The sequence below is a fragment of the Larimichthys crocea genome, chromosome I (assembly GCF_000972845.2).
Source record: "Larimichthys crocea isolate SSNF chromosome I, L_crocea_2.0, whole genome shotgun sequence".
NCBI classification, from domain to species: Eukaryota; Metazoa; Chordata; class Actinopteri; family Sciaenidae; genus Larimichthys; species Larimichthys crocea.
In genome coordinates, this window is record NC_040011.1 from 37,356,483 (window position 1) to 37,467,040 (window position 110,558).

At 41.8% G+C, this 110,558-nt stretch overlaps 4 protein-coding genes across 4 annotated transcripts; 3 read left to right on the plus strand and 1 right to left on the minus strand.

Moving 5' to 3' along the window:
* The first annotated feature begins 17,455 nt into the window (after positions 1-17,455).
* Positions 17,456-22,869, plus strand: zdhhc15b (zDHHC palmitoyltransferase 15b). The gene is made up of 11 exons (XM_010754621.3): positions 17,456-17,652; positions 18,074-18,100; positions 18,187-18,281; positions 18,442-18,562; positions 18,853-18,922; positions 19,210-19,242; positions 19,331-19,451; positions 19,652-19,784; positions 19,968-20,094; positions 20,478-20,596; positions 21,845-22,869. Exons 1-11 carry the CDS (start codon positions 17,535-17,537, stop codon positions 21,889-21,891), a joined length of 1,011 nt encoding a protein of 336 aa, XP_010752923.1. The 5' UTR covers positions 17,456-17,534; the 3' UTR covers positions 21,892-22,869.
* Positions 22,870-23,812: 943 nt separating this feature from the next.
* Positions 23,813-30,490, minus strand: uprt (uracil phosphoribosyltransferase (FUR1) homolog (S. cerevisiae)). Its single transcript, XM_019265491.2, has 8 exons — positions 30,179-30,490; positions 29,844-30,086; positions 28,314-28,356; positions 28,156-28,225; positions 27,878-27,940; positions 25,766-25,927; positions 25,004-25,102; positions 23,813-24,236 (listed from the first exon to the last, which is right to left on the minus strand). The coding sequence occupies exons 2-8, from the start codon at positions 30,083-30,085 to the stop codon at positions 24,130-24,132; spliced, it is 786 nt and encodes a 261-aa protein (XP_019121036.1). The 5' UTR covers position 30,086; positions 30,179-30,490; the 3' UTR covers positions 23,813-24,129.
* Positions 30,491-30,507: 17 nt separating this feature from the next.
* On the plus strand, positions 30,508-51,972 carry abcb7 (ATP-binding cassette, sub-family B (MDR/TAP), member 7). The gene is made up of 16 exons (XM_010754610.3): positions 30,508-30,657; positions 32,426-32,509; positions 32,593-32,670; positions 33,864-33,983; positions 37,079-37,211; positions 39,014-39,282; positions 39,901-39,989; positions 40,175-40,262; positions 42,886-43,060; positions 43,659-43,816; positions 45,755-45,918; positions 46,087-46,216; positions 46,650-46,821; positions 48,103-48,206; positions 48,972-49,079; positions 50,478-51,972. The coding sequence occupies exons 1-16, from the start codon at positions 30,508-30,510 to the stop codon at positions 50,694-50,696; spliced, it is 2,241 nt and encodes a 746-aa protein (XP_010752912.2). The 3' UTR covers positions 50,697-51,972.
* A 7,734-nt stretch (positions 51,973-59,706) lies between these two features.
* nexmifb (neurite extension and migration factor b) lies at positions 59,707-105,308 on the plus strand. Its single transcript, XM_027284938.1, has 3 exons — positions 59,707-59,839; positions 95,902-96,032; positions 100,911-105,308. Exons 2-3 carry the CDS (start codon positions 95,951-95,953, stop codon positions 105,125-105,127), a joined length of 4,299 nt encoding a protein of 1,432 aa, XP_027140739.1. The 5' UTR covers positions 59,707-59,839; positions 95,902-95,950; the 3' UTR covers positions 105,128-105,308.
* Positions 105,309-110,558: the final 5,250 nt, after the last annotated feature.

A 110,558-nucleotide genomic window follows, 5' to 3' on the forward strand; every position in this document is an offset into this window, starting at 1 on the left:
CAGAGCATAGAAGCATCGGTTCAGCTTACAAAAGAGCCCTTGAAAATGACAAACCTGTTACAATTGCCCTTTGATGTTCTACCCCAAATATTATCATGTGGTTAGACACAATGTGTTACTTTATCACTTGGCAAAATGCAATTAATCTGTTCGATGACAAGCGCAGAGATCAAGAACAATGATACTGGGGAAATACGTTCGCAGTTTAGATCCTGTTTGCACCAAGGCAATGAAAAGAGCTCCATGTGGGTTTTCAAGGCAGCATGTGATACAGAAATCGCCCACGAGTGCATGACACGCACACGCTGTAATGAAATGCCTTTATTAAAACTCATATAGACCTCCTTCGTGACGTGGCTATTGCAATTTCCATGATTGTTGAAGACACACAGGTCTCCACCCTTGAGCAGATTTATTTTCACACATGCTGGGTGAGGTGTCTGCAATTCCTCCCCGCCCTGTCATTGTTTGTTCTGCTGTTAAGTGTGAATATGAGCAGAGGCCAGGCAGAAATATGTTTAAGGGCTTCTCCTGCTCCGCTGAGTGCCGTTTGCTGATGTCACACCAAACCCAACAGCTTTCCAGACGTCTGTAGTCCACCGTGTCCATCAGTGGGGTGAGAAACAGACCTTAAGTTTCTGCGGTCGTCCTCAGAGTCAGAACATTTGGCTGCATGATGTAAAAAAAAAAAAAAATGCAGGAAAGGTATGACTTATTCATACATGCATAATGGATCAAAACAAGTTTTCTAGGCAGTACTCAGGGCAATGCATTGGTGTTAATAGGTTAATAGTAGAATGCATTAAGTCTTTTTCTGTGTTGTGTTAAGCTAAATTGCAAAGGACATGTGTGACCATGTTCTGTGAAGTCATAGCTGTGTTTTCTTGTGCTGGTCTGTCTCTCTAATTACTCCTGTACTCATGTCTGATTTTTGCACACACATACCTTTTGTCTGACTGTGGGCACCTCACAACAGCGACTCTATGATCACCTGGACACACACCAATGGCAATATGTTAAGATGAATGCAGATTTTCCAATATGGGCTCCATATTGACTCCAAACAATGAACACATGATGAAGTCCCCGTCCAGACACTGAAGCACGTGGGGGAATTAAATGGAAATCCCATCAAACTCAATGCTGCATCATCCTGAGGTGTTTAAAAACAAAAACAAAATTAGATGATGTACCAATATTGATGATAATTGTGATATTTAAAACTCAGATATTGTCATTGTGTTAATAATACACAAATGATAACATCCTCACCATCACTTAAAGGACCAGTGTGTAGGATTTAGTGGGATCTAGTGCTGCAGTTGCAACCCTGTCACCTCTCCTTCTCTTCCTAGTGTGAAGGAGAAACTACGACGGCTGCACAACACACACAAAAAACACAAAACAAACTGTCTAGAACTAATGTTTATTTTGGGGTGGCTGTGGCTCAGAAGGTAAAGCGGGTCATCCACTAATCAGATGATAGGCGGGTTGATCCCAATTTGGCCTTCTCCGATCTGCATGTCGAAGTGTCCTTGGTGCCATTGGTGTGTAAATAGTTAGTTCCTAAAACTGATGAGCAATCGTAACCTGGTATGGCAACCATCAGTGTGTGAATGGGTGAATGAGATGCGTAGAGTATCTGCTTTGAGTGGTTGGAAGATTAGAAAGGCGTTGTACAAGTACAGTCCATCCATCTGTATCTGTAACCACTTATCCACATCAGGGTCACGGTGGGGCTGGAGCTGATTTTGGACAAGAGGTGGGGTACAAGTAGGGGCACATAGAGACGGCCAATTTAGGGTCACCAATTAACCTAACAAGTGCATGTCTTTGGACTGTGGGAGGGAACACATTGAGGGACCCCATGCAAGGCAGAGATTCGAACCAGGAACCTTCTTGCTGTGAGGTGACTGTGCCGCCTAAAGTACAGTCTATTTACCATTTGTTTTGTCTCTTCTGCACTACTGTAGAAACATGGTGTTTCAACATGACACTGTGGACAATATACAAAAGTGAAAACATAATTATCGATATTATAATCCATTTTTATTTTATTCTGTAAATAAAGCCTGCAAAATCATACACACAGGACCTTTAAATCATTTCCCTTTCTGTCCCCACTTGTGGTTCACACTAGTGGTTAATGCTAATGCAGCTCATTGCTGGTTGCCAGTGTAACTGTTCACTGCAATTTATTTGCCAATAAAAGATGAATTTTCTATACATATTATGAATGCTTCTATAAAAATGAAAATCTAATATTGTGGCAGCCCCGACTGCAAACACATAAAACAAATAAAACCACCCCTCCTCTTCTTCACAGAGATACATGCCTGATGCTATATTACTCCCTTACATGCATAGAAACACACACACACACACCTCCCAAATGAATCACCCTCTCAAGTGCACAGCATCATCAGCATTCCCTAAACCAGCCGTGACTGCAGAGAGCACAACTGCATGACATGAGAGTCTCAGGGGTCAAATGAAATGCACACCCTAAGTGCCACTTCATCTTCAAGGCAGAACAGTGAGCAGCAGCTCAAGAGCAAACTCAAACAACACAGGACTGTGTCGTCCATTGTGCTCCTCTCTGCAGTTAATAAGCATGTATTGTGGTGCATTGTAAACCACGGTGCTTTCGCACTTTTCTGCAGCCACGCATGACTTCTCCCCAAACGGGCTCTCCTCCAGCCCCTACCGTCTGTTTATGTAGACTACCACCAGGGCGGCATGGAATGCGCCGCCAACACGCTCCGCTCACACACATCTCAGAGATGAGGAGTCAACCTGTTAATATGAGCTGTTTGTGTTTTACTTTTACATGGGGGTAAATGTTTTGATTAAAAGGCCGTTACTATTTTGCTAGTCACAATGGCTTTGTAGTAAGGGGGGGGTTGCTGCCATGCTGATGGATGGAGGGCCGCTCCCTGCCTCCAGTGAGCGGTTGAATGAGAGAGGAGCTGTCATCACCCAGCTGCAGACACTATTTGCCTGAAGAGGGAGAGAGAGAGAGAGAGAGGCAGAAGAAGAGGGGGGCGTGTGAGGGGGGTATAGAGTGCAGGATGTGTTGAAGTGGGAGAAGATGTCAGGGAAAGGAGCCGGCCTGGAGAAGGAGAGGAGAGAACATGTGTGATGGAAGAGAGGAGGTCAGCTCACCTCACACCCCTGTCCCAGAAGGCTGTGCAGAGAGGGAGTCTGCATTACGTAAAAGGAGGAGAGCAGGTGGTACAGTGACACACACAAAGCCTCTGTACTCAGCCTGTGATCAACAGTACTGCTGGGCTGTTAGAGACCACGATTAAATGCTCCAGTGACTCTGGGGTCCCATGACATGATGAAAAGTTTCACAGCATTCAGTAATGGGGAGACTATTACTGGTTGTTACGCATTGTGTTGGATGGCCACGTAAGATGATGACGGCATGTCGTAAATCTTCAGAACAAAAGGAGTAAATGCATGAAGCATCATCTCTCCGAAGGGATGCAGGAGAAATTAATGGGATATATAAAAGATGAGAGTCACACACTCATAAACAGAGATCAGTGTTGATAGTGACATCAGCAGTGATGGTCTTCCCAGCATAAGATCAGTTTGTTTCTTGTTGGCTCACAAAGATAACAACACACATCTGTGTTCAAACAAGATGAATTTTTTAACCTCCTAACCTTCTGATGGATCAGGATATCAGAATGTACAGTGCTGCTGGTTCACATTAAACTAACATTTCATAACCACATTCATGTTCACATTTGAGATTCTCTGAAGAGCAATGCACTAAAGTGTGCTGTAAGCTCCTCAGATGATGTCTGTGGCTGCAAGGCTGCAGGTTATGGTTTTAAAGCAGTCTCATAGTGCCTCCTATTGGTGACTACTGCAAAGTGCACGTGGTTTTGACATCCTATCTGTTATGCTTATCCAACCATGGTTTGGCTGATCGTCATTATCGGTAAGAGGTGGGGTACACCCAGGACCAGTTCATCACAGGGCACATAGAGATAAACAACCACTCACATTGACACCTACGGGCAATATCACCAACTAACCTATTAACTGCATGTCTTTGGACTGACTGCACAACAGTGTAAAAAAAACCCCCACAAAGATAATAATTTCCCCATTTATTGATAAACTGATTCTGGGTTTACATGATTGGTGGAATTTTAAAAAACATAACAGCAGAAAGGTTGTTAAAATAACTGAAAATGTATCATTTTAATATCTAAAACATTTGAGTTGTGGAGTCAAGTTAATCTTATTTATCTAAACCAAAATCACAAATGACATATTTGCCTCAAGGGGCTTTACAATCTGTACAGCATATCACATCCTCTGTCTTTAGACCTTCGATTTAGATAAGAAAAACCTCCCCCAAATCCTTCGGGAACTATCAATGGCACTATCAATTGCTTTTGCAATTGTGAGCGATTGCTCGGACCAAAATGGACGAAACCTCAGGAAGAGCAACAGAGGAGGGATCCCTCTCCTGGGATGCTCAAACAAGCAATAGATCAGGGTCAGTTCTGGATCCCGGACCAGTTCCCCTGAGCCCACAGTGAGATAAGACGACCTAACAGTGGCTGTAGTGTAAATCTTCTCTGTCTCACTCATTCAATAGTGAGCCATGTAATCTCTAGATGTTTTCAGATTGGCTCTCTATTTTGTGTCAGAGAATGTCAGCTAGTGAAAGGAGAAATATCTGCAGTTCAGCCTCGGGAAGATAAAGAAACTGTTAGTTAATTACCGGCAAAGCGAGAGAACTAACATCTCCAACTATCAGGAGTTAGCAGCTGCTCCTAAACCTCAAATGGCACTACGCAGATGAGTCTGTGTCATCAATCGTTCCTTGAGCATTATTAAGTCTAGTGTACAGCGGAGGCAGACAAGACAAACAAAGTGAAAAGGCTGGCTGTCATAGGCCTGAACCTGACACCCCGGAGACAGTAACACACAATCCTTTTTTATCTCCTCTGTGACGTGCATTGAAGCACCTACATCGTCCACCTCATACCACAAAGGTGTGACAGGAAGCCAGTGTGCAAACATCAATCACAACTTCCAGGACAAGCTCTGCCTCACCTTATACTTGCAGAATATGACAGCTATTAACACATTAATGTGAAAATACTACATATGTAGACATTTGCACCTACTGTTTTCTAATAAACTGATGTTAGGCAATCTTTTATCATGTAATACAAGACTCTCACATTGTGTTTGTTATTACACGCATGAGATTGCTGCTGCTTATGCTATTACTGTTTTTACTGGAAGCCATGTTATTCCCATAATATACACAACATGTCCAAGTACTGAGTTTGTAAGTTGTGTATGCAACACTCATTTGTTCTTACATTTCCCTCTGATGTGTCTTACTGTTTGTTGCTGCAACACAAGAAAATTACCTCACAGTATCATTAAAGTTTAATGTAATCCAGTCGAATCTAAAGGTTGAGCTGTTTAAGTACATAGATCGGAGAAGGCAGGGATGAAAGTAACTCATTGCAGTGCTATCACATTAAATTCAAATAACAAACAACTTGACATGATGTAATTCACAGAAAGGTTTAAAGGAGAAGGGGAACATTATTCTTTATATTAAAAGTAAACGAACTGCAGCAGTACTCACGGCTTACACTGAAAGAATGCTGATCCAATTTAGTTCTTGGGAGAGCCAAACATTTAGGTGATTTCTTGTTTGTGTGTGTGTGTGTGTGTGGCCTGCAGAGATTTGGACAGAAATCCAGCTGGTTGTGTAACCTATAAATTGAGCACACAGGAGTAAACAAGAGCACTTAATTGAAAAAGTACTGTTAAAGTTAAACCCATCCCGGTTCAGGTCCAGCTGTGGGAGCTATGTTGCTTGTCATCCCCCATCCCTCTGCCCTCATTTCTTGTCAGCTCTCCACTGTCCACTAAAGACAAAAACGCAGAAAAACAAGTAGTGAGAGGTGAGAGTTCTTCACTTCTACAACCTGTCTCAAGTGGCTGCTCAAGGAAATACAGTTTACAGGCTCTGGACCAATGACAGTATAAAGAATGGACACAGTGACATCGCCCGTAGGTTTCAGAAGCACTGTTTTGAAGCCGAAGAAGATGCTTCTTCCGCATCCAAGCTGATCTAAATATCAGCAACGACGTGGATCATTGGTGGACCTAAGGCGGGCCCAATGACACCTGGGTGCTCTAATAAGTCATCTGTAATGGCACTTACCAGTCAATCAAGTGGCCACGCTGTTAATTATGTATAACTTTAAGCCTTAATAGAATAAATTAGACCAAAACCGTTGCCTGAACCAGGCTGTATGTATGTTTATTTCTGCTGTAAAGTTGTACATTTTATGGTGCTTTATGGAGGTTGATACACTTCTGCAGCCTGTCTCAAGTGGCCGCTTGAGGAATGACACTTCTGCATTGGCTTCATTTCCAGCACGTGAGGTTGCCGCTTTGTTTTTTCCAAAAGTTGGATCTGGCTCATGATTGTTGTGTTTTGTGGACAAAAGCCACTGCCCATAAACCTACATTTTCCGCCGCAGCGCCAGATTGTGACTGAATGCGGCTTTAAAGGTTACCAGTGTGTAGAATTTAGTGGCATCTAGTGGTGAAGTTTCAGATTGCAACCAACTGAAAACTTGCCACCTCTCCCTATCGGTTCAAGCATGAAAGAGAAACTACAGTGGCCTCTGTGACTGTCTGTAGATATAAAAGTCTCATTCTAAGGTAACATAAACATAAGAGTTCTTATTTCCAGGTGATTATATACAGATTAAAACATAGTTATGAATATTATATTCCATTTCTGCCAATAGATACAGGGACCAATCACGGCTTCTCCGGTTGACATAATGAAGCATTTGAATACACTACCCTCTGAGGACATAACTGCTGGTGATATATATCTGTAGATGTGATGCAAAATATTACTTTCTGAATGATCTTATGAAAGAGAAAAGAAAGAGTGATATGTTTTAAACTTAAATGTTAACAGACTTTGCATTACTCATAATAAGTCATGTTTAGAATAAACACGAGGTTAAAATTTGCATCAACTTCATGTAAGTTTAACATGGTCCATACAATTTTGTAAATTAGATTTGTTCACACCTGATTGGCTTAGATTTGGTGACATTTTTATTATATACTATTAATATTATTGGATCCAACACAGGGGAGACCAAGTCAGCTGCCAGTTTACTGACACTGCCAATGGAAAGATGGAGCATTTAAAATATACATCAGTGGAAAGAACCTTCATGAAACCGCTTTCCCCTACTGGATAAGAAGCTGTGACAAACAAAAAAACACTCTTTTGCGCTTAAACGGACAATACAGAGACTTGCTTGTTAATTATAGCTTTCCCGTGGCAGTGTTCTATGTCAGTCAAAGCGGTGGAAGGTTTTACTAGCCTAATTAACTTAAAATTAATGTACTAAGCATAGAATAACTATCTTTAACACCACCAAATGATGGTCGTGGTCGTGCCTTGCCATTTCATATAAGAGAGACATTTATGGTCCCTGGAGAGAATCCTATGACGTTGATATCCTTAACATCTTCTAGTGCCACCCATGAGGTTGAAGGATTTTAGAAAAACTGTCATCCAGAGTTTAGTGGCAAAACAATATGGCACAGAGTATTTAAATATGGATTTAAAAAGATAAGGATAGTTCAACTAGCTCCTCATCACGGTCGCAATTGCAATTTGCAGTACTTATGTATTATGACCAAGTATAAAACCGATTTGTTCAGCCACCTGTACTACAATTTAATGAGCAAATGTTAGCCTGATACACATGAACTTATATCTTCTATATATCCGATGTTAGCATGCTGTAGACTCTCGGTATTTTCTTACCTGACATGCACTCTTTGTTTCCAGGGAGAAAAGTCCCAGCATTCAGAAAGTGCCAGTCACATAAATCATAAGGTTTGCTGTTTGATCATGGGCACGACAGGTTTTTGTTGCTGTTCATTCCTAGCATCATCAACTGATTAACCGTCGAACCCTCAGCGTGATGCAGGTGGTACAAATTGGGAGGAAATTTCTGAACCGTAGTAGTAACACACTTGCAAGGACATCAGGTGTATGTATTATTCTGCTGTTTTATAAGCAATGTCACTATTGAATGTTCTTGCTGGCACAGCGTGATTTTGCAAATGGCACGTGCCTGTCTGTCACGGTTGTGCTCGTCCTGTCCTGCTGTCTGGTTGTCTGCTGTCTGTCCTGCTGCTGTCTGCACTTCAAAGGCAGTAATGTATCAGATAAGCAACCGTCCGAGGTTTCCTGGGGTGCAGTCAAGTGTCAGCCAACAGTGCTTGACTACCAACTCAAACCCCCTGCGGTCGCCAGACTGCATCTGTTTTTACATGCCTTGCAAAACAGAAACAAAACACTGATCACACCGTTTGTTTTGTAACCCAGAGCATGGAAACAATTATGGTGACTATACCTGCAGGCAGGCTTTTAGATGCACTGTTTGTTCTCCTTTAATGTGGTTTCCAGGCTCAGTGACTGTGCCACCTTGGCTGCTCCCAAGTGCTGAAAGCTCTGAGTGCATTACTAATCATCAAGCCCCTTTCCAAACCCCATTACACTTTCTCATTTGCTCCTATACCTGAATGTTTTTGTTTCGATCACACCCCACGGTTTCCGAGTATCTTCTTACATAATGCTTTTTTAGCCTCCTCACTCTGCATTACTCATCAGCCATCTCGTCTTTTTTCTCATCTCTCTCCCTCGTCGCTTCATCTCTCTCGATACTCATTTATTCCACTCTCGCAGTCGGCCTCTCGACTCTCGCCCCTGTGTGTTATAAATGGGAGCATGGAAACAGATTTCTTCTAAGTAATCCTGCTCTGGAACTCCTCTGCGATATAACTCCGACCCTTTCCATGCAGATTGGAAAAACAGTCAACGCAAACTCAATTTCAGAGGGAAAGAAAAAAAACACGCCCGTTAAAGTTGTTTTGCAACCTGTGAAATGTAAATTATATGGTCACTGATGGGCTCCTTCTGTATTGTCAGAGTATTTTATGAGCATTTAAATTTGGAAAGTATCCATTTGTGTATGGTCACAATGGGTGTGCTCATAAATTACTGTGTAAGCTGCTGTGCAGGGGACAGATGGAGCTGTTTTGTCACCCAGATTTTCTTTTGCCACATTACTACTCTGTCACAGCCCGGTTTCTTTGCATGATCTCGTTCTGGCTCGAACAATGAGTTTACACATTGTTCTCTCCCCTCGAGGGGCTGTGTCCTCAGCAAAGCCATCAAGGACGGACAGGTAGAAATACATTGTTGGTATTGCAAAGTGACACCTGTGTTACATATTGTCTCTCTACAGTAGGCAATAAGTCTTTAAAGTTTATGTGGTTTATAGTTCCATATCATATCCTAGAGAATGGATGACTGCTAACAGAGTTTTTCCTGTGTTTCGTATAGTAGCACAGAGGTGTAATATCCATGAGATGAGTAGCAGACACCATGGTGGAAGAAGACTGATCGGTCCCATGTGAACCCGGCGCAGTTGCGTCCAATAGGGCTGGATCCATCAGAACCCAATGAGGCCTCCACGTCCTCATGTCTATTCCCTGCGCACCATCAGTGAGTATATCTTTTTCTGAGGCAGTATGGGAAAAAGGGAGTTCACATGATTGTCGTGTTCTTGTTATTGCTGTTTTGTGATCTCACCGCCGTGCTCGGATTTAATAGAGAACAAAATCTAATTTTCCTTAACTGTCTTAAGTTGTAACTCATCAATCAAGGTTTCTTGTGTGTGGTTTTGTGTATGTTGTGACTGTGTCGGTGGAAAAAGTGCAGCACCACAGAAACGTACCATTGAGGACGGGGAGGCTGGCGTGACAATCACAGGCAAAACAGCATCTAAAACCTGTGGAGATGAGAGACTTTCCATCTGCCCCTGTGTCCCAGCGCGCACTCTCTTTTCCCTGCCTCTGTTGTATCTCACCAGTGGCACGTTAACAACCATTTACTATTTACACATTGATGCAACCAAGTCATATCGTGGAAAGTCCAGCCTGAGGTGATGATAATTGAGTCTGGTGGAGAGGATTGAGTTTTGTGTTACAGTATTCGAGGGAAAAGTGAGTTTATCTCCACATCCAGATTTTCCATACAGTATTTTCAGTGGCAAGGAGGTGGTTAAGTTTAGACAGAGCATAAGAAGCATCGGTTCAGCTTACAAAGAGGGCCCTTGAAATGACAAACCTGTTACAATTGGCCCTTTGATGTTCTACCCCAAATATTATCATGTGGGTTAGACACATGTGTTATACTTTATCACTTGGCAAAATGCAATTAATCTGTTCGATGACAAGCGCAGAGATCAAGAACATGATACTGGGGAAATACGTTCGCAGTTTAGATCTATTTGCACCAAGGCAATGAAAAAGAGCTCCATGTGGGTTTCAAGGCAGCATGTGATACGAAATCCCCACGAGTGCATGACACGCACACACTGTATGAAATGCTTTATTAAAACTCATATAGACCTCCTTCGTGCGTGGCATTGGCAATTTCCATGATTGTTGAAGACACAGGTCTCCACCCTTGAGCGATTTATTTTTCACACATGCTGGGTGAGGGTCTGCAATTCCTCCCGCCCGGTCATGGTGTTGTTCTGCTGTTAAGTGTGAATATGAGCAGAGGCCAGGCACGAAATATGTTTAAGGGCTTCTCCTGCTCCGCTGAGGTGCCGTTTGCTGATGTCACACTAACCCAACAGCTTCCAGACGTCTGTAGTCCACCGTGTCCATCAGGGGGTGAGAAACAGACCTAAGTTTCTGCGGTCGTCCTCAGAGTCAGACTTGGCTGCATGATGTAAAAAAAAAAAAAAAAAATGCAGGAAAGGTATGACTTATTCATACATGCATAATGATAACAAACAAGTTTCTAGGCAGTACTGCAGGGCAATGCATTGGGTGTTAATAGGTTATAGTAGAATGCATAAGTCTTTTTCTGTGTTGTGTTAAGCTAAATTGCAAAGGACATGTGTGACCATGTTCTGTGAAGTCATAGCTGGTGTTTTCTTGTGCTGGTCTGTCTCTCTAATTACTCCTGTACTCATGTCTGATTTTGCACACACATACCTTTTGTCTGACTGTGGGCACCTCACAACAGCGACTCTATGATCCCTGGACACACACCAATGGCAATATGTTAAGATGATGCAGATTTTCCAATATGGGCTCCAATTGACTCCAAACAATGAACACATGATGAAGTCCCCGTCCAGACACTGAAGCACGTGGGGGAATTAATGGAAATCCCATCAAACTCAATGCTGCATCATCCTGAGGTGTTAAAAACAAAAACAAAATTAGATGATGTACCAATATTGATGATAATTGTGATATTTAAAACTCAGATATTGTTATTGTGTTAATAATACACAATGATAACATCCTCACCATCACTTAAAGGACCAGTGTGTAGATTTAGTGGGATCTAGTGCTGCAGTTGCAACCCTGTCACCTCTCCTCTCTTCCTTGTGTGAGAAGAAGAAACTCGACGGCTGCACAACACACACAAAAAACACAAAACAAACTGTCTAGAACTAATGTTTATTTTGGGGTGGCTGTGGCTCAGAAGGTAAAGCGGGTCATCCACTAATCAGATGATAGGCGGGTTGATCCCAATTTGGCCTTCTCCGATCTGCATGTCGAAGTGTCCTTGGTGCCATTAGTGTGTAAATAGTTAGTTCCTAAAACTGATGAGCAATTGTAACTGGTATGGCAGCCATCAGTGTGTGATGGGTGGAATGAGATGCGTAGAGTATCTGCTTTGAGGGTTGGAAGATTAGAAAGGCGTTGTACAAGTACAGTCCATCCATCTGTATCTGTAACCACCTTATCCACATCAGGGTCACGGTGGGGCTGGAGCTGATTTTGGACAAGAGGCGGGGTACAAGTAGGGGCACATAGAGACGGCCAATTTAGTGTCACCAATTAACCTAACAGTGCATGTCTTTGGACTGTGGGAGGGAACACATTGAGGGACCCCATGCAAGGCAGAGATTCGAACCAGGAACCTTCTTGCTGTGAGGTGACTGTGCCGCCTAAAGTACAGTCCATTTACCTTGTTTGTCTCTTCTGCACTACTGTAGAAACATGGTGTTTCAACATGCACTGTGGACATATACAAAAGTGAAAACATAATTATGATAATAATCCATTTTTAATCTCTGTAATAAAGCCTGGCAAAATCACACACAGGGACCTTAAAATCCCTCGTCCCCACTTGTGGTTCACACTAGTGGTTAATGCTATTGCAGCTCATTGCTGGTTGCCAGTGTAACTGTCACTGCAATTTATTTGCCATAAAAGATGAATTTTTCTATACATATTATGAATGCTTCTATAAAAATGAAAATCTAATAGTGTGGCAGCCCCGACTGCAACACATAAAACAAATAAAACCACCCCTCCTCTTCTTCACAGAGATACATGCCTGATGCTATATTACTCCCTTACATGCATAGAAACACACACACACACCTCCCAAATGAATCACCCCTCAAGTGCACAGCATCATCAGCATTCCCTAAACCAGCCGTGACTGCAGAGAGCACAACTGCATGACATGAGAGTCTCGGGGTCAATGAATGCACACCCTAAGTGCCACTTCATCTTCAAGGCAGAACAGTGAGCAGCAGCTCAAGAGCAAACTCAAACAACACAGGACTGTGTCGTCCATTGTGCTCCTCTCTGCAGTTAATAAGCATGTATTGTGGTGCATTGTAAACCACGGTGTTTCGCACTTTTCTGCAGCCACGCATGACTTCTCCCCAAACGGCTCTCCTCCAGCCCTACCGTCTGTTTATGTAGACTACCACCAGGGCGGCATGGAATGCGCCGCCAACACGCTCCGCTCACACACATCCAGAGTGAGGAGTCTGCCTCAACCTGTTAATATGAGCTGTTTGTGTTTTACTTTTACATGGGGGTAATGTTTTGATTAAAAGGCCGTTACTATTTTGCTAGTCACAATGGCTTTGTAGTAAGGGGGGGGTTGCTGCCATGCTGATGGATGGAGGGCCGCTCCCTGCCTCCAGTGAGCGGTTGAATGAGAGAGGAGCTGTCATCACCCAGCTGCAGACACTATTTGCCTGAAGAGGGAGAGAGAGAGAGGAGAGAGGCAGAAGAAGAGGGGGGCGTGTGAGGGGGGTTGAGTGCAGGATGTGTTGAAGTGGGAGAAGATGTCAGGGAAAGGGCCGCCTGGAGAGGAGAGGAGAGAACATGTGTGATGGAAGAGAGGGGTCAGCTCACCTCACACCCCTGTCCCAGAAGGCTGTGCAGAGAGGGAGTCTGCATTACGTAAAAGGAGGAGAGCAGGTGGTACAGTGACACACACAAAGCCTCTGTACTCAGCCTGTGATCAACAGTACTGCTGGGCTGTTAGAGACCACGATTAAATGCTCCAGATGACTCTGGGGTCCCATGACATGATGAAAAGTTTCACAGCATTCAGTATGGGGAGACTATTATGGTTGTTACGCATTGTGTTGGATGGCCAGTAAGATGATGACGGCATGTCGTAAATCTTCAGAACAAAAGGAGTAAAGCATGAAGCATCTCTCTCCGAAGGGATGCAGGAGAAATTAATGGGATATATAAAAATGAGAGTCACACACTCATAAACAGAGATCAGTGTTGATAGTGACATCGCAGTGATGGTCTTCCCAGCATAAGATCAGTTTGTTTCTTGTTGGTCACAAAGATAACAACACACATCTGTGTTCAAACAAGATGAATTTTTTACCTCCTAACCTTCTGATGGATCAGGATATCAGAATGTACAGTGCTGCTGGTTCACATTAAACTAACATTTCATAACCACATTCATGTTCACATTTGAGATTCTCTGAAGAGCATGCTCTAAAGTGTGCTGTAAGCTCCTCAGATGATGTCTGTGGCTGCAAGGCTGCGGTTATGGTTTTAAAGCAGTCTCATAGTGCCCCTATTGGTGACTACTGCAAAGTGCACGTGGTTTTGACGTCCTATCTGTTATGCTTATCCAACCATGGTTTGGCTGATCGTCATTATCGGTAAGAGGTGGGGTACACCCAGGACCAGTTCATCACAGGGCACTAGAGATAAACAACCACTCACATTGACACCTACGGGCAATATCACAACTAACCTATTAACTGCATGTCTTTGGACTGCACAACAGTGTAAAAAAAAAATCCCAAAGATAATAATTTCCCCATTTAGTGATAAACTGATTCTGGGTTTACATGATTGGTGGAATTTGAAAACATAACAGCAGAAAGGTTGTTAAATAACTTAAAATGTATCATTTTATATTCTAAAACTTTAAGTTGTGAGAGTCAAGTTAATCTTATTTGTCTAGACCAAAATCACAAATGACATATTTGCCTCAAGGGGCTTTACAATCTGTACAGCATATCACATCCTCTGTCTTTGACCTTGATTTAGATAAGAAAAACCTCCCCCCAAATCCTTTGGGAACTATCAATGGCACTATCAATTGCTTTTGCAATTGTGAGCGATTGCTCGACCAAAATGGACGAAACCTCAGGAAAGAGCAACAGAGGAGGGATCCCTCTCCTGGGATGCTCAACAAGCAATAGATCAGGGTCAGTTCTGGATCCCGGACCAGTTCCCCTGAGCCCACAGTGAGATAAGACGACCTAACAGTGGCTGTAGTGTAAATCTTCTCTGTCTCACTCATTCAATAGTGAGCCATGTAATCTCTAGAGTTTTCAGATTGGCTCTCTATTTTGTGTCAGAGAATTTCAGCTATGAAAAGGAAAATATCTGAGTTCAGCCGGAAAGATAAAGAAACTGTTAGTTAATTACCGGCAAAGCGAGAGAACTAACATCTCCAACTATCAGGAGTTAGCAGCTGCTCCTAACCTCAAATGGCACTACGCAGATGAGTCTGTGTCATCAATCGTTCCTTGAGCATTATTAATCTAGTGTACAGCGGAGGCAGACAAGACAAACAAAGTGAAAAGGCTGGCTGTCATAGGCCTGAACCTGACACCCCGGAGACAGTAACACACACAATCCTTTTTTATCTCCTCTGTGACGTGCATTGAAGCACCTACATCGTCCACCTCATACCACAAGGTGTGACAGGAAGCCAGTGTGCAAACATCAATCACAACTTCCAGGACAAGCTCTGCCTCACCTTATACTTGCAGAATATGACAGCTATTAACACATTAATGTGAAAATACTACATATGTAGACATTTGCACCTACTGTTTTCTAATAAACTGATGTTAGACAATCTTTTATCATGTAATACAAGACTCTCACATTGTGTTTGTTATTACACGCATGAGATTGCTGCTGCTTATGCTATTACTGTTTTTACTGGAAGCCATGTTATTCCCATAATATACAAACACATGTCCAAGTACTGAGTTTGTAAGTTGTGTATGCAACACTCATTTGTTCTTACATTTCCCTCTGATGCGTCTTACTGTTTGTTGCTGCAACACAAGAATTACCTCCAGTATCATTAAAGTTTAATGTAATCCAGTCGAATCTAAAGTTGAGCTGTTTAAGTACATAGATCGGAGAAGGCAGGGATGAAAGTAACTCATTGCAGTACTATCACATTAAATTCAAATAACAAACAACTCGACATGATGTAATTCACAGAAAGGTTTAAAGGAGAAGGGGAACATTATTTTTAATAAAAGTAAACGAACTGCAGCAGTACTCCACGGCTTACACTGAAAGATGCTGATCCAATTTAGTTCTTGGGAGAGCCAAACATTTAGGTGATTTCTTGTTTGTGTGTGTGTGTGTGTGTGTGGCCTGCAGAGATTTGGACAGAAATCCAGGTGTTGTGTAACCTATAAATTGAGCACACAGGAGTAAACAGAGCACTTAATTGAAAAAGTACTGTTAAAGTTAAACCCATCCCGGTTCAGGTCCAGCTGTGGGAGCTATGTTGCTTGTCATCCCCATCCCTCTGCCCTCATTTCTTGTCAGCTCTCCACTGTCCACTAAAGACAAAAACGCAGAAAAAACAAGTAGTGAGAGGTGAGAGTTGTAGTTTGGTCATGCTACTATGAGCTGGAATATATAGGACTTGTGAAAAGGCAAAACTCGAGAGACTGGAAGAGTGAGTTGAGCATTTGGTAGACTCCTTGACAAGACACTGAACCCTAAATTGCTTGCAATGTACAGTATGTATGCATGGGAATAAAGTTAACAAAGAGTCAAATGTAATGTCTCTGTACTTGTATAATATATTATATTAAATAGTGCATTTAATACTGGTGTTTATGGAGACTGACTCACTTCTGCAACCTGTCTCAAGTGGCTGCTCAAGGAAATACAGTTTACAGGCTCTGGACCAATGACAGATAAAGATGGACACAGTGACATCGCCCGTAGGTTTCAGAAGCGCTGTTTTGAAGCCGAAGAAGAGCTTCTTCCGCATCCAAGCTGATCTAATAACAGCAATGACGTGGATCATTGGTGGACCTAGGCGGGCCCAATGACACCTGGGTGCTCTAAAAGTCATCTGTATGGCACTTACAGTCAATCAAGTGGCCACGCTGTTATTATGTATAACTTTAAGCCTTAATAGAATAATATTAGACCAAAACCGTTGCCTGAACCAGGCTGTATGTATGTTTATTTCTGCTGGAAAGTGTCGTACATTTTATGGTGCTTTATGGAGGTTGATACACTTCTATCTATCTATCTATCTATCTATCTATCTATCTATCTATCTATCTATCTATCTATCTCTCTATCTCTTATACTATCTATCTGCTAATGCTGCTAATAAGCTCAAATTAATTCCCTCTTATCCCAAAAGCATAGACATGAAGTATAAAAATAAGTAAAAGATGTAAAAAAAAAAAAATATAAAAAATATAAAATAAAAATTACAAATCTAAAATATATACAAGCTAAAGTATCTTATGGCACAGTTGTAAACGAGTTATTAGTATAAATATAAGTATGGTAATATGGCAGTATGGACAGGATTTACAGTTATTGACCAGTCTACATGTACACTCAAAATGACATATGTTAAAAGCGTAGGACTATCCTATCTATCTATCTATCTATCTATCTATCTATCTATCTATCTATCTATCTATCTATCTATCTATCATATCTCCATATCTCTATAATATATCTATAATATATATCTATAATTGTTACAGAACAGTGCATTTTAAATGTTTTTAATCTGTCCCTCTTTAAAAGAAGTTTGGACACCCCCCCTGGCTTAAATGTTACACACCTGACCTTTAAACTTTTACATTTTGAGTTTGATTTCACTCAAAATGTTGTCGTGTTATGTTTTCAATTATTTTATTTCATTAAAACACAAAAAACAAAACAAAAAAAAAAACATTTCAGACTACAAACTACAAACGACGCAGTCTCACTGTGTTTTTAAAACAGGATCCAGGATCTGCGGTGAATCGCTCGCCGATGTCACCGATGGATAAATCCCAGGCTCGATAGCGGAGCGCAGATAAGAAACAGGGGTTAGATGTAACATGGCTCTCTCCAGAGGTTTGAGATGCTGTCAGAGGGTTTTCTCCTGGATCCCTGTGCTTATTATAACATCCGTGGTGCTGTGGTCATACTACGCCTACGTCTTTGAGCTATGTCTCTGTAAGTATGTCAATCTGTGCTCGTGTTGTTGTGATTTTTACGCGTTTTTCTATAACCGGAGACAAACCCCCGCAGATTGCCGCACAGCAAAAAAAAACAAACATAACGAGCCGGAGCTAAGCGGAAGTGGTTGAGCTTGTGTTTGTTTTTAATGTGGCTATGTGAAGATTTTAGCTTTGTTCGACAAAAGTCACGTTAACCACACACACACACACACACACACACACACACACACACACACACGCACACACAGATCTGGACATTGTCGTGCGTCTTAGCCACGACCTGTCAATCTGGCTCGTCGTGTTAGCCGGTTCCTCTTTTGAATAACCACACCACCAGTGTTTGTACAGAGAGTTTGCTCCACTGTTGCTCATCTCTGTGTTTTTTTATTTGACCATATTCTTGTTTCTTTTCACAGTTACACTCACCAACACGCTGGAAAAAGGTGAGAAAACACCCCCCCCTCCACATATTTATGTGTGCCATGCTGAAACAAATCCACTTAATGTTTCTTTAATGTGTGTCTTGCAGTGGCCTATCTACTTGCGTTTCATATCTGCTTTGTGATGTTCTCCTGGACCTACTGGAAGTCCATATTCACCCCACCTGCATCACCGTGCAAGAAGGTACGCTGAACAGTGTTGAATATTGCCAGGCTGAGCGTAGTGTGACATTGATTTATTGTGCCACACAATACGTCTGTGATATAAAAAAAAGACAAATCCGGTGTGTGTGTGTGTGTGTGTGTGTGTGTGTGTGTGTGTGTGTGCGTGTTCGCTGCTCTAGTTTCAGCTGTCGTACTCGGACAAGCAAAGATACGAGATGGAGGAGAGGCCGGACGCCCAGAAACAAATCCTGGTTGAGATTGCGAAGAAACTGCCCATCTTTACTCGAGCACAATCTGGAGGTAAGTTTTCCCCCGTACGGACGTATGATTCCTACTCATTCGCTGTATCTTAAAACCAGGTACACGCAAGTCTGTTATCCTGCACATGATCTGTGTGCGTTGAAAGCAAGAAGGCTAGGGCAATTAGCTCTGTGTGTGCTCTCCAGAGCATCCCCATCCAGAGTAATCAGGCAATGTATCTCTTTCATTAGTGCTGATTGCTCAGAGTAAGTTCTAGGCTGCAGGAAGTAAGCGAAGGGTAAGCTCAGCTCAGATGTCCTTCCTTCAACTGGCCATCCTCTTGTCTCTAGCTATCAGGTTCTGCGACCGCTGCCAGGTACTGAAGCCTGACCGCTGTCACCACTGCTCAGTTTGTGAAACGTAAGTCACACTTTCCTCCTCAATCTATTCATCCAGAAAGATTACCCCAGGCAAGGAGATATTTGTTGGCCGGGGACTGACTGTGATAATTAGAAGGTGTTGCTTTGTTGGCACTATCTCTCAGAAAGAATATCCTAATGATCAATCAGAACAGAGGTTTACCAAGTGGAATCAGCAGATCAATGTCAGAAGACCTGTAATGAAGGTTGTATTGAAGGTTAGACTGGAAGATATTTACTGCTCCAACATAGCTACTGTACTATCAAAACTGTCTTTTTCTTTTAAAGATGTGTCTTGAAGATGGACCATCACTGTCCCTGGTGAGTAGAAACCTGTATTTTTTTACCTGTTTGGAGGAATCTATTCATTAATGTTGTTCTGACGTCATGTTTTCTATTTTACTTTCAGGGTGAACAACTGTGTGGGCTTCTCCAACTACAAGTTTTTCCTGCTTTTCCTCTCCTACTCCATGCTCTACTGCGTCTTCATCGCAGCAACGGTCTTTCAGTACTTCCTCAAATTCTGGGTGGTGAGCGTCATTAGTCTTAAATTATCACTCATGCTCAGCATTTGATATTGGTGTCATATGACGAGTGCGAGTTGCAGTTACAGTCAGCGCTGTTGCAACTCCACGACAATGGAGAACTAAAGCTTCTGTCGTGAGTTATACCTTTTTAAAGAGCACCGTTTTTCTCAAGTTTCTCGTTCTCCTGTTTCTTTCTCTCCCAGGGGGATTTGCCAAATGGGCCCGCAAAGTTTCATGTCCTTTTTCTCATGTTTGTGGCGCTCATGTTCTTCGTCAGTCTCATGTTCCTCTTTGGCTACCACTGTTGGTTGGTGGCCAAAAACAGATCCACTCTAGGTGAGGGTTTACATATTTATCAGAAAACACCCTTCGTTCTGCTCATTGAGCTGCTCTCTCACGTCCTAAATGACTTATAAATTATTTGCTGGGAAGAACTCTTGTGTTGTGAATGCAGGCCCTTTGTAAAGGATTGAAGCATGAAGGCATATTTTGACCCACAGTTGTTTTTCCATTGTCTAGAGGCCTTCTCGGCTCCTGTTTTTGTCAGTGGACCAGACAGAAATGGCTTCAATGTCGGTATACGCAGAAACTTGCTGCAGGTATTTGGAGAGAATCGGAGACTGTGGTTCATCCCTGTCTTCACAAGGTGAGTAAGATAATTAGCTGATTCCTTTTTTTTCAGTGATGCACCTCCTGTACTAAACCTGTCTTTGACCAAATACTGAATCAGGGAACATAAATGCCCATAATAATTTAAATAATCCATGCTATAATAAAAATACAGGATGTAAGAATAGATGATCTGAATTGAGAACGTGTGCACAGTTTTACATGTAGCTGAGTTGGAGCTAATGAACAAAGCACCTTGATTGTCTCTCTTTTTTTTTTTTTGTAAGTTGCTTCAGATAAAAGCATCAGATACATGACTAAATGTAAAGTATAAAACGGGATGTGTTTAATGGATGGGACTACATTGTGGTCACAGTTTATTAATTAACTCTATCTTCTTTTGTGCCGTGAACCTGTCAGTGAAGGGAATGGCCACTACTTCCCCTTAAAGAACCGCAGTTCTGAATCCCACAACCCCTTATTAGCTAATGAGGACATGTGGGAGGAGTCGGATGACGGGTCTGAGGAAGGAAGCTTGGGTGAGTAACTTTAATTTTGTCATATGCGTTACACTATCGCGTGTATCACAAACTCCTTTCAGTATAATAAAATGAGGTCAGTAAGTGAAAAAGTGTATTTGCAGAGTATAAAGAGTTTGTCTAACTGCAGAAAAGGTGCTATTTTTAGTGTTTCATTACAATAAATAAAACGACTAATCCAAAAAATGACAAAATGAAAGTGCTGTTTTTAAATCGACACTTCAGGGAGCATGCTCTGGACACTGATTGTATTTGTGCACTACAAAACCAAAATAGTTATCAATGCACTTGTCTTTCCATGAAGTGTAGGAAGCATTATTATCACTGCAAACCCACTGATGTATCCACCGCTTTTAGAAATACTCCTGACGTGACCCAACCACATATCATAGACGCTGGCACAGCTCACACACACGACTGTGTATGGCTGTTTTTCCAGATATGACCTCATCACACACTCAGTTACTGTGTTTCTTTTTGGACAATTTTCACTTTTTAAATTATCCTGCACTTTAATTTGTGGTGAGACTGTAACACTAAGCTGCAAATGCAATTTGCATTGGATTTTCTTCACAAAATTAAGTTTTTTCAGATCGCAGTGTCTTTCAGTTAAATCTAAAAACAGAGTCAACAGAGAGAGTTTAAACTGCCTTGATCTTTATTTATTTGCTTTGTCTTTAATTATTTTCAAACGTCTCTTTCTAAGTTATCGAGATGAATTCTGATTCTGATCACACTCTGAAATGCAACATTAGTGCTTTTGTTGTGCGGAAAATATTTTCCAAAGCCTCCGTAGCATATAAATAATTTCTCCATTTTCAAAATCAAAAAATACAGTCGATCTGGATCTAGATCCACATTCACAGCTAAAGTATCTTCTGTAGAAAGCCGACTTAACCTTGTAGCACTCATCACGAGCATTCAGGAGGACACACTTTGTAATCTTGGTGGTAAAAAGGCTTTAGAGATGTGATTGCCATAGTGAAACAAACAAATTTACACAGAACAACAGCACGTGTGTTCAAATTCAGTAATCTGGAGGCAACACTCTCCCCTTTGCACACTAGTTTGCTGTCTTTGAATTCAAACTGTAATATTCTGCTACCACCTGGTGGTCATGTGCAATATAATGTCAACTACTATATGGGCTCAATCAGATACAGCAACAAACACACCCACACACAAAATAATGTATGCTGAAATTATATATATATATATTTCTTATCATTTCTTTGTTTCTCATTGCAGTTGAGGACCACGACCCCTCTGTTACCATAGAGATGGAGGAAGAGTAATTTAAGGACGTAATACACTGGTACAGAGGATATATATTAATATCGCACGCACTGTGTACCATGAGGCAAACGCATTCCAAATCATGTGGATGTTCAGACACTGACACAAAAAATATAAAAAAATCTGAAGGGGGCCAAACGTGTGGATCAAAACCTGCATTCGGATTCTCATTGCCACTTTTACCTGGGTGTTTCACATACAGAGGAACTCGATGGACAACCAGTAGCGTCATCTCTCCTCTCATGGATGACAGTATCAGTTTGATTTGGGAAAAAAAAAAAATCTCTTGAATATTACCTCACATGCAATTTCCCTCTGGTTGTTGGCACTGGCCTCTGTGGGATTATAAATTACTGTTAATTGGAAAGCTTCCGTCTGATATGCCTCTGTTGCAGTGTTGGGCCGTGAGTTTACAGTGTTGCACCTTTTAGAGCTACAAGTCTCCTAGTGATTCAGATGTCTGGCCTCTACCAGTTTGGGTCATGCAGCATATCAGCATAAGATTTTAGTTAATATTTTTCAACAAACACAAGTATATTACAATACCTGACTTAACCTCCGCCTTATTAATATATTTATTCTTATTTTGGGAGTTTGTTTCTCCTAGGAATGTATCTAGCACCCTGCTCGTGAGTAGACTGTGCCAATATTTTGGGCACATATTTATGAAAGAACCTCTCATATGCTTTTGTATTTCAGCATTTATTTTCAGTTAAAAATGCCATTACCAATGTCTGGTAACCGTAATAAAAACAAAACTAGAATAAATTTGTAGCTTTGCTACACAGCTACAGCTCATATTTGAAAATTTCAACCAGAGTATTATGGCAAACTTGTTTATCATTTTAATAGTAGTAATATCCTGAATATATTATGAATTAAATTTTGGCTAGAAAATGCAGTAATCCATTTGAGTTTTTTTTTTTTTCAAAGTCCAGGATGGGCAAACGAGACAAACTGTGATAGACGTTTTTTTTTTTAAAAAGAGTTATCACAATCTTCTTTTCTACCATATCAGCCATCCTCAGTACACTTCTGTGTGGATGCAAAGTGAAAGCAGCGTTCATCATGGGCACAAAATCATACATTAGGAGGAACATATCAGTTCTTCGATGTCTGTTTTCACTTTTGATCTTTTTAAACATGCGGATAACTGTACATGTATATAAAGACTGATCCTCATCCACTGGTTGGTAGAGGTCAGCTGTCCTCTGCAATATGTTCTAAAGTTTTTCTACCTGTGTTTATGTATTTTGAAGATTTTAATACCAATGATACTGATTCTCCTCATTGAGACTGCTTTGGTTTTGGTTTATGGTGTCTTTAGCTAGTGTACTTAGTTGAAAACCATTTCTGTGACTGAGTACACCCATTTATTCAGTATGAGGTAAGAGTTGGGCCTTTATCAAACCTTGATAAGGTTTGATCTTGACACTTGAACTTGCTTCATCAGATCCATTTTTCTACTATGTTGGGTAAGCCAAATCAAATGCTGCTCGTGTCTGAGAACTACATAACTCATTTACTGATTCAAACTGTGTCTTTTTATCTGAAGTATGATTCGGTGTTTGGAAGCATGTATAAATTAGGAAAGATGTGGATGTTGAGTGTTTCATGTAGTCTTGTGTCTATTTATTGTTATAACGTTCAGCTATTTTCCTGTGTATTGAGTTTACTGCTGCAGGCGGTGTCTGTATATTTTGCTCCATTAAGTGACACTTAAAATAAATAAAATGAAGCAATGGGCTTTTATCAGATAGCGGGATATTTATGACAAGAGAAGATGACAAATTATACCCAGGAGTTCAATATTGCTAGAGTACACACAGTATGGTCCCTTTTTGAATTGTTTTTGGAGTATGTGATTGTGGCGCTTCCCTTTTTCCGACACCTCTGAACCAACAAAAGTACTGATACTGCTTCATTTGCTGTTCTGTCAGTTAACAAATATAAAGTCTTTATTTTCCATCAGTTGTTGTAACATGCAAAATAAAATGATCCAAGTTGAACTCTTTATAAGGTTCCGTGGTGTTCTTTTTTCACGTGTATTCACAGCAAAAACACATCATAATAAATACAATCGATCAGATGAATAATTTTGTATCAGTTGAGGAAGTTTGGAGATGAAAGAGCAGTATTTGGCACAACGAGGAGAACATGAGATACATTTAAATAAAACAGGACAAAATATACTCAAAACAATCTGCAGATCATGTTCCTCATGGTTGTCCTCAGGTTTAGTCAGTGCCAAAATACCTCTGCCCGAAATGTGTTGGAGCCACTGGGTGAACCTCTGTGGTCAAGATGGTGATATCTGGGAACTCCTGGATTATAGATTTGGCTCCTGGGAGAGAAATAAATAAACAGTTAACATGTCCCTCTTGAAGCTAAAATGAAGGCATGAATACAGATTTTCTTTTCCAGTATTATGCTTTTTAGCAAACTATTTTCCATGACGGTTTTGCAGATAAGTGTGTAAACATGACTGAACAGGAATTCATATTTATTCAAGCATTAGTGAAAATAATCATAATGGATGGTGTGCTAATTCCTTTGGCTTTTTTAGTCTGTCTTGAGGTTGGTGTGACAGGAAAGTCTGCAGCGTTATTAAAATCAACAGGCATCATCCTCTTAGAGGCATTAGAGAGCTTAGAAGATTTTATGGTAACATGCCCTTCAGATTTCAATATCTCTTGTGTTAAAGTGGAAATTTTGGTTCCATGATGGCACTAGAAAAAAGGTCAAATGGTAAAAAAAAATCTCCCTCTCTGGGATACCACGAATATCCATGTTAAATGTCATGGCAAGCTGGCTAGTAGAAAACTACTCTTACAATTCCAAAGGGGGGGATTTGTCCAGGACAACCCTATTTCTGGTCCAATTTTTTAAATAATTTGGTCCTTTGTTCACTCATTTAAAACCATTGTTGGTTAAACTGCTGAGCAAAATAGCACTGTGGTTACCAGCGGCGCATTGTATGAAGACAATGATACAGCAGGAGCAGAAGTGGGGAGGAGATTGGAGACTTAACTGTGTGATCTAGTGGGTAAACAAAAGTAAAATGAGTAATGAGCTGCAGTTGCAGTGAACTGGCTGGTGGTGGTGGTTTACCGTGAGGTGTGGAGAAGAGGCTGAGGAGGATTATATGTCTGGGCTGGACTCCGTGCTCTATCAGCACTCTCACCGCCTCAATCACAGTGTTCCCTGTACCTGCAGACACAGAACATTTCAGCTTTGACGTCTTACAATGTCACTTCATTTACAGAAACAAAAAAAACCAATGTGTGCAATTTAGTATTAAAAGCATTATAATTTAACTTCACGTACATCACAGTGTGTCAGCATCTGAAAAAGGTACCGAGCTGTGTGCTGGTTGACTTTCCCCGTGAGTCTGGAGACTTGGCAGGCTTTAATTTCTGACCCTGTTAGCATGCATCAGTGTAACCATATGTTCAATCATTCTGACATGATAAAACATACGTTCAACCTGGCTCTGTCGCCATCATATTTTTCAAAAACTGGAGAGTAGGAAAAATGCTGCTTTGTGGCACTGGGAAAACAGGGCTATTAAGATACTATTTTTGTTGGCCCTCATTATGCTATTCAGCAGCTTGGTGGCTATCTCCCAGGCAGTGTATAATTTCCCTCATGAGAGCTATAATTATCAGAACAGTGTGAATGGACCAGTGTGATGTGGAAATGCAGTTGTGGTGGTGAAGGTCAACTCAAGGGAGATTTCTCAAAATGAATAAATACATGGAACTGTTTTTACATTTGCACAAAAATAGACATCTCTTGACATTTACAGGACACTGAGGGTGGTAAACTGGAGTCATCAGCAAGATAAACTGCACTCAGACCTCTGTTACTCACTAAGGATGGGGTACATGAGCAGCACTTTTCTTCTGTATACATCAGGAGGGAACTTGGCATAGTAGACTTTGGCTTTCTGTGTCTCCTCGTCACTCTGGATGAGGATCTTGCCAATCCGGATGGAGCGGCAGCAGTCCCGGAGACCCTGCTCCATGGCCTCACCTGTGGTGAGACACACAGTACATGACTGGGATAGAAATCTTGTTTTTAAGTTTTAAAGTTGTTGTTTGGAGGCTTTTGTGCAAGCGTTACTGTTTTACATCAATGCTTATTTCCAAATAGGGTTACAAAATTCCTGGAATTTTCAAAGTTGGACACTTTCCATGAGAAAAAACAGGAATTTATGGGAATTAACAGGAATTTATGGTAATAAATGGGAATGAACTTCATAAAACTCAAGGCTGGCCCATAAGAGGAAACTGTTAAATATATTTTAGCATCATTTTGACTAAAATAACCAGACTTCATGCCAGTACACTTGAATACCTGCTATTCCTCAATCTTATGCACATAGCACACTGCTTACTGCAGAGCTATTGAGGCCACGCCCCGCTACATGCACATATGACTTCTGCAACCTGGACCACACTTTGAGTGCAGAGAACAGACTATTAAAGACACACATTTGAGCTACTGGACTACATAATATTATTCACTAAAATAATTCAAACTTGATAAAGTTCTACTTACAAATAAATCTGTTGAAATGTCATGTTTTGTTTTGTATTATTTTGGATGGATGAATGTCTGCTTATGACAAAACAAAATGTTTATATTTATGTTTGGATAGGGTCTGCTTATGACAAAACAAAATGTTTATATTTATGTTTGGATAGGATACGTTTGTTTAAATTACCCCCAATTTCCAGTTAATTACCATACATTTCCATAATTTATGTTTCTGGTTTTGAATATTTCCAAAATTCCCCAGCTTAACTTCCCATGAAAAGTTTCTGAAATCTTTGCAACCCTATTTCCAATTATTATTATAATTTTTTTTGCAATGAGACATACATACAAATAAAAAAAGGGGATAGGAATCACCAGAAAGTCTTCGATTATCACAATACTTTGTAGAGTTTCGTTGCAGTTCCCTGTTGGCTTGTGACATGCCGAATATTGTGATAGAATATAGTGCAATACATAACTTATTTGACTTCAATAAATTATACAACTGTCAAGTTTTTTGTTGATTTTTCCATTTCGCTCTGTTGATCTTGCCACTCTAAGAGTAATTGTTAAGTGGACAGAAGGAGTAATGCTCATGAAAATCAATAAAGTGCTTCTGTCTCTAAACACAGAGTGAAAAACACCTATGCAAGTGCTGTTATTTCAAATATCATAAAAAGAATAATGCTGTGGCAATTTTCCCTCCACTTTAGTGAATAAATAAAAGACTGTGCTCCATCACACTGAAGTGCAGCACACAGCGGCCACATTGTGTAGCATTATGTCATTTCATATCCACAGAACACAGTGAACGCACTATGCAGAGAGATGTTTTAAAGGTACAGTAGCCTGGATATGCCAATCTGAAGAGCAGACGTGATCAAAGTTCTGCTTTTCTGCGATGCTGTTATGTCACTGAGAAATAGAACAGCCTTGTATTCTGTCGAGCTAATGAACATCAAGGTGTTTCTGTGTGTCAAGGTGCCACCATTGTGTAGACATAGAAAACAAGTGTGCTGCCTTTCAGATTTTACATTTTATACTCTAGTGTTATCGTCACAAAAGTATAACACAGGTATCGCAATAACTGCTATAAGTTTTGCATTTGACAGCGATAACAGTGTCATTAAATCTGAAGGAGAAAGTACACACTGCCGCTGACTGCGATGCCTTCAGGGAGCATGCTCTGTATAGCACAGCACTGTATCTGTCTCAAGGTCCTGTGTAACATTATTCTGTTGCATCATTTAGTATTCAAATGATCAATCAGTTTCACAGAGAGAGAAGAAGTGTACGGTCCAGAGCACCATCAGCCTGACCTGATGAATATGTGCAGAACAGAATATACAGCAGAAATCACATAATGCACAGAAGACATAACGCAAGCACTCACAAAAGGAAAGACTCTAATTCGGTAGGTGCGCTTCAGCAGGTTCCACTTACCACTCCTCATTATGCTGACTCCGCAGTTGCCTCTTTCAAACTTGACACCTTCGTACTTATACCCTGCAGAAAAATGTGGGAACATTCACAAATGTAACTGCTCTGAACAAGCCCACTCATACATGCTGAAGGTAAAACACAGGATGGGAACCGTGCACTTATTTTTTGCTTTTCACGTTATCATAATTAGTCAGCTCTATCCGGCTGAGTTCAGGGGATTTTACATGTTGGAGAAACTTTGTTCTGTTATTAGAGAAAAAGGAGAAAGAGATCCTCACCGGTTGGTGTGGTCACAGTGCACTCCGAGTAGGGGAGCTGATTCAAACCCTCTTCAACTACTAGTCTGATCTGTTGTTGGAGAAAGAAGAAGAAGCTTGCACCTTGTAGCTTATAAAAACACACACAAACAATATGTAATATTAGGTCATGATCTCACCAGTCGATCGGCACAAAACACAAAGTCTCCTCTGCTGGTCGTCCTGAAAATATGAATACAGGCATTTGATTAGAAGGACCAAACCCATCCTTCCTTCTTCTGTTATCATACAAACATTTATGTGTGTCAAACTGATTCGTCTAAGTTTAAGGTAAGATCAAATAAACTACTTCTTTGATGCTTGTGCTAAGGTTTTATTATATTATTCTACTATGTCTTTATTTTATTATAACAGTGACTAAGAAACAGTATCTAACTAAACATCTAAACATCCAGATTCTTTTAATTTCCCCTTCGGGAAGCTTTAAAGTTGGAAATTAATTTTTACTAAATGGAGTGTACTTACCACTACCATCTCATTCACCCATTCACACACTGATGGCATTGGCTGCCATGCAAGATACCAATTGCTCAACAGTTTTAGGAGCTAACCGTTACACATTTACAGCATTTTGGAGCAATTTGGAGTTCAGTATCTTGCCCAAGGACACTTCGACATGCAGACTGGAGGAGCCGGGGATTGAACCACCGATCATCTGATTAGTGGACGACCAGCTCTACCGTCTTGACAGTGACCGTGCACCTCGCCTCTCACCCTAAGTCTATGAATTCAGCTCCCTGCGACCCTGATGCGGGTTAATGGTTACAGAAAATGAATGGATGGACTGTCTTGACAGCATCATATATGTTGTATATCTTTATTAGCTCGTTCCAGATCTCCATTGAAACTATAAAGTTCACACTGAGTGAAACATTTAAACTACATCTTCCCAGAAAAATGGAAATATCTGAGATATCTGTCACGTTTGGTTTTGTTGTAAACTTTGGGACGTCCACTTCAGTGGAGACTCAAAATCTTTTTTTGGGGTTTTAAGGATGTTTAGCTGCACGGCATGAGTTTGCCTCGACTGACCAGCTGGCGAAACAGTGACACTGAAAAGGTTAAACCGGGTCAGTCGCAATTACCAGTGTTTTCTGGGTCAGCATTAGGGCCAGAAGACACATACAGTATACAGTATATCTGATACAGTTATACGACACTGAGTCTGTACTGACAATACTATAACTGTCATTAATTTTCTAGGGTCTAATTTAACTGTATTTTGTTATTTTTAATCTCTTGTGTTCTTATTTTTACATTTTTAATTCCTATTTTTTACTTTTTATATAATTTTTCCAGGTTTAATTTAAATTCAAATGTATCTTTATAGGTCTAATTTTAATGTATGTCTCATGCTGCTACTTGAATGCTTGAATTTCCCTCTGGAACAATAAAGATAATAAAATATCTATCTAGGTATGACTAAACTTTGATAAAACAATTAATTAATGCTTTTTTTTGTTTGTTTTTTTGCACTTGACAATATTAGTTACTCACAGTTGATTGCAATACTCTGTGAGTCCCTCATGCTTTGTCTTGAGGAGGTGTTATAACACTTTGTGCAAGCACAGCCACCAGATTGTGTGTTTTGTTGTTGTTGTTGTTGTTGTTGTTGTCTGTGTGTGATAACAAGAAGAGTAAGGACTCACTTGTCTCTGATTATAGTCTGTAACTCTCGGATCTGGTCGTTCAGAGGGAGCAGTTTAAGCTGTGGTCCCAGGTTATCTTGGCTGTCAGGCTGTATGGAGGCATCAGCTGGGTCAGAGTTGGACAGCACTGCAGACACGCTGCTGCTGCTGCTGCTGCTGCTGCTGCTTGCAAACCGGACTTGCTTCATCGGGTGCTCCTGGCCACTGTTGACATTGTTCAGCTGCTGATTGTGGCATGGCATCCTGAGTACCGACTTAAAAAAGGTGGGTTATTCCCTTATAACTGTGCTAAAGCCAGGTGGCGTTTCTCTTTGACCCACTTCTTACAGACTGACCCGCCGACAAAGGCAACGTGTTCCTCCTCCTGTTTTTTTCGCCTCGTTGTTTTGAAGTGAGATTTCCCCGATTCACGCGGCTACACTTTAAAGACTGCACACCGGGATTACACTCACAAGCCTTTGAGTGCTCTATCGCGTCGTGTTAAAACGAAAACAAGCCGCTTTTAAGTGCACAAAAACGAGCTTTGCTTCGCTTTGCCTCGCTAGCTTTTGGCATTGACACTGACAGCAACGTTGCCGGAGCCCGGATGTGACGCTCGGTCCCGGCGTGTTGACCCGACCGTCCCCGCCTCCTCCTCCTCCTCCTGCTGCTGCCTTCGTCAAACATGGCGCCGATGTTGGCACCGCTAAAATGCGGCTTTCACTTCCAAAAACGCAAACTAGCGCTTCTCCTCCGACAGACGAGCTCGTATCACATCTGGACTAAAAGTCCGAGAGACAAAGTGACGGACCACAGACGTACAAGTGCACAGCTGGTGAGTGAAGGACGTGGACATGTGTGGAGAGGACACGGTGTTTCTGGTGTGACAAGGACAGTAAATGGACAGCGGTGTTGACTAACTTTCCAAGAAGTTATATCAGATGTTGTTATCGCTTGTTTACAAGTGTCTTTGTTGCTGTAAACTTTTAATAAACCGGCTGCTTAAGTTGGCAGCTGAGCGACCGGTTAGCCAACTTGCTAACTATCTTTAATAACATTCACGTGTTTGAGTATTATTGTGAATATTTCCACTGATATTTGAACTGTTTGTGGCACAGCTGTACATATTTATCGTGTTAAAAGTTGCAGCATCGTCAGTGTCTCAGTCACGTGTTGTAAGTGCCTCCTGACAGCAGTGAAAAGTTAGATAAGAGTTAGTTTGAGCCACCCACAGACAGACACGGACCTCATGTCACTGTTTGTTATTGATTATTTCTGAACTTTACTTTAACAACCACAACAGCTGACAGTCCATCTAGATAAAGCTATGATCTCCTGCTGAGAGCCAAGAATATAATTTATGTATTTACTAATGAGCACTTCATTAGTTTTTTTACCTAGTAAATGTTTAAAATAAAAGCTACTTTTACTTTCTGTTGTGTTGCTGTTTACACAGTGTTTGTTTTCATAATGTGCCAAGTCATCATAGATAACAGGATGTAGTGTTCCAGTGCAATATTGGCTCACTCTTGTCACCAGTAAAGATATGTAATTTTGTAAGAGTTTAAACTCAGTGCACGATATATATATCGAGCACTATCAACCTATTAGTAGTTTGTATTCTTCATAAACTGAGCATGACGTTTCCACAGGCTCACAAAAGGTAAAGAACACAAATGAAACATTATTTTGTTACAGTCCGGCTCGGGGACTGCAACCAAGAACGGGAGAGGAGACGAGGTTTAAATACCACCGTGACATGTTTATTAAATTAAACAAACGATCAGTATCTGTAATCAGTGGTGTAGGTGTGCATGGATGCATGTGTGTGAGTGAGTGCAAAAACACGAAAGAAAACAGGAGAGCACAGCCGCGCCGTGGCGTCCTCCATAAACGGCGTGAACGGATTGAGGGCGTGAGAGCAGCCAGCATGGAGATAAATGTGCTTCACCGGGCCCAGGTGTAGCACAATCTCCTGATGATGTTCCCACCTCTGGTGAACCTGGAAAACAGACCAACCAGCAGACTGCCAATAACACCCCCAACATAAAGGGTGGGGCTGTCACAATTTCTATAACTCAAACTCAAATCTTTATTTTAGAAACCAGTCCTCAACTTCTGTTTGTTCAGTAAGTCCCCGACACTTGCGTAAACTTTAAACTCTGAGCAGTGTGGTGGAAACACACAGAGAAGGGAAAGTTGTGTAGCTTGTTCATTCTGACTAATTAAATATGTTCACGGTTTGTTTTACCTTGTTTTTTTTTTTTTTAAAGATGATTTTTTTGGGCTTTTTATGCCTTTTAATGATAGGACAGCTGAAGATAGACAGGAAGCAGTGGGCAGAGAGAGGGGGCGTGGAAAGCAGTGAATGGCCGTCCGATGCGGGATTCGAACCGGGGCCAGCTGCAGCGAGGACTATAGCCTCCACACACGGGGCGGCCGCTTAACCCACTACTCTACTGACTGCCCCTTATTTAACCTTTTTTTGTGGATGTTCAGTTGTTGCTTAATGCATTTCAGTGTTTCTTAATATTGAAACATCCGTTAAAAATGAATCCGATATGAGAAACATCGGTCAAATGAGACAATCTTGTATGTTTCAGCTGAGTCCCCCTCCACACCTACGAACAGCTACATGGAGCACAAGCAGGAGCGAAAACAGTCGTCGGATTTTGGAGGCAGCAAAAGTAAGTATGTTTGAGAATGAGTCACGAATCTTTGTCGGCTATTAAAGTTGAAACTAGAATAACAACGTGTGATGTTTCCACAGCATTTGCAGATTACAGACAAAAGAACATGTTGGCACGGAAACGCGGGAGGACGGCTAAATGCAGATCCAAAAAACGTGGTGAGTATCGTGCCCTCTTGAGCTGCTATTTTTAAGGACAGATTTTGCAGGTACACTTTAAACAAAGTGAAGTGAAAGTAACGCAAGTGGACTTTGTCTCCAAGTAATGATTATCTTCACTATTTATTAATCTCTTAACTGTTTTCTTGAACTGGTCTGTTGACGAATATTTTCTCAAGTGACCAAAGGTCAAAGTATTATCTTTGCTGTGTTGGTCTTGTGTCTTTCCGCTTTGGGATTGTCATATACTGATATAATATAGTGATTAATAAAATATGACAGAGCTTTGAAATACACAGTAATTTCCCTTACGCTCTTTAAAATAAAGTATACATGACTGTTTGGGGTCAAAAATGGGTTATGGGCCAGAAAGCTTTAAAAACTATTGCCTGATTGTTTAAGCACTACAATGAACAATGAACTTCATTGATCTATTTATTAATAGATCTAAATATAGACAGTCTATATGTTTAGTATATAAACTGAAAAGTCTTTACTCGTGTCCTATTTTTAGATATAACAAAAAGCTGTAATGAAGTTGAGCTAACAGACTTTTATTATACACTAACTAGTCTCCATCACATATGGTACAGGGACCTCAGTTGCACATTCAACTGTTAATGTTAATCCTCTCTACGCAGTGTCACACACTGCTTGATTGTGTTTGATTAAAGGCAGGTGTTGGGCACAGTTTCAGTGTAATTTATTTGTAGGTTACTAGGCGTTGTATGGCGTGGCCACCATATTGAGTGGATTAGAGGAATTACTGCATATTCTTTGGCCTGCAGAGAGTCCCTGTGGCAGGTGTATGGTGGAGTGTGGGTAAACAGCCATGTTGGCACCAGTGAGCTCTCAAACTCAACTGGGATGACAGCCCAGGTGTCTCCCGGGACTTGTAGTGTCAGACTGGATCCCCAGGTCCACCTGGAGACTTTGCTGTCATTGCTTCTCCCAGATCCTCCCAAGGGACTGCCATTGGCATTTGATGTTCCATGTGTCTCTGCCTAGAGAGCCATCTTTAGGTTATTGGGATTGTCACACTGAAATCAAAATGCAAGCTAGTTGCCAATATTGGCAAACATGAGGCAGGTTACAAAGTTAATGTTGTGGTTTAGTAACACAGGACAACCTGTTTAATAAATTAAGGGTGCTATGATCTAAGAAGAGGCTTTGCTTTTGTTTCTTCTCCACAGCTGAAGGAGGTCAATTCAGCCCAGATCCTGTCTGCAATGCTGTCTTATGTATGGCCAAAGAATAGACCAGACCTGCGTGCCCGTGTAGCCATCTCTCTGGGCCTGCTCGCTGGAGCCAAGGTAAATTAACAGACAGTGTCGTGGGTATTAAACTAGGTTTCCTTTGTTTTTGTATTTCCTTGTCATTTTTGTATCATATAAAGCTCATTTGATCTGTTTAAATGGCCCTAAGCAGCGTTGTTTGTGTATACAACACAACCGACGATATTTTAAGTCCCACCACTTTGCATCGAGGAAGTCCCCAGTCCCCTGTTTCATATTTATTCTCTGTGACATTGACTCTTACCTCTGTTTTCTGTGTTGTTGATTTCTTTCACATTAAAGTGACTTTCTAACAATAGCTAATGTCCCCTGATTACATTAGATTTGTTTCAGATACAATAAGTCAAGCATCAAGAGTCCTCCTTGCATGCCGCCCATTTTAAAGTGCAAAAGTAGTGTATCATGGAGACTTAAAAATCCTGATTAATCATTTTTCTTCTGGTAAAACAAGCGTAGGTATGTTTTGTGATCAGACGTCAACAGGGTAGTAAAAAAATACCAACAACAAAAAATTATTCAAGTGGCTGCTGAGATCCAGAGCTTCTTTTTCTGCTGCCCTGAAGTCTGGTGAAAGCGAGACTTGACAGTCCACGGTTGCTGCTGACGACATTTAAAACAACAAGATTAGTAATTGACAGAGGTTGTTTTTTTAAAAAAAGCTATTGTCTCTAAAATGAGAATCAAGAAAAAATGCCACAGTTAAAACAAGGAGTTTGACAATTTCATAAACTAAGCTGCAGCATCTCCTCTGGAGAAGCTAAAATCTGTTTCACAGCACAACTTGTTTAGGCATTGTGTCTGATTTTGTTATTTGTCAGCGGGCAGCATGTCATTGTTGTTTGGCACTGCTGTTGGAAGACAGGATTGATATGAAAAGTCTGGTCACGTGGTGCGTTTGCACTCTGGTAAGATGCTTTGAAGTTCAATTGGCGAGAGTTGGCTGCTCACACAGAATTTCATTCATGACCTACAGTATTTGTGTTGTTGGAAATTTAACCCTGGAGGACAAAAACCAAGCCAATGTTTCACTGTCTGCAGTTCTTATTTGCATAAAGGAGAGTGGATGGACATATATCAGACATCTTGGTCTTTAAGCATTTGCATAAAGATTTCCATTTATTTACCTTTAGCATATTTCTTTAACATTTTAAATGCTCACCTCAGAAGACTATAGGAAATAAATCAGTTTATACAGATTGGCAGAAATTTGTTGATCACTGCACATAAAAAGCACATTGCAGAGAAAGAAAATAATAGAGTGTTTCTAACAAACAGGTTCCAACCTTTCATTAGTTTGTTGTCATTGTTGACACATGGTGGTTTTTAAATTGATGTGCTGGCTGTTCACCTCTAATCATGGCTTTACAGCCTGCTCGAGTCAACATGTTGATCTTGAGGAGGTCCATCATTTTGAAAATGACCTACAATAGTCAAAAGTGTAGCAAAGTTTTAGTAAAGGTCAACGCCAAAACACGTCAAAGCATTAGTCTAATTTATTAAAATATTTGGAATCAGAAATACCTCCTTGCTCTGCTTTGACCACTGTTTGCTCAACCAACCTGAGCACTCAGCATCGGTTGTGTAAAGGGCCTGTGTAACACTTGTGTGCATGTAAAACAGATACAAATTTTTAAATATTTAATTGCATCAATCAGTGCATGATGCATTTCCTCTTCCTTTGTTGATGGTCTCTAATTTACACCCTGGAAAACAATCACAAATTCACAGCTCCTAAATAAGCATGTACTGCTTCTGCTCAGCATGTGTGTGTTTATGTGTGTGCTTGTGTGTGTATATATATGTGCGTGTGTGTATGTGCGCGCTAAGGATGGAGGGAACACACACATGCAATCCAATCTTCTCCTTTTTTTCCCTGCTTGGCTGGAGTTAGCCTCGATTTCTCCAGCTTGTCTGTTTGAACTGAAACCACCAGCAGTGTGGAGGCAATTTTTAAATCAACTGAATAATTATGTGGTTACAGTAAATCACACCTCTGCACTCCGCAATGCCAGTGACATTTTCATTTCAAATAACTGATTATATAGAAGCTCTTGTTTTCGTTTGCCTCAAATGAAGCCCCCTCTGTCTGTCTGCGTGCAAGTGTATGTGTGTCATTCTGTCAGCTTAAGTTAATTCTTGATAGCCTGGAGCCCCTTCTCTGCTACTTGACATAATATCTCTATTATGAGATGACATCTCGCCAGGTACAGATTGACATGCTGTTGATTTCATCTCCAGTTGGTTAGTGTATTGAAAGAGCACGTCCAACCTTATCATGTATTAGCGGTAAAATTGAGGACATATTTTGGCCTGTGATAATAGCCGAGGCTATGTTCTGTTGTCTCGATAGCAAAGATATTGTCTTACCTTGAGAGACCCAGAGGACGCCTATTGTCTGAGTATAATACCCAAGTGTATAAAACGAGGAACCTGAAGATGTGGCTTTTGCGGTATAAATGGTGCATTGTTAGGTTTCCTTTAACATTAACAGGGTCATCGTGGGGTTCCTTTTTCTTAACTCTTATCAAAATTATATTGTGCATAATTTGACAGGAGTGAGTAAAAAAAAAGAAAGGAAAAAAAAAGGCCTCCTCTGTGTTCGGGGTTGAGAGGTTCAAATGAAATGGGTTTCAAATGAAAATGCTCTGCGGTGTGCTGCTGTGTTCTCTGGCTGTCCTAATGCGCAGCGGACCGCCTAGCCTGAGTCACACAGCTGTCCCTGTGCTTTTAATTAGCCCTAATAACCATTTCAATTCCATTAGCAGGAAGCACCAGCCACCGCACCAGCACCAGCCAGTAGGGAAGAATACACACACACACACACACACACACACACACACACACACACACACACACATGAATACATACTTACATACATACATATCCTTGAGTCTGACTGAATGGGTAATGTTGTTGCTCTAACAGTGGTGGAAATCCATCTCTCTAAGCATGAAGGGAGCACACACAGAGGCACTACAGAGGACTAGAAAAATGGCACTGGGCTGTATTGAACATATGTCTGTCTAATAGGCTATTTGAAACTGTTTCCTCTCTCATTTTTCTTTTTTCTTTCTCCCCCCTCTTCTCTAAATGTTTCCTCCCTCCCTCCCCAGATGACCAATGTGACGGTGCCCTTCATGTTTAAGTATGCAGTGGACGAGCTTAACCAGATGTCGGGACACATGCTGAACCTGAATGACGCGCCAAGCACTGTGGCTACCATGGCAACGGCCGTGCTGATTGGCTGTGAGTCCCAGACTTGTGTTGCACTGGCAGGTGCCGCGCTCATCAGAGGGGGACTGTGGGACTGCCTATTATCTGCAAGCTGACCTTTCCCAACACATTCATATCAATGCCACTCCGCAACCTCTGCCTCTCCCTGACATTATTTACATTACATTATGTTCTGCTCCTGAGTTCACTACTGTCAGTCCGTGCGGGGCCTCTTCTGAGCGCTGACGACTTTTCAAATGATACCTGTGTGCTCCCAAAGCAAACAGGGCTCGAGACGTTTCTAAAGCAGTGCGGAAGAAATTGCTAATGTCCTTTTTTGAAAGCAGCTGGATGTTTTTTAGTGCTATGCAAAGGCCAGGGATGTTTCTATCACTTCATCCCTTGAGAGTGCCTCTCTTTTTTTCTCCTCTTTGTCCAAATAGGCCCAGTGACTATAAGGTCAGAGGTGATGTTTTTTTTTCACCGAGCTGCTGATGAAAAGCAAAAAAAAAAATAGAAAAATAAATATTGTGAATTTGACACCCATCGCAAGTCACTCTGGCCTTAAGTGAGATCAACTTGGATGCAACGTACACTTAGCCCTGTAGCCACTTATTTTAATGAGCCCACTTAGGTCTTGCACACTAATGCTGTCTCTTGAATAATTGGAGCACATGAGCAGGACTCCAGACAGGATGTATTAAGATGACGAAGAAGAATGAAGGAGATGCTCTCAAAGAAAGAAATTGTACTTTTTTTTTTGTTCCCTTCTTTGCGACACTCAGAGCCAGGTACTCTGAGCTTGCGATGACGAGTGTAATTTGGCTGAAAGGGTTGCACAGTGCTCATCCTACCTTGTCAGATGTGGACACATTGTTCATTAGATGAGCATTCCTATTTAACGCCACATTACAGCCCCATGAAGACCGGCAGACTGAGCGATTATTACACCGACTTTGGTCTCAGCAGACAAGTCATGTATTCACGCAACTCGGTGAAATCGCCACGGGAAGGCCATGTGTCATTCAAACACAGACTAATGTTAATTTGTGACAGTCATGCTAGCCATCTGCTGGTGTAACAGTTTATGAGAAGTGTGAGGGATCAAATAATTGACTGTCTTGGAATTAGATCTTTGATTTTATTTGACTAAAACTCTTATAGAGCAGCATATAAGGTAGCTTTATTATAATTTAATTTACAAAAATACTCAGTATTAAAAACACCTTAAAGAAAGGCTTTGGTGCTTGAACCCACCCTCATCTTACACATCAGTCTGGACTCAGACAGTAGTGAAATTAAACCAGTTCAGGTTCATTCAGTCATAGTCACATCTTTTCATGACACTCTTATTAAAACCACCTCCCCCTCTTCTAGTATTCTGTTCACACATGTAGCCCGCTCCCTGCCACACACACACACACTGAAAACACTCAGATACCCTCCCTCCTCTCAGTCTGCAGTGTGCTGGCCTGTCATAGTAGTGAGGCTTCAGACAGCATCCTGCTTTGTAATTACAGAGGCTTGGGGAGGTTGGTGCTGTAGCACTGCAGTGCTTGCAGACCAGATATGATGTGGAAAAAAAACCTGCCACGTCACCTCACACAAGCTTTCACTTTAGAGCAGGTGACAAACCTCCAACATGTCTAGTCTCAGCTGTTTCAGTACTCTATTACATCATACAAGACAGAAAAGGTGGGGGGTCAGTACATAGCAGTCCTTAGTTTTTAGGATGGGGATATATTATCACTTGATAGCGCCCAGCCCTGCTGTCTGAACCTCCCTGCTTTTCACAGCAGGTGTGCTAAACTCTCCATCTCCTCCGCTTATCCCAGATGGCGCATCACGGGCTTGTGCAGCCCTCTTCAACGAGCTGAGGAACACTGTGTTCGGCAAGGTGGCCCAGAGCTCCATCAGACGCATCGCCAAGAACGTCTTCCTGCACTTGCACAATCTAGATCTAGGTTTCCATCTCAGCCGGCAGACAGGAGCGCTGTCCAAGGCCATCGATCGTGGCACGCGGGGCATCTCGTTTGTCCTGAGTGCCCTCGTCTTCAATCTAGGACCCACTGTCTTTGAGATGGGCCTCGTGAGTTCGATTTTGGTGAGTCTCGCGGTGACATCCACACACAGAGATGCTAATGACGGTAATCATAAGCTTTGATGTTATTGTTGCATACCACCAGAAACACTGCTCACAATTTTGTGGCTTTTTATTTCTTGTTGCTAGTCCTTAATGTTAGCTCAGGGCCTTTCATCACCTTGACACTCTTTACAGCAGGAAATTAATTTCAGGGATATTGTCTCATTTACGTTGTACTGTAAATGGAATATGAATCCCCATGAACTTTTGTGGCAACTCTGGGCCTATTATTGTCAATGATGAATCCCAAAGCTTTGTAGCAGCTTAATGTCCTCCTGTGAATTATGCCCTCAACAGATGCCCCCCCCCTCCTTGGCCACCACTGAAAGTACGGCTCATCTATAGCTTCGTGCTATTATTCCACTCTGAGCCATAATGTCAGCTTGCCTGTAATGAGGCCAGACTCCATTGCCCAAATAGCTAAAGCATTAGCACGATTAGTTCCTCTGGTTTCTCCTCCATTTGTAACACTCAATTTCATAGTGGAATGGTCAAAAACAGTACGTATTCAGAATGCCTTGTGACGCCAACGGTGGGGTCACGGTGATCTAATTTTGACTGCGCTTTTCTCTTCTGCAGTATTACAAGTTTGGTGGACAGTTTGCAGCAGTGACCTTGGGTACCTTATCAGCATACACCCTCTTCACCATTCTCTTCACTCAGTGGAGGTAACAATGAGGATGTTTGTACTTGTCTTGTGTCTTCTGCCTGTAGTTCAAGTCGGTTGTTTTTTCACTGCTTAGCGTGTTTCTTATCATTTAAAAATGATTCAGCAAATAGTTCTGTTGCTCTCTGTGTGCTGACGATGTTCAAGAATGTGCCTATGTGATTGTGAATGTGTCTCTGCGCACAGGACCCGCTTCCGGATAGAAATGAACAAAGCAGACAATGAAGCCGGCAACGCAGCTATTGACTCCCTCCTTAACTATGAAACTGTTAAGGTGAGATCCGACCACACTTCTCCAACCTCCTCCCTTTATTAATTCAGTCTTTTTTTTTGTAACTATTCACCTACGTCAGCCACATTGACGTGAACAAATGTTTACTCTTCGGTGGTAATAGCGTTTCACTGGCATGATTGCTACTGTCATAATATGCCTTTTAATCAAAGAAAAGCTCTCTTTCTGTCTCCGTGCCTCTCTTTCTCTAACTCTCACCACTTTCACACACAAAACTCACTGTCATAAGAAGATAAAGGTAAACAAGATAAACCTGAAAGTTAAGTTTGTTTTACTGAGTGAGAGGAGTAGAACTTATGGCCCAAAGAACAGAAAGTTGTCAATATCTACCATAGGTTCACTTAAAGGTCGTATTCCCCCAAGGTGTTACAGAGCAAAGCCACACCAACCTAAATTTGCAGATACAGACTAGTCAGTCGGTCGTGAAACCTTTGTTATGCAGCGATTCAGTATAAATGTTCATATTCTTGTTGTAGTCAATAGACAATAAGCTTGACTACAAATACTTTCATATTGATATTTGTTTCTTTTTTGAACAAGGATGAATTTCATAGCTAGTAAAGTGAACTGGACTGACACAGTCATGTTGTAGCCCTTACAACTGATGTATTGATCAGAGTCAGCCAACAGTTCAATACTATTGATTATTGTCTCTCTATATAATTGTGTTGTGATGAAATCCTCATATTGAGATACAGTTCATAGTTCTGGTGCCTAAAGAGATGACAAAGTTTGTCAAACATTTGTCAAACATACATATTGCTATATTCAACTAATAATTCATTATCAATTAATCTATCTTTTTTTCCCCTGAATTAACTGACAGATTTTTTTTTTTAATCAAAAATACCTAAAGCACAAGGTGACATCTTAAAATTTTTCATTTTGTCTGACTAACATCCCTCAGGCTTTCCAAAGATTTTCAGTTTACTGTCACAAAAGACAGAAAAAAAAGCAACAAACCCTACTATCCAATCCAACTAATCAAATAATCTTGTCAGCTCTGTAGTGACACATTCATACTTTTCTGGGTTTTTGCACGGCTTTATATGTTTAATCACTCTCATTCTCCGCACTGCGCTTCTTCCCTTTTACTGTAAAACCCAGTTTTGTAAATGTCATCCCAGCCACTACAAACAAAGAGACATTGATCACTGGACACTCTGGACTATTTTCCCGGTTTAGTCAATGATTCGAATCGTGTCTCAGTTATAGTTTTGGACTGGAAGTGTCTGCCACTCGAGGCTTTCTTTTGAATAGACATGTCTGCTGAGGGCCAGGGTGGTTTATGGGTGAGTGTGCTCTCACAGACACATGAGAGATGTGATGTTGTGTTGTGATTTAAACCTTGCTTTAACTTTTCTCAGCAGCATGGGCGTCCTAAATCTTCATTTTTTTTATTTATTTTTTGCTGCTTTAAGCCTCCATCTAGGTAAACTCATTGTACATATAGTACTCATATAATCACAATCCAGTTTCGGGAGCTTTGTTGGCTGTTCCAGATATATTTTGGTATCCATGTTATTTTCTTTGCTGTATTATTTTGCATCCTGTTTTCCTTAACGTTTTGTTCTGTGTTATTTTGTGTCATCTGTGCCAGCGCGGCCGGATTTAGCATCACTCTGAGCTGTGAGTGTGCATATGTAATTAGATCTCCGCCCACTCAGAAATCCGTTCCACTTTCACAAAGGGCTGGATGAGAACCTGAACATGGTGCCTTGCACTGCCTCTGTTTGTCCTCCATGTGCTACTTTCTTCTCTCTCTCTCTCTCTGATTTCCTGCATTTCCCTATATGCAAATCAGTGGCAAGTCGGTAGCAGCACAGCACCGATGCCGTTAGCTAGAGGAGCAAATCGCCCACTTAAGCAGAGCAGAGGAACAGTAGTGCAAACTAAACAAACAGTAATATTAGGTAATTGGCAGCAGAGATGATGAGGGTCATTGTTGTTGTCATGCTGTAGTTTATGTGCTGAATTTTAGAGATGTGCTTGTGGCTGATTCATGAGGAGTTTTTTTTTTCCTTCCCTCTTAATGATAGCTATATGTCTTAATCAAAATTAGAGCTGCTTGTGTGGTGTAACACTTAAGAGCTCTCTGTGCTCTGTTGGTAGGTGTCTGTGTAAGCTGTTGCAGATATAACTACGGAGATGTAACAACAGCGCCAATGATGAATACTCTGCAGCAGGCTTTCCTTGCTCTTATAATGTTTTTGTAAACTGTTCTTTTGCGATAATAACTCTCCTCTGCCAAAGCTTCAGATCCCGCTCAGCAAAGTTTTGTTTTATCGCCCTCCAATTCTTTAAAGATCAGCAGGGAAGAGATGAAGCTACAAGACATAAAAAAGTGCTTTAGAGGCCAACTGAGACCCAGACTACGCCCAGAGCGGTCACAGAGAACAAATGCAGCCGAGAGGCAGACTCCGTTAAAGTGCCTGACCCTGCTCTCAATGCTTCCTTAACCTTTTAACCTTAACCGTATTTCGTGTCTCTCCCTCCTTCTCTTTCAACTCACACTTTCTTCCCTTTTGTGTTATCCCGTTGCCGTCTCCTTGCCCTGTGCTCCCTTCTCCCTTCCCTCCCTTCATGTTTCTCATCTTGGCTGCAGTACTTCAACAATGAGAAGTATGAAGCTGAAAGATATGACGGATATCTGAAGATCTATGAGTCAGCCTCCTTAAAAACCACGTCCACGCTCGCCATGCTCAACTTTGGCCAGAGTGCCATCTTCAGTGTCGGCCTCACTGGCATCATGGTGTTGGCCAGCAAGGGCATTGCTGCAGGTGAGTGACTTAGGAGGTTTAGGTGTGTGTGTGTGTGTGTGTGTGTGTGTGTGTGTGAGTGTGAGTGTGTGTGTGTGAGTGTGTTTCCAATTTTCTTTTCTAATCCAAGATCTATAAACCATGAAATAAATTGATAGCAACCAGGTGTAACAGTGCAACACCTGTCCTAAATTTACCTCTTTATGCCCATGATCTGCAGCAAAATGGGTAAAAAAAAGGGACATTTGAAAACAAGAAAGCTTAAAAAAACAAAACAAAAAAAAAACACCTCAAAATGAAATCAAATGGACGGATGAAAATGACAAGTAAAACCCTGACTGAACTGGATAATAGAAACTAAATGAGAACAAAGCACAGCAAGCATGAAAAAGTGGCATGAATAGAAAAATAAAATAGCCTTGATGCAGAAAATGAAATCACAGTGGGTGGAGATAGATTCAGACTGTAACATGCTTTGTCTGCTTTCACAACTTGAAAGAAGAAATGGTTTGAGTGTGTTTTCTTTTTTTTTTAAATCTTGTACCAAAAGATACACATAATGATACAATAGAGCTAGATTACATGCATCCCTGTAAGTTGTTTTGTCGCCGTTGTGCAGGTACAATGACCGTGGGAGACCTGGTGATGGTGAACGGACTGCTCTTCCAGCTCTCCCTCCCCCTCAACTTCCTGGGTACAGTGTACAGAGAGACCAGGCAGGCCCTAATAGACATGAACACTCTCTTCACCCTGCTCAGCGTCGACACAAAGATCAAGGTAACTGGTCAGCCTGACATGCACTTCTCTGCAACTGCATTATACTTTATTTTACATTTTTTTCTTCTTCCTTTTAAAAAGAAAGAACAGTGGAAGCGCACTTTTACACAATAGAAGGCAATATAAAATCTAGAGTTCAATATAAAATCTAGAGTTCAGTATAAAATCTAGAGTTCAGTATAAAATCTAGATACAGCCTTTTGAAAATACACGTGCATCGTGTATAATTGCACGCGGGGCTGAGTTAGCATGATATATCCTTTTTACAGGTGCTGTAAAAAAACTGATAGTTGTTGTGTTGACTACCGACTGTAGTAAAACAGGAGTTAGGTGCTTGATATGACTCAGGTGCTTCCTCATCAGTTGCCACTTGCGCAGCATGACATTCCTTGCTGCTTTAGTGCGATCTTTATCGGGATTGTGTGACAGATTGCAGCAGAACTCTGATCGGCTCATTTTTGGTGATTTATTCAGAGGATTTATGAAGCAGCTGTGATCAACAGCCATTTTAATTGAGGCACCCTTAATTTTTTTTTTTTTTTTGGAGTTTGTTAAAAGGCTGCTTTCTTTCATTTTCAGCATGAGTAGGTGCTGTTGCCAAACGTTCACTGATCACATGCTTTGTTTTGTGCCCCCCAGACTATAGTTGTGATATATGATTTCAAAACATGTTTCTATCAGGTCTTTTAAACTGTGAGTGAATGAGCACTGTCAAGTCGAAAGGGTCTTTACACGGTTGGAACTTCGTGACGCTTATTTTTGTCACGCCACCTCTACCTCAATATCCCATTTATGTTTTCAGTTACTCACTAGGGTGGCAACTAACAATTATTTTCAGTATTGATCGATTAACCCATCGTCTTCTTGAATAATCAATTATTTATTATGTGGAAAAATATTGGAAAAAATGCAAGTTATAAGATCCCAGAGGCCAAGATGTCCTCTTCAGATTCTTTGTTTTATACGGCCATCAGTCCAAACATATTTGACTTACTATCATATAGTGACAAAGAAAACATTTGAGAAGCTAAATCGAACATCGTGTTCTTTTAACTTAACCATTTAAAATAGTCTATCAAAAATCAATTTTCGTGAGGCATAAACGTCATTTTATTGCATGTTTTACACAACGCCACAGCCCATCTTGCGTCAGAGGAGCACATTTAAGTGCAAATGTGCGGCCGGCTGCTGCTGCTGCTGCTGCTTAACAATATGAATGCCATCCCCGTCTCCAGCCTGTAATTACAGTAGGAGAAATGAATCTGTCCAGTTATTTTTCACTCATCAGTAATACTCCTCTCCATTGTGATTCCCTGTGGAATGGCACTGCCCAGCAGGCCATTACTGTCTGAATGTGTTTTTTTTTTGTGCATCACATTGGCTTATTATGTAGATGTAAAATAATTTAAAACTCCCCCTCTCTTGAAACTGCTCCACAAAATAAAAAATAAATGATTTTGGCTTTTTTCCATGCGGGGGGGGGGTGAAATTATCATCTGTTTATACAAATGGACTGTAAGTTATTTGTATTAATTGGATGAGGTGGATTGAGGGTGATTATGTTGCTATTAGGTAGTATAGAAACCGAGCAGATCAGGCTTTTACTCTCAGGGTAAGGACGGCGCTTTATTCACAGCTGACCTTGGCTGAATCTCCACGCTGTGGCTCAGCTCAGTATGTACCGAAAGTTTTCATGCCTATTGATCTTTCAGTCACCATGAAGGGCAGCGTGTGAAGATTCAGACGGTAAAACGACCTCTCGAATTTGCTGTGAAAGTCTCCGCTTTTATGCGACGCTGTGCGCCAGCATTATCCCTCTTTACAAGGTGTTGGAGTAACGTTGCATCATGTTAGGCCCTGTTTGCCGGTGGCTGTTCTGCATCTGTCTCCTCTCTCTCCCTGTTTTGTCTGTCTCAACCCTCTGATGGTTTTCTCTAGGAGAGGGATCTCGCCCCGCCATTAACCATCACACCACAGGAGGCCACCATCCGCTTCGAGGACGTCTACTTTGAATACCTGGAGGGCCAGAAAATCCTGAACGGAGTGTCCTTTGAGGTGCCTGCTGGGAAGAAGGTGGCTATAGTTGGAGGCAGTGGGTCAGGGTAGGTCACCTTTCATTCAAATACACTGGATATCACACCTCGAGTAACCACCTGTGTGGCATCTCATTTGTATGTGCAGTACTGTGTTATCAGATATTATCAGTAGACTGTGGGGGTGCAACTCACAGACAGAATGATGCTGACGATTTGTTCCACGTCTGGTTGCAGGAAGAGCACCATTGTGCGGCTGTTGTTCCGCTTCTATGAGCCCCAGCAGGGGAACATCTACATAGGAGGGCATAATATCCGAGACGTCAGCCTCGACAGCCTGAGGAAGACTTTGGGGGTCGTACCTCAGGTCTGAGACACACCAACACAAGAAAATAAAGAAAAACCAACAATGAAAACATTTTTTTTTTACTATTTGGAGCCACAAATGAAATGCATGTGTCTAGAAATGTTTTCTGAGTTGTTAATGTAATACATTTGGGACTTTTTATTGATGATTATATACAACAAGGGGGCAGCATAGAACAATGTAACATTAATCGTTAAGACCAGCATTAGAAATAAGCTGAATTCAGTTAGATTTTCACTGCAGTGAGCTGAGAGGCTGATCTGAACAGATGGTACACGAACAGTATTTTTGTCATTTGCGTTCTTTCTCTTTCTCCCTCCTACCCTTGTCTTTGTATCTGCAATCCTCTGTTTCTGTCTCTGCTGCAATAAAAAATATTCTCTAAAGCCTCATTGCCCCCCCCCTCCTCTCCATCTATCTGTGTTGTTGTCAGGATGCCGTTCTGTTCCACAACACCATCTTCTACAACCTGCAGTACGGGAACATCAACGCTACACCAGAGGAGGTGTACCAAGTGGCGCGTCTAGCAGGCATCCATGACGCTATCCTCAGGATGCCCCATGGCTATGACACCCAGGTTGGGGAGCGGGGCCTCAAGCTGTCAGGTTCGCTGCTCTGTTATGTCTGCTGTTTAAATATGGTCTCCTCTGCACGATCAGATAAAAGAAAATAAGTGTTTGTGTGGTATGTTTAGCAAAAAAATTAAAACTTATTTCACTAACTGGCTGCTAGTAATTAAATTCTAATTTGCATACAACCAAACAGAGCAGGCACATGCAGATTATTGTTCTAGTATAAGGCCGTGACTAGGAATTATTTTAATTATTGATTAGCTTATAAAACACGACGTACAAGTAAAGTCCAAGCTGACTTTCATATAGCCGACTCTGTCTGACAGTCCAAAACCTAAACATGTTCCACTTAGGAAAAGGGCCAATTCTCACACAATTTGCAGTTTGTTTTATAATTAAATTAAGCAAATCATTTGTATAGCTGTTGTAGCTGAACTCCTAACAACATTGCACATCACGTGACCCACCAAATAATTCATAAAAACATGAATAGTCTCATCCAGAACATCTAATCGTTGATGAGTTGTCCTGTTCAGTTTGAGAAGACTTTGATTATAAGCTGTTGTCTTGTAAAAGAAAGTAATAATGAGATTTCAGTTAATGATTAAATTATACCTTATTTTACGAGATTCATTATGAGACTTAATGTGAAGCTGCATTGTTATTTTATCGTCCTCTCCTTTGTACTTTGAACTTTAAAGTGATCGCACAGGACTGCGTAGTATTTGGCTCCTAGCATCACTTTGCAACTCATTTAGCCCACGTAAACACGCCGTGTGTGTGAGCACTTTCACTCAATGTTCACAGTGCAGCTTACCGGCAGCACAGATTTCTTTATGTGGAGCGAATGAGTGAGAGGACGGATAAAATAGAGACATGACTAACTTCTCATTAATTTCTCTGCTGCTGTACGTGACAGCGAGTTTGTCGGAGGAGGAGGGTGGGGGGGAGGTTCAGAGAGGGAGGGTGGGGCAGTCTGGGCTGCGAGGCTCCTAACTTCCTTCATTGCCGCTCTCCACTGCCAGCGATATTTATATCTGCTGAACACCGCTTGCTTTCAAGAGGCCACACACAGCTCATATGTAATAAAGGCCGAGTCAGACACAGTGGGAGAAATCTTTGTGTCCTGCTGATTTTTCTTTTCAATTAAATGAAAGTCTGTTTTACTAGTCTGAAGCTTGTAGGATTAGTATTGTCTGAGTGCAGGCCCTCTGTTTGAGGTAACTATCTGATGAGAAGTGCCAGAGAGTGACCTGTTGTATCCTCACATATTTCAAAACCTTTTATTTATGACAACCGGTGTTTCTGTTTCAGGAGGGGAGAAGCAACGTGTCGCCATCGCCCGTGCAATCCTAAAGAATCCACCCATCCTCCTGTATGACGAGGCAACATCCTCCCTCGACTCCATCACAGAAGAGGTGGGCCGGGCAGATCATGAACACACACACACAGACACACACACACAGACACACACACACAGACAGACACAGACATGCGTACATAACGTCCCCATGAATGCTCCGTCCTCTGCTGCACGCCCAGGTTGACACCTCATTGTGCCTGCATACACATTTAGCAGAACAAACACCCACTCAGTCACCTGCTGTAGGTACACAATAATTCAGCTCACTCCTGCGTCACATACCTGCTGTGACATACGCTCCCACCCCCCATCTCGACACGCACGCACACACACACACACACACACACACCACCCCCATGTTCTCCCTTGCCACCTGCCACTGTTTTCTCCCACTTAATCTCCAGCTCAGCTTAAACCCCACAGTCTTTGTAAATGTTACATTTAATGAGAAAGTTCAGCATGCCCTCTCTGAACTTCAGGAGAAAGAGTGGGGCAGTAGACGTGGTTCGTTAATTGAGATTTTCTGTTGCTTCTCATCAGGGCGGTGTTTTTTTTTAAAATTATCATATGTAAACATTGAAAAGAAAAGCATATGAAGGTGGATGTTGCTGAGCAACCTTCTGTTGACTTAGCTTCTCCTTCAAATCAAAGTTTGGGAGTACATTTCATATATATCCTGTCATTCATGCACTTGTGTTCTTATTGTTTTTGCAGACTACCCTTATTGAAAACCCTTGGAACTATTTTCTTTTGGATTAGGGGATACTCTTGTAAAGTTTCGCAGTGTGATCAGGTTATTTGTCCTTTGTGTGTTTTCCAGAACATCTTGAGTTCGATGAAGGAGATGGTAACGGACAGGACATCAGTGTTCATCGCCCACAGGCTTTCCACAGTTGTAGACGCAGACGAGATTATTGTGCTCAATGAAGTAAGAACACTTTTTTTTTTTTCACTTGATCTCATACATTCCCTGATTAACATTTCCAGTTGTGATGTCGGGCTCATAAAAAGCAAATAATGTGACGGTTCAGATTTTTCCATGTATAAACATGCGCTGTGTTAATTGCCAGTCCAATTAGACGATTTTGCATCGGAGGGAAGGATGACGACCTGAACTCTGCGTGACCTTCAGTCCACTGTATTTGCCAGTAACAAGAATTTAGCAAGTAGCCTCTTGTTTTTGCCACTCATTTATTTTGAGTTACCTTTCTACAACGTACATGATGAAAACATGCTTTGTTTAGCTTTTCTCATTAACTTCAACAACAACAGGACACTGTTGGTAGAATTGAATGTATTATTTTCTCCATAAGGGCTCATTAAAGCAGTCAGACTCGACTGGCTGTTTTGGTCAGATGGCGTGTCTTGTTTGTCTCGGTGACTAATAATGTATGGGCCAGCTTCCCAGACACTGATGAGGCCTCATACAGGACTAAACACGTAGTTTAACGGAGATTGCCATTCAGATGGTTTATCTATACAGCCTTCGGTCACATGTGTCTAAGAGCGGTTGAAGGTGCCATGGAGACATGGATTTTTGGTGCATTGTAATTGTATTGTGCATCAGTGAAAAGTGAAGAGAAAAATGCTGCAGTACGTAATGGGTTGGGCTTGAGATGCTGTTAAGCACAAAAAGACACAGAGCGAAGTCGGTTATTATCTGGAAAGTAAGAGTTAATATGAAATGTATCGCAGATGAAGTGACATTTTCCACCGGTGCGAGAGTCAGATAGGATAAAATGAAAAGAGGTTTTCTTTGAACTGCGGAGAGAGGGAGCATGCCGTTCCATGTTCCCGGAGTCAGATGGCAGGGATCAGAGGGTCGTGGCGAGGAGGCATGTTTGCGTGTGATGTCGCCATGGCGTTTGCTGGTGTCACCAGCAGAGGACTGCCTGGGGTGCTCATTAAAATAACGAGCGGAAGCAGTCACGTGCTCATCTTGGGTGCACTAAAAGATGATGCCAACACCTCTGCATGCTCATGGGAGGTGGGGGAAGGGGGTGCCTTCATTTGTGTTTGACTGTGTGGGAGGGATGTGTGTTTGTTGCGTGCGGATGCCCGTGTGTGTCTGCGAGTCCGTGTTTTTGCGAGAGAAATTGCAACAGTTGTTGGGGAGGCGGCAGGGATTCTAGGGGGGAGCTGACTCTCCGCAGAGAGTGTGGTCAGTGTTGTGTGGTCATGAAGAGACGCTAACTATAGGACTTCTGTGTTCATGGCCTCTTCATTTACACGTAATGTGTGCTGCAGCCATTTTTTGGCAAGTTTAGATTTCATATGTTCCTTTTTTTTTTTTTCTCCTCGTTTTCCCTGCGCTCTCTTTTTTCAGGGTAAAGTTGCAGAGCGAGGCGACCACCACACCCTCCTCAACATCCCAGGCAGCTTGTACGGAGACCTATGGAACACTCAGAACAGCAAAATCCTCAACGACAGCAAGGACTCGTCCAAGCCGCCGGCTCAGCGCCTGTCCCAGAAGGAGGAGGAGAGGAAGAAACTGCAGGAGGAGATCCTCAACAGTGTTAAAGGCTGTGGGAACTGCTCCTGTTGAGAGGAGCCGCCACCTCCACGTCTCTTTCTTCATCCCTCACAGATGGCCTACGCTGGAATCCGCTGGTGTCTGTGCAGCATTGGGGAAGGGAGCGGGGTAGGGCTACATTCCCTATACCCACGCCCACTTCAGCCAAGCCCCCAACCATGTGACTAGCCCTCCTCCTTCTACTCATGAGAATAAAGGCCACTGCTCGCCAAAGTGAAGAAGGAGGAGCAGAACAGGGAGCAAGTGTGTTTAGCACTGGCGGGTGTCCAGAGATGGAGCTTCTATGCCAGTTGCCTCAGCTGAAGCCAAGCATAAGAGACCTTGTATATCACATACGTGTGTGTAAGACATCTGTTAGTCAACATGGTTGCCCCCCCTCCTCCTCCCTCTACTCCTCATTTTTGACATCAGGTTTATTGACATCTTTCATTGCACTGGAAACAGATGAGAGTACACATAGTGACGTACATATGCCTTGACGGTGGCACAAGATTTGTATTGATTACATTTTTAGAAATTATTTTCAAAATAAAATTATATCATATTTTTTTTGCCTTTTTTAATATTCATGACGTGCACATGCTGCTGCTTTATTTAGCGATTTAGATGATCACAGTTAAAATACCGAAGATTGTTCTGCAGTATTTCATAAAGGCAGATACTTACAGTCATAATGCACTTTGCCCACGACACTGTTTTAAATGCATGCGCTAAAAATATCAAATTTGGCAGATAATCAAGTCTTCGACACAAATTACAACATAATGTGGATATTTGGACTCATGAATGTAACAAAAACAGCTCCCCAGTGAATTAGCCGTATGTCACAGTCACATTCGTGCAAATATAGCGCTGAGAATGACAAGAAGCAACTCTAATAAATCATGAATGGTTTTCACCACAATTGGAGCCACATGACGAGGCAACAACTCGAAAGCCTCCTCTGGGAGCGTTTTACAGTCTTATCATTTAGCCTTGGTTGACGGGCCTCTTCTAATGAAAAGTTTTAACAGTGCTAAGACAGCTTTTTTTTTTTTTTTTGTTCAGAATATAAAGACTTCCTCTTGAAGGCTATGTGTTAATATTTAAATACTACCAGTTCATGTACGTCCTCATTTTCTGAGGGCTGTTTTGGCTGTGATATGCACATTTTGTTAGGAACCTTGGTATAGTGTTGTATCTATGAATTCAATGAGTAGTCGGGTGTTTTACACAAGATGTAAAGCTTGTTTCTTTATATTCCGGACTGTGCTGACAGATAAATAAACGTTGGTTTTTGTCTAAATAATAATGAGTCTGTGCTGTCGCTCTGTTTCGACTTGAGTGATGTGACGATATATACCGTATTATACCATTCAAACCAAAGATATACGCTCTTTTAACTGACCCCACCAAGTGGTTATTAGATTACACAGAGGAGGACACAAGACAGCACATGATAAACAAAGAAACACTTCTGGTGCATAAAACCATTAAATTTATCTAATATTTGTTTTCCACTTGTTATAGAAATAGTTTGACATTTTAGGAAACTTGCTAAGAGTAAGACGGAAAGATTAATACGTTTACCTTCTCAGTGTGTTTCTTTTAATATTTTCAGAGGCCTTAAGAGGTAAAACATCTTCGTATTTAGAGAAATAGTTTGACATTTTGGGAAATGGGCTTATTTGTCTTTGGATAAGTTAGCTTAGCATAAAGACTGACAATGGGGCAACAGCTAGCCTCGCTCTGTCCAAAGGTAACATTACCTACCAGCACCTTTTAATTTCAGGACGCTTTAAGCTTTGGTTGTGGGTTAAACATAAAATATATGATGTGTCAAATAATGAGTTTCACATCCGGTGGTAGACCTATTTTGTTACCTTTCGACAGAGCTCTGCCAGCTGTTTCCACCTGTTCCCAGCGTTAATGCTAAGCTAAGTTAACCAGGTACTGACTGTTCCTTTGTATTTACCGTACAGACTTTGACACCAGACCTGATATTCACATCTAACCATCGAACATAATGCCACAAAGGAAATGAGCTTAAATCACAAAATGTCAAACGATTCCCTAAAATACCAGGTAACTTTATCTCTCCATGCTTCTAAAAATAATTCAACTGTCTGACAAAGTTTAAATTACTCTAGAAATGCTTACAGTTCATAGAAAAACATTTAGACTGTGACAAGGGGTCATAACCCAAAGGTTATGAAACAGTATTTTGTGAATTTGGATGTATCAAATATCTTAATTTTCTTGTATAACTCACTAGATTAACCAGAATCAAACAACTGACATCTGTCTGTATTTAATCTCTAGAAATTGTACTGTATCCCGACACCTTATGTATTAAAACAGCAATATAAAATTGCAAATATTATGTACGTATGTATTTGATATGTTTCAATACGTTGATAATCAAATCAGTACGTGTATATTGGGAGTAATTGGAGTCTGTGTAAGGGCAATCAACGGAATTGTTTTAGACTTTGTATTTTGCAAATTATTGATCAGTCTTCCCTTGAATCCCAACACTGTCTTATTGTGTTCATTGTCTTATGTGCAGACTGACAGTGGATGCCCCTCAAGAACCCCCGCAGCTCTCTCCTCTGTGACCAGATACATTAGAGGACACTTTCTGCGAAGCCTTTCAGCAGGGTTATAGTTGAAACCGACAATAACAAAAACATTCACATAGTGCGATAGACCGAGCCCTGCTGCGACGCATAGTGAAGCCTACACCACCTCCTGTGGAAGTCACACATTATAGATGAAAGTAGACTTTGATAGATCCCTGCTTAAAAGGAAAGCAACTGGATGATTACTGGTTGGATGGCTCTCCTTTCATGCGTCAGATGTCCAGGCAGATGAGTTGATGTTAATGGCGTCCTTCTAATCTAACCTAGGAAGAGATTATGAGTCTATTCATTAGCAACTCCCAACAACGTTCAGCAGCTGCCCCTAACAGGTTATTCGCTAATTATTCAGCGAGCATAATTCACTATGATCTGCCCGGGTTCTGTGAGAGAGCCTTACATATCACACACAGCAGAATATTTTGCTTTTCCTCTTTTTTTTGCTGAGGCAAAGCTTTGTGTGTGTGCTTGATATGGTCAAGGACATAATGTTGTCAAGCATTGAAGTTACTAAGCAATCTGAGATGGACTTACAGAGGGAGGGTGTTTGCTTTCTGGCTATTTATGTTTAAAAACTGTATCGTTCAATGACCCTTAATTGTTCTGTGTGGCGTGCATGTGATTACTGCTGTTGTGAGCTGTTTGTCTGCATGTCTTCAGGAGGTAATGAGGAAGCCATCTCCCTATTTACCATGCAGCATTCTGCAGGCGCAAAGGAAGACAGGCACACAAAGGCCTTTAATAACATCCTTAATATGGACCGCAGCAGGAGAGTCAGCCCCTAATGCAAACCACGACCTTCTGCTGAAGGAGAGATTTTCAAAGAACTTGCTGCTGATGTGCAGATAGGATGATTTTTAAAATCTATAATCTATATGTCTGCATCATTTTACCCTGCATGGTGATTCAGATTTAATATGTAGATCCTCTAAACACGCCCAAAGATCCGCATCCCTGCTTCTATGAAAGCTGTTTAGAGTGCACAGGTGATGAGTGGATTTCAGCCACACACGTCAAATCCCCGACGACCCTCCCTTGGCTTGTTGCTGAAGTCCGCTGCACTCTTTTTCATAATCATAACAGGCAAAGCCAGCTGAGACTCAGGGCGATCCCTCTGCACCAGACAGTCAGCTCACTCCCATCCCACTACAATGAAACTAGTATGTAGCCAAGGGCGTCTACGCCTTGATAAATATGCATCGATGCCTCAGAGAAGATGTAGTTATTTCCACCGTTTTGTGTGGGAGTGTAAATTTATGTGCGTAATCCCTGTGTACTATATCAATGCTCCTGGTCAAAATGAGAATGAATATTCACACATGCGTGCACCTGCGCGCACACAGGGCTGATCCTCTTAAAGTCAATAAACACAGATATAGTGGTTTTTGCCATCTCTGCATACATACAGTAAGTAAGCTGCAGATGATGCAACCTCTGAGCACAGCCTGGATGATCCAGTATGCTTGGTGCAGATACAAAACGTTTGAATCTCATTGAATATGAATGTGTTTTACACTCACGGGCAAAAATGGTCTTCTGCCTTTTTAGAGCAATAAAAACAACAGAATATTTTCAAGCTTCTCTTTTGGAATGGTGTTTAAAAGTTACAACTCATTCAACTGGTCCGTTAAAGATGTGAACTATACAAAACTTTTGGTATTTTATGGAAGACTGCAGTGTAAGAGATGTGTTCATCAACTGATAGTGTCGCAGTCTCCTTGTCTGAGATTGCAATCAGAGCATGACCTGAGCTCCTGATGTCACAGGTGACCTGACACTTAATTGCTGACTGAATCTGTGGACATATTTAAATGTAACTCTGCTGACTATGAATCAGAAAATGTCTCCATGTCCCAGTAAAATGACTGTGGCTGCTGTCAAAGAGTCCCACGGGAGTTGTTCCATTATTCACTGTCTGTGGAGCAGCTCCGGGGTCTGTGCTTGGTTGACATCATCATCACTACTGTCGGTCTCACTGCTGTTACAAAACATTCAATCAAATTTATAAGTTTATATGAATAACTCGTAGTTTAGGAGATTTAAAATCTTCCAAATAAATGTCACAGCTGTTCTTTAACTCCACACTGACGTAAGTAGTCATAACATTTATTTGAAATCAAATGATAAAATCCTGAAAGTGCATTTGATGGAGAGAAATCTATAAAACTGGATCAAATGCCTGAGGATGAGGCCCAGCTGAGGAGGATATATGTGTTTGTTCTGGTTGTGCCCTGTCATCATTGTGGTCTTTAAGACATTCAGATAGATTCACATGAATCAGTGTAAACCTGCGCTTACATTTCAGGTCTCGCTTTTCTGAATCAAGCTCACTGCATCTCAAACAGAGCTGACAAATCAGACCAAATGGCGCCTTCTTAGACTGTTTGGTCAGGCACAGTGATGCTAATACAAAGATGGATGCATGCAGGTTACAACTGTCATAATCTTATTGGAGATTTCACACCAACTGTCAGACCTGGTGAGCGTCAAAGCCTGACGTCTCAGCGTTTACATTCTGCTCTCGACTCCTCGCAGCCTTTAATTTTACATGGACTTGAATACGAGTGTCACCTCCTGTAGATTTAAACTTTTCAACTGTGTTACGGAAAATCTCATTTTTCACTTTTAATTCAGGTTGCCATTTTAGCCGCACAGCCTCTCACTTTATTATTATAATGTAAAACATTTTATCACCATGCCAAGTCAAGCCTGTCAGTATATGCTCCTATAATTCCGTACAGACTTGTAAGGGGGTGCGGACATTTTTAAGAAGTCTGACTGCATCTGAAACATTTGAAGTACCAAATTAAGCAAGTGATTAAAGCAGAGTAGAGTATTTGGTCAAGTAGTACACACTGACCCAGTCACCTGTACTGCACTGAGCAAACCTAACCTACAATCATGAAACATTAACCACAAGTACATACACATATATTATCCATACTACTAGTTTATTGGTACAGGCAATGTGTTTGTTTACCTTGTCAGTGATATAACATAAGAGATCGTGTGCTACAATGTAACAATAAAGGACAAAGAAAATGCATATAACTCATAACTAATGACTCACACAACAGAAATCCAAACAGAAAAACAAAAAAACACAGAAACATCGTGAGTCGATGAATTCACATCTGTGTAAAAAAAATAAATAAAAAAAAATCATTTCAACCTGTGAAGCTTCCAGCTGTTATAGACAGCTGTTTGGGCTTGTTAGTGATGCTGTTTTTCTGAAATACAGAAATGCAAACAACGTGTCACTTCTCCTTTTTCTAATTTACATTACAGTCGTTCTTATTAAAAAAAATGCTTTAAACCGGCGTTAACTATGAGTTTGCATGCTACATTTTTGAAAGCTTGTAAATGATGTGTCGACTAATTGTAGGTTGGTGAAGTGCATAAACACTTATTATTTATGTATTTTAATAAATGCATTTAGAGTCAAGTCCCTTTTTAAAAAAATATATTGGAAAAAACTTTGCACCAACTAGATGAAAAAGTTGATGTAATATATAAAAAGTACAGGTATTGACCTTTTAAAACTCTTTTGCCTACAGCGCTATGGTTAAATATAGTCATTATTATTTTGCACTTTTCTTACATTTGAACCGCAGTTTCATTTTAAAGAGTATTAGCTTTATATTCACTCTTGAGGGTGATGCCAGTGTGTTTTAAATACTGTACTATGCCACATTTACAGACAGATATAAGAGAGACAGACGCTACTTTTATTTACAGTTGATATACATATATATTTAAATAATCTTGATATTAGATTTGCTCCAACAAATAGCAGCCTTTAATTACATTTAGTGATCAATGCTTGATGTTAAACAGTTGATGGATGGCTGCCATCTTCAGTGATAATTTGTACAGTTGAGCCTATCATTTCACTGCACCCGTCGCACTGCAGTGGTGATTACCTCTGTTTACTGTAAAGACATGAAGAAACTCTGTAATTATACCAGCATGAAAATGTTCTGCTCTTGTCAGCTTTGAGTTTCAACTTGTTGTGCTTAAGAGAAGCTGTAAGCCAATTTATCTCTCCCTTAATACATCTGCAATGATGACTACAGTTGAAAAGGTATTTTAAGAAACATGGTTATCGTTTCTGTTACTATGGAGCCACTATTTGGTCTTGTATGTGAAAACTTAGTTAATAAATCTAACCATCTATTTCCAAGGTAATTTGCAGTGTGTGAATGTGTGTGTGTGTGTGTGTGCGTGTCTGCGTGTGAGTGAGTACATTTCAGAGTGTTATAAATAGATAATGCAGATCAATGCACACAAGTACATACCAGTGTGCATGTGTCCAGGAACAACCTGTCTTTACATGTGTAATAATGTGTGAGATCGAGCGTCAGTAGAAGGACACTGTCTCCATTTTTCACACCTCACCCATGTATTTACATTTAATTTACTCCACCTATACTACACCAGTGAAGCTTCACGATGTCTGAATATAATATCTAAAGATCGAGTGAAAGGCGTGAATTGAATGACGTTGTTTGATCAATCCATCCATCAACAACATCAACATATTATATAAGATTTAATTTGTTTATTTGAGTCATTCTTTAACCAAAATTCCATTTTCTCAAGTGTAAATATTTATTATCTACTTAATTAATTATCTACTATTTTTTTGGCCTCTACGTTAGTAAACTGACTATCTTTGGATTACAGACTGCAGGTCAGACAAGCTGTTCAAATACACCGACTGGCCACTTCATTAGGTGCACTTGTACAATCAAATGTGATCCAATACAACAACTCTACCATAAATTCAAGTTTTACAAAGCTTATGTTTCACAATGTTTTGTTGACACTGTCAGAGAGGTATTCATTAACTATAATGTTTATTATTAAGGTTGTAGGTTGTTGTGTTTAACTGGAATGCATGATATTGAGAGGTGTTTCTAATATTTTGGCCCTCTCATATATATAAATGATATGGCCAAAATATTAGAAACTTTCAATCTAATGTACTCCTGTACAACAACAGCACCCAATAAAACCTCAATAATACACATAAAGTAGAATTATGACCTCTCTGACAGCGTCAACAAAAACTGAAACATTATAAGCCTCATAAAAGTAGAATTTATGGCAGAGTTGTTGTATTGGATCACTTTGGATTGAATAAGTGTACCTCATGAAGTGGCCAGTTGGTGTTTGTCATTTTGGGCTTTTGGAAAATGTTTTTACTGAATTTTCTTTTCACATTTTTAGTGCAGAGATTAAGCAAAAGGGTAATGAATATAATGGTTAGTTACAGCCATAACTAAAACCTGATGATATGGAGGATAATGAGGTAAAACAGAACAGAGTTAACACATTGTGGCATTCATTCACACATATTCAGATTTTTTTTTTTTGCTTTCATGATTAATTTTAAAGGGCAGTAGGTAAATGAAAACCTAGTTAATTAAAAGTGCATCATGTGCAACTGTACAACATATATTAAAGAGTCAAACTGCTGGTTGTTTGTGTGCAGTCCTAAGGAAATGTGACATCCATCCCATATATTGTATTTTTTATGTAAATTATTTGAATGCATTCATTGACTTCTCTCCTCTTTGAGATCCAACTCTTATTGAGAGCGAGAGAGAGAGCGAAAGAGAGAGAGAGAGAGACAGAGAGAGAGAGAGAGACCCTCTATCCAAATATCGCCTTCAGTCCGGTAAGTGTTATGAGTGGGCCAATCATCCAGCATAGACTTACATGGGTAGCGTATTCATTATTCATGTCATTGCAGTTGCCCTGTTATGATACAGTCCTATTTGGAGTGGGCTACCTGATTTGCTCAGCGCGTCCGTCAAAGCAGTGCGTGGCCCTGCGTCGGCTGGCTGTGCGCGCTCATAGGTCGGACCGAGAAGAATCGGAGGGGGAGCAAAAAGCGAAGTGCGCGCCTACGAGACTGCGCGCCGCAAGGAGGGGGAGAGGTCCAGCTGCAAAAAAAAAAAAGAAAAGCAAAGAAAAAAAAAGAAACTGAGGAAAGGAAAAAAAATACGCCGTGACAATGGCAACATCAAGCATCTCGTAAAAAGGTAGATAACAGGCGAGGAGAGGGCGCCGTGGATCGGGGAGTTTGTGGGAAAGGCGACGGCCCCTGTTTGTCCCGAGAAAAGAGGCGATTTTAGGACATGCTGGCTGCCCTATAGCGCGTTTCCTGGAATACGAATTCTTCCGTAATTGAAAATGGAGCGGCGGGGGAGAGGAGAGTCGCGCTGTCTCCATCACTGAGAGGCGCGTCCACCTGCTATTACTGGAGGCCCGGGTTGCTGCTGCTGCTGCTGCCGCCGCTGCTGCTGCTGCTGCCGCGGCTGCTGCTGGTGCTGCTGCTGCTGCTGCTGGTGGTGGTAGTGGTGGTGGTGGTGGTGGTGGTGGCGGGGAGGGTGGGGGGGAAAGACATGCAGGGGAAGTGTTTGCATTTCTGGGGAAAGACGCATCTCTGATACTGTCCAAAGCTGCTGAGAAGGATCCCATTGCGACGGGGGAAAAAAAACGCAGTTCGGGCGCATACACGCTCTGGAGGTAGGCAGTGAAATCGTTATTATGCTGCTGAATGTATTCAAATAGGGGATCGAGCTCTGTTAGGTGTGCACATGACAGCTTGATGTATACACACACACTGATTTATATCCTTGCATTGCTTGATTTGATCTGATCGGACATTTTATTCAAAGGGAGAACACACCAAGCATGCGGTGTAGTAGCTGCCCTGCCTCCTTGGGACAGCTGTCGTAGCCTACATTCATTCGTCTCTGCTCCATCGATTACCTATTCCCTGCGAAAAAATACCCACACTTTCTTTAAAACACAGGCGCGGACCTATTCGCTTTAGGCTCGGAAATGCAACACAAATACAGATGCCACGTGTGGTTGTTCATATTGAAGCCAGTTGCCTTGCACTGTTTGTATGTTTTGGAGACAAACAGTGGCCTGTGGACGTCATTTTGAATCCACGTTATGCATCTTGAGCAGTGCTGCCCCCCCCAAAATGAATAAGAGACGAATAAAAGGGGGAATAAGCCATAGTCCAAACTAATGAATGATTCATGAATGGGCTATTGAAATCCAATGGGATAACACATCATCTTACAGCTAGGCCCCTCCACTGTCATATGGTAAATAAATGATTAATAAATGCTTTATAAGAACAAAAATCTGTAAAAAAAAATAATTTAAAAAATGGCCTAAATATCATGATAGCAGAGCACACACACACACACAGGTGCACTATGTGTGAATGCCTCCACTGTCGGGTCACTAGATCAGTAGCTTACTGTGTCTGTGCTCCCCTTTAAGGATGCCTCATGACAGATGTTTACTGGATGTCCCAGTCAGCCACACTGCGAGCCAGACAAGCCATGCTGGAGAATAATGAGCTGCAGCCTATAATAACAGCCTCTGTGCTGTGCTTTTTTGTGTGGAGGTGTTAGAATCAGTTGTTAACTTTGTTTTAAATGGGATTTTAATTGGATTAAATTTTAACGAGCTAGAAATTTGCCTGTCTGATGTTTATTGGAATGCCTGTGTCAGATGGGATTTTTAAAGAAATAAGAAGCTGGGGAAGTTATCGCCTCAGTTAATGATCAGCACAGCACACATTTATTGACCTGACATGACTTGGTTTGATTTATGTTTTGGAGCTTTTATTAACCGATTTTGACGGGGTGTCTTTGGACTTTTTCAACATGAGTTGGGTGCTTGTTGGAAGACTGCATTAAAAAAAAAAAAAAGAAGTGTAATGTTAAACTGATGGGGCAAGCTGTCAAAAAAAAAAAAAAGAAGAAGCCTGTCACTGCCCTCTCCTTCTCTAATGTGAGGACAGCTTTGGAAACCAGATGGAAGGCCATGCATTGATTGAGTCAAAGAGAGCCTTTAAGAGGACCAAATTGAGTTGACATGTTGATGTGGGAGTCATTATCATGTGTTATCATGTGTGCTGTCCACACCACTGGGTCGGGGGCCACGTGATATGTCGAGGGGAGAGGGCCTTGTTTGAGGATCCTAGATGTGGAAACAAACAGGAGCTTTTACATCTTCATTTACAACATTTGCCATTCACATCTCCTCCTGCTCAGTCTCAGTGCTTTTGCTTCAAGTGCTGGTCTCCGTTCACTAGAAATTGGGTGAGTTATTGAGCCCAATGACACATTTCAACACCACGGCACTGTTCCACAGTAGCAAGGAGAGTGCTGGAAGGTTTTCTGAAAATGTGTTTAAAATGCTATCCCAGCATTATGTTGCAGCAATAAAACCAGCAGCTTGTGTACATAGTCTCTTATCTTCCCCTGTCCATGTGTGCTCTGTGGCTTCTCCTCTGCTTCAGCCTCAGGCACATGTGTTGGGCCTCTACTACCACGTCTGTCGAGAGGGAGAGAATGAACTGATCCTCGTCGATCATCCCTTTTTATACTCACATATGAGGATCATGTTTCTGGTTTACATTTTACACATTTACACTTTCTGATCATTATAAAGCAGACTAAAGAAAGGAGACAACCGACGAGATACAACACTGCGGTTGTGTGATTGATTATTTTTTAGTTATGAGGTTTGCCTGCACTAGAAGTTCTGACTGCAAAAGGGTGAATATATGCGAGACTATCTTGTTAAGCACACAAAAAGGGCTTTCCCTGCCTATATCCTGCCCTGCTGGGTTATATGTCTGGAGCGCTGCAGTTTTCTCTGCACATTGTATCACTACAACATGGAAACACCTTGGCTCTCTCCCAGCCTATGTAGAAGCACGCTGAGCCTATCAGGACAGACTGTATGTTTAAGCACGCTGTGTTTATGTGAGGTTACTGTATGCAGAGGCCCGCTGTGTCGACCCCAGCCCTGCGTTTGGGCTGTGACATGCTGGCTGTGGCCCAGCGGAGGCAGTCTTTCTCTGTGCTGCAGCCGCTGCTGAGTTCTGTAATTAAAGGCAGAGGTAAGTCCAGGGGAGAAGGCTGGGCTCTGATTGCTTTTCATGGCTGCGAGGAGAGAGCTGCAGCGTGTCCTGAGGGACTGAGGCGCTGCTGAGCTCTTTGCTGCCTGCTCTGCCCCCCCCCTCCCCATCACCATCACCACCTCCAACCCCCCCCAGACAGGAGCTGTTTCAGGAAGACACACACATTTGTAGTTGCACACTACTGGCATACTTATGCACACACATGTAAACATACTCTAATACATCCTGCTTCACATGCACACACACATATACATAGTGGCTGAGCGAGGCAAAAATTACATCTGTAGCTAAAGAATGTCTCGTTTTAGAAAATATGTGTCAGTACAAGGCGTGCGGCACTGAGGAAAAACTGTTCCAGCACAGTCATGTGATGAATTAAAAACAGCGCGATCAGACAGACATTAAGGATCTCTCCCTCGATTGGTCGGCATTGACAGAGAGGTTGACGTGTGATTGGGCTGAGTGTAGATGTGAGCAGAGGTTGCCTGTGGTTGTCTTGGACCAGCGCTCTGCAGGGGGAGCTGTGCCTCACCCCCTCCATCCCTCCCTCTCTCCCTCCATAGCAGCAGCCAAACTGACTGGGGCTGCTCTGCACACTGAGGGCCTGGTAAACACGGGCACGTATAGGATCTGGGTGGGCCCCAGTGCTTTTAAGGGGAAAATGGCCTCAGTGCTCTCCCTCTCCTCTTTTCTCTGAATTCATTCACGACAGCTGGGTGGTTTAAAACCAACACATGGCTGAGGTACACCGAGGGTTTAAAACCAACACATGGCTTATCAGAGAGATTCCCGTGAAAGACGGAAGCAAGAGTGCTTTGAGGATACATGGTTTTACAAAGAGTGGATGTTATTTGAATGCCAAGTCCAGCCACGTTTTTGCACCGTGTTCATGAATTAGTTCTGCCAAGATAATTAAAGTAATGCATCAGGATTTCTGCCATTAACAAATAAAAGTCCAATTAAACTGGGGTCTATTAAACCACTTTCCGTGTTGCCTACTTGATCTCAATATGTAGGCTGGTGGCCACTGGGACCATGAGTATGCGAGCTTGACGTTCATAGCTCATTTCCTGCTTCCACATCAGACCCTTATATTGCAGATGGGTAGATAATGTGAAATTTTCCCTGTTCTGCTCACACTCTCCCGGGGCCCCCTTGTATTTCAACTCATGGGATTCTTGAAACAGATAGTGAGATGTGATGCTGGGAAATTTGAGAAGGAGCCCGAAAGAGGTTGGGATTTAATGCAGTGGACACAGGTGCACTGACATGAATGGTGTGAAAGCGACATATTCACAACATGACTCGAGAGGGAGGAAGCTATATGACGGGGCTGGATTTTAATTGGTTTCACACAGTGTGCTCCCATGTATTGTTCCCTTTGTAATGGCACACACAGTGGCAATAACAGCTCTGTTTTTTGTTATATAATAACACTAAATAGATTCATCGTCCCTTGTCTAATTTGAACATTTTCTTTTTTTATTCCTCATGTTGGAGGCAAAGGATCCACATATCCATGTTACGCTGGACGTGTATCCTGTCAGAGTCCTGAATGCCGGAATAATAAGCCACCTTCATTAGCCTTATCTTTGATTTGGTGGAAGAGAGAGAGAGTGTGTGCGCTTGTGTGTGTAGGGGGATGAGATAAAAAAGGGGTTGATGATGAGAAAAGGAGCAAAACATAGGGTCGGATGTACTGTGAGAGAGGAGCAAACAGAAGAGTTGCAGAGGAGAGGGGGGATGGACGTGGTGGGAGGATTAGAGGAAGGGTTGGACGGACAGAGGGAGAGGGGACAGAAAAAAGGGAGAGACATAGTTACTGTTGGTGGTGGGGGTTCAGGGTGCGTCCTCCCAGCACAGTCAGTTGGAACAAACAAACGGCCATGAGACAGACAATGTTGTTTCTAATGGGAGAGAAGCTTGCTGTGCCCTGGATGTTTCCCTGCACCTTTCATTTTCTAAATGCTGTTTTGTCTGTTCACCACTTAACAAGGCACCAGTGCCTCAGAAAGGAACCACGCTTTATTTGCTGCTGTACATAATTACCAGCCATTCAAGACAGGCTTGTTTGCTACTCTAAACGATGTTGTGAATTTATGTACAAATAAGAGACAGACTATATTTTTCTGTAAATCTATTCGCAGCGTACAAGTTGAGCGTTTGAAAATGTATGGCATTGATAATGTTTGGCCTAATATTTGTTGCAAATCATTTCGCTTTAATTGTGCTGCTGCTTGTGGAGACGGCGCCATTTATGCCCTAATCAAACATTAGCCATAATTGAATCCAATAGCTATTTTATCATATGTTACGGTTGGTGTAAAAAGCAGAATGACAAAAGCCTGTTGAGCAGATGGAATAGTCTTCCTGTCAGATACAGTCAGCTGACGAATGGCGCTTTACTTCCCATTTACCATAACACGCCAGAGGCAAAACATAATCCACGCATGACACATCTAAGCAAAGTCAAATGAGAAATGTTTTTGAATATCTTAACACAGAGAATGTGAATTGAATTGCATACATGAATTTCAAGTTGGATTTGACCCTGATCTGTTGGATGATGATGCTGATGATACAACAGCATGACTGCTATTCTACTACGAGTAATAATTATAATCATTCACAGCTAGTGGTCCTTGTCACAGGAGTGGGGCACAATGGAAATAATAATTAGGACTTCTCATTTCAGATGCATTCCAGAAGAGTGTATGAAGTGTGTATTGTGGCTCTTTGACTTCTAGGATGTACAGCTGTGTGTATACTTGCTCGTCTCCGTGTGTGTTTTGGCTCCAGCACGCCCCAGTAACACTTTCTGCTGGCTCTGGATTTTCTTCAGCTTTGTGACTGCTGTTATTTCTAACACACACATGCACATGCAAATATGTTTTGCATTATGACAGTGACCCAGTCTTTGCTGTCATAAAGAAGCAGCTAATTGTAGCATAAAGAGACATGAAGGGCCAGGACGCCTGCTCCGCATTTATTCTGGGTCTCACCCCTGACAGCAACGCTCAGTGACGTACAGAAGCTCCGTCATGCGCAAATAGACATTTTTCAACTCGCTATCTCTCGCTGCTCTTCTAACCCATTTCCCCAAGTCATCATTCAGCGACACTGTCAGAATACAGCCCACATACATCACAGTTGAGCCAGTAAAATACTCTCCAGAAGGAGTCAAATATGCACCTCAGCGTAGCCGCCGCTGATAAAAGAGCTAATTCATCATTTAGTCACACAAAGCCTCAGAGATTCTTTGTAACATCTTGTATACTGTTTGAATTCAAGAGGTCTGGATTCACTGAATAGTTTCCAGGGTTTCTGTGCATTACCAATTTTCGTAGTTAGACTATTTAGGTTTTCTTTTGAATAAAATACATTTCATTTTCCATTTCTGTATGTAGAATTTCATTTTTTCAAGCTGTTTTTATGTCAAATGTTTTTTGCAAGAAGAGCAAAGAAAAAGAAAGTGATGTTCTACAATGTTATAACATTTAAGGCATCCATACTGTTTTTGGTTAGAGGTTGGTATTGAACCTTTTTGAACCTTTGTTTTTACTTTTTGAACATTTTTTAGTTCATTTCTCAGTGCTGGCTCAAATGTCAAGTGTTGAAAGCCTGCAGTGAATGCTCGGTCAGATCCTCTGTTTTATTTACTTAATTTCTAATCATGTATTTTCTGATTACAATGATTGTTTAGCTCATTTTAGACTGTCTTTCAATGAAGTAAAATTCTTGTTTGGCTGCTTTGTGCTAAGACAAGGGATGGCTCAGTTAATAAATTGATTAGTCAATCAACAGGAAAAAAATAATTTAATAAGTTTCACCTAAACTGCGAGGATCTGCTGCTTTTTTAAAAAATCAGAGTATTTTCACTAATCATACAAATCTGAAAATGTCATTTTATCAACAAAATGATTAGCTGATTAGAAAATTGGAAAATAATCGTTTATTTGAGTCCTAATTAAGATAAACACTTGAGTGCGAGAAGTTTGAACTTTTTTTGTAAAAAAACAAAACAAAAACATTTTAGGTAGTGAAAAAAAACTAAATTAAGCTAAATTAAGCTTCTATACCTTTGGACAAAACATGCGATACCCATGAAGATACAGCAAAAAGTACATGATTGCCACTCATCTGTAGTGTCCAGTAATCTCACATCCAGCGTGAGCATTTCATTATTTGCTGTTTCTGTTATGATACAGCAGTGTTTCTGTCGCTATCGGCTAAATAGTTTGGGAGCATCACAACACCAGGTATTTTCCTTTTATATTCAAATGACGTTGTGTATAACCTGCTCCTTTGAGATCTGCATTGGAGGTGTGTGTATATATATATGCCTGTGCATGAGCGCTCCTTTTTGCCTTTTGTGTGCACTATTTGGGGATTTTCTTATGGTTTATTTATGCAGGTAATTCCATTGAGGGAAACTCTTTGTCAGGGGAGAGCTAGTGTACTGTCTGCATGCATACTTTATAGCCATATGATCTAATAGGTTTAAAACCCGGTATCAAAGATGTATGCTGCTGCAGTGTTTTGGCTCCAGTGATGAGGCCTCTGGAGAGGTGGGGCAAGGCATATATGTGTATGCGTTGTGGCGTGTATGAATTATCTGTTTTAAGACTAGCCGGTGCTCACAGAAGCTCTCTGTGGTGACGTTAATCCCAGGGTGCATCGTAGCTACCTGGATTTAGTTACATGACAAAATATTAGCAATAACAAACACCAGTCTGTCTCTCTGTTATGCTCTTACAAATCTGCCCACAACTACTGAGACTCCACAGTGAATGCAGTGACAGCCTGCCAAGCAGTTGAAAATATGAATGTGTACGTACCCATGTGCACATGCTTATTTGGCCCCCTGAGCTTTTATGTGGGCATGGAAGTTTGTTTTTGTGCACGAATCAGTCGGCATTCATATAATAATAAAATTATTTATGTGTTGTTGTTTCACTAAGTTCCACTATATAAAAATGATAATGGGAGAATGGTGCTATTTGGATAACACAGACTTGCCTACAAGCAACACATATTCAGAGGACAAAGGCTCCATTGTCGGGAGAAAAGTAAAACATTTTGTAACAATTTACACTTTGACTCCATCTCTGGGGGCTTTAGGAAATGTTAATTTAAGTTCCCATTATGAAATGTATTTAAATCAGACTAAGAATTAATTCCATTATTCTTGGAGGCAGCTGGGACTCCTGTATCTGTCGAGACGGTTTGCTGCTCCCTCCTGAGACCTGTGGGTTTTCCCATCACTTTTAAAATCAATTACCTTTCTACCTCCCTCGCCTCTCCAACTCTCTCTAAGTACTCTCCTCATATTCTTCATTAGAAAACCAACCACTTCACCTATAGCTCACTACGAACACCTCAACTGGAACTCTGTGTATTTTTAAGTGTTCGTGGCATGTTTGAGTGCCTCTCTCTGATTTATTCATATGTCTTAGATATAGCTATTGGCCTGCACAGATTGTTCTCAGCCGGCTTTAACGCAGTATCTCGACAATGTTGCTGCCTCGGATATAAATAGGAAGACAATCTGTGGCTGGGTAAGACCTGTTAGCCCTATGTGACACTAAAGCCACAACAAAGACACTGCTGTACTGCTGCTGAGGAACGGCTGCAACCCTTGGGAGGGATCATGTTATTCTCCCTTGTGCGCCATCTCACAAACATCTCACCGCACTAACTGAGGGGAATAAGCATGGATGGGCTTGACGGCTGCTTCCTATTTTAGTCATCGGCAGGTAGGCGGATGAGTTGAACTGCGGAGGATCTCTGTGCAGCGAAGTCTTCGTCTAATTAGTTTGTCTAATTATGTCTTTGTGCTGGAAATTTCTCAAATTAGTGGTATCGTGCAGAATGTGAGCATGCTCATTATGGTTGTCATGAGAATTGTTGCGGTGGTTGGAGAAGAGAAGAGAAAGGGAGAGGGAGCGAAGGAGTGTCATTGGAACCAAAAGCTCTCCTCGGTCCAAATCCCTTTATCAAACACAACTATCTTGTAATGGGAGATGTGGCGCCCAGCGTCAGCCCAAGAATTCACAGAGAAAATGTTACTTCTGCCTGTGAAACACTCCACAGGCCCCCTCCCTTCCTTCCTGTGCAGGGGTGAACCTATTTGTGGCGAACCACAAAAAGGTCCCCTTTGATTTTCCCTCCTCGTGCGTCAGCTGCAAAGAGTGTCACAGCATCAGGGATGTACGTGTCTCACATGGAGACACTTTTTGATTTTCCCTCCTTGTGAGGTGCCACAGCATCAGGGATGAAGACCCCCTCCTCCTCCGCTGTCCTCCTCCTCCTCCGCTCCTCCTCCTTCTCGCCATCACTCACGACACTGTGCTTCCCCCGGCCACCAAGTGAGGACAAACCTCCTGGATCGTGAGCCAGCGACCCGACCATGTCCCCGACCCGACCCTCCTCCCTCCCCTACGGATTCTCCTCTTTTCTTTCCCTTCTTCCTTCTCTCTGCTGCCTTTCCTACCATCCCTCTTTCACTCTCTCCCGTTCTTCCTCCATCCCTCTCCTTCTCCTTCCCCCACTCCTGGGCCTACAGTAATTGGTATTCCGAGTGGCAGCTGGGATCCATACAAACACAGCAGACAGGGGGAGAGAGCGAGCGAGGCAGAGTGTGTGTGAGAGAGTGAGAGAGAGGGAGACATGGAGGCAGAGAGAAAGAGAAAGCCAGCAAGTCAATACGCTGGTTCATTAGAGCACTGAGTCACAGTGGCCGCTGCCTCGTTTGTTTGTGTTTGTCCAATACTCTCTCTTAAGCAGAGCCCACCGCCTCTGTCCGCTCACACTGGCAAACCTGACAGCAACACACCCCAGGCTGCCTGGCCGCCTGTGATATGGGCTTTTCTGTGTCTGTAGAGTATTTGGACATACCGGCTTATGAAATAATTACCAAATCAATAGGTTTGAATTAAGCGAAGCAAGGCCTTTTCTCACAATTCTCCCCGACACAAGTCCAAGTTCATGCGTAGACCTGGGAGAGAATGTATGGAAATCGAGATTGGCTCGCGTGTATGTTATTCCATAATCACGCTGTGATTGAGTTATATTTTCCATGACTAATTATATGTCAGCAATATGTGTTATTTCTGACTGGATTAAGCGAGGTGTTGATGAGACACACAGCGACGAAACATAGTAGGCCTGATTATGGCGGCGGATGTAAAGAAGGCAGGCCGGTTCTCTGAAATGGAATATAGAGATGAGAGACAAAAAAAAGACAAGAGAGAGAGAGAGAGAGAGAGAGAGAGAGAGAGAGAGAGAGGGTCCATTAGGAAACAAAAATAGGATCCTGCCGTTATTGAAAATATGAAAGTGGATGTTCCAAAAAAACAAGAGGAAGGAGTGTTCTCCAGTCACGGCGAGCAGAGAGCAGACCACTTGTCGGGATATTGAAAGAGAGCGAGAGAGGCAGGTTAAGAGAAAGGGTTGAAATGACCTGTTCGTCTCTTCAAGGCCTGTTTATTTTGGAGGAAATAGTAATATGACGGTGGCTGTGTGGTTGTCTGGCTGGGTCCGTTGGCTCCCAGGGCCTTCGTGGAGCACAGTGACCTCTCATTACCACTGCTTGAGGGAGCGTGAAACGGTGGAGATCACTCCAAAGGGCAGTTGTGTAGATGCGCCTAACCTTTCAAACCAGCGGAATACGTCAACCATACAAATAACTCATTAACCTTATCCATTTAAATGAAAAGCTCCTACTTCTCTCCAGTATTTGATTTGTTTAATTGGCCATTGCGCATGATGAAAATGGCGAGTCCTTTTGCAATGTGGTGTGGTCAAGGTAAGCGATACGGCAGGGCAATGGGGATTTGGCGCCCTTTGCCCCCCTGTGACACTTAACAAAGCTGCTTTTCAGGGGGGAGGGAGGTGATAGTATGTTATCGTTATGTGTGCGAGTCTGTTGTTTAGGAAGCGGCCTCCAGCTCTGTCCAGCAGCACAGGAGGGCATTGATTGGAGGAGCTCAATAGCTTGGGCCTTTTAATCACCTCGCTCAGAGGCTGCATTGTCCCACAGGCCTGCAGAATAAGCGCTGCTAATACCCCTGTGCATATGCACACAGCCACTGGCTCCCAGGCTTCTGCGGCCCCTCACAGACCCACATAGCCACTAATCAATAGGCCTGATTACTAACAGTGAGGCAGAGTGGGCTTTGTTCTCATTTGTCCAAAGAAAAGCTTGCACCCCCCCCACCCCTTCACACATTTCTTACAAACATGCTTGCCAACTTCCCCTTCGCTTAGACACAATATGGTATCGTTTGAAGACTGCGATGCTGTTATTCTGATGAGAAATGTAACCTGCTGCACCAAGAGCTGGATCTGACAGTGTCAAAAGACTTAACTGCTTGTTCTGTGAGTCTCGAATAATGTGCTGTTCTGACCCAGTTGTAAAGAAAACATTTAGACTTACACATCAGCCTTCTAAAAATGGCATTTCTCTCACTCTCACTCTGCTTTGCACTCCATATCTTTTCTCCCTCTCTCCCTCTCTCTCTCTCTCTCCCTCAATCTGTCTCTCTGCCTTCTTGGCTGTCATATCTCTTTATACTGTTTAGAAATGCTGTACATTGTGTTACAGGGTTGTGACTGATAGCCTGCCAATTTCAGCTGTGGCACATCAGAGAGTCTAACCCCCTCCTCCCCTCTCTACTGAACACAGAAAGACACACATTAAAGCCGTGACAGTGTGCTCCTTTTACTGCTCCTCACTGATTCCATACAGCCTGATGAAGTGTTTCACAGGAAAGCTTGGTTTTTATTTATTACTGGTAAAGGCCGCTGTGTTTTCAGTGGCCTTTTACCGAACTGCAACATGCGAGAGTGTCTCGATGGACAGGAAAACACAGGAACTCTCTCTTGTGGTGTCGGGTTTTTGTGTCGTGGATGTGCTGCAGCTTCACGCAGGAATTGTTGTTCTCTCTCATCAGAGATTATGAAGCCATTTATATTTCCATCTGCACTGCCTATCAATAAGCCACTAAGCTGGGTTTCAAAAACTAATAACATCAATGACTTTAAAAAGGGAAAACAAATATCAAAGGAAGGCGGTGTATAAGCACCTGGAGATGACGGGTGAATATTGGGATTTGAGTTTTTAGTTGGTCTAAAGGGCAGACTGGGTCTGTTGTTTTGTCCCATGCTTTCTTCATTATTACCCTCCAACACATACAGACACATTGTGCACACACTCTTACTCTGACTGGCACCCCTCTCTGCATTTTTCTGTCTTGTCTCTCTGGCCCTCCCTCCCTCGCATCCCCTCGTTCTCCCTCTTTTTCTCTGTGTATCTCCTTTCTTCTCCTTCTGTCCTCTGCTAGCCCCCCTCCACCCACCCCACCTGCCCCTGTCCTTTGGTTTTGAAGCCAAGTAAAGGACTCGCCTTCTGAAGCAGCGGGGAAAATAATTTGTGGCTCAGAGAACAAAGGGAAATCTTTACTGTGAGAGTAATGGAATGGATTTTGTGATGTGGGTGAAAACTGTCTTCGTTTTAGACTCTCATTTTGAAAAACAAAGTGCTGATAAAAGATCTTGATTTAAAAGAGAAGAATAATAAGGGTGTAATGTGTGATATATCCCAAATAATATCCCTTTCTCAGGATCATTATTATTATTAGATTTAAAGAAGTAACTTAAAAAGAAATATATTGTCCAAAACAATCACTTGTGTGCATTAACTGTTTCTCAGCTGCTTATATTATTTATAACTCTATAGTTTGTCATTGCTATTGTATTTTTGTGGGGTTACTAGTGTCATAAAAGTTGGCAAATTGCCGCTATGGCAATTCCAGGGCTAAAATACAGTTTTTAAACGCGCCATGTGCAATCCATTACGGTCACGTATTGACTAGAAATTCCTCAAAGCCCTCGACAGACCTCCATGCTCACTTATTGAGCTGTCATCAATGAGCTGCTTTTGTCTGGGCTCAAGAGACTGTGGACGCATTAGCAGGACATTTATTGTGCTGGAAAAGAAGGAATTGGGAAGCCATTGACGCAGCTGATCTTTCCACTGAACACTTACTCGTAAGTCTCCTGAAAAAAATATTTTTTGATCACTTGATGTCTCAAACTGTGTATATGTCTTCCTGCTCCTTATCTCATTAGTTTATTTTATTTTTTCACCAGTATAGCCAACCTGCTCATGTCCCTTTGGGCACTGAACAATGCTTGTTTTTTGGAAATAAAGTACAGAAACCGAAGAAACTAAACTCCATCCATCCATGCAGTAGAAACTCATCACCTTTCAGTAACATGAAATAATAAATAGTATTTAAAAAAAACAAACATTTGCAATTATTTCTAAAGAAAGTGAAGCGATGTGCTAAAGCAGGATTTAATCACCCTTTTTCAATGAATTGCTTGTTGGCTGTAATGATGCTGCAGATCTGCTGGACCTGCTAAAAGCTGAGCTGTTCTTCACTTAACAGACAGGAAAAAAGTCAAATATAAAGAGGTGAAAGAATAAACCAGGAGAAAAAAAGAGGAAAAAGTTCAAAGACGACATCACAAAAAAGGCGTGTTTTAAAGAGATTGATTTAAAAGAGTTCACTGAACATGCAAGCCTTACCTCCTTGTACAGGTTCAAGGGGCCCTGATGGAGGAGGCGCGGTCACCACTTGTTTTGAACCTCGATCTTGAAACAATAAAGTGACCTGCCTGAGGATCTAAGGCTACACACTGGCCTGTATGGGGTTAGCATGCTGGCAATGTAGTTCGAGGCCAGACCCCGACAGGCTTTAAAAGTGATCAGTAAAATTCTGTTGTGACTGACTGGTGAGGAGATCCGAGTATTTAGCCTAGGTGGAAAATTGCGGGGTCTACAATCCTGCCTCCACTAAATAGTTAGTTGCCAGTTGCCCCCCAAAAAATAATCATATGCTAATGTTTCAGTTTTAATGGTTCATTTGGGCTGGGCACTTACAACACCATCATTACGTCCTCACTTAAACACTCAGTAAATGTTCCAGCCGTTTAATAAAAACAACTTACAAAAAATCCAAAAGCCACATTGAGCAATAGAGTCATGTTTCCATCCGCCGGATCTGTCAGTACGATATTCAGTCTCGGTTTTTGTGTCTATTAGCTCCTGAAAAAAATGGCCTTGACTTTATTCACCTGCAAGTTGCTAACTTTCTCTGCTGTTTGGTGCTGGGAAGGGACAGAAATATACAGATGTTTTTTCAGCTTTTTAGCTGGAATAATCTGCCTACGAGGTTCGAGGAGAACAACTTTAGCTAAACCATAAAGTCATTTTGTGAGTGGTAAAACCAAAACAATAAATCATGTGTTAAGAGCGGCTAAAAGGCCAATACAGCTGCAGAGTTTGGTGACAGTTCTTGTGTATGAAGCAACACGAATGATATGATAATATAATAATAAATGCAGGTTTGTGTTAAGAAACAAAGTAACTTGACTATGTTTGAAGTAATTGCACCAAAGACATTTTAAGTTGCCACCCACATGTTTATACAAAGACATTGTTGTGTTGGTTGGTGTATATTTGAACAATGGAGAGAGTCAGGCTAGCTGTTTCCCCCTGCTTCTAGTGTTTATGCTAAGCTAAGCTAATCGCCTCCTGGCTCCTTTGTGCATAATGCACAGTCTTTATCTAACTCAAAGAAAAAAAAGCAAATGAGTAAATTTCCCCAAATTTTCATGGTTTTAAAGCGCATTGTGTATGCTGGCTAGTTTACAGTACATACAGACAGCTACGCTGTATCCAGCGAAGTTTACAGTACAGAAAAGTTTTATCAAAAGTTGCAAAATACCTAAATAGTAATATCACTGACCTCCAATGATGAGCAGCAGAGAATAAAATAAAAATTAACTGCAACACACTCATAATGAGTGAGTAATGTTATTAACCAATATAACCACAGACCAGCTGTCTTACTGTGATTTATTTTAACCCATGTCATAAAACAGTAAAACTCTCACTTATTGAACCTCTAAATTAAATGTTAATCTGACAAATTTGGGATGATTTGTGCAGCCAATTTGCTGATCTCACTCTGTAATCAGTGTAGTAGTAGTAGCAGCAGCAGCAGCAGCATATCCTGCACCTCTCCTGCAGCCTCTTTACCCCTTGACACTAGCTTCCACAAGGTTGATAGAGGCGTTGGGGGGGGGGGCATGACCTCAGCTTCCTCTCTGGTAGCTGCTAGAGTCACAGTCTTAGTCATCTTTAATGCCCATCCATCCACACAGGGGGAAGAGTCCTTACAATATAACAACTTTACTACCCTTTTGTCACTAATAATTACACACGATTATGCAGTGAAATGTTTCGCCGCATTGTTCACATCTAAACAAAAGCTACCCAGCTTTAAAATACATGGACGTAATTATTGAATTTAGCACCGACATACTACCAGTCAGTTTTCAAAAAGGTTTCATCAGGCCTGAAAAATATCTTCAGCAAAATGATTACATTACATAATAAATCCATTAACAAGACAGATACAATGTTTATGCCTTCGGTTTAGTTTAAAGGTCCCGTGTGACAGATTTAGGAGTGTTTACAGAATATGTCAGAAATTAAGTATGCCATGCACAACTACATTATTATTGTACAATCACCTGAAAATAAGAATTATCCTTAGAGTGAGTGACTTTCATATCTACAGATATCGTGGGTTGAACCGCCGTGTTTCTACAGTAGCTGTTAGTTCTTTGGTGACAGCCACAGATAGACAGGATACTGTGGAGAGAGGAGGGCTGACATGTGGCAGAGGGCCGTGAAATGAAATTGAACCCAAGCCACTGCGGTAAGGACTTTAGCCTTTAAACATCAAGTGCATGCTCTACCAGGTGAGCTACCAGGATGCATTGGGCCCCTGTAGTTTTCTGTATTTTCTGTAGTCAAGATGATAAAAAACAGTTTTATTTGATGGGAAGAGTGAAAGGGTTTTTGAACAATCTGCTTTGTCTGCTGCCCTGTCGTTGACCAGTAGACTATCTGAAAAATGCATTGTCATTGAAAACAGGGAGGTTCAAGACATGACCGGTAAAGACTGGGCTCTGAATGTGAATGTAATAATATTTTGATCAAATAAAACTTTGTCAAATATTTGCCATTTATTGTTTAAACTGGCATATATCGTGTCATGGAAAATGAATCATCATTTTCATTGTTCCCATTGTTGCATTGTCATCCAATCATTACATTTTCAAAAGCACAATAAAGGTATCATTGCTGGGTGTTAAATGAGTCTTCCATCTTTGGATATTAGACTCTTATTTGTCACAGAAGTGGTCAGGAGGTCAACGGTCATGTCCTGAAAAATCCTGCAGGAGCATCGAGAGGGCTCTTCCATCCCAGCTGTCATATTCTTTACATCTCTCTCACCATCTCTGAGTACGAGGAGAGAGGATGTGAAATAGGAGGTTGCCCGTGCATACAGCCATTAATCACAGGCCCGGAGGTAGTAAACACTCTTTGATGGTCATTAGAAAACAGTTCTATTACAGAGGTTACTATGTCTAGCGGTTAACCTTCTCCTCTTTGATGTATAGCAGCATGGGTTTTTTTTAGAGCTGGAGGAGGAGCAGGAGGTGGAGGTGGGGGAAGCATCCTTACCTAGGCTGGAATGTCCCCCTTCAGCAGCTTTTTGAATCGTTGTGCAATCATCGTGCAACCTTTTGTTTCCCTCCTCCTTTGCTCCTCCTGCTACCCCCTCCCATCATTCCCTTCCTCCCCTTTTTTCTCCCTCCCTCCTGTCATCTGAAATGTGCCCTGCATAAGTGGAGGCAGCTGCTTAAGTGCTGAGAGAGGGAGGAGAAGGGGAGAGTGGAAGTGGAAGGAGGGAGGAAAGGGCCGAAGAGAGAGAAAGAGAGAGTCTGACTCACAGTTAGCTTTGCTTTCCCTCCCTGAATGCTGCAGCATCTACTCCTCCCATTGCACTCAAGGTCTCTCTCTCTCTTTCTCTTTTCTCTCTCTTACACACACATATGCACTCATGTACACAGGGACAAGCACACACACACACAACACACACACACACACACACAGTTTTGCAAGCATAAATAAGCTGGGTTCAGTATTTTACTTGAGGTTTCTGCATTGTTGAAAATAATTTTGTATTGTGCCGCCTTGGTGCATTATTGACTTGAGAGGCTTTATTGTCATCTTGTTTTTTGTTATGAAATTTTAATGCGGACCCTCATAATTAGGGTGGCTGTTTTTGATGCAGCTACCAGCCTTATCTCTTGCCATTGTGCTCCAGTGTTGGTGTTGGTATTTGCAGGGCTACTGATGCAATACAAGAAATAACACACGGTTAGAATAGAGACAATTGTCTCTGTCAATAAAATGTCAGATGAAATGTTGCTGGAGCTTAAGGGCAATTTGGCAACGGTTTGTGCCTGTGTCGTTAGTGCTCTTGTAGCAGTGGGCTTCATAGCTAAAAGCACACTCCCCTGCAGTGGAATTACATAGTGGTGGTGACGCTAGCGAAAGCCCAGGGCTTTTATCAACTGTCATTCAAACAGGAGAAGCTGGATACAGGCTGCAAGGCCACCACAGCATGGCACAGGACAAAAGCCTAATACTGGGCTGTAATTGTTAGGAAAAAGGGGCATCTAACAAGGTCAGAGAGACGCTGTGGTGAAGTTGAGGCACTGTTCCAATGATAAAACCGCACTGTAACCTTGATTTGGATCGACAAATGCACTTTTAAATCAAAGGAAATGCTGATAATATTTCACATCGCTCACATCGGTTGGTTGATAATGATGGCACTGATCTCAGATGCACCTTGAGATCGGTGAATAGAGCATGTATCAAATAACATTTGTCAGTATATATATACATATATACAGTATTTATATGTAGTGCTCGGCATTGGCAGGTACTTCAATACCGCAATTGTTAACAATTAATTAATTAATAAGACATTTATCACCTATACTTTTGATAATCAATGAATGCTCATGTTTTTACGTCACAAAGTCAAAACTGAAATAAAAGCTGGATTGCTGTTTTTCTTTGGTTTATAATTATTTGTCATGGTGGTTGATGGTCCGCGTTTTAAGTCCTTGCATCAGAGCATCCTGATTTTGTAGTTTTCTATGTTAATAAACTACCTACCTACTAAATACCTGTGTGCTTTAGGCAAATTAACTAATTATAATAATCATCTGATTTATAGTGAATGTAAACAATTGTTCGTTGGAACTGTACAAATGTTTTCCTGTTGCATTTCTAGCCACAGTGCATCATCTTTGTTGGATACAATCTTTAATAAAAAAGCAACTTTGTGGTTAAGAAGAATGGATGTACTGTAGGTAGGAAAGGACACAGGCTGTGTAACACTTACCTGCAAAATCACATGTTGAATTCAATTTTGTTTAATCAGCAGCACCATTGAGTTTCACTCACTTTTTATTGCTCTTGGTCATGAAGAGTCAACCCAATCTGACGTTTCACAGCAGATATTTTCCGTGATATTATTCTCATCCCTGAACTTGTTTTGAACTAAGAAGCAAAGATGTGTTTTGATAGAAATGTTAATCTTATTCAAAAAGGTTGCTGCAGCAGCCTAGAGGTCTTAGCAGTCAGCCTTTGACCGGAGAGCTGCCAGTCTAAAAGCGTAGTCCAGGAACGTGCTTTGTGTCAGTCTCTCCTCCCTCACAGCAGTTTCACACAGAAACCCCATGTTTCAGGATAATGAACACATCACGCTCTGCCTGTGTTTGACCTCTTCAGCCTGCCTTAATATGCAACAATCTAACTGTGTTCATATAGAAAGAGGAAGGGAATACGTTATAGCTTTAGGGGTTCAAAAGTCACCATGAATTCAGTATTAATTCTGCAGTAATTATATAATAATCCTGTATTTTTTGTCACCTTAATCATTTCACACCAAAGTCAAGCAGTGTTGCAACACCTTGAATGTAGAGGTATTGCTCTAAAAACTGTGGTTATACGACCAGAGAAACAGTGTGAATGCTGCGCACGCATGCAGTTTATTTTTGTAATATAAATACATGCTACAATTTACTACTGTATGAAATATATTAATACATTTCCTGCTTGTTTATTGAGCTCATAGTTTTTTAGGCCAGAGGTGAATTTGAATTAACAGGCTCAGATAACATTGATGTTTTGCCCCGAGATGCTTAGGGTCAAGATTTCTGACTTTACAACATTCAATTGAGACACTGTGTGATATTATTATGGATGTCTTTTCTTTCTTTTGTTTTCTCATAAATATTCATGATCATCAGGGGGCGGGTCTACAGGTCAGTGTGGGCTCTGTCAGATCCACAAAACAAATGGAGAAAACTGTAAATATTCATTCATTTTTTGTAGAATTATTTTGTATAATTTTACGTGTTAAAGAGCGTGACATACCATCATACAACACTAAAGTACAAACTGTTTTCAATCATAGGTCAATTGTAAGTACAGGAATGTAGTTTTAAAAGGCTATTCAGCATGCGTAAGCAAGAACGAGTCAACTGAAAGCGTTTCTCTCTTCCCAACAACAAGTGCAAACTTAATCGATGATCCCCTGACTTTTAAGCAGCATGTACAATGCCTGGTTAAAAAAACTGAAGTTAGGTTTCTATTTTAGAAACAAGTTGTCTTTTTCTTTCAGTGTAAAAAAAAGAGACTTGTTGCGGCAACATGTTTGCCTGTTCTTGACTATGGGGATCTTGCGTACATGCGTGCCCCTGCGCAGGGATTGAAACTGATTGACACAGCTTATCATGCATCACTCAGGTTTATAACAAATTGTAACGCCCTGACTCACCACCGTGAGCTTTATGCTCGGGTGGGATGGCCTTGTTTACTGTACCAGCCCGCAGACGTACTCACTGGTATATTTTTATATACAAGGCAATTCCCGGGTTACTCCCAACATACCTCTGTTCTTTTATTTCTAAAAAATGTGATGGACAATATTCGCTGCGTTCTAGGGAGTTTTATATCTTATCGGTGCCAAATTTTCGTAGAGATCTGATCTCTTTGAATGCTTTTAAATCCACATCGAAAGAGCAAGAGAATGAATCATCCAGATGTTGTTGTTTTAGCTGATTGTACTTTTAGCATTTACATTTTATAGACCACTATGTGTTGTAATATTATCTGTGTCTTGTGTCTGTTTTGGTTTGACTTGCTCTTCGTTCGTGCTGCTGTTCTGTCTTGGCCAGGACTCCCTTGAAAAAAAAGAGATGGGTGTGGCCCAAATATTTTATCAATATGGGTGACCAGAGATCAGTGCTGCACAGTCTGAAGAGGGTTACAAGAGGATGATTGTTGGTTAGGAATGAATTTAATTTTAACAATCAGATCAGCTCAGAAGAATATCCAGCAGCTTGAATATGCTTTAACGAACGGATGATGTAAGAGAGGGATGCCTTCACGGTGTCACTCTGTGTATCTGGTACCCTGTTAGATACTGTATCTGACCAGCTATTCTTCCAGAGGGTTTATATGAAAAAATATACAAGGTGACAAAACAAATCAACACCACTTATGCACAATTATGTACAGACGATGAAAACACAACGCACAGCAGCTAAATCCATACGTGTGAAAGCGAATGCGTTTTACTGAAGCTGTTTTCATGATTGCATTTCTGCTATCTCCTCCCCAATAAGAAATAGCAGTGCCCCTCTCCAATAGTGCTTGTACTATGTGCACAGTATGAACGTGTGGAATAGCCAGCATGTGCAGAAAAGTGCATAGATTTGTATTTTCATTATAGTTTTAGTAGAGTTGCATGATGCTTTGGAAATGTGCCAACCATTCCTCAAATTGGAGATAATGCTACCAGCTGATTGCTGTCAGGCCTTCATAATGTACGTCCTACCAGCAGGTGAATGACCACATAACGTAAATGTGTTAAAAATAGCATTTTGATAGGCATGTACTGAAATAAAGATTTACAGTGAAGCTTGAAGGTGTTTATGTGTGTTCTGGAGAGGTTTACATGTGCACCTACCAAGAGATGCCATGAAAATAGCTCTTCTCCCTTTATGTCAACAATAGTAAAATAACACGGTAGGTACTTTAACAGTCGACATACAGTACAGTAACATTATAGCTTACTGGTCAGATCTCTGTACCATGAAGCTCTTCTGAACTGACTTGCTGTTTTTTTCGTTGGCGCTGTGACCTGTGATGGCAGATCAGTCAGTAAGCAGTGAGGCTGACTGGAGCAGCTGCCAAGCTAAGGCTGCTTGGATGCTTTTGGGTTTACTCTTTTTTTTTTTTTTCCTGAGCTGCTAGTGATCATGCTTGTATTACGCTCTGCTTTTTTTGTGTCAGATTTTCTGTGGCACTGACTCATGCACAATACAAGCCTACTCGCTGACACGCCCCTTCTAAACATAACTTCATCCACATCGTAGCAGTCTCATGCCCAGTTTACACTTACACAACCTACCTAAGTGCCCTAAGTTGTTTCCTTCCAGTGTATATAATACTTAAATTCAATATTTAAAGTCAACATTTTTAAATTAATTTGAATGTTTCCATTTGGACTTTTGTTCTTTGTGCTTTTTGGTTTCTTTATATATGTATATACGTATATCTCCTCTCCAGTCGATTTAAATCACCTGTTTAGTAACTATAAATCCGAGCCAGGTTGCTGTTTTCTGAAGCGTTGATCTCTTAAGTTGAAGTAAATAATTAGATCAGGGTAATGACTTTTCCATTCTCTGCCTGTGCCTCGCAACAACAGATTCATCCTCAGTTTTGTTTTTAGATAAATTGTAAACAAAATGTAGACAGGTGAAAGAATGGAGGATAGAGGAAGGAAATTAACAAAGTCAAGCTGCTTGACATATATATTATTTGAAAAATAACTCGCCGACAGCATTGTTTCTACAACTGCAGCATGCACCCGAGAAAACCCTGTACAGAATTTGTACCTTTTGTCACTGCACAGTACATAACTGTCAAATGCACAGCCCTGGTGAAGAAAAAGTTTTCATACCCAGTTTTATGGCACTGTACCACATCCAGTACTTACTCAATATGTTAAAAATGCAAATGCAAACAGTGAGACAGTCTGTGTTTACATGTATATTATAACCAGTTAATTAGGAAGAAAGTAAAGCAATCACACGAATAACAACAATGTCTCTTTGTAACCTGCGCAAACGTGATTTTCATTTTTCAGATCAGCCGTGGTGTTAAAAGTGTTTGTTGCAGCCTGCAGAAAATATCTTAAATTAAGAGAAGAAGAGAAAAAAAAGTGCTCCTTTGTTTATTGTTTTTGAGTTTATGATTCAAAAAAAGGCCAAAACCCTGCCAGTTTTCATGTTCGGAGAGACACTTTTTTACGCTCATGTGCAGACTGAGAACTTAGAAGTTAGACTAATCTCTCTACATGTGGCAGTAATTCACAAGATTGAAATGTAATCCGGGTTAATCAGGTTATTTCTGCCTTAACTTGACTAACATGAGCCTGGATGTTTACATCGCAGTTGAGATAATTGTAGTATCACCGTAATTTAGTTACTACGATAATGACAATGGCAGGGAGGCTAAGAAAGGAACATTACCTACTGCCCTACATTTGAACATGATTATAATAATACAAAACATATGTGTTATAACAGGAGAAGGAGCTGGAAATGTACATGGAGAGGACGAGGACAAATTATGTTACAAAGGAGAAAATGTGAGCCTCCTTATTGATTTTTTCTACCCTAGGTGTTTCGTTTTTTTTAATTTAAGGGCTCATCAACAACAGTGCCGATCTGTTGGAGGAACTATTTGGGATATGAGAATGTATCTGCGCTGCTACTGGGGGAGCGTCTCTGAATGGCTGCCCTGGGCATTGAGCAGAACAAGGCACAGAGTGAGCTGAAGCAAGCAGCTCTGCAGAAACAGCAACACTCTGTTATTCAGCCCTTGGCCTGTGCTCCAGAACATTGTGTGTACATCTGTAATCTTACCTACCCCCTGGGCTCACAGAGAACCCCCACCCCATCAACACCACCACTACCACCTCTCTCTGTCTCTCTCTCTACCATCACCACCATGTTTTCTCATTCACTCTCAGCGCTCATGTCCATATTCTTTCTCTCCTTCTTGCTCGGTTGCTCTCACCACCGCGTCATTCCCTTTTCCTCTTACACAAAGATATAGTCAAGCAAATACACCCACACACTTTCTCACATTGACACCCATACACAAACACACCAAGGGCCTTGAAGATACACCCATGTGTGAAGATCACACAGTCTTAATGTGTCAGAGCCACTGCAGCCTGCTCAATTTTTCTATTAATTAAAATGAAGCAATGACGTAAAGACAAATCTTTCCATTTCGGGGTCATCCTCGACTTCGACTTCGTCTTTTCAGCTCACTGCTGTGTGATATTTATATACATATATATATATGTGTGTGTGTGAGTATAGATACATAGATATATAAATATATAAATGTGTGTTGTTTTTAGCTGAAATTGAACTGGAGCTTCAAGTGTTTAAATATACATGAAGGAGAGAGGGTGCTACATGAATGTGATCCTGTCCTGGATGGTGAGCAGTTATGAGCTGTGTCATGTGTCGGCGCTTTCGGCTGCTCTGTGCAGGGCTTTCATCAGCCTCTGCCTCTGTCACTGAGACATTCCCCTCTCCCTCCCTGCTCCCAGCTCCACTTCACACACTGTAATAAGGCATTCATACTCTCTCTCTCTCTCTCTCTCTTTCTCTCTCTGGTGCCTCGGCTGCTTTGCCGCACCACTACATTGCAGTCCAAGTGTAAAAGCCTGCTGTTGTGTCAGTGAACGTATTGTGGCTCTTTGATGTGCACTGATGTTATTTTACCCCATAGATACATATATTAACTAATCCCATTTTGAGGATTAAAGACATTCTTTCAAAGACTTCTTCACCTCTGCTGTACAAGGTGCCGGGCTTGTAGCAACAAGGACATCTTGTGCACTGATATTATGTGATAATAATCCATGTGATATATTGTCATCACCTGCTGGTTAATATGTACCGCTGTTTCCTTGGGGATCAGGAATGGTTGTCATGCTCAGGGTTGAAGACATCATGAAATCACACCACAGCCTGCACTTTAATAAGTCTTTATTGTTTCCATCGCATTACCCATCACTCATCATTTGACGCAATTACCGTTGCGTTTATTTCAGGGTATGCCAAGTGCACTTTTAACTATTTTTCAGTTTTTAGGGTTTGTGTGTTTATTTCTAATAGGAGACATTATAAAACACATCTGTTAAACTCCCACAGAGTTCAAAACAAGAGGGGTCTATTTTTCTTTCCGCGTCTTTTTCCTTTTTCTCAGACGGCAGCAGCTTTCACAATTGAATTTAAATGCCATGCTTTTAGCGCCAGGGTTGTTTGATTATCTACAAACAGGGAGCTGTGCTGGATTCCATTCCTTTCATCATGCTTTAACCAGTGTGAGCTGGCTCCCCAGTCGTATTTTATGAGAGGTGATTTTAGTGCCTCTCTTTATGCAGATGATTTTGGCTGCCTCTCCCTAGTCTAGTCTTCAAGAGGTGGATATTGGTTTTGACAGGAGTGCTAACCCTGCTACCTTAGCTCTCACCAGGCTGTCTTCCTGACTGCTTCACCGGGCTGGATATTCTGGGCCATATGCTAATGCGAATTACGCTTACTGAAAGGGAGGGTGCCGGATGCATCTACAGGTGTTTTCAGAATTAGACTCAGTGACAGGAATATTACACTAGGCTGAAAACCTCATTGACCCTTCACACTCCCACAGGGATGAGAGTGGCTTTATATACTGCCACTGAGCCATACGTGCTCTTTATATGCAGTAATACTCCCAGTTAATATCCACACCGGATGACAGGGGGTCCACATGTGCAGTGTATTCATCCAAATATGGATTACAGGTTGGCAAAGAGCCTCTATATGAGATCATGTGCTGTCATTTACTGGATTTTTTCCCCTTCTACTGATAAGTATTCATGCGTCCATCGCCTACTGAAGCCACTGAATGTGTGCACATTCACAATGCAGGGCTTACTTCTATTTCATATAGCCTCTGATAAGCTCCTTCACTGATGGTGGGACATCATTTTAGTGATAATGAGCAGTGTTACTGTGGTATTTCTGGTCCTGGTTCAGCTCTGACAATGCCTTAGCACACACAAAGCCACATATACAAACTATGACAGTTCATGGGTACTACTGCAGATCTCTATGCTATAATGACAGAATTTAAGCTTCAAACAGCGTTGTCGAAAGAGTCACAGCATTCGTGCAGGAGGGTGATCATGTTTCTGTGTTGATATCAAAGCTTGAACTCTGCAGTCAGTCGTACGGCGACTGATAATCATGTCTCTCTCTTTCGCTCTCCCTCTTTCCTGTTTCACTAACTAAGTAGAGGGCTTTGCATGATTGCCTGGATGAGTGTTTCCCCTCAACGCTGCATTGCTATTGTCCACTTGTCCCTCCTTCATCTGTGTAATTGTATGCATGAAGTTTCAACTGTAAATCCCAGCTGTTGGCAGGTTGTCTGCTCCTGCAGTGTCTGTATTCTGGTAAGCCATTGGCTGAAGGCTATTGGTTTTTCTTAAGCTGGCAAACATCATGAAAGATAACACAAAGGGGAGCTAGGTAGGTCGGGATTTTTTTTCTCCTGCTTATCCAGTCGAATAGATTGGAGGAAAAAAAACAGCATTTGTCTCTCCTCTCTCCCCGCTGAAACAGATAGAGTAGCTGTGTGGAATAAAGGAGATGCTTCTCTCTCTATCACACTCCATCAGCATTATTTACCAGACCTGCCAGTTGCTTTGTACAGCACCTCTCCCTGCCAAGTAGGCGACTGGCATACGACCAGGGGCTAGTGACAACAGGCTACAGTGGAAAGCAAGGAGAGCTGTGTGGACGAGCCAAGTCTATTCATTCCCCTAGGCCGCTGAGTGAAGCACAGAACTCTATCTGCTCTCACTGAGGAGAACACAACACTTTATGCATTTTTTTATATCATACACTGTGTGATATGATCATAAAGGCGGTTTATCTTTTTGAATCAGAGTAGAAATGCCTCAAAGTGCAGCGGTGTTGTAACATTAATAGGTCTATAATGGCTGTGAATAACCATATTTGTTAACCCTGAACTCAAGTTAAAAGGGTTAGAATAACCGCGAGGCTTTGAGTGTCTTACACGTACAGCATGTACTGTACTGAAGGTGAATCACACGTGCCGGAGAGGCTGTAATAAATGCATGTTTCGTTTGTCATCCCCAGCCACACTCCCATCAGCCCTCCTCACAGAACCTATGGAAACATCAGCACTCAGGGCTTGGAAACAGAAAAGTGATTTTTTTTTTTCTCCACTGTGTGTCACAGATGGTGGGAAAGCCTTTGTAATGCTAATATAATATCACACTGTGTCGGCCTAGCACTGCAGTTCGCTCTGTGTGCCAAGCAGCCTGGCTGTGGAGTGATTTACCAGTATGGAGAGAAAAAGACCTCCCTCGGTTTACACTGAAAGGCTGCGTGTTGGCGGGTCCTGCCGCTCGGCCTGCTGCGACCGGGCCCGCCTTTACTTTATTGATTCCGTGGTCCGTCCAGGCCTGTGTACTGTTAATTAACTCTGTCTTCAAGTGTTTGTCACATTGTGTGTGCTTATTAAAAAGGATATTACTAAGAGGGACTAGGCATTAAAAACAGCAGGAAGGATATAGTAAGTGATTTTCAGAAACCAAGGCAAAGGATATGCATATTGAGGCCAGTTACTTTAGACAAAAAAAACTGCACAGCACATCGTAACATAAATGCACAAATGCTCTAACATTAAATAAGATTTATTTTCCCTATAATAGGCTGCCGTTTTCAGGAAAAAGGCACCTCACTATCTGAAATTGTTACTACCAATGTTATGCCACCTCCCAACAAACGGGCCAATAGCAGGCCACTCTCTCCAGTGTTAACCAATGACTTTGTGCCTCTTTCTGTGGCAGCGAGTCAGCTGCCAGAGAGGAGGAGATAGGGACATTGATGTCTTTCTCTCGCTGCGCCACGTCACATTGTTGTCTATTCGATTTCCAGCCCTCATCCTTGGTATTTGAATCACAAGGGGGAGCGTTTCATATCCTTGCTGGGAGAAGAAGGGTGATCTTGTCTATCTGAAAGAGCACGCTGGATTAAGGGGGTTATTTCCCCAGAGGGGGGGATATGAGAGTGAGTGTCACTCAGACAGCACTCACTCTCACACTGCTTCTGCCTCTGCATGTTGCCAGGGAGCCCCAGCTTTGACTTCTTCCACCTCTCCTTCCTTTCCTCTCTTTCATCATGTAATCCTTGGCTTTTTGCTTATTCTCACCCTCTCTTCTTCCTCCGTCTCACAAGCATCCTCTTACTGGTTGTCGCTACCTTCTCGTCATGCTACCTTCCTCCTTCCCTTGCTGGTTCAGTGCTGCCCTACAGGGAATGGAGAATGGCGTAGTTCGGAGGATGGTTGTTATTCCAATCACACCTCCGATGCAGCGAGGGTCCAGTAAAGTACAGAATAATTGGCAGGTTCCACCAGCTACAGACAGGCCTTCTATTCTAGTGTGTGTGTGTGAATGTGTGTGTGTGTGTGTGTAGCTGTGATGAGAGGTGGTTGCTGAACATGCAGCATTCAGAGGTCATTTCATTAATTACTAGCTCTTGTGTTACGTACGTGTTCTCACATTCTGTTTGTAAGTCTGTGTAGTGATGACATGTACGTGCTGACAAAAGAGCTCGCTGTTGACAGAAAAAGAAAATATCAACCCGAATGACCTGATGTGAAAATTAAACCCACATTCTCACGGTTTCGTTTAAAAAAAAACAGCCAATAACATACTGGGCAGTTAAAACTTGGCTGCAGTTTTTTGTCTGTTAGTTATCTCACTCAATATTTAGCCCACCTCTGCGTCATAACTCATTTATAGTATTTGTGTCTGTGTTGCAAATGTGATTCAGTTTTTTTCTGACAGTGGCGTAATGGTGCAAGTAGGCCAGCTGCTTGGTAAACACACACACCCAATTAACTGAGGGTCATCCTGGGTCATGGGGTGGAGGTCATAGGTCACATGCGTTCACCCCCCCCTGCCTCCTGAGAATCACTGTTTGATAGTACTCTGAGGGTGACCATTGATACACATCAATGGAGCCAAGCAGGGCAGCTAATAAAGCATGTGGGGTATAGGACCTGGGGACAAGCGTCAGGGAAAATAAACCAGTGCTATCTGCTGGCAAACACATTGACCCACGGACTTAATGGAACATGTCTCCCATAGGTGCACTGCTCTATTGATTAGCCATTGATGGCAGTAGCCAACACTGATGTTGAGTGTGATTTTACACCAACTCCGTGTTAGGCAGACCTGAATTAAAATGGGTACAGTGTAAATGTGTCACTACATGTGCTGTTTCTTTTTTTTTCTCAGCTGTGATTGGCTACCATGGAGGCCAGCAACCATAGTGACCATCATCACTTCTTGTTCTGATGACCTTTTTCTGTGATCCAGCCTCACCTTTAAGGGCTCCTCATTATAAGAAGCCCTCTAACAGTACAGCTATACAGTAATACAGAAAGTGTCTGACATATACAAACAGGTACACACACACACACACACACACACACACACAGATCAGTAAGCTTCTGTGCGATTAGATCTGTCTAATACACGACCAGAGCCAATTGCCAGCACATGTTCATTAACAGTGAGCAACACACATACACAGACATATGTTCACTTGTGAAGAAAAGAAAGCCGGTGGCACTGAACATTGCGTAAATGTCAATTATTCTGCAGCTTATGTGAGAGAGGTGGAATAAAGTGGCGGTAATAAAAAATATTGATCACTTCAACCCATAATGTGTCTGACAGGCATTGTTGTAGCAGAAACAGGCATTGACTGAGTGCCTTTGCAGGCATGTAAACCTGCAGGACATTATGTCACTGTATTAGCACTGATCACTGCGGTGTAATGGCCCTCAATCCCCCCGGCCTGATTTAGATTCAGCAAAGCAAATGAAGCGTAGCTCTAATAAATGCACCTGTTAGAAATATGATAATTGCATCTCTGATGGCTGACCTTTTTTCGCTGTTGCAGTAAAGATTATTCGATGCATGCCATGCAAATATGTGTTTGTACGCGTGTCTGGCTTTGTGTGTCTCGTGAGTTTAAAGGGTTGGTCATGATTGGTAGCTTTGGCTCTGTGTTACTGGGTGGTACATGCGTCTGTATATAGCAGCAGTTAGTCGTACATCAGCATCTTTTTACTGAGTGGGGGCACTGTGTATGTAATGAGCATGTATGTGGATGTGTGTGTGTGTGTGTGAGCTTGTATGCAGAGCCTCATTAAATACGCAATTGTTTCATAAGACTGACCGTCCAAGAGCAGTGGGGGGACCAAACATAGATTTGCTCAAATGAGCAAATTAATCTGTAATGTATAAGTTTATGGTGTGTTAACATGTGTGTGTGTTTGCAAGTAATTTAGCTTGATATACTTCATCCATTCTTCCTCTTTACGTGTGTGTGTGTGTGTGTGTGTGTGTGTGTGTGTGTGTGTGTTTGATCGTCATCACATTAACCAGGAACTGGCGTGCACTTTCATGTACCATAAGTAGATTGCTGTACATGGGAGAAAGGTATATCCATATGTTAGCAAGGATGCCATTGCTTCTGTCTCATTAGCACAAGTGCTGAGGCCTTGAGCTGCCTCTTGTGGTCCAGTGGGACAGCTGATGAGGTCTGACTATGTGACCTTTAACAACCTAATCAACTTTTAACACCTCGCCTACTGCTTGCCCTATTGCCATTCTCCTCTCTGTCATTCACAGATGGGCCCCCGTCCCCATGTAGACTCCATCACTTTTGTTTTATGCAGGAGTCTTGTTTCTTACTGAGTATCTGTACATGTATGGCAGCATTGTAAACACACGCAGAAACATTCTCAGTAAGCATGCAGCGATGTATTGTAATTGTCTGTCTCTCTCTACGCTCTTGACCTTCCCTCTGCCTATTTCTCCCCTCTCCTTATCTCTCTCGGTCCCCTTCAGGTTGCACGAAGGATAAACACAGAAACAGACGTAGTGAGCTAACTCTAAGTCTCTTAATGCATTGATCACGAAAACTAAATAAAACAAGTTCCTATTCTCTTCATATCATCGTCATGTTTGTCTCCTTCTATTTAATATTCCACATACGCATCCCTGAATCAGAGGATTAACCTGTGATGGTTTTCCTCCATTAAATAACAATGATTGACACAATACACTTCTATAATACACTTGGAGAATGCGGTGCAATCTAATGCAATAGTTACTGTAAGTACTGCCCTTATGAAGACAAAGTGCCAAACAGCTTGCAATGTAATGCAATACAACACAGTTTGACAACAAGTTGTTAATGTTGGTGTATTTTGTCCAGGGTGGTTACAATAAAATAAATGGTACTTACTTGGAGCCATTGACATGTAAAGATATACAAAACGCTACCAAAAAAAAAAGAAGCCAAAACATCCTTGAGCGGGATGCTACCATCTTGCACTGGTGACATCATTTGGAGTCTGCGCAGGAGTGATCAGGATTTTAGCTGCGGTGTGAGCGGGACTCAGCTGTGAATCACACTTTCTATAGCATCAAATCTATATCTTTAATATATATCTATTATCTTAATTTAAGCCAAACTTGAAAAATGAACACTTGAACATACATCAGTGTGATAAGAACTACCTAAAATCTGTTTTATGTGTAGTAGATTTTAAGTTTGGCCTATGTCTCATCTGGTCATATTTGTACTGCAGCCAGCCACCAAGGGGCGGTCAAGATCTCTTGACGTTGCTTTTGAGGAGCTGTCATGTCATCCATCTTTATATATGGTTAGTGCTTGGAGCTTTTAATCATGGATGTATAAAGAGAACAGGATACAGCATTGTGCGGGTGCGTTATATGTTAGAGCGGGGATCAGTTCCTTTTATATTTGAGAGCTGCTCAGTGGTGCATGAAGCCAAAATAGTTTGATTTCTGGGCATAAAACTACCCAGATGTTCCGCATATCCTACTGCATTGTGTGGCCCATAGGGTAAACGCTTCCACCAGCCCAACTGCTAACTTCCAGTTTAGTCTTCTGCTAACTCGAATGGGGATAAAATGATTTAATCAAGCGGCTCTTCTCCTTCCAAATGTTATTGGACCAAATGGATCAGATTTTGATAGTGAAACAAGTCATTCCATGAGGTTATGACGTTCAAAAAAATGTATCCTCTGTTTTACAACCTCTTCTTTCTCATTGTAAGTGTATGCATAAAACTCTTTTTGGGTCAATGTCAATCACATGATGGATGCCATTGCTGTCACTCAACAGTTTGGCCACTGTGACAAATTGGCTTCAAAGCCTTGCACTTCATGTCATATGGACTGGTCCACCTTTCTTCTTCTTTCAATATCTCGTGGCCTTCCTCTGGATAGACTTGCTCTGGTTTAGTTGTTATCACGTGACCAAAGTATATAATTTCAAAAGATGTCTTTAAACAAATGACTCAACAGAATTATCGGAAATTTTGCTGTTAGAACAAGACTGAAATTACAGTACATGCTGTATTTAGGAACGGTATTTGCATTGATGATTTATTGAGAAGACATTTGTCAGTTCATGACCAACACATTGACCATAAAAAGGGAGTGTAATTATCTGATAAGTAACAGAACATTTAAGCAAATAATAGCTAAAAGATAAGTGAGTCCACTTATGTCTGAAGCCACATACTGAGCTGAGATCCTGCCAGAGTGTCAGTCATACCGTGTCTAAGCAGAACTATGATCTCATTAGGAACAAAATTTTAACTGACTGTACAGTCTCCTGAGAAAAAGTTGGATTGTATGCATTAAGAAGCTCGCACCTTTACTCTGAGGCCTTTGAAGTTACAGTGATTACAATTGTCCTGATGTAGCTCTGCAGGTTGTACTGCGCCGATAAAGATCCAACTCTATAATCCTGATTCATAGTGAATCTCTACCTATCAGATGCTTCGTGGGCTCTTCAGCAGCCTGTGATTGACGATGATTATCTCAAGCGGATACAATATCTCTGCCATCGCCGTGGCCATGTCAGGGATTTTAGGTGAGTGTGTTTGATCAAATACAACACTGAACAGCTGACAGAAAAGACACACAGTAGCAAAAGCATACGTAGAAGGCAATGGTGAATTAAGATATACAGATAAGAAATGTTTCTCTCTCTCGCTGTGTGTCAGAGATGAAATTATTGTCTTCAGCTGCCGCACAAATATTACCCGAGAAGCAATCTTCATGTCAACCAATCAGAGCTTTGTGTTGAGAGGTGGTTCAAACTAAAATATAGACACCTATAGTAAGTATCTATTATAGTCCAGACACACAAATAGAATTATTATTAAATGTAAATGAGAATTATCAACCTCATTGTTTTGGTGTCATGGCCTGCAAACACCACCCATTAGAGACTAACTGGTAAACATAGTGGTGTGTTTGGCAACTTAAGAGCCAGAAATTTCCCCCAGGATTTGGTGGAGACCTAAACAGGGCTAAAAATAGAGTGAATACTGGACTTAATTTGTCAGATGGCAAATGTTGACTTTTGGTTTTGCACAGGACACAAACCCTGGTCCCCTGGGTGAAAGTCCTGTGTTTGACCCATCCATCAATCCACCCCATCCTTCTCCATATGTGCACTTTTTTCCTCTTCATACTGCTCCAGTCACGATTACTATGGCCACTAGAGGATAGACTGTTTTTGCATGTCTGCTGCATGTGTAAATTGGCGGCTGTTCACCATATCGACTTTATACGGTGGTCGCCATGCTGCCCACAAATAGCCAAACAGAATCACTTATTACAGGTTTGTGTTCTTGTTTTGTGTGAAGGATTTTGTGTGTGATATACAGTATATTCGGCCATATCATCCATCTCTAATTACAAAGACTGACAGTTCACTCGTTCTTTGCACTCATGCAGGCACAGAACATATGATCGTGTTGGCGGTCTGCTTGTCGGCTGTTATCTGTGCGTCATGTTCGAGTGAAACATTTAATAGACGTGAGGTGATGCAAAGTGTTTGATCCGTCAGTGCTGCGTCTCTGAGGTTAGCTTGGTCTGTTGGTGTCTCTCAGAATAAGAGAGCTCTGACATATCAGTCGTGAGGAGGCCGGTTGACCTTCGACAGAACAATGCTCATGTTTGTGAGGGGGAAACAGAACGAGAAAGAGGTGGTGGGAGAACCGGAGAATTACTGCTTCTGCTGCCACATTGAAGGAACTGACACAACACAGACAATAGTAGGAACACGAGCAATTCACCTATCAGTTAACAAACAGAATGTCAAAAATTAGTTAATGACAAAGGTAGAGAAAGGATTAGGCTTAGTGGACAGCACCCTTCAGATATCAAGACGGGAAGGGCCTGACTGTGTGGAGCTGTGTGCTGCTCTTCGATCTTACATCTGCAGCTTGTCTATGAGAATATATGCCCTCTTCACAACAGTAAGAGGTTAAATTAACGTACTTAACATAAAGGAGAGTCTCTACTTCTAGTTTAAAATAGCACAGCTTCACACTGAAGTTCTGAGTGATTGTTTTCTTCTCAGATTTAGAAAGTTCATACCTGCTAATATGTGTCTGAATGTGCCTGCATTGCATTTGTGTTTCTTTGTACTCCTTCCACGTATTGCTTCGAGCTTACGAGCTCAAGAGTATTACCACGAGTTGCGTGTAAGGCAGTTTACTCAGCCTGTCTGCAGCCAGCCACTGAACCTGCTCTGAAACTCTATACCTGTGCTGAAAAGAGGAGTCGCCATTTCAGTGCTGTCTGTTTGGATCAGTGTTCCCTGTGGCGCTATGCCCTCTTTGAGAGCTCCTCTGTTGGGGATCTATTCCCTGGCCCCTGACTCTTTGCCTCTGTTGACACAATGGGCCCTTTGTACCTGCATATACTTCTACTGTGGGACCTTGCTTCGTATTTTCAGCAATTATACAAAATCCCGCTCCAGCCATGCCTCTTGCTGCTGCTTCATTGGAGAGAAATGCAATTGAACCAAGGGAAATGCAGTGAAACGGGGACGCTGGAAGAGGCTTGTGAGAATTAGATTGTGGTGCTGATAAGTTCCATATAGGGCGAGTAAACATGTTCTTATCTTGTTATCCAGCTTGCACATTAACACATGGCGTGTGGAAGAGGTGGAGGAGGGTTTAAAAGGATAAATCAAATTCTAATCATTCTGCTTGGCTTTCCTCACTCTCTGCTCTTTGTCTCTATTTCTGTTTCTCATCGTGCAAAGAACACTGGCGCACACGCAAGAACAATGGAGGGGTCAGAAGTACGAGCCATTTTCCCGCACCTGCTGAATGCTCCAGAAATGAGTGCTCGGTGATTATGGGCCCTAATGTGTGGTGTTTAAAGAGCAGTTTCCTGCAGCAGAGTTAAATGATGGTGCCCTCTGTGAAGTATTAATGATGTGGATGGATGAATCAGGTCGGCACAAACCTGTTGACGGCTGCCGCGGTGCTCTCTTAAAGCTGCACCCAGACATCAGGCTTAACCGCTTGGCAAATTGGACATGCTTGTTGGCTGTAGCTCCAATTTATGTGCACTCTCTATTGCAGTTAGTCCATCTTCATTATTGAAATGGCCTCTCGTCAGGTCTTGACAGAGTGGTGGAGATGGTAAAGGGAGGAAATGGGGAGAATACAGGAGAATAATGTGGAAAATAAACACATTCAAGGCATTGGAGCTGGCTGGCAGGAGGGGTGTTGGGACTATTGTGAAATGCCTGTCTCTCTCTCTCTCTCTCTCTATCTCTCTCTCTCCTTCTCTCTCTTATGCTCTCTCTCTCCTCATGTGATTGTATGTGCAGCTTCTGCCAGCGGATGCTGATGCTGTGGATCCTCAGCCTTGGGGCTTTGTCTAACACACATACAATTGGGCATAAATACACACACGCACACACACACACACACACACACACATGCATCTCCCTTGCTGCACGTCCACAAGTAGCTCTAGGCACAGAGCTCTGGCAGGACCTCTGTAGCCTCACCAGCATCCCCAGCTGTGTGTTTTGTCACTGCCACTCTGGAGACACACAGTGGTGGCTACAGCCGATGTCTAATAGGGTGCTGCAGTGACTTCACTTTTTCTGAGTCGCTGGAATTGTTGCATTAGATAAGTCTGGGCTTAGCTCATCTGGGTCAGCCAGTTCAGGATGGGGTATCCATTTTCAATTCATGCTTTGTCAAAGGGGATGTTTTTATTGCCTGATGTAGAATTTCAATTTCTCAGTGTGCTGAGTTGATACAAGATGACCTCAAAAACATCTCTTAGCTCTGTAAATGCCATGTGCACTTAAGCCTCGGCTTTAGGAGTAATAGTGCTTCTCTGTGAGGAGAAGAACCAAATCTGGCTGTGGCTACCTACAGGGTCCTTGTACTTGCTGCACAGATGAGCAGATGTGATGGCTCATGAGATAATTACCCACTGGGCCGATGTGTATGCAACTGTAAGCTGAAGCAGGGGTTCCCTTCAGGTAACTCTCTCCTGCTCAGGTCAGTGAACAGCTAATGACATTTAGAAGCAATAGGATGAAAGAGATGGCAGTTGTTTGTAGTCAGCCGCACACTACCTTTGTCTTATTGTCTGCCGTCTGTCTTAATCTCCCAGCCACTGTTTTCTCACCACAAGGAGATCATGTTATTAGATCCCCTCCCTTGGCTCATTTGTCATCCTGCAGCACCACTCCTCCAGAGAAGGACTGCAGGAGCTGAAAAAAGAAAACAATATCAACAGGCAGGAGGCCACAACATCAAATGTTCATCATTTACCGGCCCAGAGTCTCTTGTATCATCATTATTCTTTCAGGAATTACACAAGGTTAACATGCTTTTTCTTCTCCGTGCCACCCCACCCAATTTTCAAGGGGCTGACAAACTTCAACCTCTCTTCTCTCTCCACCTTAACGTATTGCTTTGTATTACATTGTACCCAGCGCACTGCATCTCGCTACACGTACACTCAATCATCCCCGCCCCCAGTTTTACCATCACTCGCTACAGTAAAAAGTATTGTCAGTGTTCACAGTTTGCTGTCACCTCCTCAGTCACATCTCTTTAATCTGTCCTCTTTGAGTCGGGTTGGTTTTTCATGCTGCTGAGGCACACAGAAGGGAGGGAGTCAGCTAATTACAATAAACAAATATGCTCAGAGCCGCCTATGTAAGGTTCGCATAGGTTAACAACTCCGCTATAAATGTTAAATGAAGCTTAAAATAGGGTAGTATGGCATACAGTTGCCATAGTGATCTCAGCTGTGATTCGTTGTGTACTTTCTTGGTTGGTAAAGTTTAAATTAATCTTAGACACGAATCTGTGATACAAAGAAGAAATGAGTGATTGTTTAATGCCTCAAGGGCTTCTTTGATGTCTCTATATACCATGTTTCGAGCTCTTTCTATAATTAATGCAACTTTGCATTTGTCTGTCTTTGTTGTAATGAAATCTAATGTACTGCTCTTCATGTTATTCTGCATTGGACACATGACACGTCACCCTTTAACAAATCCTTCTGTACTCACATCCACTTTTTATTTCTCTGTGTCCTCTCTGTTTCTCTCTGGCTCTCTCTTTCAACAGGTGGGACAGTCAAAATGATGCGTAGGAGGTGAAGCCTTGAGCCGTATCGATGGATGTGCTAACAGACAGCAGTCTCACATTGATTGTGAAGACTTCAGAACCAGAGAATGCAAATGTAGTGGAGAACACAGGTGAAAACTATTTTCCTTTTTTTCTTATATTAGTGTCCTATAAATATAATATTCATTAAACAAAACTTCTTTTTAAATGAGAAATGCACATAAAAATGTAAATTTTGCCTTTTAATTCTTCGAACTCTGCTTTGAACATTTACAGATACTCGTTTGATGACCTAAGAGCAGAAATTTACATTTACCCTCGAATAATTAAGCAATTGTTAGAATACATGAAAGCTTAATGACAACAGTTTCTCTCACAACACCTTAAAACTTTGAAAAGATAATTAGTATTACAACAGACCATGGAAGTACCTTTCTCGCATTAGCTTTTTACCCTCGGATTTAAGCTCTCAGAGAAAATATGGAGAACGTGAAACACATCCTGTCTTTTTAAATGAAAAGTGGAAAAGAATGATTAAATTAAGCCTTTTAAGCTATTGTTAATCCTCTCTTTCAATGCTTCCACAACTCAGAAATATGACATCTACCTTTTCTCATGAAAAGGTGCAAATGTGAAAAAGGGTGCAGCCGGTAATTCTCTCACACTCATTCACATTCATTCAGTATAAGCAAAAAAAAAAGTGAGCTTACGTGTCAAATACCGTTTATTCGGATTTATTTGTGTATTTACTTTGTTTCAACCTTGTAAACTTTTGATATCAAAGTTAATTCAAGTTAATCCAGGTGCATCTGCAGTGCAGTTTTATTTTTACTGGGCTATAAGCCCCACTAATGCTACACATTTTCCAACACTCATTCAGCCACTACCTGCTGCCCCCTAAAGTTTACCTCTACCAAGCACCACTGATCCTAAGATGAGGTTTATCTTAGTGTTTCAGCTCTGGTCCGGCTCAGTGGGGACTGATGGTCCCCACTGTGCGAATCACAGAGATTATCCCTAGTGCTAGCCTGTTCCTTAGGAGGGGGAAAAAAAAAGGAAGAGAGAGAGACAGGATGGCAAACGAGAGCAGGAAAAAGAGCGACAGAGGAAAGGGTGAAAGCAGCTCCATTGAGCAGGAATAGGGCAGCTCTCTTGAGGAGGATGGCCATGAATCATACTGCAGTTACTCACCACTTATTATGAACATCCTGTACTGGCTGGATTGATTTCCCCCTACCATTCACAAAATGTCATATAGTGGAGATGGAGCAATAGGTAGCAAGCGGCTTCTGTGGCTGGCCTACCAGCTGGATGAGTGAACGCCCCGGGTGGCTGAGCTGCAGAACGGCTAGCTCTGCATTTTACGAATGTAAAAGCCCCCATATAACGCGGATAAGGAGCAGGGAAGTTGGAAGGGAAGGAGATAGCGAGCAGAAAGGGGAGGAAGAAGGGGATGGAAAGGGGGGAGGGAGTGAGGAGTGATTTCAAAAAGCCATTAAAAGGAAGAAAAGGCCATGTCAGCTGTTTTCATTTGCATTGTACTTCATATTGTGATATTTGAGCTATTTTATTCCCTCGGCCACATGGAAAGGATGTATGAGTTTGGTTCGTGTTAATATTAGTTACAGACAGCGGCCATATAGAAATATTCACATATGTTTATAAAGTGACTGTAAGTGAACAGAGACAAAGCATAGGTGTATGTGCATGTGTGGCCTTGTGTGCATGTGTGGCATCTGACACACTAATAGATGAGGCCACAGACGCCAACTCGTCTTTTTCTTCATGTCCATGACCATGTCCCTCGGCATGGACTCGTCTCCCCGCAGAGCCGCCTGGCACAGAGCAGCTTGGGCTTACCTCAGGTGGGTGAAGCCCTGAATCTCATAGCTGGAAAAATAGATACTCTGAGAGCCCAGAGCGATAACTGGTCTGGTCTGGTCTGGTCTAGTTTGGCGGTGGTCGGGCTGTCTAGCATGGCTGGGCTTGGCAGGGCTGGAGATCAGAAGATCACCACCTCCTGCCAGCAGCCGGGGTCCTTCCATATGCTCAGTGGTAAATGTCCATGCCAGCTTGTGTGAACTGTGTCACATCCAGCCTCAGTTTCTATTCAAGGAGGATTTCTCCTGATAACATAATTACAAAACTACAACTGCGTTAGGGTGAACTCCGAGTGTATGAAGCTTGTTTTTTATTAGTATAGGAGATTTCTGCAAGCCAGATATTGAATTCTGGCAGCAGTGAGTATTTTGGATGTTTATCTTGTTTACATTTGCCAGCTCAGATGCAGTAGTAACATTACGCTGTACTGTATCAGTGAATATGAGGCTGTTGGTCCCCCTTTGACCTCTAATGTCAAACTTGATTTGTCATTTACAGTCATCGCTGTGAGACCCCTGTGTGTGTATGTGTGTGTGAGCGTGTGTGTGTGTGTTTGTGTACCTGTCTGTCTGACTGATCTGTGGCACATTCTGAACAGCTGAAGAGCTAATGGTCCAGCTGGAGACAGATGGCCTCTCGATAACACTATACCCCCAAGCCAATACTCACACTCTATCACTCTCCCTCTCTCTCTCTCTCTCTCACACACACACATGCACACACTCTCTCTTGTCATCTATGCGCACACACGCATCAGAAAACCACATGCACACGCACATTAGATAGGATAGATTGTTAATCCATTGTAAACCCTGAGGAAACACATTTTTCAATATGAGTTTAATGTTTCACAGCAATTTTAAACAATCTTTTGGCAATATTAGGTGGCAGCTTAGGTTTCATGTGAGCACAGGGGGGATAAAGGAAGTTAATTTCTCCCCCTTTTTTTGTAATTTTGCTTCTTTGTGGGGCTAATGAAAGAGATAAGTAATCATTTCTTTATATTTGCCTTATCTAGGACTGCTGGAAAATTACTTGGTAGATTTTAAACACCGGCACTGTTTACATATAATTCTAAGTAAATCCAAAGAAATAATGTCTACGCCTCCTATGGTCCTCTGCTCTTTACTCTTGCCATAGTGTATACTGAAATATGGCTCAAAATTGGATACTGAAATTAAAATGCTTGTATAAAAGGATATCTGTCCTGACTCTCCACAGAGAACATGTGTCAGTAACATGCTTTTTCTCTGAGGTTATTCTGGCTCACAGATTGAAGGGAACTGATGGCAAACGCCTCGCTGTGATGCTTCTGCAGCCTCTGACAAGTTGCTGCTATAACAGTTTCCTGACTCCGAGAGTAAGAGAGAAGATGCATTATTTCTCTTGAGGGTATCTTCATTAAGGAAGACAGTAGCGCAGTTGTATGCTTTTAGTAGGCGTTGTGGTTTCTCCAATGTGTCTGCAGGCCGCAGACCCAGAGAGACCAGCTCTCACAAATTTCATTACCTCGTTAAATCACTCACATCATATCCATAGTCAAAGATTTACTCACCATCAATACAGCCGCGTTGAATACTGTTTGTTAAGCAGTCTTCCCCTTGAGCATTTCTCACTACCTCAATAATGATTAGGCACATCCAGTCTAAAATGGGGGATGTTGCTAGTTAACCTCAGTGAATACGTTAATTGCTGTGGTATGTTTTTCAATTTTATTTTTTTTTCTGGCACAATTTTAAAGAATTTGTGTAAAGCAGCAGCTTGGGATTGTAGAGGGAGGCAGGTGTGGATGATATTGGTTATACAGTCTCCAACATATGGGCCTGTCGTGTCCCATGTGTACGTACCTGCCTCCGCTGCTGTCATCTAATTATGCAGAGCAAACAAAGCTATCTGCCTGCTGCTACAAGCCCGTTTCTGTGGGTTCTGATTGTTGCTCATCAAATGGATGTCTTCAACTGATTAAGACATTGTCACAATCGACCTGTAGAAAATCACCAAAAACCTACTTTCAATTTTGTCATTACTGCTATTGTTGCTGCCAATCTGTGTAATTTGGTGATATCTCGTTACCTTAGAGCTACACATATGAAATGCTAAAGGGACCTGGAGGTAATGCAAGATGACTGCACTAATTAGATCTCCTATATTGCTTTTGGGTTGGTAAAGGAGGACATACAATACCATAGTATCATTGTTGTATATCATTACCTTAAAATAGGTGATTCCTGAGCAAACATTATTTTCAGTTAGCCAATTAGTATTATTATAGTGTGACCTTTCCTGCTCTCTGTCTATAATTAAAAGCTTTATTTAGCACAAAAGTTAAACCATTTACTCACTCATTAAAGAAATGTTTCATAGTTGCAGAAGTCAGTTCATTGATCACCAACTCCCACTTTGAGGACACTCAGAGTGGGAGTTAGTTTGAGTTTGAGTTAGAGTTTATGTTTTTTGAGAACTTGTAACTGTAAGCATATAATGAAATAGCTGATTTTACTCTATTAATAGGACAACTGTATTTTCAGCAGCAAAGTTAGTCACGTCATTTTCTGAACTCATCTGACACGTTTCAGTCGCTTCAAAATCGCTGCTTGACTGCTCCCATGAGTGGCCGTGGCTTCAGCACATTCAGCGGACACGCTCCACAGTCCAGGAGCTGAAAATGCTGCTCATTTTTACCCCATTTTAACACCTAATTTCATAAACATGTCAATAATTTTAATCATTCAAATTTGGCTGGGTGGTTAATAACACTTTCTTCTTTGGTCTGACAAACTCATGACACATATTCTTACTTTACATGGACTTTAACATTACTCGCCGTGTTTTTATGGCTGTATTACTTCTTGCATTGTCTCGACTTTTACATTTGAACATCAAGCATTAGTGGGTGAGAAGTTATCCTTACCCAGCCTGACATAGCTAATACCTCTTACTCAATCTGCTACTAAAATTGAATTATTAATGTTTAAGGCTGGCATCACAAAATGACATTTTAGGCTCTAGGGGGTTAATTGACACTAATTGCATTTCAGCAGCCCAGAAGAAATGTCATTGTAACTACAGAACAAAAACAATGTAATTTAAGTGGGAGCTGAAATCTTTTCTTTTTTTCCCCCCTGCAGGGGTATGTGAGCCGAGTGGTGATCTGAGTCTGTGCGGGCTCGTTGATGCTGCTCTCCCTCCATCCTCACCTCCTCCTGCCGCAGAGACTTCACAGCAGGCCTGCCCAACACACCAGAGGACCACACCTACATCACCATCCCTCCCTCTGTCCCTTGGCACTGATTCCTCTCTGGGTCTGACAGCGGCTCCCTGCCCTCCCTCAGATGATGGTCCAACTGTAGTCCCCCACATTCACCACGCTCCTGCTCCTACATCACTTCCCACCCCAGCTGTAAGCTCCTGGGGCTCAACAGGAGACACCCAGAAGACTTCCCTTCTGCTGCCTGTTGCCCTTCCTCTGTCAGCTACAATGATGGAGCCTGGCACTGTGTCTGCCCTGACAGAGGAGTGTCTTCTTCAGCCTACCCGTACCTGCCTCGGCTGTTTCATTGAGACTCGTGATGCTACTGACCCCAGAACCATCCAGAATCCACCCCATGACCCTAACACCAATCCTGACACAGAGACTGGGCTTAATGTAAGGATAGGAGACGTGAGCCGAGAGGACTTCTCTGACATCAACAACATCAGCATCCAGTGCCTGAGCCATGCGGGGGAGGCAGTGAGTCATTATGGAGAACAGCTCCTCTCTGACCAGTTACTTAGCTTTCCTCTGCCGAAAGCCCCAGGTGAGGGCAAGAGGGTGGATGGAAACAAAACAGCAGTGGACTGTGATGACCCAGAGGATGACGCAACAGCTAAGAACTTGTATGAGGGACTGTTACTGGACAAAGTGAGCGGAGAGGAGGTTCTGCTGGCTAATGCTGGGCAGGACTGGGGCTACTTTGAATCCTTCATCAGTGAGAGTAAGATGGAACTGCTGGACCTTTGTTCTAAGAATGAACTGTCAGTCAACCTCTTCTCTGAGGAAGATGTTGACAATCTATTTGATGATGAAGACGATGATTCAACTTTAAGCAGCGATGTCTGTTCGCTGAAGATTCGATACGAGTCTTTCCAGGACAACATGAGGGAAAAAACAAATGTGCTCCAGGAGGAGACACAGTTCAACTTCTTCCCTAGTGTCCTGGCCAACTGTGCCAAGAAAGAGGAAGGAGCAGGAGTCCTGAGGAGGAGCACTGAGGAGCTTCAGCCAAAAGCTGATGAGCTCATCCTGGAGACAGGACAGGAAGGAAAGGCCGGGGACTGCAGTGGTAGGAGCCCCCTTGATGGCTCCCATGGCTCACCCATGTCCACTCCCAAAGTCAGCTACCTAATGGACTTCAATTCCACAGAGGAGTCAGGCGAATTTAGCGATGACAGCTCCTGCACTGGCTCCTCCTCAGACACCCTGCAGGAGGGCAAGTTTAAGAAGGGCCACTCAAAGAGATTGCTCAGCCCCTCTAACCCTCTTAACTATGGTTTGCGGTCCAAGAGAAAGGTTCGATACAGTGATGATTACTTATATGACGTTGACTCGCTTGAGAGTGAGAAGAATGCAGAAAAAAAAGAGAAAGCTCCTTCTGGTCAAAAGGAGGAGGAGGATGTAGACTGGTGCCCCAAAAAACGTCGGAAATCCTGTCGTAAAGAGCCGCCAGTGGTCATCAAGTATATCATCATCAACAGGTTTAAAGGAGAGAGACTCATGTCAGTGAAACTGGGCAAGTTGGACCCTTTGGATTCTACTGTGAGCCTAAACACAGACACAGTAAGCAAATATGAGACACTGGCTCCTCTGAAGGATTTCTGGCAGGAGCGGCAAAGAGAGAGACAGGAACAGCTTAAGCTGGCTGCCAGAGATAAACAACAACGCGGTTTTCATCTAAACGGACGCCATCATCGCCCTTTTAATTCTAGTCATCCCAAAAGGAAATACAAGATTGCAAATAGGCTTAAGGTTCAGAGGATTCACACTGTGGAGCAATCAGCAACAGCACAGGGCTCCCCTCTCTCTGATCGGGGCCAGGGAGGTGTCACTAAAGAAGAGGCCACCCCTACAGTAGGGGGAATAATAGCAGCCCCAGGCCTCCCAGTGACATTAGACACAAACTCCATCATGCACACAGTCACGGCCAAGAGCCGCTCCCAGGAGAGGGAGGAGAGGGAGGGGAGGAGATTGGGAGGAAATAAAACAGTCAGGATAAGGAAATTCAAAAGCGAAGCCAGGCTGAGGAGCAAGAAAATGAAAGAGGCAGAAGGAGAGGAGGGGAGGAGCGTGACAAATGAAACGGATGCCTGTGTCGCTGCGGCACAGATTGAGGACCCTACTGCTGGGTTAGAAGAGGCAGGCATTAGCTCGACTACAGTCAAACCCCATTTCTCTGACAATGCCACCACCACTCACACATCTGAGGAGAAATTCCCCTTTGTTTCGTCCACCTGCTCTCCTGACAAAGCTCCCTCCTCAGAGGAGGTTGAGGCGGGTGTCCCTGTCATCCCGGGGGGCTACCTGCAGACCCTGTTAGATGCTACAGACTCCTCCAGTGGAGCAGCTATCTCTTATTTCCCCCAGCAGCCCTCTAGGCAGCAGTATCCTCTGGGGCTATCCCTAGAGGAGAAACAGTTTTCTTCTCTGCAGCTTGCTCAGAGCTGTGTCCTCTCTCCTCCCTCTGAGTCAGAACTCCAGCAGTCTCCTCAAAACTGCCCCAGCTTCCCCCAGATGTGGCACCCGCAGCTCTGTGCAAGTCACAGCCAGAGCTTTGGGCCCGAGACCCCCGAGACTCCCATCTTACCCAACAACTTCCCAGCTGCTGTGCCCCTGAATGACAGCCTGCCAGTGTCTAACTACAGCCAGCTGAGCCCCGAGGCTGACAGACTACTTTATGAGAAGAGTTACCTGACTGAGGCTGGGCTGCAGCCTGGGGCAGATCTGCAAGTGTGTCAGTCTGCCTGTGTGGAGGGCCAGGTGCAATACCAGAGAGGGTCCCTGTGCACAGACAATGGCAGGCTCATCAGCTATGACTCAGTGGGCTCTCTGTCAGCCTCCTCCAGCAATTACAGCTCCCTCAGCCTCAAGTCTTGTGAGCGAGAGGGTGAGGAGGAGGGCCGAGACAGCTTCTTAGCTCATTGCAGTCCTAAAGTGGTGATTCAGCAGAGTGTGGATGCCCTTACCCCACTCAGGGAGTCCTCAGACCTGCTGGACATCTCCAACTTCACCCCTGACAAGTTTAGACACTCATCACTGTCAGAGCTTTCCCCTCCTGAGACCCCCAACCTGTCCCCTCAGGTGGTGGGGCGTGATATGAAGATGGCAGGGAATGTTGGAGAATACCAGGATGTGAATGATATAACTATGGACTGCAATAGGGAGGTAAAGTGGAACTGTGACGTTATGCAGCAACAAGAGCACACAGCAAATACATACACAGTGGAAGACAGACAGTTTCCGCTGCACAACTTTAACAGTCAGGATGTGTTATGTTTAGATAAAAAGGAGCTGGGAGAATTTGACGAACAGACTGGTGAGATGCTGGCTGGTGCCAAAAGCATTAAGTCAAAGAGGAAAGGCAGTTGCAAACAAACAGCTGCGGGACAGAGCCCAAAGAAAGTCCGGGCTCCCAGAGCTCCTAAGTCAGAAAAAGTCAAGACGCCCAAACAGAACTCGCGTTCCACCAAAAAGATAAAGGCCATGTTGGAGGGTAAGGCAGCAAAGAACCAGGCAGGTGGTTGTGGCACAGGCCTGACTGACAGTAGTAGCACTGGGGACTGGTCTGGCACCGGCTGGTCAGAGAGCAACAGCCTGGTTGGGGACGACCAGAGAGAATTCGAGGAGCCGTCCAATATTCTGTCCAACATTGTATCAGGCATGGCTGAGGTCCAAAGGTTCATGATGGCCTCTATTGAGCCACTGTGGAATCCCATGTCTGAGGCCTGCATGCCCTCTGAGGCCAATAGTCTCAACCTAAAGACCCTCAAAATCTTGGCAGGCACAGAGGCTGACCTGAAGAAAAAAGGAGCTGTGCTAACAGGGGCTGGGAGAGGCAGAAAGGCAGGGGGCAAGGGAGGAAAAAACCAGGCCAAATTCAACCCCTCTCATCCTTTATTCCCTCAACTAGCTCTGGGCTGTAACATGTTTGATAAACCCAACTTTATTAACCCCGGGCCTGCACACAAAAAGCTGTACCGTCACAAGACCAGTGCAAAGTTTCCTCGGATTGAGACACTGAAGGGGAAGCGAGCTGAGAGAGACCCAAATAAGGACATAGCACTGATGACCTCTTTTGAGAAACTGAGGTAATATTTTGTTATCAGCTGCTGTTGCACCCCCTTCTCACTTTCCCCCACTACCTGCTCAGCCCTCCCTCCCAAGCATACCTACACTGACGCTATGCCAGAGCTGCATGAGTACTACGTTCCCCCTGACTACTCCCGCTTCCTTTTAACCCCCCACCCACCTGCCACCCCCCCCCCCCACCCTGAAGAGGAAATTAATATCTGCATGAAAAACTTCTTGTACTTTGCAAACTACCTATTGAGTGATTGTGTCGAGCTTGATTGAGATTTGAAACGACCATGGCTGCATTTTTCTTGCTTTTGTTGTTTCTGCTTTGTTTGTTCTTCTTCTAGTCGTTTTTGTTTTACTTTTGTCTGAAAAAAAGAATAAGCCTTGAAAACAGTTCTGTCGCCTTTTTGAGGAACTTTGTTTTTGTATTTTCTCAGCAGAACTAGCTCCCCTGAATTATGTATTTATCCCCCTTTTCCCCTAAAGATGTAGCTATATACACACAAATGCATTGAGTGACATCTACGCACCCCTCCTCCTCATCTGTTTTTGTATGCAGAACATGGATGTCCTGTTGTTGCTGTCCTTCATACACTGCCTGGCTCATTTCAAGAGGGAAACCTACGATTAATGAGCCCTATTTAAGCCCAAGACATCTTGAAAACACAAGATGGGACCATTTTGTATTGATAACATATCAGACGTTGTCTTTTTTTTCCCCTCAAAGTTGGAATGACTCCGCATATCCTTTTTTTCTTTTTCTTCTGGAGAGGAACTGGTTATCTAAATTTACATTTTTACACCTTGCAAATTCATAAAAGCTCCACCCTCAGAGTATTTTTGTCAATGTTGTTGTACAGGGACATGCAATATTTGCAAAAAAAAAGATGATTATAATCTTAAAATCAATGTGCCAAAAGTAACAATGCTGTGTAAATGACCTCTTATATATGTGTGAATATTGGCTGTTCCTCTTTTCTATCCATTGGAGTATTGGCTGCTCGGGTTGGAGACTCCTTACAGAGACTTGCCACTACAGGAATTCTTTATTTGGGACTTTTCTCTCTTCTCTGATGAAAGGCACCAACAGCTGGCAGTGGTACACCGCCACTCACTAAACCAAATCAGAAAGACTCTGAATTCTCCTCGTTTCCCCCACTTTGTTTGCCAAATTCAATTTACCTCAACATCGGCTAGCACTGAGAAGCAACAAAAGAGAGGCAAAGGGGAGATCTGCTCTGAAGGCTACTGTAGAGGAAGAAGATGAAAAGAGATGTTCAAACGAGCTTTCTCTGGACTAAGGAGGGTGTAGTGCAGATGTTTGAGGGTAAGGAAATTATTTGTCAGTTGGGGCTGTGCCTCACTGAATAACTGTTTTGTACTGGAAATTCAAGGCAGTTTATTACTCATAGAGATTCTGATGCACGCATCAGTTGTGAATGGACATTACAGTTTTGCAGTTAGGTTTAATGTGAATGTGAAAGCAGTTTTCAGTACAAATGGAATCAGTAATCTTGTAAATGAAGGAAAGCATGTCTTTGCATTAGCTCCACATGGGAATCTTACTTCTATCTTACCTGAAATGGTAATTTAAACAGTAATTTTTCTTGACATTCTCATGTAATTTATATCACTTATGTTGCGCCACTGGTGCATTCAAGTCTCTGATTATTTTGGTTCATTTTTCACATATCATCTAATTTTGAAGGTACTTTATTTTATATATCATCTTTAATTTTCATCTCAGATTTGATCGGTTGATATTTTGGCAGACAATAATAATATCACCAGAGAATAAAGGCCACATAAAGGCACAAATTAAATAAATATATTCATATCGGTGCTATCTGATCCAGTGTATTCCCCGGCTACTTATATTAATTACTTTGGGCTTATTCACTGCCTCACTACCTAAAATAATTTCACTTTACAATTAACCATACAATCATGTTTAATTGGTTAAAAAAAAAATCTTCAGATTTTATATTCTAAATGAATTTCAGGGGGAATGCAGAGCCCCTGCAATTGTTATGAGTGTATTCTACAAAAACATGAACATGAAAATTTTTCTCTCTCTTTTGAATGTTAAATCTTATTTTTAAATGTAGCAGTAATTACATGAGACTGCATGGAGATGTGCGGACAAATTGAAACTTGATGTAAAAACAGGCCTTGTCACACTGGATATGATAATTCTGACGCACAGGTGATAGTAATTGATCGCTTGCATATGGCAAGAATCATAATCAATCTTTCTCTGTCTCTTTTTTCTCTCCTCTCTGCCATGATCCTTTGTTTCTTTTCTCTAGTGTATCAGGGTTAGGACCAAGACAAGCTGCTGATGGGAAGCTCCACATGGGCTGCAAGCCCATTTAGTCTGCCTTCTCTCATTTCTGCCTATTGTCAAATTGAATGTACTTCTCTGAATTCATATTTTATTTTCTTCTTCTTCTTCTTTTTGCTTTTAAAACGTGCCACTGTTGAGCTGCCTCATGTTAATGGTGCTAAGAAAGCTGACAATTGTTTTCTTTTTCTTCTTTTGGGTTTTTGTTTTCCCAGAGTTAACAAAAAAAGAAATGCAAAATAGATTAGGTACCTAACCCTTTTTATGAATGTATATTATAATGTTATGTTTGATGTATTCACTTCATGATTCTTTGACATTGATTGGAATTACTTTTGCTCTTTTCATTAAAAGATTACCGAGCTTTATATATACTGTCTAGAGTTGTTACCAGAAGGAATCTTAATGAACTCTTGACACTACAAAATCTTGTATATTTTTTGTGTGCCAATTTGTAACATATTTTGTAAGTGTATATTTTTCTTAGAAAGTGCTGTGAAGTATTTGTGTGTGTGAGTAACCTTTTATGCGCCTCTATGGGCAGTGGAAAGGATATACAATGACAAGTTTCTGGTTTTAAAAACCAAAATATGAAAGTATCAACAGAAAACTAGAAATATTTACATTTTGTTGGGAGTTTTGTAATAAGACCATGATCTTGTTGTGAGAGTGTTGTGTTACTGTGCAAAACACAAATAAGCAAAGAAAAAAAATGAAAACTTGGAAAAAAATATTATTTGTGAACAATTTGCTGTTTTATAGATTTTCATGTAAATTATTTGAGTATTATTTTGTTTTTTGTTTTGTTGTAACTGTTGCAAAGGTTTTAAATATTTGTGATCAAGCCTGTATGGTGATAATGTAATATTGGTAACTTGCTGAGTTTTGTAATAATGTTTATGGAGTAAATATACAAATTAAAATAAGATTTTGAATGCTGCTTTCTGAAGAGAGTTGGGTTGTGTTTTTTAACGCCCACCGGTAGCCAATAACGGTAAAAATAAAATTCTCCACACAAGTTTTCTTTCCTGTAAACAAATATATCCATCCAATTTCTGTAATCGCTTATCCTCATCAGGGTCCTTCATGAAAGGCGGGGTACACCCTGGACAAATCACCAGTTCATCACAGGGTAGAGACAAACAACCACTCACACTCACATTCACATCTACGGGCAATTTAGAGGCACCACTTACCAATTACCTGCATGTCTTTGGACTGCGGGAGGAAGTCGGAGTACTTGGAGAGAATGAAAATGAGAATCAGATTTATAGTCAAGTAGGTTTTCACTCAGAAGGAATTTGTCTTGGTGTTACTGGTGCAAAACAAACAATGCATTTAAAAATCTAAACAATAAAAATATATATACAATGTGTTTTGAAATGAAAAGAGCTGTACAGGTGTGCAGGAATGTTCCAGTATTTATACAGGTAATGTCCAAGAGTTGGAAAGCAGACAGTGTTAACCACCATACCGTCCTAAACTATTTCAGTCCATTCAAAATAATAATTACAAAAGGTTACAATTAAATAGTTTTGTGAACACTTAATATTACAAACGTCTTACTGAGATGTCAGGAGTGAAGTGTAAATGACATATCTGTTAAGCAAATACCCCCCAACCTCCAGCAGTACTACAACGATAATACTAATAGCAAGGAATAAAATCTGTTATGGTTAATGTTTATTTAGCCACAAAATGTGCAAGTGTTAATACTAACTTACAAATGTCTGTCTTTATTTGTTATATTGAAAGATTGTTGGATGAAAGGCATTTTAATTTCTGCACAAGACTGGCTTTGGCTCATGTTATTTTAATGTCATATCTAATTAGCACACAGGGTCAGGCATTTCTAGAGTGACTGCTCATCCATAACTCTGAGCTGGGCTGCTGTGGTCTACACCGCAGCTCATTCTGGCATGCTTAATTGGAGCTAGAGATACTGTCTTAGACCATAAACAGATCCTGTGATGTATGCCTCCAAAATTGTCAGGTGGTATTAGCATTGTTTTTGTTCTTTAGTCACCCATAGCAGACAAGGGAGCAAGCAAATTATAAGATGGAATGTCTGATGCAATGGATCAGGTACACCTGCGGTTATTAATGAGATCCTAGTTGTTTTGTCGGTGCATGCTCACACTGCATAGACAGCCATTAGGACAATTGTTAGTCATTAGGGCAGTTGTTTGTGTGTTTTTATCATTAAAGAGAACATATAGTAATGTTTACATAGTAATTAGACTAGAATAATAGTCTGAAATAATCAACATCTCTATTTCTGTGTCTTTTCATAGTGTAGATATGCACTTATTGAATCACAAGAGCCCACAAACAACACAATTAAGATGGCAGATTAAAAAAGAAACTGCTAAATTCAGTAAAGTGGCATAACGTTACTGCTAAGTAAATCCTTTTTTTGTGTTACAACAATAGATTTAAGTCATTGCAGAGGCTTACAGCAACTGCCCAACTGTGGTTTCTAGCTAGTTATACAAATGGCCTGTAAGATGGTACCTACTTCCAAAGGGTCACTACAGGATCTCTTCTGGCATGCTGCTGTATCTATACCATCCCACCTCCACCCACACAGAAGTCTAGGCCCTGCTGTAAGTCTGTAGTGTTTTATCCTCTGAAAAATGCTTTTTAAAAAATGATCATTTTAAGGATAAACGAAAATGTATGTTATTCTGGTAACCATTTAGCCTTGACTGACTCTGCTGGACCTTTTATGGATACATTATAAGTATATTTAGTGTGGCACTGTAGCAACAGAGAGTGGTTATGACATGAAGTTTTGAAGAGGAGAAAGTCATCTGAGGAAAACACAAAGAAATAGATAAGTTAAGATACAATACGATATAAGATAAGATAGACTGATGACCCACCTGCCACAGCAGCTCATATACACAAGGTGGATGAGAAAATACTTTTACAAAAATATAAATAAGGAATGAAGAACCTGTGGCAGCACTCCTTCTTTCATGGTGGGAGTATATATGGGTAAAAAAACACTAAATAGGATTTAAGTTAAAAAATCACTATCAGGCATTCTGTATAAAACCATTTGTAGGCTATAAACTAGAGGATTGTAATACACAAGAC

Bases quoted from the DNA above. Each gene is read 5' to 3' on its own strand.
- zdhhc15b (XM_010754621.3), top strand. From the start codon at position 17,535: ATGGCTCTCTCCAGAGGTTTGAGATGCTGTCAGAGGGTTTTCTCCTGG. The intron at 19,243-19,330 runs GTGAGTAGAAAC...TTTTACTTTCAG, and splicing joins ATGGACCATCACTGTCCCTG to GGTGAACAACTGTGTGGGCT. The intron at 19,785-19,967 runs GTGAGGGTTTAC...TCCATTGTCTAG, and splicing joins CAAAAACAGATCCACTCTAG to AGGCCTTCTCGGCTCCTGTT.
- uprt (XM_019265491.2), bottom strand. From the start codon at position 30,085: ATGCCATGCCACAATCAGCAGCTGAACAATGTCAACAGTGGCCAGGAG. The intron at 28,357-29,843 runs GTGAGTCCTTAC...TCATATTTTCAG, and splicing joins CAGACTATAATCAGAGACAA to GACGACCAGCAGAGGAGACT. The intron at 27,941-28,155 runs GTGAGGATCTCT...ATTTTTCTGCAG, and splicing joins CACTGTGACCACACCAACCG to GGTATAAGTACGAAGGTGTC.
- abcb7 (XM_010754610.3), top strand. From the start codon at position 30,508: ATGGCGCCGATGTTGGCACCGCTAAAATGCGGCTTTCACTTCCAAAAA. The intron at 46,822-48,102 runs GTTCGCTGCTCT...TTTCTGTTTCAG, and splicing joins GCGGGGCCTCAAGCTGTCAG to GAGGGGAGAAGCAACGTGTC. The intron at 48,207-48,971 runs GTGGGCCGGGCA...TGTGTTTTCCAG, and splicing joins TCGACTCCATCACAGAAGAG to AACATCTTGAGTTCGATGAA.
- nexmifb (XM_027284938.1), top strand. From the start codon at position 95,951: ATGGATGTGCTAACAGACAGCAGTCTCACATTGATTGTGAAGACTTCA. The intron at 96,033-100,910 runs GTGAAAACTATT...TCCCCCCTGCAG, and splicing joins AAATGTAGTGGAGAACACAG to GGGTATGTGAGCCGAGTGGT.